The 101,615-nt window shown below is 37.7% G+C and overlaps 1 protein-coding gene across 1 annotated transcript; it reads right to left on the bottom strand.

The window, feature by feature from the left end:
- Positions 1–1,271: 1,271 nt before the first annotated feature.
- On the bottom strand, positions 1,272–100,648 carry znf512b (zinc finger protein 512B). The gene is made up of 16 exons (XM_028811644.2): positions 100,599–100,648; positions 72,995–73,074; positions 66,592–66,720; positions 62,143–62,315; positions 40,586–40,809; positions 37,564–37,635; positions 23,670–23,798; positions 17,141–17,265; positions 16,576–16,668; positions 13,687–13,785; positions 12,051–12,218; positions 10,306–10,506; positions 9,675–9,776; positions 8,988–9,050; positions 8,651–8,749; positions 1,272–6,088 (listed from the first exon to the last, which is right to left on the bottom strand). Exons 2-16 carry the CDS (start codon positions 73,058–73,060, stop codon positions 5,789–5,791), a joined length of 2,043 nt encoding a protein of 680 aa, XP_028667477.1. The 5' UTR covers positions 73,061–73,074; positions 100,599–100,648; the 3' UTR covers positions 1,272–5,788.
- Between the last annotated feature and the right edge of the window lie 967 nt (positions 100,649–101,615).

The following is a 101,615-nucleotide window of genomic DNA, read 5'->3' as shown; positions in this document are numbered from 1 at the left end:
AGTCATAGCCCTACTGATGCTCCATCTAGCAAGGTATTGGAAACACAGCTTTGACTCTTCAGTCTTAAAAGGTGGTTACATTCCGTTATCAAACTCCCAAGACAAAAAAAGGCAACATTAAACCAAACTACCAGGCCCAAGGCCAAGTAATTATTGTTAAAATGTCTAAAAACCTTTACCAGCAAGCTTGCTGCAAAACTGAGATTAATGAATGTATGATTTGGATTCAAATATTCAGTTCTATCAGAGCTTGTACAAACTTAATGCAGGTATGCCAATGTTATCACACATCTCAAGAACATGCATGTTCAATTTGTTGATAATTCTAAATTAGGCCTGAATTAATGCATTTGTGTGTGTGAATTGCCATCCTGCCTGCACCAGTGGCTGCCAAGGCTCATGACACCTGCGATGGTAAAACTAGATTAAAAATGGATTCCAGTTCCTCTGTATACTTTTTTGTATTTTTTGGTACATTTCTTGGATAGCTTTGGATCTAAAGTCCCTTAAAACTATCAAGGAATACTTAGGAAAGTAATTAAATAAATGTATTGAGAAATGTGACAATACATAAAAACACAATGATAATGTGACCATAAATAAAATGTGTCATGAAATGTTTATCATTAGTGACAGTTTTAACATGCAATACAGCTAGAAATGAAAACCATCATTTTCGCCCATCAAAGTTGAGAGGGTATGCTTTAGCAAGAACTGTATTTTGATTTTGATGAATCACAGGTGAAGGAGATGTTGGAAATTGTGACTGTGAGAGCATCCGTGGTGGATATGAGTGAAAGAAAAATGTGCCCATAATTAGTGCAAGAAGTAGCTCCTTTAGATCAAGAATGGAATTCATTATTATGTGTCTACTGTAAATGAGGCATTTAATGGCTAAAGATTTATGTCCACTCTACCAATGATTTACCAACCAAAAGAAAACACTTACAGCATGCTCTCTCAACTGTGAGGAGTGAAAGTGATTCATGTTTCATGCCGTGTCACTGAAATAAATCAATGAAGAAATAATTGAATAAATACATGTAAAAAAGGAACAAAACCATATTTTATGAAACATTTATTTATGTTCACATATCATCAATTATTTGTTGTCAAATTCCACAATACATTTCGTCTCTTCACTTGTTAAATTTGTCCTAATATTCAATCATACCTGATGCTTTAAGAGTAATATTTGGAGTAATACAAGATAACACTGTGCTATGAAATATTTGTTGTAATATCCTAGGCTAAATTACTTGTATGAAGACTATTTTCCCATTATTCTACATGAAAAACTACTTTACATGGAGCTTTCTTGTCAAATAGCTCCCTGAATCAGATACTATTTTCAGTGCAATTTCTGGGATTGTCATCCTAACATGTTATGCATTTGCAATTATTATTGGACTGCAATTTTTAAAATTCAATACATCTCAAAACAGATGAATTGTAATTGTGTGTATGCCCTGAGATGGACCACTGTTTACTGTATGTACTGGGCCACCTGCATAGATCAAATGACCAGTGAAGTAAATATGTATACATTTTACTTAAAAAAGGTGCAAATTTGAGATGTTCAAAATTGCATGAATAATATGAAACAAAACATTCAGGCTAAGTTCTTTCAGACTAATGTCTACAACAAGAAAACCTCATACAGGACTGCAGACCAGGCCAATTTAGATTTGTTAATCTACCTAACTGCATGCCTTTGAAAGTGTACTGTATGTGAAACAGATAGATGCAAAATCCACAGATAACACACCCCAAATAGAACTGAAAAATGTTCCAAATAATTTAAGGCCACAATATCTGCTGTGCTACTTATACTTTAATTGTTTTAAATTCACTTCAGAAGTTTTTTGTACATTAATTAAGTCATGTTAATCCTCATAATGCTCCACAGTAAAGGATCCATAATCAATGTACCAGACGCCCTAGGTTACCACTGTAAATACTCACAACATTTAAGAAAAAAATCCCACCCACTTAAAATAAAACCATAGTATTAAAGATCATCCTGGAAAGAATGATCATACTGTAAATAGATGGACTGCATCTGCAATTAGGGATTTAAATATTTAATGAGCAAACACTTCCTAAATTAATGTGTCTGAATGTAATGTTACTGTGCAAATGTAAACTTCTTGCTAAATGTATAGAAATATAAATTTGTTTTTTGTAATGTATACTTTATTTATCTTGGGCTAATTTGAAATTACACTTTAATACAGAACAGTAACAAAAGAACATATAGTAAAGAATACAAATAAGCCTATTCTGTTCATCTAATTCATTTGGATGGTGAAAGTAATGTTGCTGTAGTACAATTATACATCTAGTAATACAGGATCTAAAGATGGTAGGCTACAAATTTCAACAAATGAACAGGCAGTTTGCTCCATAGTCCAAGTAACATCTTCCAAAACAAGTAGCTTCTTTAGAGTGCATTTGCATGAGTAAATATTTTATTAAAAATAATTTGGAAAGTTTTTAAAACTGGATTTAGTTGTTGTGAGGTCTTAGGACTGAAGGACACTGAGTCACTGTAAGATATCTCAGTTGGTCATACCTGAAAGGTCATGGATGTACATATATTTTTTCTCTGTACAGTTTCTACTGCAGCTATCTATTTTATACTGTAGTGACCAGAACTGCAAACAGTATTCCAAATGGAAACTCAGTGTGGCCTTACTGGATTTTAACAGATTTTTTGATTAGATTCATCAGCAGATATGGTAAGTCTAACATCTTAATTGTTCTGACAGATTCCACACATTGCAAGGTGAATATAAATATTGTATAAACATAAACATCTACTTATAAAAAAAAATACTATATTAATTGTGAAATATAAAAAAATAACAAAGAACAACAAAACTGTACAAAGAAATGGTCACTTAAAGAGGATACAGTCTACCAGGTAAATTATTACATCTCACATATTCATCAAAATCAACATTTCAATAAAAATGGAAAACAAAAGCATTACAAACTCTGACTAATTTTTCATCATTTGTCTTGGTAGTTAGTTAACAAGCTAAGAAGTTCAAACCCAACTCTTATTTTGGCCAATAAAAGTTTCTTCTGGAAAATTCCCAATGTTATTATAAAATTTCCCAGGTGATATGCTCACTAGATGTTGGAACCACTTTAAATGGCTGCTTCAAATACTCATAAGCAAGAGATCTACCCTTTGGTCCATGAACTCATAAACTTGGCCACCCTGCACAGGAATTTCATTTTGGCTGTTGTACCTACAATATCATTCCTTCAGTCATTTACTAAAATTATGTTCATAAAGAGGTGACAGATTGTGGATAAAATCAGGAGGCTTCTACAAATCCTTAAGTCTCACCTTAGTTACCACTATTCTGTAGAAGATCCACACTACTCAAGCCAACAATCCATTGGTTAATTAATAACAATCAGCTTTTTGAATACAGTAGGTATTAATACCCTAAATGGGTAAGTACATATAACTTCAGCTTGTCATACAGTATAAGCAAGAGTGAACACATCTGTGGCTACTATAACTTGTTTTACTATGATCTTGAACTGGAATTTTCTTCAGATCAGATGATTACACAGTTTAGAGCATCTGGTTACTCACATCTGGTCATTACTCAGAAAATGGGGAAAAAAACCATCTAAAACACTAATAACAGTCATAAAATGTAAAAAAGATACAAGAATATAATAAATGTAAAAAACTATTAAATTGTCTAAATTAAAAAAAAAAAAAAGAATTATTTGCTTGGCCACCGAGATTGCAGTGAACTGAGAAGCAAGCATAAAAAAGGTCTACTATTCCTACATGCAGAACAGCGTAAAAGAAAATAATCACTATATTTATAAAATGTATTTACATTTTATCATTTAATTTTTCATATTCATTTTTCTATACCAGCTTTCTCTCAGTTAAGGCTTGCAGGGAAGAAGGTATACAGAATGAGTAATACACCAGAAAGAATGCACAGATAAGACAGATTCTTTGTATGCTCTCTCTGTTTAATCTATCTATAATATGACTGCCCACAGTCAACCTGAACCAGTGCTTCATATGATTTTCTGTGCAAAGGTCTGTAATTTGCAATCCTGCTTTTGATTGCTAAATCATACATCACTTTTTTCTTTGCTAAATTTTTGAGGTGTTTTTGGGTTGTTAGGTGGGGATTTTTTTATTGGTTCTATTCTTTGTGTGTGTGGTGTGGAGAGGACATGACTTAAGTTGCAACTTTTTGTTGTCAGATTTAAACTAGATTTGTGATTGCCATTTATTTAAATTTTAATATCAAATTATGACAGGTAGACTACTATTAAAATAAGACTTATGTGCATTTCTTACTATAGTAATAATAAGAAGTCCTACAAAAGATGTGTTGTTGTTTCTTTTTATTGTTCTGTCATGACTTGAAAAATTTTGAAATAATTACCTACACAATTATTAGAAAAATATAGTGGCGTAAAAGAAAACAGAGTTTCTGGCAGAATACATGCTTAAAAAAAGTGTATAAAAACATGCAAAACAAACCCTGTACATTGAACACAAAGATGAGGCACTCTCTGAGAACAGTAATGCTGGCAAGCTAAGCTAAGAAATCATCATAACAACTAGAGAAAGAAAAACTAGGAAGCACACACAAGACACAAAATCTTGGACAGGCCTTTCTTTTCGAAAAGAACAAGACAATGAATAGGTTTTAAAAAAAATGGCAAAAATGATTGCTAAATGTAGATTAATGTTTCAAACAAACTGAATGGGAGTAGAATTCTTTAATTATAAAATACAATGGAAATTGATATATAGTGCTTTTGACTGACTTCTGTATATAGGCAGAATCTATATTGGTTTACCTATAGCATGAGGCCACTAGAATTACAATATAACTGAACACATCAAGCAACCCACTGTTACTCATTCAATATCTATTAGAAGATGCAATGTGTTTTAGTGAGACACATATACAGGCTTCCCCCATGTTGCGAAGCAAATCATTTTCTGAAAATCCCTTCATACAGTGAATTATCAAAATGTAAAACACATAATACCCATCAGTTTAAATGCAAAAAAATATGTGGCCTCTGGCTGACAAGACCATCAATGTCTGCTCAAATAACACCAAAATACATGAAAACTGAGCAGAATTAATTTAATGTCAACATCAGATATAAAAAACCCTTACAAGACATTTTCCTTTCATTGACTACTGTTTGACAAGGCTGTTTACATACACTTTTTCACTTCAAGTTTCACATTTAAAGGAATGGTCTTTTATCTTCAACTCTTTCACAACCTTTATTGCGGGCATGATATTCAAGATGCGAGAAGACTTGGGCAGCATGTGTGACAAGTTGATTTAACCATAGCATGTGGATGTGGTGTCACCTGCGATATTGACTGAGACTGTGATTGCATATCCCCAACATCTAGCAACACCCTAATCTGCAGGCTATAACAAAATATACTTGGAAAGATTCAAAGATGATCAGATGTTTGAGCTATCAGCATACACTTGAAAATCATCCCACATTCAGTTTTCAAAACGTTGAAAATTCAGCTTCATTGTAGTTTGCAAGACAACAAAAGAGCATTTCTGAGTACCTGAATTTTCATAAAGAAGTTGTTCGTAATTTGGAGGAAGCCTGCAATGTTAAAGAACAGCTACAAAAGGGAAATTAAAACTATTTTAAACTGAAGAAACATGTTTTCATACCCTGAATTCTAAAAACTCTCCTTCAAAAACAAGTAAAATACCAACAGTGCAGTGACTGCCCACAAGGTTTATTCAAGACAGTTCTTTCTAGACCGTCCCCTTTTTTTAGCTGTAAATTTCACATCTTTTCTTTTCTCTTCACGAATTCTGTGGTTTCCAGCTTCCAAAATGACACAGTTTGATTCACTGCCAGTACCAGTCTTTGAGCTGGTCTTCTCAACAATTGGGTGAGTTAGTTCATAAGGCCTTTCTTTGTGTTTTCTTCCACGCTTTTTTCCTGTTGTGCTTTTAGCCACTGCATTTTTTAAGCCATCTTGTTCCTTTTGTTTACTTCTGTGAGATACCCGATTAGCTGCTCGAAACCAATTCTGTTAAAAAGAAGAGGGATTTGCAGATAATATTGTTGGTTCTGTGCACTCTCAGTGATGCAGTGTCATGTTGATTACAGTGTAAATATTGTTTTTACTTTATATTTAATCAGAATCAGTCTGAAATAATTAAAATCTACTCATTTGGAAAAAGGAGTCTAATGCCTAATAAAATAGTATCCAGGAGGAGATACTGTATATAAATATTCTACCACAACGTACAGATTCAACTACTGTTCATTTAAAGACAAGTCTGTAATGTACATACATTTTACATGGTACCATATGTTTGCAATTATTTTGTATTTGTAAGCCTGGGCAACTATTCTTAGCCTATTCTCATTGAAAAGCAGTATGTAAAAATGAGATGAACTAAACTGAACATAACCAGCACCGTACAATACATCCATCCTTCCTTTTTTCTACTTATCCAGGGCAGGTTAGGTTGCGTGGCAGTTGGGAGCCTATCCCAGCATTCATCAGGCACAAGGCAGTGAGCCACTCCATTGTGGGGCACACAATAGAATACTACCCACCAATCAAAAATTTGGTGGGTATTGTGTTGCATCATATCAGCCTGTACAGAACAATCCAACACCAATTATTAATGCTGTTTTTGATTAAAAAAAAAATCAAAATATGTGTCATTGAATAGTTGTTTTTTTTTAAAATCTGTTCACTATTTGCTATTTGATAAAGTGCTTTGTTTTCCTGTGGTATACTAATTAAAATAATGTGCCATGGGAAAACTCAGTAGAGGATTTACGTTATTTGAAATTCTTCAGTTTGAAATAGGTTTACTCTCATAAGCCAGGTTTCCATCCAAGGAGTTTTTGCGAAAAAATATTTAGCGCTTCAAATTTTTTACCGATATAGCTGATGGAAATGCTAATTATCGATAAAATGTTGTACGTGTCGACATAATATTTTTCCGTTTAACTTTAGCGCATAAATTCCATGTCGATACTTCAGATGTCGCAAAAACTACATTGGAAACAGTTTTTGTCGGAAAAAAGGGCTTTAACGCAAATAAATGTGTCACATTTTCATCACGTGCAATCAAAACGAGAATGGCGGAGCGGCTCGCATGGTCTGATGAAGAGAGTTTTTTTTTTTGATTAAACGTCGTTATTTTGTATTAATTCAAATTTCAGTTTTAATTAAAAACCTTAAGGGAAGCAGGTTAATTCAGTTGTTATCGCACTGTGAAGGGATGTTGAAAGGTAGGCTCACCTTTACAGATCCGATGCTGCAAACACAGCTGCATCATGGGCACTTCCAGGAGTGCCAACGCAAATGTCTCGTATCATGCACCTGTCATCAACAAGGGCCTGGAGAACAATAGATGGCCACCCTTTGCGATTAATGTAATCGCGGTAGCCTTCCGTCGGGGGAAGAATAGGCACATGCGTGCCATCCAGCGCACCGTAAATCTGTGGCACAAGATGCACCAAGGAATTGCGGTATGCAATTTCATTGGCCTCCGCTACAGTCGGAAGTCTGATATAACGCCGCATTAATTTTTCTTTAATAGCGGTGCACACAGCATATACACATCGATGGACGGTAGTTTTACTAACCACGAAAGTTTCTCCAACTACTCTATACTCGGCACAGGTTGCCAGCTTGTAAAGGGCGATGGCAATCCGCTTTTGGGTTGGAACCGGTGGTCGGTGGCAACCTGTGATGGGCGCAACATCAGGACTGATGAATCCACACAACATGTCAAACGTCGGCCGTGTCATTCTAAAATGTTGCAGCCAGAGATTTTCTGTTAAGTGTCTCTCCACCACCTCCTCCCAGAAGGTCTTATTCCGTCGTCTCTCCCATACCCGTGGGTTTCGTCGCACTGGTACTTTCTTCGAGCTCTAAGGCTATTCAGACAAGCAACTGCTTCATTCTGCTGTCGTCTTCGGATATTATGTACAATTCCAATTATTTGTGAAACTGAAATAACAGTAAGCTGGCAAATTTCAAAAAACTGTCTGAATAATCTCTCCATTTCTTTGTTTAGTGGAGGGGGTGTAACGTGGAAAACAAAAGGTAGATAATTTGCGACATACACAAAATTATGTATGGAAACGGCTCAAGGGCAGATTTTTTTCGCGATACAACAAAAGTTATGCGACAGTTCGTTTTGGGGGGGGATGACGTCACCATTTTATCGATAAAAAGCCAGTTTGATGGAAACAGGCTGGAGACAGCAAATTTCGCACATTTTTTTTACGTATATTCTGTTTGTCGATAACAAAACGTCGCAAAAAACTGGATGGAAACTTAGCTATAGAAAGACATTTCTTTGATTCTACATTGCTACAGTATAATTATTTGTACTATTTGACTCTTTAATTCAGCTTATTACTATTTTAGTGTGCTCGTGTGTCTTCTAGACGGAAAAGAAAAAACTCAGAAGACATACAGTTCTGTTTCTTTTTCTGCTAAATGATTTTGAAAGCAAGTGAGCATACTGAAGTTGAAAGGTTTTGGAAGTATGACCAAGAACTGTGTTCAGCAATTCTATATATGTCCTGCAAAAAGGAAAAAGATGCTACTCCTTCCTACCTCTGAATGTGTTTTACCAATATGGTATTTTACTCCACTTTCTGAGCTGAAATCTTTCTGACACAGAAGGCATCTGTATTTTCCAAGAGAACCTCCACCCTGAACAAAGAAACAAAGAAAGGCAGCATTAACACCCCAACGATCTTTGTAGGATTATCATATATTAGATTTAAAGATAATCCCACTGTGTTGCAGAATAGTAAGGTAACATTCATGCTGTATGCTGGTACTTTTAACATTTATTTACCACAACTGGTTGTATAAAAATTCAAATGAAAAGTAGTTTACTTTCATCTGATTTCAAATTTAGCAGTAAATGATATGTGCACTTGAGTACCTTAATACAGTTTGCAAGATGGGCTTTCAGTCCTGAAACACTCGAGTAAACAGCTTCACACCGCTGGAAATTTAAAAAAGTACTATTTTAACTGTCATTGAATGTTCACAATTGTAGTTCTTTTCTTCAGAATAATACTGTATATACAAATTTTTAAAAATGAAAACAACAAGTCAGTTTAAATATATTAAGCAATGAATATTTACTTATTATTATTTTGCATCAAATCTTAATGTTTTCCAGATTGATGTTACATTTTAGATACAAACTGCTATTTTTAAAATAATGTACATATTGAAAAAACATTTAAAATATAGTTTTTACTGTTAAAGGCATTCCAAAAAAAAATTAAACTAAAGTACATTGTATTTCTGACAGATTGTGGTAGTGTACTTCTGATGTGGAATGTACTTTTGCTAATGGTTCATTCTTAGTTGAAGGATTTCATGGCAATGTGTCAAAAGCACACATCTCCTACTTGTCTCATTTTTCAATGTCTGCTCTACTAATATTTTTACCCTATCAAACGTATGTATGCAATGCACAAAAAATAAGGTCAGCTTTACAGTGAATGCTATTTGCCCCAACTGCTTAAAAGAAGATTTGCCATATTACATTTTTGGGATGTTAATTTAACATATAATAAAAGCAGCATTTTATTTTAAAGATTTTCAGGTAATTAGTTACATTGTTTGGACAGCAGATGAATCCTTTTTCCCTAACTTCATTCTTCCAGTTTTCCAAGGTTTTTGAGTTAAATTTTGGAAGCTCAGGTCGTGTGTAGTTAAGCTGAAATGCAGAAACACAGATTAACTGTACATTTATAGACTTCACACTATTTGGAACATTCTGTTGCAACCACAGACAAAATATTTTACATTACTGAAACACACTAACAGGTCCACTATCTTGCCAACCTGTCAGATGAATTATAGTGCTGACGTTGCAATTAAAAGAGCATTAAACAACTACAAAGATTGCTTGAAGACCATCTCCTCTTAAAAGAGGCAACTTTATTAAAAACAAAACACAAGTAAAATTCAGATAAGGGCAATGAGGTACCTACTGTAGAGCTGGATGACTGCAGCACTCAGATTAACAACCTCTGCAAACCCCAATTCACCTCCAGGGTTTACTGACCTTTTACAGTGTCCTGACACCAACAACTGGAGAGAAGGTATTTCAAGTGTTTTATCCCTCTTTCTTTTCCCTCTAGTGACCATACCCTGCTCTGTGATACTCTACTGCTGCTAACTTTCCTTTAAAATCACTTAATAACCCCATACCCCTCCAGACCACATTAAACGCCTAGTCTCACTCTCTTGGTGTCTGGAACCAGGTCATCTTTCATTCTACGTTTGGACCAGTCCTTGGTCAGCTCATCTTCTGCAATCTCTTGGAGGTGGAAGACTGCAACCTGCGCAGACTTTCGCCGAACTCGTCCACTGGGGGTTCTACCAAATTCTTCTGTTTCTTGCTCCTCTTTTTCTACAGGTTTCTTCTTGGGTTGTGGATTCTTCTACATAATGCAAGTCATTTTAGCAATATGCAAAAAAAAAAAAAAAACACTAAATCAACACTAGTCTTTCAGTAAAATTTAATTTAATTGTAAACAAAAGTCATGTATTTAATATTTTTTTAACCACCTGAATATTAAAATGTATTTATTCACATGCTAATGCTTAAAGCAAGTTTAGGATAAGAAAAGGTGAGATTATCATAGCAACTTAATGCACAAGTAACTCTGTATGTGTATTAGTATGTAAAATCATATAAAGCAATATAACATTCTCAAATTTGCTTTATCTAATTCTAATATATGGGTGTCTAGAACTAACCAGCAGCATTACCTGCAAGACAGAAATCAAACCTGCACAGAACCAGTGCTGAATGACCAGTTAACCTAAAAGGGTTGTGGAAAAAACATACAGATGTTGGGAACATGTGCTGTCCACAAAGACAGCAGCTGGAAGCAGGTTTTGAATTCAGGACTCCTTGAGGTAACAGCACTAACCACTGCACTACTCTCATTTAAAGTATATATTAATACAAATGTTTTGCTTTTCAACTGCAAAAAGTGTTAACAAATTTTGGGAAAATGTATGTTCTATACCTTATAATGACTGTTTGGGTCTTGACTTATCTATACATGTAACACTGTTTTCCTTTTCCTAAGCTATTTAACTATTCTTATGGTGTAATGAAAGATTAGCTGTAGGCCACACACTATTTTTACTTTAATCTGGTCTTGACCTTTAATTACATAATAAAATACTCAATTTACTTGTACAACCAAACAGTCTAAATTGAGCCACTAAGTTAGCAGTTGAAATTATTAAATCAAAATATTCTTATACAGCTAAACTCATGGTTACATTTGATTATATTTAATGTCATAATGGTACATGAAATGTTTTAAAACTCTATAGTTCAGTAACTTACAATATTTTTAATATCATTAATCTTTTTTTTCCCAACTTCTAGCTTCAACAGAGTGCTACCACGTCTAATGTACTATTGATCAATAAGTACATTTTGCTGTGAGTTTGATTAAAAATAGTGTACTGTACCTAAAAAAGCTGATGTTTTATAATAAAGCACTGGTTTCAATAAGCAGTTCGAGTAAGGCTACTAGATATTGTGATACTGCTGCCTTTATGCACAATCTTAGAAACACGCTTAAGTAAAGGGACTCTTTGTTTCCTGATTGGTGCTTAAAATTCCTAGTAATTCACCCAACTCTCTGCATGAAACGTCAATAAACAACTTACTCACCATTCTCAACAGGAAAGGGTGTGGTCCAGCAGAATAGACAGATTTTAAACTTAAAGAAAAATTTAGCCACCAGAGTATATATTATCATAGAAGAAACTAGTGACAAGTGACTGCAAAAACTGCTGTTGAAGCATCCAATTTGGAGTAAAATTATTTTATCCTTCAATCTTAAAGATTACTACAATATTTATGCTTACAGTAAGAATTAATAAATAGATTTCACTGTATTTAACAACCTTTGAGACTGTAAAAACAAAAAGTGACAACACTATATACTGTAGATCTTACCGCAGGGTGCTCTGAACGAATATGGTAGTCATGGCCAGCTTTAGACTTGTATGATTTTTTGCATTGTTTGCAAACAAAGAAAGGCTTTTCCACAGCAGAAGGTTCTTTTCCACAACGTTTCTGGTGATACTGATAACCCATGAGGCTGGAGAATGTGGCTGTGCAGACCTAAAAAAAACCCAAAAAGGATAAACCCTTTCTTCTGATTATAAATGACAAGTATGTCATATATCGAGATAATTAAAAGAACCATCTCTTACTTTTTATTTTAAGTTATGTGACCTTGAGTAGCAATCACAAATATTAGGATGGTATACAGTCTTTAACAGAATGGTACCAGGCATGCTATCATCTTCACCATTTAAACCCTACAGTCATTTATAAAGATTAACAGTGAATTCCCCCAGCGTACTGCCAAATGTGCCCACACTGTATATTTTTCTGATATATATTCTTAAAAAGATCAACATGATGTATCAGTAGAGTCATACAAATACATATGTAGACAGTGTGCACTGGTTTAGTTACAGATACCTGCTTAAAAGGCAAGATTTTTTTTGTTGCACTTTGCCTTAATTTTATATAAGGCAGTTATCACTGTCACCTAGCAAACCATCGCATAAGCAACACATTTTCATGTTAAACCATCGCATAAGCAACACATTTTCATGTTTTTGTTGTAAGCTAATACTTTATCAAGGTATCGTTAAATTCACTTAAAATATATATTCAAGACATTACTAATGTTGCAAATGACTATTACTGCTTGAAATTATTGATTTAGAATTTATTAGCCACATATGACTGCAAACCCCCATTTTTATGTTAATTTCTCTTAGCTCATCCTTATTTAATTATGTTTAAAAGCTATTTTGTTATCAGAGAAACCCCTGTAGTTTTGTTAGCCTGTTACTCTGTTGAGTAAAGCCAAATCAATTGTCTTTACTTAAGTTGAAAGGTACTTGCATACCTAAACTTCAAGTATGGGTTCAGAAATGGCCAAGACAAAGAAGCTTTCTCAAGTGACACTTCAATCTATTATTGTATTGCAAAATGAAGTGCCAAAGAAATTGAGACTTTATACGAAGGTGCCTACTACTGTCTTGAAAGAAGGGGGTGAACTGGATCTAACCAGAAATGAATAAAAGCAGAAGGTCCAGATGTACAACAGCATAAGAGGATGCTAAACACATGAGAGTCTTTATTGTGAGAAACAGGCCCTATGCTTACCTAAATAGTTAACACCAAATACCAGTGTCATTTGCAACAGTGGGTTTCAAAGAAAAAAATTACTCCACTGTCTAATATATGTGAGCAGTTATGCATCTGGGTCTTCCTCTTCTTTTTCTATTCTGTCAAGATGGTATTAGAGTATCACTGTACCCTCATAAAAGAGAAGAACTTATCCTGTATGGGAAGCCAGTTCACTGAAGGGTACACTCACATATATCCACAGTCCTCGCTCATACTGTCTAATTTAGATTCACCAATTAAACCAATGTCTGTAGAGTAAGCTGGATGTGTATGTAATATGGATAGCGACCTGGTTTGTAACGGAATCAAGGTCCCTGGAGCTTTGACACAGCACTACAGATGGTATAGCTTGGCCAGTTGCAAAAGATGTAAACTTTAGTACCTCACTGGGACATTTCAGCTTTCCCATTTGTTTCAGAACTTTCCTCAGCCGCTCTCGTTCTTCTTGTTCATCATAGACAGAGTCACCACTTACAATGGGCTTCACATGCCAACAAAAACATGTATATTAGAATTTATTTATTTAAGTCAACAAGAAGAAAAATAGACAACATTTTACATTTTAACTATGCTAATTCGTTTTGGCAAAAATATACAATGTAAATGTCTTTTATACACCAGTTATTATTATTACAAATTCTTTGACACTGAATTAAGCCAAATATACTGTTACATAAAAGGTACTGGAGTAAAAAAAACATTTTTAAGTTATTTATTGAATGAACAATTTTTCAAGCTGTCCTAAAAAGTAATTGCCCCCTAACAATTAATACAGTAGCTGGTTATAGCACTTTTAGCTGCAATGACTGCAACCAAACACTTACTATGATTTATTCTTATTCACTGCCACAGAGGTATTTTACCCCCCTATTATTTGTAGAACTGCTTTAATTCAGAAACACTGGTAGGTTTTCAAGAATCTATTGTTCTTTCTCATCCTGCCACAGCATCTCTATTGTGTTTAAGTCTGGACTATGAAAGGTTAGTCCAAAACATTATCTTGTTTCTTTGCAGTCATTCTGATGTGGACTTGCTCTGCCGTGCTATGGATTATTTTCTTGCTGCATGATTTAACTATGCTTCTGCTCACAAATGGATGGCTTAAGATTCTCCTTTAGAATACTGAGAACAGCTCATACTCCTTCAATTATGGCAATCTGTCGAGGTTTTTAGATGGCAAAGCATCCCCACACTAACACCACCATGCATCTCCAACGTGTCATCCCTCTTCATTTCACATCCTAACATGAAGGAGCTGAAACCAGGTTCTCTAAGTCAGAAGTGAAGGCTTATAAAGCTTCGTTAAGAGGAATTTCGTTGCTTGTTCTTTTGCTTTGGGCAACAGAGATCAATTGGAATATACTCTGATCCCAAAGAACACACTTGATTTCTGCTTTACGAAACTAGGCCTCAAGCACAGTTCTGTTTTAATAATGGGCATTTAACACATCACCCCTAGGACTATGTTAAAATCTGACAATGTGTATATATGTAATAAATTCTGCCTCACTTACAGTAGTGTTCATATACAAAAGCATGGCTACACTTAACAAATGAAAAAGTTGCAAGACTTCGTTTATCCTAATGTAACCCTATTGCTTTAACCATAACAGGGAGTCTTATGGTTCAAATGCCTTATATACTTAAGGATAAAATAATGGTAAAGAGTGGATTTCAGGCCAAGACCAAAAAGAATCTTTAGGTCCAGATCTTTGGGCAGCACAAACTGTGCTACTAAGGCATGCAACCAAGGAACTGACTAGAAGATCATCCATCCATCCATTTTCCAACCCGCTGAATCCGAACACAGGGTCACGGGGGTCTGCTGGAGCCAATCCCAGCCAACACAGGGCACAAGGCAGGGAACCAATCCTGGGCAGGGTCCCAACCCACCGCAGGACACACACCAAGCACACACTAGGGCCAATTTAGAATCGCCAATCCACCTAACCTGCATGTCTTTGGACTGTGGGAGGAAACCGGAGCGCCCGGAGGAAACCCACGCAGACACGGGGAGAACATGCAAACTCCACGCAGGGAGGACCCGGGAAGCGAACCCGGGTCCCCAGGTCTCCCAACTGCGAGGCAGCAGCGCTACCCACTGCGCCACCGTGCCGCCCTAGAAGATCACATTTGGTCAAAAAAAAAAAATGGAAAAGGTCCTACCTAAATGTAGAAAAACTATGAGAAAACTGTGACTAATGTAAAATTTATTTTTCTAAAGGCAATTTTTCACATGTGTGTGATATGACTATTTTATTTAGTCATTAAATTCAGAGTAATGTTCAAAAGAAGTGCAAGACCTAAAGCTCTAAACTTCTTAGTAAAAAATAAAGGGTTCCAGTTCAGGTAGTTATAGACTTAAACAGGCTGGTGAATTCATTTTTTACATTCTATTTTTTAAATGTGCACTCAGCTGTATATGTGCTTAATGTTACTCTCCATATAAAAACGTCTCAATAAAATGTCACTGTGGCTAATGTTTTTGTGCATAAATGGGAAGAAATCTGCAAACAACAAGAGTCGCAAATAGAAAGGAGAATTAACTAACTTGAAACAGGTGCACACCCAAGTAATCATACAGCAATGTAAATAAACAGACTATCAACAGGATGCATTTAATGTTCAGTGAGCAACAGTCGGAAGAAAGGTCCTTGCCTGACTTTAATGGGCTCTAAAATAGAGTTTCAAAGTTTGCACAGAATGAGGAATGCTTGTACAATATTTAGTGTTTATAAAGACTTTGGATCCTCTTGTTTAAAATTATATCTTAGGCTAGACATCATACTATATGTGTTTTGTCACTCTGCAAAAACATACTGTAGCCCAATGTACAAAGTTTGCAGAATATAGCATTTGAATGAAATTATGTTAATGAAAACATGTCAATGTAATCTTAAGCTCCAACAGATGGTTCGACTTAACATGTTAATATACACTTTACTCAAACTTGAGCCAAAAGCTTTTTGTGAATGCATTTGATGTCTGGTAAAAAATACTAAGACAGTCGTCTTTTGGTGGTTATTGTTATGGTGTGTGTTACAATACCATGCATCTTAAATAAAGATTTAGAAACACATAATATTCTGTTGATCTATGTGAATTTGTATTATTAAGAATCTCACCTCTTTGCATATTATACACAGATGCTACTTTAAACTACTATAATAATTATTATGGTTTAAATGGAAGATGCCTACAAAATATGTCTTTTAAGAGTACACCAGCTTTAGCTGTAAAAGCATAACAACTCTATATTCCGTCAATTTACCTTGTTAATATGCTCTGCCATTGTATGGTAGTTCAGTCCTGCTTTGGACTTAAACTGCTTTGAACAGTGTTCACACTTGAGGGCATCCTGTAGCTAAAAAAATGGGGTTGATAAGATACATATCTAAACAAAGATAAAATATATTTATAAGATAAAAAAAAGAAAATACTTTCATTAAATTCTATTCTTTGGGAAACAACAAATAGAATAGTTTACCATCATATTAATTTCTTTTACATATACACAAAAATATGTATAACTTAAGCTTGGCTTAAGTATTCTTGCTTGCAGTAAATAACATGTGGAGGGACATTCTCCCTCATTATGGTTTCTGGTGGAAAAGCAGCATTAGGCCATAGTATGATTTTTATTTATATATTGTAAATTGCCATTAAGGGAAATCCTAGAATAATCTCTGTAAAATTTAAGTGGTCACTCAGGATGACAATGAAAGCTGATACAATGATATAACTATTCTAAAACAATGTATTTTGTGTTTTTCTTTTGAAAATAAAAAGAGTTTATTAAACCCTGACAAGTTAATAGCAAAAACGTGTTTTCATACTTTCTGGCAGATTTCCATGTGTTTTTTGAGACCGGGAACAGTCTTTCTTGTAACAAGTGTGCAGGTGGGACAGAGGATTTCACCTTTCTCTGAGATTATGTGCTGCCACTGTTCTTCTTGGCTTCCTGAAAAGATATGAAAATGCAAACAGCAACTTAGGTATGAGAAACTTTTGTAGAGTAACAGCCAACAGGAAACCTATCTGAAGACAAAATAGCAACTTCAATTGCATAATGTCATTTTCTCACTTGTAGGATCATTATTTTTAGAAAAAAAATGCAATACTTCAATTGCATAATGTCATTTTCTCACTTGTAGGATCATTATTTTTAGAAAAAAAATGCAATTTACAATATATATGACCTGATGTTATGTCTGCTGTAAAAGAAAGCAACCTTTGAAAAATGGAGGTGAACTAGATAAAATGTCAAAAATACAAGCACAAAGACAGTAACCTGGAATCTATATTATCTATTGTGAAGCTTGACTGCAAGTCAAAAATCAAAGTCGAAGGCAAAAAGGCCTTCACTGCTGATGCCATGTCTGGCACTCACCCACCTGGAGAGAAAGGACTCCTTCGTCAGATAACTCTTCTGGATTTTAGCTCTACCTTTAACACCATCATCACCAAAACACTGGTGAACAAAATGTCCCTACTTGGATCAAACTCAGTACTCTGCAACTTTCTTTTTTGGTTTTCTAAACGTACAGGCCCCAGTCACTCAGAATCCACGGCATTACATCTTCTACCATCATTTTCAACAACAGCACCCCCCCAGGGATGTGTTTTGAGCTCCCTACTGTATACTCTGATGACCTATTACTACATATCTCACTATCCGAACAATCAGAGTGATCTGCAGATGACACAGCGGTGGCAGGACTTGTCACTCATAACAATGAGTCAGCATACAGGATGTTAAGTGGCTATACTGGAGGCTTAATGTAAGGACAACAATTGGAGACCTGGTGTAAGGACAACAATCTTAGCATCAATGTCAAGAAAACTAAGGAAATGACTGTGGACTTTCAGCGGACTGGCCCTCTCCTTACTTTTCCCCTTTACATCAACAGAGGAAAGGTTGAAATGGTCACCTATTTCAAAAACCTGGGTGTACATATTGCAAATGACCTCTCTTGGAGCTACAATACAGCCTGTCTGGTAAAGAAAGCCCACCAAAGCCATTAATTCTTGAGGAGGCTGAAATGGGCTGGACTGTGCCCCTCTATTCTGAACTCCTTTTACAAGAGTGTGGTAGGGAGCATCCTTGCCTGTCTTACAGTGTGGTACTGCAGCCGCTTGACTGCAGACAGGACAGCACTACAACAGGTGGTTAAGTCCGTAAAGCGGATCATCGGCAGCCACCTACCCAGTATCAAGGTCATTTACACCAGCAGGTGCAAAAGTAAAGCATCCTCCATTATGGAAGATGTCACTCATCCTGCACATAGACTGATTGTCCCCTCCCATCGGGCAGATGATTGAGCAGCTTATAGGCTAGCACTACCAGGTTGAGCAACAGCTTCTTCTTAAATGCTTGGATGCTGTTAGACTAATGAATACAACATCACTAAATCTGATTGTACTCTCTGTGTGATTTATACTACACTTTGCACATTATTTCAGTAGTCTCATGTACTAAACTATTGCTACTACCTTTTTTATTTGCTGCTAATTACAGGGCATACGGCAATAATATTTATTTTAGCTATAATTCTCTTACTGTATTTATGTTATTTTGTTCTATTTATCTTTATCTGTGATACTTTATCATAAAGTCTATGGGGCTAAGAGGCTACTTTTTATTATGTGTGTTTTTCATGGGGTTATCATGGGCACTGTTTAGTTACCAGGACCCAAGTACCGAATATAATTTCTGCACATGGATGTTGGAATGACAATAAAAGATCCTTAATCAGAAGCCTGCTGTTGGACCAGGTTAACAAGAGTACCTATGATCTTTGCAGTTCAAAATCAATGGCCCTACTTTAAGTGCTACAGTTTAGAAATATGACACATAGTGAGTCATCTAATTGTTTCCACCCAGTTTTCAGCAAAATTCATTCATGGTTGTCTCCAGACATTTATATTGAACGTTTGGCTTCAGTGAGACTTATGTGTCAGTGGAAAAATCTAAATTGATTCTCACATGTTAATTTTACAATTTAAAGTGGAAATGTTTTTGCATTGTGTAAAACTCCTGGATGCTACATCCCAGCAAAGACAGATCATTTGAGAACAAGCAGTTTTGGGATATCTGACCTGAATACTAAGACCTATGTACAATGATAACTTTACCTATCTTCTTCTGAGAAGTTGCCTCATGGTCCAGTATTTAGAATTTTTGCAGTCTGCTCCATTTATTCATGGGACCAGACCCACTGATTTGCAAATTTTTTGCATTAATAGTTTTTGAGATACAGAATTTATTTAAATATTCATGTACTCTCAAGAGGCACACACTCACGTACTTAAAGAAAAGTATAACGGAAGAACTGAGATTGTCTGCCCTACCAGAGCATAAGCTTGACGATGAAGAGAAAGAAATGAACACAAACACACATTCACCTAGATCTATTAAAGTCAACCTAGACACTTTGTACCAATCTGTCTATGACACTTGTTTACTTCACTTGACCCAATGTGTTTAGTTTCAAATTTTTAATTATTATTCTGATTCAACTTCATATTCATTTTACTATACTTATATTTGTGCGCATAATAAACATTATTTAAGTTAATAGACTTGATTCTACATTACTTTACAGTACATTTGATTGTACTGTATTGTAAAATCTTCTATTGAGCAATTTCCTGTAGTATGACTGAAGTGTAATTTAAATGGAAGTATCGTATCCATACTGTATCCTTCCAAATACACATATTAAATGTTTTAATTACACAATAATCTGAAAACTTTTGTTTCATCATTCATTCTACCTAACAGGTCACTTTATTAGGTAAATATTCTCAAGTCACAAAGTCTCTTTACAGCTTCTCTCTTTCCCTTCCTGTGTATCTATATACATCTAAATGTTTTGGACCAACATTAGTGACTTTTCCCTTTTATAATATATTATGTAAATATTTAATTACACTGAAGTAAAAATGTTGAATGCACCATCTTTGAAATTTTGCTGAATTAAGTTAGAACAACTTAGTATCATCAAATCCTAAACTTTAAATATAAGCTGGAGAAACACACATCACAGATCTTACTTTGCCATAATTTATTCAACAAAAGATAAGCCAAAATGCAGCACCATGTGTGAGAGAGAAAACTCTGCACTATAATTTGCAAGTATCTCTGACCTCTAACTTGCCTGATTTTAGTCTCTAAAGCAGGCATGTCAAACTCACTACCATTGGTGGGCCGCTTCGACTGCCATACGTGCGTCAGTGGGTCGTACTGTAACAAATACTATTATACTAAGTTACTGTAGCTTTCTTTCCAATACTGAAAACTTTAAAAAATGTAACACTTAAAGTTTAAAGAAAAGCAATTTATTTCCATGCAGTCTCCATACAACAGTGTAGAATTAGAGTCTTAACCTTTTAGCTAGGTCCTTATTATTTTACTAGGCTCACCCGCCTTTTAATGCGACCGACCGACTTTTATCCTCAATTTGTGTGCGCTCCATGTGTACATCAGGCATGTAAGTGTAGGGAATGAGAACATCAAAGTGCCCATTCATAACATCTCCCAAAAAGCTACGTTTTTTTTATCCCCTCGAGTGCCTGTCCAAACTTGGAGTATAGGACTCCATAATAATATACTTGAAACTCATTGGGGAACAACTCTCCCGCTGCCATTAGCTCAGGAATGGTACCATAAGTTTGAGACTTTGACATTTCAGTGAGATACTGAAGCTCATTTGTATAAGAGATTCCTGACGGCATCATTGTAAATGGCTGAAACCTTGACCAATTACTTAAAACATGTCGTAAAATGTCAGCCCGAATCTGTACTGCTAAAGACGGAGTTTCATGCACTAAATAAGCTATAGATGAGAATAAGCAAGCACCATCTCCCCTGATATTTACTACGCGGTGAGGCATTTGTACTCTATCAACATTAATTATTTCCAGAGACAAAATTCTGTCTATTTTTCCAGCGCATTGCGCACAAAAGCAAGGGAACGATGGGAGCACCAGAACTCTGCTCACATCACGTCGCTTCGTATCGCAAGCCACAAGTAGTACGTCTGTGATAAGCGGAATACGGCTACGCTTTACACTCACGGGACGGAAGGACAATCCCGACCGCTTTTATATAGTGTCTTGATGATTGATATTCATTATATTATATTCACTGCTTATATAGAAGCCTTACAGTGTGAGATTTATTTCTTTTGTCCCGACACTTGGCATCTCTTGTTAGTAACCAGTTCGTCAATATCAGGTTTGAAGTCTTGTGCAGCTGCAACTTATATGAGGGATGAAAGGTGCTCGATTGTAAGTCTTGAGCGATGTGGGGTTTTGGTAGCTTTCATTAACAAAAACAATTGCTCACAAAGGTAAGTGCTTCCGAACATTGACAGTACTCTCGATGCCAACTTATGGATCTGCACATACGAGGGTGGCAGGTAAGCATACAAGCCTGGCACACCAACTTCGTTGTATTTTGCCTTCAGAATTGAATCTGACTGCACTTCAATCAATTCCATTTGGATATTCTCAGGCGCATTCTCAACGTTGTAAGAGAACAGCGCAATGCCCTTTGTGTGAACTGAAATCACGAAAATGCTCACTGAATTCATTGCTCAGTAATTTAAGTTGGAAAACCAATCCTCCAAAAATCAAATTTTACTTTACTAAGTTTACTTCAAAGTTTATATTGTAAAATAAGCCGATATGCAAAAAGCCACCTGACCTACAATAATTTTACAAACTCAAAATCACAAAAATATGTTAATAAACAACTCACCAACTTCTCGCGTCCACTTCAGATCTTCAGTTGTAGTCTGCACTAACTGTTCATTACAATACTAGCACAAAATTACATGAAACTAGAGCAAAAAAACGTGAAAATATGCGGGCTATTACTATTCGTGATGGTCAGTTCTGCCCAGTGGCCAGTCTCAGCAGCCCAGTCAGTAGTGTAGCCTTAGCAGGGGCGGCTCTAGGCTTGTGGCGGCCCTGGGCAGAGAAAGAATCAGTGGCCCCTTCGCCTGGCAATGTCAATACGGTATCTTATGCACGGCGGATGGCCACATCCGTTGCGGACACTGCATAGCCGCCTCGTGCTCATGACATGCTTCTATATACGCATGTCCATAACTTGAAAACCACGTGGCGGCCCATGATATTCTCATTACGGCAAAACATTATAATACTACATATAGCTTACTGCTCCGACTCTAGCGACATTTGTAAATACAGCGTACTAATTAACAAGAAACAGAATGTTTTTCAGCCACATTGCCGTCAGCTGTGTCGTTATTTTCTCTTTCTGTTTTATATTCAATATATATTGGCGTGGTGGCCCCTGGGATTTGGCGGCACTGTGCAGGTGCACAGTTTGCACATGCCTAAGGCCACCCCTGCTGCAGCCTAGCACTTCAGTTGTGACGCTGCGGCTCATTAACTTTGGTCAAGGCTCGTGGCTATACTAGCAGATGACGTTTCCGGTACCGTAATGCCATGGGAAAACGCGCTTTTGTCAGAAGGCAGAAGTAAGAAAAGTCAATAAGTAACACCGAAGATGCAGAATGATTCAATCACAAACGATAGTAATCATTTTGTACAAGTTCAGTGCTAACTAGGATCTGTCATGCGGGCCGCACAGATTTCTGTTGCGGGCCGCGTGATTGACATGCCTGATCTAAAGCCTGATAGTAAAAAATAAAAACATATCAAATAAACACATGCTGAAAAATGAAAAAAGTGTAGAGGCTATGCAAGAGCTGTGCCAAGGGTATACAACTAACTCTTACACGGTTTGGCCTTTTCACAACTAACTCTTACACTGTGTGGCCTTTTTATTAAATAAAACCTTCTAATGACATTGCTTGATCAGACATTGACATCATCCTACTATATGTTCACACAATTCTGGTTCCTGTATTCACACAATTATGTTTAAACAGGAACCCAAGAAAAGTTCAAGAATGCTTCAGTATTAATCCCTGGCAGCATCTACTAAGCTTTGAGATAGGAGAAACAGATGATCTCATTGTAAAAAAAGGACACAATAATTAAAGTTTGCAGACACATGAATTGTTGTTACCAGTTCCTGCAGTTTATTTTGTTAAGTATGCAAACTTCATTTGTCGTAAGAGTGAATGTTTGTGAGCCAATCTAAAAAGAAAAAGATCTGACTGGACCCATTGCCATTTTATTTTTGGTTCCTCTCTATTATTATTAAGTAAAGCTGGAGGACAAGGAAATTTTTTTTTTTTTTTTTTTTTAACTTTGAGTATCTCTTCATAAATTAAAATGATACATGTACTGAAGGGCAAAACTGTCACTTAATGCAGACGTTTTCTTACAATAAAATAAATACACCACAGGAAGTGGACTATGCACCTGGAGAGTAGACTACAGACTCTTTTTTAAAGCTGGAGCTTGCTGACTTCTTTCTAGGCTTCCCCCTGCAAGTATTTCCTCCTGGTTGTTTTCCTCTCCCAGGTTTTTTCTCCTCAGATTTTGGGAGTCCTGAAAAAAGTCAAGAAATGCTGTATTAAATTAATCATGAAGAAAAAAATACTGATTATAAAAAAATGCACCACGTTTCTTAAACGGCCACAAAATATATTGAAGTTTATATAGCCCACGGAGTTCAACATGTTGCAATAATAACTAATTAATCTATTTAAAAACAAACAATGTGTATTGGAGCAATAAAGGGATAAAATAAACACTACATTTAATTTTCAGTAAAACTAATCCCAACATATCGTTATCATTTATTTAATATATCTAAAAAAACATAATTTATATTGTGCAAATAAATGGATTTAATACTTAAAAGTATAGTGTGCATTCAGTCACTTTTTTCACAATTTTATGTTGCAGCCTTATGCTAAAATTGTTTAAAATGAATTTTTTCTCATATCAAGCAACACTTAATACCCCAAAACGATAAAGCAAAACATGATTTAAAACATTTTTTGCAATTTTTTTATTAAATACTAATATCACATTGACACAAATATTCAGGCCCTTCACTCAGTTCTTTGTTGAAGGACTTTTGGCAGCGATTCCAGCCTGGGCTCTTCTTGGGTATGACACAACAAGCTTTGGATTTAGGGTTTCTGCCATTCTTCTTTGCAGGTCCTCTTAAGCTCTCACGGATAGGGATCATTGATGAACACCATTTTTAAGTCTTTCCAGAGATGTCTGATTGGATTCAAGTTGTTGATTAGCGTCATTGTCCAGGCTGAGATCCAGAGCTATCTGGAATTGTTTTTCATTGAGGACATCTCTGTATATTGTTCCATTCAGCTTTCCCTCGACCCTGACTAGTCTCCCAGCCCCCGCTGCTGAAAAACACCCTCATAAGATTATGCTGCCACCATTATGTTTAACCATTTGAATAGTACTGCACAGGTAATGAGTGGTGCCTGGGTTCTTCTAGACATGATGCTTAGAGGCAAAACAGTTCAATCTTAGTTTAATCAGACCAAAAGTATCTTGTTTCTCACTGTATGGATGTCTTTTAGGTGCCTTTTTGCAAATTCCAAACAGCTTCCATGTGTCTTTTAATGAGAGAGGCTTCTGCATGGCCGTTCTGCCATAAAGCCCAAATCAGTGGAGTGTTGCACTTATGTTTGTCCCTATGGATGTTTCTCCCATTTCCACACAGGTTCTCTGGAGCTCAGCTATAGTGACAATCAGTTTCTTGGTAACCTCTCTTAACAAGGCCCTTCAGCCACTCCATCTAAGCTCTGCAGACAAACTCTTCAACATCATGGGTTGTTTTTTGCTTAACTGTGAAAACTTCTATAGAGAGGTATGTGCCTTTCCTAATCACGTGCAATCATCTGAATTAACCATAGGTGGACTTCAAACAAGATGCAGAAACATCTCAACAATGATCAACAGAATGGAATGCATCGGAAGAAAATGTTAGGTGTTAAAGCAAAAGGTCTTGATATTTAACTTTTTTTTTTTTTTTAAATAAAGTTGCAAAAATTTTTTAAATCTTGTTTTCACTTTGTCATTCTGAGGTAATGAACGTTGCTTAATGAGGGAAAACATGAATTAAAACAATTTTAGTACAAGGCTGCAACAAAACAAGATGTGAAGAAAATGACAGGGTCAGAATACTTTCTGAATGCAATGTATATTTGTATTTTCAATAAAACTAACCAAAATATCCTTATAGCTATAATTGATATATGTTTGGTCCCCTGGTGTTAGGGATGTGCACAAAATACTAGTCAACATTCAAAACAGGATGGAAAATATTTCACAATACGTAAAAGCAAACTGAAAATATGCTAGAAACAAGAACATGAATTGTAAATAAAAGATTAAAGGCTCTGCTCTAAAAGTGGTGATTTGTAAAAAAATGTTTTGAACACAAGATTTCTCCTCCTCTAAGCAATGTGCAGAAAAACCATGAAGAGAAGATCACCTCTGTCTCTTGCCATTTCTCCATGATGAAGACAACTCTGTCTTGGCAGCTTTAATGTGACAGGCAAGCTGCCCATTTTAATACTCCTGCCTATGGATGCAAGATGTACTGCTACTTAAGACTGTAATAGTATTTTATTTTTCATATTATTTTCAGCATATTGCTTATAATACATAACTAACTACATGTGTAGCTAGTTGCCCTGCTTGTCTAAGGTTATAGAAGGCAAAGGGGGAGGAGCTTTGTATTTTGACTACTTCTGTGGCACCCTCCTATTCAAAAATTATGGATGGAATAAATACTACATGGATTCAGGTTTGGGAGCACTTCTAAAAGGATCGAAGCCTCTGCAGAATTCTTTGCTGACAGGTAAGGGCTACCATCTCCAAAAATCTAGACTTTAAAGAAGATGTGGCTTGCTACCAAGACATACACCTAAGAGTACCTTCTTGAAAATGTGTTCTTGGTTCTTACCAAGATTATATAGAGAGGATGTGATTTATAGCAGATTGCATTCCCTTCACTGCTGTCTAGAAACCTGGTGTGCAAACAAAAGTATAGCATTTGTGAACAATTGGGATGATTTTTGGGAAAGGCCTGGATTTTTCAGAAGAGATGGTCTTCATCCTAACTGGAGGGGATCTTATGTATTATCCCAAAATATGGCAGCAAAACTGCCTGGTTGACTGATTAGAGCACCATCCAGGCCACAGTCATGTGATCTTAAATCACAGGCTGTTGCTTATCCCACCTGTTACTTTCCTGAACCTGTTACCCATAATCCTTGTCTTGGGGCATCCAGTAAATTTAGTCTTGATACAAACCTTAAATTAATTGATAACCAAAAAATAAGGTGTATAATTAGACCAAGGGATAAAACCAGACCCTCCACCAGGGGCATCTGTAATAGAAATTTACTACAAATTAAAACAAAAAGTATATCACCAATTCAGAAAGAAGCATACAGTTTTAAATGCTGCTTATTGAACATTTGCTCTCTTGGCACTAAAGCTGTTTTGGTAAATGATATTATATTAAGTCTGCGGTGGGTTGGCACCCTGCCCAGGATTGTTTCCTGCCTTGTGCCCTGTGTTGGCTGGGATTGGCTCCAGCAGACCCCTGTGACCCTGTGTTCGGATTCAGCGGGTTGGAAAATGGATGGATGGATGGATGGATATTATATTAAGTACAAAATCTGATCTGTGTCTTCTCACCGAAACCTGGCTTAGTAAATGTGACACTGTACCCCTAGCTGAGGCGTCACCAGATGGCTACTCGTTCCTTCATAAGTCTAGAGATTCAGGTCGAGGTGGGGGCCTTGGAATAATTCATTGTAACAAAATGCAAATCACTTCTAAAAATTTAGGCAACTTTACATCCTTTGAAGCATTCATTATAAATATTAAAACAGATTCCAACACAATTATAGTGCTAGTCTATAGACCACCAGGGCCGTATTCATTGTTCATGTCTGAATTTAGCAACCTTTTGTCTGACTTGGCTATAAATTATGATCACGTAGTACTGATGGGGGATTTTAATGTACACATTGATGTGGAAACTGACACTTTTAGCAAATGTTTTACTTATTTGTTAAATTCAGTAGGATTTTGTCAGAATGTCAAAGGTCCAACTCATAATCATAACCACACATTAGATTTAATTATAACTTACAAAGTTGAAATTCAAAATTTAATTATTACTCCATTAAATGAAGTTATTTCCGATCACTACTTAATTACATTTGATTTAGTCCTGCCCTTGCCAACATACTCCCAGATTAAAACAATGACAGTGCGACATCTAGATTGTAATTCTGCTTCAAAATGTATAGATACTTTGAGTAAGTCGAGTGTAATTGTGGAAAACCATTTAGATCAGTTAACATCAAATGTAAACGTGGAAAACAATTTAGATCAGCTAACATCACATTATAATGTGACCTTGAGAGATGCTCTGGACACAGTCTTAAGTTTAATTTCTAAAACGAAGCCCACTACTTGTTCCCTAGATCCAGTGCCAACAAAACTAGTAAAAAGTGCAATGGATGTTCTTGCAGCGCCTATCCTAAACATTATCAATAGTTCATTATTGCATGGCACAGTACCTGATACACTAAAAGTGTCCGTCATTAAACCATTACTTAAAAAGTCAGACCTTGACCCACACATACTTAATAATTATAGGCCTATTTCAAATTTACCCTTTCTCTCTAAAATACTAGAAAAAGTAGTCGCCAGTCAGCTTCAGACACACCTTACGCATTACAATTTATTTGAGAAATTCCAGTCTGGTTTTCGCACTGGTCATAGTACAGAAACGGCACTAACACGGGTTGTAAATGACATTCTGATATACTCTGATGAAGGAAACTCCACTGTAATTATGTTGTTGGACTTAAGTGCAGCATTTGACACCATCGACCATTCTATTTTACAGCACAGGCTAGAAAATGATGTTGGGCTTACAGGCACCGTTCTCGCTTGGTTTAGTTCTTACTTATCAAATCGATTCCAATATGTACAGAAATGTGCTGACAGTACTCCATCATTATACACAGAAGTGAGATATGGTGTCCCGCAGGGCTCAGTACTGGGACCTTTACTGTTTTCACTGTACATGCTTCCACTGGGATCTCTCATTAGGAAACATAATGTTAATTTTCACTCGTATGCAGATGACACCCAGTTATACCTTTCATTTAAATCAAATGAAGTTTCTCCAATGTTGTCTTTAATTAGTTGTGTTAGCGAATTAAAGGAGTGTATGAATGAGAACTACTTGTCTTTAAATACAGATAAAACAGAGATGTTAATTGTTGGGAGGGAATGATGCTGATCACAACAATATTTTGTCATCATTTAACTCAGTTGGAATCCCAGTCAATTTTACTGAATCAGCCCGCAATCTAGGAGTTATCTTTGACTCTAGCATGTCATTTAAAGCGCATATTACAAAGTTGTCCAAAACATGTTTCTTCCATCTTAAAAATGTTAGGAAATTAAGGCGCTTTTTAAATAAACAGGATTCTGAGAAACTAATTCATGCATTTATCTCTAGTAGGATTGACTACTGCAATGCGGTGTTCACTGGATGTTCAAACTGTTCTTTATACAGCCTCCAGTTAATCCAAAATGCAGCTGCAAGAATTATTACAAGAACAAGAAAATACGAACACATAACTCCAGTTCTTAAATCCTTATACTGGCTCCCGGTTAAGTTTAGGGCAGATTTCAAAATCCTTCTTTTAACATATAAAGCATTAAATGGTCGAGGTCCGGCTTACTTGTCTGAACTTATCATGAGTTACAAACCTGAGCGCACATTAAGATCTCAAGATGCCGGTCTGCTTATGATTCCAAGGATTAATAAAATAACAGTGGGAGGTCGACCTTTTAGTTACAGGGCCCCTAAACTGTGGAATGGTCTGCCTGCTACTATAAGAGATGCCCCTTCGGTCTCAGCTTTTAAATCACGGCTGAAGACTCACTACTTCAGTTTAGCATATCCTGACTAGAGCTGCTGATTAACTGTACAGACTGCATCTCTGTTGTTAGTCATTAGCACTTAAACATAAGTAACATGACAGTTATAATTGTATACTAACCCTCACTTATTCTGTTTTTGTTCTCGGTACTTAAATGTGGCACTTGGTGCCATGGCCCACCTGCCAAGTTGTTTTGCCTGCCTAAGGAAAAGTCATCCCAGATGGAGGATCGCAGGAATCGTGGGAAAGAGGGGTCCTTTCATCGGATTGGCTGGCCCAACACTGTTTCAGCCGTGGAATGGCCAAATGGGGGAGGCAGCTTGAAGGATGAGGTCTCTAGGACTCTACACAAATCCAAATCTTATTATGGGATATATCATCTACTGTTAAATTCTGCTCTGTACTTCTAAAAATTTATATTTTTTATTTCTTACTATATTGAGAAATTGTTCTGTTCTGTGTACTGCATTGTATTGTATTGACCCCCTTCTTTTGACACCCACTTCACGCCCAACCTACCTGGAAAGGGGTCTCTCTTTGAACTGCCTTTCCCAAGGTTTCTTCCATTTTTTCCCTACAAGGTTTTTTTGGGAGTTTTTCCTTGTCTTCTTAGAGAGTCAAGGCTGGGGGGCTGTCAAGAGTCTGTTAAAGCCCAATGTCATATGATCAAGAGCCTGTTAAAGCCCATTGCGGCACTTCCTGTGTGATTTTGGGCTATACAAAAATAAACTGTATTGTATTGTAAACTGTCTATGATACACTGATCCTTACCTTACTGTGGAACAGATTGGTCCTGTAACTTACCAGCTTGCTTTGCTGGCTCATTTGCAAATTCACCCCTCCTTTCATGTTTTTCATCTAATTCTAGTAAATATGCTGAGGCTCTGAGCATGAATATGAAATATAGAGGATTCCTAACTGTAGAAAAAGAGGTTTTAGAGTGGACAAACCTGTACATTGGATGGGTTATGGTTGGAGGAATACACATTACATCATATCATATATTGCTGATTTGATTATACCTTATTGTCCACGCAGATCACTGTGATTATCTGATCAGCACTTGTTGGTGGTTCCACAGATATGTCTAAAAACAAATGGTGATTGTGCTTTTTTTGTGTAGCACCCGACTTACGGAACACATTATACACATTAGTATTTTTATTAACAGGATTTGTTAATATGTTCTTTTATGTGTGTGTGTGTATATATTTTACTTGTGTTGTTTTATTTTATTGTTGTTTCTTAACTTATAGACTCCTGTACAGCACTTTGGTCAACCTTGGTTCTTTTAAAATAAGCTTTATAAATAATACTTGCTTACTTACATGTCAGGTTTGTGAGATTTTTAAAACTCTTTTAAGAATATGCAAGAACACCAAGTTCTATGTTATAAAATGCATGTTGTTACAAACAATTTTATATTTTGTCGACAAGAGAAACAGGGCAACTAATCACCACTGTAAGTACAGGTGTTCATCCCAAACACCTTCTACTTTTAATTTGCCTCCTGCCTTTATTAAATAAGCTGTTATTTCCCATTTCCAGAAATTTATAACAACATGGGTTTGATAAATGTTTAAGGTAATATAACAAATTGTTGTGTGTGTGACATTAATAATTACTCTTTTAAGCTGTTTCTCTTTCATTAACATAGAGGTAAGTGTTATACTGAAGTAGCTACTTTCCTTCAGTATTCAGTGTCATTTGCACCTGTATCTGTACTGTTCATTACTAACTCTTAGTATCTGGATACAATTAAAGGACTACGCTCTATAATGAAAGATGAATTAAAAAGCATATGGCAAAAGAAAGATGCCATTTAAAAATATAGTCTAAAATGCTAATTTTAAAATTTTGTTTACAAATAAATATACAGTACTATCACATATTTCTGAATGCACAATATGTGAAAAAAGACTGATTAAATAATTCCATCATTTAGAAGTAATACTGAACAATTTATTTGTGAAACAGGTTGGAATGAAGAAATTCCTCAGTCACATTGGTACCCCAGGACTGAACTTGGGAAACCCTGGTCAGTGTATTAAGGCAGATTTACTGAAATCAGTGCCAGTATGAGGACAAAGGTCTGCTAAAAGGGAAAGAATTGATCAGGAAAAAACAACTTAATTTTTTTCTTAGGATGAAAATCATTTTATTACTCATTTCTACACTCATATGTACTGTTAAATCAAAGAAAAAATCTACCAAACCCCCAATTCAATGTTAAATACTGTGATCAATGTTTGATACAACCTGTTGAGTACTCCATTATCGTAAGTTTTATACATGATTGATGATTACTTCATCATGAATATATTTTGCATGGCTCCCACAGTATTTCACTGTCTCTAATACTAGCCAAAATGTATGACTTAACCCTAAGCCCTTTAATTAGCAAGCAATAATTTAAGCAATTAATTCATTAGCTTCAGAATTTGCAACATTTCTCAAAGTACATCTATAATAAATGACATACTGGTGCAGTTAAATCATTTCAGCTATTTAATGGTTTTGAGATTGTTAAAACTCATACACAATATAGGGCTAGAAGGGCCACAGTAGATCTTGGTTGTGTTGAATGCAAAGGTATGAACTAGTGCTATAGAGGGTTCCACGTCATAGTAGGGTACACTTACACATACACACCCACAGTGGGCCAATCCAAACGGCTTACAAACCCACAGAGGGCCAATCCAAACAGCTTATTAACCTAACATGCACATTTTGAGGATGTAGGAGAAAATCCCACGCACAGAGACAGACCTTAGATATTCCACATAGATAACCACCAAGGTGGGATTTGAACCCTGGATAATGACTTTGTGAGGCAGCACCACTAACAACATAAAAATAAACTCAAAATTCTCTATCTAGACATTCTACAGATACAATTTAACTTTAGCATTAGCAGTGCAGTATCAGGTACAATAAAAATATCGGGGTAGCAAATTTACTGTGTATGCTTTTTCATACAAGAGACTTTATAGCATCTCAGAATTTTAATTAAACTAATTTTTATTACTTAGCAGATGCCTTTATCAAAGGTGACTTACAACCTTACAGAAATGAAATTGGTACAATTATTTTTGTTTTTCCAGTTGGAGCACAGGCATTTCAACGATGTGTTCATGTTCATACGGTGACAGTAGTGGGATTAGTACCCACAGGTCTCAGGGTTTGAAGTCCAAAGACAACCACTACTGCACACTTCCTGCCTTTTGCTTGGAAGTCTAAAATTCTTAGCATTTATAATAAAACTAAATTGCTATAACAAAATGGTATTAATCAAAAAATCCTTATTCTATATAGAATTTTTCAAAAAAACTCAATTATCATTATGTACAATTTACAGTTTTCTTCATTAAAGTGTACATTTGACTGCTTTGTTCATTAAAGTTTATAGACTTAATTTTTTACTTGTTTGAAACATCTCTTTTATAATAACATAATAAAAGTAGTTATGCCTGTTTAATGCAACAGAATTTCAGAAAAAGACTGGTTGTCGTATTTCTGGTCGCCCTGCCCCAGGGATAATAAGACATAGCTAAATAATCCACTTAAATCATCTGTAATTACAATACAACTCAAAAGGCTAACATACAGCTACACTATCAATATTTATATTTAATGAATTTTCATCTAAAATATAGGGCCTGATGTATAAACGGTGCGTACGCACAAAAATGTTGTGTATAACTGTTTCCATGCTTATTTTGAGATGCATAAAAACTAAACTTGGTGTAAAGCCACGCACATTTTCACGGCTGCCTTAAACCATGCATATGTTTTTGCAAACTGGTGGCACCCAGCATCAGATCAGTGCTGTTTCTGTGTTGTTTCCCTTTCTGTTTTAAATTCACATCTATGACACGGGCTGTGTCAAATACACCAATATTAATAACATGTCGTTTACAAATTTAATGCACTTTATTGTAATCATTCTGTAACAACATAATGGTATACAGAATGGTCAAACTATTCCAAATACCATAGCTGCTGAACAGCAAGTTGTGTCGATAGCGCATAGGATTATCGGGGTATAACTTTGAGTCCTGGAGGACATTAATAGCACATGCTGCCTCAGGAAAGCCACCAGCATCTCCATGGATTACACTCACCCCATGCTGCAGTCAATCTGAACTTCTCCCATCCGGCAAATGCTTCAGCACCTTTCCTGCATGGATCCTGAGGCTTAGAAACAGTCTCATCCCAAAAGCTACAAATGCACTCAATAGTCCATTAAGTGCTCTGGGTAGAACTGTTTGTACTTATAATTACATTTACCTCACTGTAAACTTGCACTACAACTGTAATATTGCACAACTTGAGACACTTTATGAACAACTGTAATATTGCACAACTTGAGACACTTTATGAATAATTTGCACTATCTGCACTATATGTACATGTATTAAAGTTTAATACGGTATATTTTTTTTATCGTAGTATTCTTATTATTATTTTATAGGCAAGTAAGTTTATCGAGGAGCTGCATATTGAATCTCATTGTACCATACAATGACAATAAAGGAATTCAATTCAATGCAATTGAGTGTGCATTTACAGTAAGATTATGATTGTCTTCTAAGTCAATTTAGATTTAGAAGAGATATCCTCTTGGAGCTGTGTGCTGTTAGAATACCAGAACATATACTTGATGTAATTTTTATGATGCAGTAGCAATGAGATGGCGCCCCGTCCAGGAATTGTTCCTGCCTTGCTGGGACTGGCATGACTCTGAATGAATGGAATATTTAAATATGTATAACAAAGATATTTCGTTGTTCCTTAAAAGTTTTGAAGAATCGCATGACTCTGAATGAATGGAATATTTAAATATGTATAACAAAGATATTTCGTTGTTCCTTAAAAGTTTTGAAGAATCGCTGTTCTAAGCTTACAGCTGGTTTTACATTTATTACAGATGCTGATGGTGTGGTGATTGGTCACGTTGAGAAAGAAAATGGGAAGGAAAGGAATTGGGGGTTGGTATGATTGACAAAGACAGTATTGCTACAATAAATTATTCCATCCAGGGTCTCACGCGTCATAGCAAACATCTTGTGGGAGGCAGGAAAAATCCCTGGATGTGGTGCCAGTTCATCGCTACTACTGCGCAACTGCATCACATGTTTAATACATGCTTTAATGCATTTCATCATGAAAATTATATCAAGGATACACCTTAGTATTCTAAAATGTTGCACTACAACTGCAATATTGCACAACCTGAGTCACTTTATGAACCATTTGCATGAATATAATGTATTCTCTGTGGCGAGCACTGCCTGCTGTTGGCTTAAGAGAAAGCTCATTTAAGAAGCACATAGCATTTAATGACTACGTCAGGAACACAAAGAATATGAAGCATTTAATGTGCTACTTTAGTTATGAAGCGATTTGAGAAATTCTAGTAAATTAAGTATTGATTTTAAGATGAAGTTTACAACATTCTACTTTAATGACAAAATAAACTGAGATTAAAGTGGAAATTTTGAGATTAAAGTTGACATTTTTACTTCAATCTCGACATTGACCTTTTTTCTTCAGTGTCCCTATTTTTTTTTCTTCTTCTCTGTGGCCCTAATATGTTTCCGTTTAACACTCAGACACTTACCTTTTCATGTTGACTGTGACACCCAACCACTTCTATTTTTATTTTGGGCACTGTGCGACTTCCTGAACTTGACATTTTGAGTGCCATTTCATCGGTTTTCTTTTGTTGCTCATACTAAGCCACCAAATTGTATTGTTTTTCCTTGCCTCCAATTCACTGAGCAGGACCTCCACTTCGCATTTGGTGAGACTCTTCTTTTTTATACATACTTTTACCATCATCATCTTTTAACAAAACACTGAAAGGAAGGGGCTATTTATATATTGATTTGCATATTCAAAAATGCCAACTTCTGGGAGGATTCGGGTTGGAGCAGTAGGCACATGAATTCACGTTGATTAGTATTTATAAAGGGGAAGTGCATGGAACTTTGCTTATGCACAGTTTTATACATCTGAATTTTTCTGTGCATATGCCATGTTTTAGTGTGAATTCTATGCACGGCGTTATACATGAGGCCCCTGGTGTGTAACTGACCATACTATGAGTCAAGTATAGGACTTTGCTGAAATAGTCTTCGACAAAGTGAATTAAATTTAAGTAAAATACAACTTGATGCCACTCAGTTGCTCCTATCAGTTCCCTCAATGACAGACATATTTTATTATATGCTTACAGCTTAGCAACAGTGTGACATACACATACATGTCTGATGTTCAGATAAATTAAAATGTGCTGGCTTTAACAGTTAAGGGGATGTGGTCCTAAAAGTCCACAATTTCTAATGTAGTTTTCAAAATACTGATATTTTCTACTACCAAATATGTATATTCTTTGTTTTGTGATTTTTAACTTTTCTGTTCACTGAGAAAGTGTTATAGACAGACAGACAGACAGATAAATAGATATATAGATAGAACTAGTGGTGATGATCTGAAGTTTGCGCAATTTTACTGCAGCTTTGGAAAGTCAAAAAGTGGTGTTGCGGGTAACTTCGCATTTACATCATTTTTAGAGGAATTAAACAAAAAAAATTTGAATATATATAATGGCTTTTCAAACAGTACTGATCTGGGTAAGCCAAACCAGGATCTACAACATATTATATCTTAAAATATTAATAAGTTTATATTGATAAGTGCAGAAATGTGCATGGAAATATTTATTCAGTTTTCACACTTGAATTGAATGCATTATCAAGTTATTAATGATGATTGTGTCTTAGTTATCCAAAGTTAAACAAATTAGGACTTCTCTAGAACTTATTTTAACTATTCCATGTGCGACTATATTATTTAAAAATTGCATTATTTCAGAAATATTCTTGAAGCTATAATAAAATATAGTGTCTTGGGGAAAGACAATATATGAAATTTGCTACAGCTGTTGATAAAACTTTTTACTGTAAAAATGATTCTTTGGAAATATGAATGTTATACCTTTGTACTAGAGCAGAATTGGAAAAATTAAGAATGAACAAAAAATTGTGATACATACTATGAACAAACTAATCTTATTTTTCTAGTAATTGCTCCCATTTGTAACAGAATTAGCACAAGGTTATCCAAAGCAATTAAGACGTTAATCTAAAATTACACCAATGTACACAGAAATTCAGAAGGGTCCTCATTATAAATGTATCAAAATATTTCCGTACTATCAGTAAATCCCAATTTTTTGTTTTAAGTTGACAATTTGTAATTAAAATATAGAAAAAAAAACTTGAATGCTTGGCAAGTACAAGATGCAGTTCACTGCCTTACTTTAACTACAAAGTGATATATCTCACTGAGCGATACAGTTAATCAAGTTTTTTTTTTTTTTGTATTTTAAAGTAACCACCTATCCATTATGGTACTGAGAATAATTATCTGAAAGAAAGCATGTGGACAGAGAAGCAAAACCATTTTCAGTTCACTGGCACATAACATTTTATCTTTAAGAGTGCAATGACTTTGATCAAGGTAGCCATGAACAACACAATGTAAAACTGAAGTGGAACAGGATTGTAATGGAAAAGGCTAAAAACAATTACTTTTATCCATATAAATTATGTAAAAGTTTCACCTGAGACCTCGTAAGTAAAGCACACTTTATTACACCAATCAGTGCAAAAAATATCTCACATTAACTAGGCAACATAATACAATAAAAACACCTTAGAGCTCATATAGCATGATATTCAGACTTGCATGGAGCAGTTTAATACTGTCATTTTAAATGTTCCTTAGTGGGGTGCCTTGTAACTAACAGAGAGGTATAATGCCATCACAATATCCATTAACAGAGTAGTTATGTCCCACTAAGCTCAGTGATACATCTATACATAAAGTTTACGAACAGACAACTATGTCAATAGTTACTCAGCAGGGCAGACACAAGGAATTAACTTTTGCAATGAAGCTATACCACTAAGAGAAATGGCTTATACTTTATGCATCTTAGATTAGTGACGTGGTGATTAGCGAGTTTTAATCTTGAGTGAGAGAGCCACATAACACTAGAATATGTCATAAAATATGTTATACTATTACAGTGCAGCTGAACATATGCAAAATATTACTGTAATCAAGCTATTTTAGTCTTCCAGAACAGCATCCAAAGAATAAAATTGAGCAGAAAGTGCTTCAAAAGCAATGCTGCCCAAATCAAATGAATAAATATTATGAAGTTGTACAGTCAACAATGCTGAATCTTTTCTAAACATCATGCCTGCCTGTTAATATACAGTAGGCATAAACAATTAATTAGTATTATTTTAACAACATATTTTCAAGAAATGAAAGATTACCTTTCAAGCCAAACGTTCCTGAAATAGAAGGCTGCTCGCCTGTGAATTTTTTTGGAGTCTTCTGTTTTCTTCCTGGCTCAAGTGAAGATTGAAATGGTCAGGTCAAGCCAACATGGAAAAATACAAAAAAAAGTTATCAATAAATATATCATAATCATTACAGTATTACATGGAAAATACTACTGGATCATGAGCTCCAGTCAATTTATAAACACCTCATTTTTGGTTTCAGATGTGGGATCTGAGAAGCTGTAAAGAAAGGCAAAATGTTGCAGTTTTAAATCTCAATGCTTCAGATTAAGTCTTAATGTTCGGAACAACCTTTCAAAGTTGCAGACATCACTATGCAATAGGGGAAAGGGATTTGTGCACTTTTATGTTGAAGAGGCAGATGGAATGCTAACTGATTTTCAAAATGTTTCCAAAATGTGTAAGTAAAAAAAAAAACTTTCCCTTTTTATGTCTAGTGATGACATGTAAACCATTAAATAACTTATATAGGCAGGCAAATATCGGGAGCCTACAGAGGATGGGATACAAGAAACAAACTATTCAGCTAACTTAGAGAGACCAGTTAGTCAAGTATGGAAGTCTTTGGGATGACAAAAAACCAGAGTGCATGAGTAAACACATGCAAGCACTGCAGAAGTTAGAAACGGTAAATAGGCAGTAAAAAGGCTAGGATTCAAAACCAGGCCATCAGAGCTGTGGCCACTGTGATGTAATGCCTCAAAATAGATAATTGCCTCTTGCCAACTGCATAGCTGAAATGTGGAAACCAATGTTATATTTTATCTTACCATCTGGATAACCCTTCAAACTGCAGAACTTTGTCAACACCATTTTTACTGCTGAAGAATTATTAAAAAAAAAAATCATTTTCTGGTTTGATGTGTGGTGGTTTTACTGGCTCTTACCTAATTGACTCTGAAAAAGATAATATAAAATAAACATACTGATAAAGCTATCTTTTCAGTTATGTGAAAGGTGTCACACACATGTGCATGGGAGGCAGCTAAAGGGCTCGAAGGAAGGTAATTCCACACCAGACAAGGGGGTGGCGAGGTGCACTGATCCTCTCTCTTTTTCTACTGCAGACCCATTATGGGAAATTCCGCCTGGCCTCAATGATGTTACTTCCAGTCAGGAGCCCGATGGTGCCACTTTTGGTCCAAACTACGCCATTTCTGGTCACAAGCCTGATAACGTCACGTCTGTTCCAGAAGACGCCCCTTTCGGTCTCGAGCCAGATGAAGTCACTTCTGGTTCTGGTCATAATTACCTCACTTCCTCTGCTGCACTTTAAAAACCCATCACCTCAACCTCAGCAGTTAGTTCTATTTTGGACTCCAACCTGTACATATTTGTACACAAAATTCAATCATTTTGCAGCCAGGATCAATTATACGGGAGGCTGTCCCAAACCTTTTTTTTTGGTTTCTCTTGTCTCATCTTTAACACAGGAAAAAGAATGCTTTATTGTACTCGGTTTTATTTCTTACAATGCAGTGGATTGGCAATCCAAAGGGCCTTGGAAATGTTTCTAAGATAGGTTTCAAGATCAGTCTTTACTAAAATAAGCAAGCTTTGAGAATTAATAATTAGGTGAATAAATGAATGTATGTTTCTAAAATGTTAACACAATTTGAGAATACTCTTTCTCATCTCCCTTCAAGAATGCTTGTTATAAAGCAAGGGGAACTATTCAACTTGCTAAAATGAGGCATCCTGCAAAGAAATACAAGAGACAATGCAGATAACCTAAAAAATATTCTTTCATATATCTATGATGTCCAAATTTTTTTTTCTTTTGTAATTTGCAATTTCCTGTTGACTTCCTGCACAATAAAGGTACTCTTGTTGAGAACTGAACTGACATCGGTAATAATCTGCTCTGTGTTCCATTGTGATTCCCAAGCCTTTGCTGGTTCAATCTGAGTAGTAATGACAATTTCTCTTTTTCCCATGGACGTTTTCACATCATTTGCTGTTGTACAGCACGTCATCATTGAGTTTGATTATATCATTAACATTTTTCTCTCATTCTGCATGAAAAGAGATTAAAAATTTGCTTGACCATCACTACAAACTACATGGGGTAAGTAACATAAAAATGAGCATTCCTTTAAGCATTTTGTATTATCTTCTTTTTTCAGATTGTTTTGTAATAGTTTTTCTATGTTTCCTAATTGTTGCTGATTGCTTTATTCTAATTTTCATCTTTAGATGTTGAGCCCAAGCAGGCAGGCTCATAAACATTGAAGGCACTGTAATCATGTACTGTAAGGGTTTACAGAAATATATAAACAGGCTTTGCAGAGTTCACTGGGATTTTATTCCTCCTGCCAGTAATTTAATGAGCTTTATTTCCTCTTGATTTGATACCCTCTCTCTTTATTATTGATGTATTATTAGACTGACAGATAAAAAGTCATTCATTCTCACCAGTTGGTGACAAGTGTATTAAGTGTACTAGAAGTGATACTGACCAAAACAATGTTCTTGTGTGCTTCCCTTAGATTTACATGCCCCAGCATTGTTACAAAATATTAATAGGAGGTGCTGTTTCTGAATAAACCTCAGGTGTGGTATCTTGAGCAGCTCACATATTTGAGTGTGTTGATTATGTGCTTGTAATGCACCACTAATGTTGACATGCCATTGTCATGGAGAGGACATCAGCATTAGGCAATGATGGTTATCTTGAAAACCTCAAAAAATGTAAATGTTGAAAATGTAGCGAGGAGTATGTAAAATTGGCCTCTAAAACGTAGAAAAGATATTTAGCACATTTACTTATTTCAGTTTTCAGTTCAGTTAAATTTTTAGTCTTTTTCTATTCTGTATTAGTCACAAGTGAATATCAATATTCATGTACTTTTTACAAGTACATAAAGAGATAAAATCTACTCAACTGTAACTACAATTTCATCATAAAGATCACTGACAGAGGGCAGTTATTTATTATTTGCATGAAATGCATCAAGTCCTTGAGTTAGTCTACAAAGCATAATAATCTTACTGTGCTTTGTTCTTTCAGGGTCCTCCTCTTGAAACTGTGTGGGCCAGCCACCTGACTCAACATCAGCACTGCGTGGAGATTTCACAGAACAATCTGATGCATGACTTGACATTTGTTTTGCACCAGAATTTTGGCTGATGTATTCTCCATTCTGAGAGCGCTCCAGCACTTCACAGGATTTCTTCAGTTTGTTTTTTACTGGAGAAAGATTTTTTTCTGCAACTCTACAATGACAAAAATATAAAAATGGCATTTTCACTGTTGGTATGATCAAAAAATGAAATCTGTACTTTACAATTTGATAACAAAACAAATCTTCAAAGCACTATCTGGAAGAAATTTATAATGAGCACCAAAGAACAAATGTATCTAATATTAATATCAAAATCACCAAAGCTGAAACTCCTCTATAAAACAGTGTACAAAAATATCAGAAAAAGATACATGAGGAAGCAAGGTGTATAGGGTGCATGATAGCTCCCATGACTGACAGGAGAAACTAGCAGTTGAATGACTGCATGATGAAACTTCATCTGTGGCCTGCATAATGGACTGAATAAGCACAACATTAAGATGATATTTTATACAAAGAGTGGCCTTAGAACTTTACTTAAGGAACAAAATTATCCAACACCCCTAATCACTCACATGAAAAATATTACTATTTATATGTAATTACATATATAAATAATTTCATATCAGTCTTTCACATTGCTGTTGACAAATTTCACTCTACTGTTCTTTGCAGAACTGCTTTATTTCAGAAGCATGGGTGAGTGTGAGCATACTCTCTTCATTTCAATTCCTGCTACAGCATCCCTATTGGGTTCAGGACCACTTCAAAACTTTAATTTTCTTTCTTTTGAGTCATTCAGCTGTGGACTTGCTTTTGCGTTTTGGGTCACTGTAAAACCCTGTTACGCTTCAACTTCAGGTCACACAAAAATGTCTGCGTATTCTCAATTAAAATATTCTGGAAAACTACCAGATTCTGAGGTGGAAAATCATCCCCACACCATCACAACTACCGTCCTAATGTTCAATTTTACATATAATGTTCTCATTTTTGAATGCCAGACATAGTCAGACCTGTGTCTTCCAAAGAGGTCTACTTTAGACTCTTCAGACTACAGAATATTATTCCAAAATACCTGGGGATAATCCAGGTGTTTCTTTGTAAACATGATATAAGCACGGATGTTTCTCTTGAATAGCACAGGTTTCTTCCTTACTACTCTCATATGAATCCCATTATTCTTCTTTATTCTATTATGGGGTTATTAACACTGTCCTCAGCTGAGGTTAGACATGCCAGCAGATCATTAGCTGTTCCTAGGAAAATCCATAACTGTTCCAAATGTTCTTCATTTTTAGATAATGGGTTTCACTGTGGTACAGTTCAAGTCCCAGAGACTCAGAATTGGCTCTGTAATCCTTTCCTGATTGGTTTGTTCTTAAACTTTTTCCTCACCTCTCTTGTAATTTCCCTGGACTGAGGCATACTGTTCTTCTACAAACCTTGTAGTGATTACTCCACTCTCATGATAAAGGTCAATGCAGTAATCCCTCGCTATATTGCGCTTCTACTTTTGTGGCTTCACTCTATCGTGGATTTTATATGTAAGCATATTTAAATATATATTGTGGATTTTTCGCTGGTTCGTGGGTTTCAGTGGACAATGGGTCTTTTTTCTGGTACATACTTCCTCAGTTGGTTTGCCCAGTTGATTTCATACAAGGGACGCTATTGGCAGATGGCTGAGAAGCTACCCAATCAGAGCACGTATTACGTATTAAATAAAACTCAAATATATTGTGAGCAGGGGGGCAGTTCGCACCCCTAGAGGATACAGATGCTCCTCAAAAAACTCGGAAAGACTACCTTCACATTGCTCCCTTCCTTGCTGGGCTTACTTGTGGCTGCTTTGTTGCGCGATATGCTTCCCGCACGGTGCCTCGCATACTTAAAAGCCCAAACAGCACGTATTGATTTTTGATTGTTTGCTTTTCTCTCTCTCTCTCTTGCTCTGACATTCTCTGCTCCTGACGGAGGGGGTTTGAGCAGGGGGGCTGTTCGCACCCCTAGAGCAGTGGTCCCCAACCTTTTTGACAGCAAGGACCACTTTATTAGATGCAAATTTTTCCACGGACCGGTCGGGGGGGGGGGGGTTGGGGGCGGGGGGCAATGTTGTAGTTTTATACACAATTTACATAACATTTCTATTATTATTAAAGTTATTAAGCAGTTCGCATACGTTTGCAATCTGAGATTTTTCTTTTTTTGCATATAACAAAGACATATGTTTTACATTTGCCAATCCATCACAAACATTAACACTGCAATCTTTTTTTCGTATCTGCCGTTTCTATAGGAGGGTGACAATGAGTTAAATTCCAATGGATGTTTTTCAAATGTTGACAAGCAATAAGCAAAAGGAATCACTGAAACCCACAGACAACAAAAACAGCAAAAAAAAAAAAAAAAAAACCACTACGAGGAAAGTTCGAAGAAAGAGATTTTTTTACAATGTTTCTGTTTGGGGATCGTTGTGCAAACGTGCACAACTGAGCTGCGACCACAGATCTAACTGCTCTGTGGATGATTCGTTCAAGCATTTCAAGGTCACTTCGTTGTAGGCTAATGAAAGCATCTGTTGAATGTACTTCGTAGTAATGTGATTTCTATAGACTCATGTCATATGGGGAAACTGTCGGGACCATAAAAATACTTTGTTATAATAGTCTCTCACCTCGGTCTCTCTCCTCTCTCTGCGCCACTGCAAAGCCCCGCCCGCCAAGCGTTCTGAAAAGTCTGAGTGAGTCGCCGTTGCCGGCAGTTCTCTCGCAGCCCGGCTGTCAGACGGCTGCGGACCGGTAGTTGGCCGCGGACCAGGGGTTGAGGACCCCTGCCCTAGAGGATACAGACGCTCATCTAAAAAATGCTGAAAGACTACCTTCACATTGCTCCCTTTCTTGCTGGGCTTACTTGCGGCTGCGTTGTCAAGCGACATGCTTCCCACAAGGTGCTTTGCATACTTAAAAGCTCGAACAGCACTAATCGGTTTTTGATTGTTTGCTTTTCTCTCTCTCTCTCTCTCTCTGACATTCTCTGCTCCTGACACGCACTCCTTTCAAGAGGAAGATATGTTTGCATTCTTTTAATTGTGAGACGGAAGTGTCATCTCTGTCTTGTCATGGAGCACGTTTAACACTAGAATTACCAGAGCCTACGAAAAAACTCGTAAATCCGTCCCACCTTAAATCGCGTCTTAAAGCCGTTTGCACATCTCCGCCAGAGTCTTTTGTCATCTAAATGTGATGATAAACAAAAGCTACTAGCAGCCAGCTATTCCATCCCCCCACCGACTTAGAATGAACTCCTAGCTCATGCCTTGCCTTGATTTGATTATTTGGGATTGAAGTGGAGTTTTACAGTGGAAATAATTCGAGCGTTATTTGGAATACACGCATTTCATGTGTGTTCCGTTTCTACAGTATAGTAGGCTGTGCAAACACATTTTTAAAACAGAAACGTTTTTCATATTCTAATAGTAAATGACAAAATGTAGGCATAAACTATATAACGTATGAAGCCTGAAGTCCATATATCAAAGAAACACTTTCACAAAAGGTACAAATAAGAGAACACGTGCGCTTTTCTTCAAAAATATAACTGCACAAAAAAAAAAGCCGCGTTAGCATGCCACATTGACACTCTTACTACTACTGCTGCGGTGGCGTAATGGTATCAGCTCCTGACTGGGGATCAGAGGGTGGCGAGTTCGATCCCGCATGGCTCCACTTCGAGAAGTAACCTGCTCTTATTCTTACAATTTTAGAATAACAACATAAATTTCATTTCAGTCTGTAACAGCCGGTGTAACTTATGATACTGGTAAAGGTTAGCTTTTTTTTTTTTTTTTTAATTCACTTTTCATTCTCGCAGTCGATGCATACTAACGCCCCCCCCCCCCCCAAAAGGGTTCTGACACATAAACGCTGGCGAAGCTGCCTTCCTTCGTATCTCACCGTCACTTGATTTTCTTTTTATTCAGTGTTATTGAGTGTTCCTGCCAGTCCCCACATGTTGCTGTATGCTGTTTCTTTTGTACTCCAGGACATGCAGAGGAGAGAATGATTTCACATTATTTATGCTGTTTTCACATAAAGACTGCAGAATACTCGTGATTGCATTCTCGTACCAATGCACTTTTTCCATCACCTTTTCCTGTAAGAAGAAATGTACTCACTTCTCTCTATGCTGTGGTTTCTATTACACACCTGAAAGAGATAATATATGTGAAAACTTCATCGCACTAATGCAATATTATTTGAAAACGAACAGCGTAAGATCAGGTGTGAAAATTTTATGTGAGATACTGGTAAAGGTTAGCTTTTTTTTTTTTTTTTTTATTCACTTTTCATTCTCGCAGTCGATGCATACTAACGCCCCCCCCCCCCCCCCCCCCCAAAAGGGTTCTGACACATAAACGCTGGCGAAGCTGCCTTCTTCGTAGCTCACATAAAATTTTCACACCTGATCTGACGCTGTTCGTTTTCAAATAATATTGCATTAGTGCGATGAAGTTTTCACATATATTGTCTCTTTCAGGTGTGTAATAGAAACCACAGCATTGAGAGAAGTGAGTACATTGCTTCTTACAGGAAAAGGTGATGGAAAAAGTGCATTGGTACGAGAATGCAATCACGAGTATTCTGCAGTCTTTATGTGAAAACAGCATAAATAATGTGAAATCATTCTCTCCTCTGCATGTCCTGGAGTACAAAAGAAACAGCATACAGCAACATGTGGGGACTGGCAGGAACACTCAATAACACTGAATAAAAAGAAAATCAAGTGACGGTGAGATACGAAGGAAGGCAGCTTCGCCAGCGTTTATGTGTCAGAACCCTTTTGGGGGGGGCGTTAGTATGCATCGACTGCGAGAATGAAAAGTGAATTAAAAAAAAAAAAAAAAAAAAAGCTAACCTTTACCAGTATCATAAGTTACACCAGCTGTTACAGACTGAAATGAAATTTATGTTGTTATTCTAAAATTGTAAGAATAAGAGCAGGTTACTTCTCGAAGTGGAGCCGTGCGGGATCGAACTCGCCACCCTCTGATCCCCAGTCAGGAGCTGATACCATTACGCCACCGCGGCAGTAGTAGTAAGAGTGTCAATGTGGCATGCTAACGCGGCTTTTTTTTTTGTGCAGTTATATTTTTGAAGAAAAGCGCACGTGTTCTCTTATTTGTACCTTTTGTGAAAGTGTTTCTTTGACATATGGACTTCAGGCTTCATACGTTATATAGTTTATGCCTACAATTTGTCATTTACTATTAGAATATGAAAAATGTTTCTGTTTTAAAAATGTGTTTGCACAGCCTACTATACTGTAGAAACGGAACACACATGAAATGCGTGTATTCCAAATAACGCTCGAATTATTTCCACTGTAAAACTCCACTTCAATCCCAAATAATCAAATCAAGGCAAGGCATGAGCTAGGAGTTCATTCTAAGTCGGTGGGGGGATGGAATAGCTGGCTGCTAGTAGCTTTTGTTTATCATCACATTTAGATGACAAAAGACTCTGGCGGAGATGTGCAAACGGCTTTAAGACGCGATTTAAGGTGGGACGGATTTACGAGTTTTTTCGTAGGCTCTGGTAATTCTAGTGTTAAACTTTTGAAAAAGAGACAAATGTTTGTTTGCAGTGTTTGAATAAAGTTCCTGTCTCTCTACAACCTCCTGTGTTTCTGTGCAAATCTGTGACCCAAGCATGACAATATAAAAATATACCATATAAACATATGGTTTTTACTTCCCGGAATTTCACCTTTCACGGGGGGTTCTGGAACGCAACCCCCGCGATGGAGGAGGGATCACTGTATATGAAGAAGTTTAGATTCAGAAGGGCTGGCAGGGTTCAGTCAGCCCAGCCGAGTCTATGTATTGTAAGGTTTCTAAACTCTTTTGGGACTCCCTCAATGGGACGACACGCCGAACAGCGTCCCGAAGTGCGATCGCCACGTCTGTGGAAGACAAGTTTATCAGTTGCCGGGGCAAACTGCCAGCTCCCAACACTGCAACAGCTTGCAGCTAAAGCAGATCCAAGTCGAGCAGTCTTGCTATATATGCGCTTGCTGTCGATGAGTGATGCAAGGAACATTATACGGTAAATGCAGGAAACAGTATTACTTGGTCGCTAACCTGGCCACGACCCTGCCCGATTGCATTGTCTGTATATAGGAGAATGGTAGATACCACTAAAATAAAAAATCATGCTGTTCCTGTTTCAAGCTGAATAAAGTTGGCTTTGCTAAAGTACTGAGACTCACCCTCGTGTTTTGGGGTGCAAGACAGGGACTCACACGTCACATGATACCAGGAGTGGGGTCCTTGCACCGATGGATCTCCAAGAAATACAGCAAAACCCAGAGCAAGATGAGGCTCCGGTGGCCACCGCTGCCTTGGCGTGGCCACAAGATGTGCTGCCAAAGATGGCTTCATCAGACGACCCTGAGTGTTTCCTATTCTGCGTTGAATGTATGGCAACATTGATGCGCTGGGACAGGGGAGCCTGGACAGCTATTTTAGCCCCATTTTTAACTGGAGAAGCCCTCCAAGCCATACGGAATATCCCTCCGGAAAAAGCTTGATGATTATGACTACCTAAAGCAACAGATCCTCCCCCGCGCAGCTGTAAGCCCGATGGTCAAGGGGCGCCAGTTTCAGCTGTGGGATATTGATCCGGATCGCCCTGTATGAGGACAGATCCAGGGCTTAATGGACCGGATTCAAAGCTGGATCCGCGGACACCCTTTAGAGCGCATTGTGGAGAAGCTTGCTATTGATGCAGTTCTGTCAGGGACAGACGAGAGCCTTTGTGATGAAATGTTATGGAATGACATACACTCGCTGCTAGATCTGACCTGCAGACTAGACGGTGCACAACCCACCTGGAAACAACTGCTACCCAGGCTTGACCCTGATTCTGATCCAGCCAGCACAAACCTTCAGGGTTGCCAGCGCCACAGCTAGAAGACCATGAGTGTGGACACCATAGTCAGACTAAATGCAGCTGCTTTCACTGTGATCACTTGGGACATCTAGCTCAGGAATGTCACCTCCCACTTGTGCAAACAATGGCTATCGGTCTGGCCTAGGTATGCAGCTCACAAGTTTTCCCCGAGATGTTAAAGGAGTACAATTTTAAGGTCTCTATTACGTTGGCTGCACAGGAATGCTCAGCAGTGTTGGACTCTGGTAGCGACTTCTGTGTAGTCCGCCATGACTTGATCCAGCAGACTCCTTATAAGGCCACAGACAAAGTAAACATCCACTGCGTCCATGGGGACATTAAAACATATGAGACTATATTACTCCCTCTGAAATTTAAAGGGAAGAAGTTTAAGGTTAGGACTGCCATATCCAACACCTCACCCTGCCCACTCCTAATAGGAAAAAGGAATGCCCTCTTCCCACAGGTTTTAGCCACCTGCAGAGCACCTAACCCTGTACTGGATAGAGTGGGGCTCACCACAAAAAATGTAAGTCAAGAAAATGGGTTTGAAATTGAACTGGAGTTGTCCAGTGAGCTGGGGGACGAATCTTCAAGTGAAGACCCTGGACAGTTGGCAAACTTTTCCACACTGTCCCAAACGAAAACGAAATAGCAGTGAGAGGCGAGTGCAATGCTGCATCGAACAGGGTAGCAGTGGGAGGCGAGTGTGATTCTGCATCAAACACGGAAGAAGCAGAGACTGGCATCCAGGTGGAGTTTGCTCACCCACAATGAGCCAATAACAACTTGGATATTGCATCCAGACAAGCCCACATCGCAAATAACTTATTATCGGGTGACAGAAGACCCAAATTTTAAAACACTTAACTTTTTTACTTAAGGATGGTTTTCTGTATCGTGTGATTTCTGATTGCATGGGTGATGGGTATATCAAGCAGTTGGTAGTATCAAGTGAGCATAGAGAGAAGGTATTAAAAATTGCTAAAAGTCACGTTTTGGGGGGTCACCTTGGCACAGAAAAGACTAGGAAACGCATTTTGAAACGCTTTTATTGGGTGAATATGGGCCGGGATATGGAACGATTTTGTAAGGCCTGTCCCGACTGTCAAATAGTTTCCGCTCACAGACCCGCCAGGACACTCCTGGTACCGATGCCTATTTAAGGCATCCTCTTTGAGAGGGTGGGATTAGATATTGTTGGCCCGCTTCCAAAGAGTAAAAATGGCTTTCAGTATATGCTCGTGTTAATCAATTAGACCACAAGATACCCGGAAGTAGCAGTTCTGTGACGGGTGGACACCAGAACTATTGCAAAAGCACTCTCGGATATGTTCACATATATTGGTATCCTTTATGAAATCCTCACTGATCAGGGCACACCCTTTATGTCTCGCATCATGAAGTAGCTATGCAAAAGTTTTGTAATTATGCAGTTACACTTCATGGTTTATCATCCGCAGACAAATGGTCTGACTGAACGATTTAATAAAACCCTAAATCCAAAAGTGGGTAGTAACGAGTTACATTTACTCTGTTACATTTACTTGAGTAACTTTTTAAAAAAATTGTACTTCTAAGAGTAGTTTTACTGCACCATACTTTTTACTTGAATACATTTATGAAGGAGAAACTCTACTCATACTCCACTACATTGGGCAACACTCGAATTGTTACTTTATTTCCGTTAATTATGCTATATATTTTTGCCAAAGAGAAGCCGCCAGTGGATCTACCGGCGCATATTTTTTAGCTAAAATTCCCTAAACCGTTTCCCATTCATTCTTTATGGTAGTGCTAAACCACTACCAATGCGATCTATTTTCTGCCATTTCCGTTTCGGGGGGACGCTGTTCTGCACTTTTCGCTGCCCTGCCTGCCTGCTGCGTCTGCTTTCATAGACGTGCTGGGGCATTTTTCTTTTCTTAAGTAAATCGTTAAGTTTAAGATGTCGATCGCGGTTATTTCTGTTGATTAATTCATGCTTTCATTGATTATAGCATCAAGTGGTCGCTATTTTTGCCTGTTGTATACAATCTATCTAGCGTCTTTCACATCTGTCTCCACTCACACTGCATGCAGCGTGTGTCCACTGATATATGATTTAATGTATTTCTTTTTGACATAATTCTCCGAGTTGTAAAATACATATACATTATATATAAAACGAAACTACTATATAGCTAATACTGTTATGTATGTCTAGTGCCTTCTCTGTCTGCCTATTATATAAGGGCCTTCCCTATCTATCCGTTTATCTAGTGCCTTTCACATGTGAATGTACTCTCACTGCCTGCTTGCCTTTCTGCAGCACCTGCCATATAGTACCTTTCACATCTATCTATCCCTCTAGCTGTTTGTCTCCTGACAGTTTTATATCTTCTATTATATAATGCCATCCCAGTTTATCTATCTAGTAACTTCTGTGTCTGTGCATTATTCAGTGATCTGTCTGGCAGTGTATGTCTTACAAATAAGAACAGTTATAAGGACACTTGTTCATGTTAATTGCAGTCTCAATTTTTAATTTTTTTAAAAAGAGCATCCCACATCTATTATACAGCGACTTTCCTATTTATCTATCTATCTAGTGCCTTTCAGATCTATATGTACTCTAACGGCCTTCTTGCTTTCCTGCAGCATAGCATGTGTTGAATAATAAATAGACAATCATTTTTCATTTATTTTATTGACATAAATCTCAGATACACACACACAAATATACTGTATATATAATATAGCTGATGCTAAGATCTATCTGTCTAGTGCTTTCTCTGTCAGTTTTCTTATATAGTGCCTTCGCTGTCTGCCTATTATACAGTGAATTCCCTGTCTATCTGTCTATGTAGTAGTAATAATATTATTAATTTTTGGTTTCCCTTTCTGCCTAATATATAGTGCCTTTCCTATCTATCTGTCTTATATAATGCCTTTCATGTCTGTCTATCTACCTACCTATCTAGTGGCTTCTCTGCCTGTATATTTACTGTATACCCTGTTTTTTTCTGACAGTTTTGTATCTGTTATACAGTGCCTTCCATATCTATCTGTCTGTCTAGTGCTTTTCACAGCTACATGTACTCTCACTATCTGCTTGCTTTCCTAAAGTATTTGTTGATTAATAAAAAGGCTGTACCGTTTTTCATTTAGTAGTGCTTTCTCTGTCTGTCTTTTATACAGTGAACTCCCTATCTATTTATATAGTAACAGTAATTTTATTATTATATAGCAGCTTCCCTGTCTGCCTATCATATAGTGCCTTTCCTTCCTTTCTATCTATATATCTATCCCCTTAGCTGTTTTTTATATATCTACTAGACAAAGAGCCCGTTTCGACAATGTAAGATGAAACGGGCACGAGTTTGTGTCAGCAGTGTATGAAGAACAAATGATAAGTAACGAAGAAGTTGTTTTGTAATGATTGTAGTCCGCTTTACTCATTACTGTACAGGCTTGTACTGTTAGTTGATGAATTTTCCAGGCCTATAGTATAATATTGATTGATGAATGTTCCAGTACAATATGGAATAGTAATAAGTATAAGCAACACAGACCTGATAGAGGTGTATTGAATGAATGCATAATTGAATCAGAATGCGAAATTAGGTCCCAAGCTGTAGTCAAAATTGCCTTTCAGGCCTCTAGAGCTTTAATCGAAGTCGCCTTTCTCTTTGAATTTTTGTGGCCGTAAATCTGCCGCCTGCCGCGATGTTGGGGTTGGATGTCGGTCTTGTAAGGTTTTTCGGGCAGCTGCGCAGAAGGCGACTGCGCATTCGGCTTCGGACGGACGCGAGTGAGTGAGTGAGGAGGCAGGCGAATTATGTATTAAGATTATACAGCTGCCTTCCCTGTTTATTTATATATCTAGTGACTTCTCTGTTTGTCTGTCTCTCTGTTACACAGTGCTCTGTCTGTCTGTGTGTTATGGATCTTAAAAATAATGCATGTCTTATGGATCTTAAAAACAACAGTTATAAGGACACTTGTTCATGTTAATTGCAGTCTCAATTGTTAAAAAATATTTTAAAAGGAGCATCACACATGAAAATATAACGATCTCATTAATTGACAGTGCATACTGATTTATAAATTTAATGTCAGTTTGAAATTAAAAAGAAATAAAAAATAACACTTTCTCCCTAGCGGGTGATCGAACTTGGGTCTCTGAGGCATGGCAGGCCTGCTGCACTCTGATTGGCTGAGCAGTCTGTGTCAGCTATCCGCGACTGGCCCTTTAAGTGAGACTTCTTGTACGTGCACAAGCTGCCTTGTTCTAATGTTATTTTCTATCAGCTGTGCTATTTGGAGGGCAAGTGAATATGCAGTATTATACTGTCATATCTTGTCACTGTAAGTAGTTTGCACTGTTCAAACATACAGTGGAACCTCGGTTCACGAACGTCTCGGTACACGTACAACTCGGTTTACAACCAAAAAGTTCGCCAAACTTTTGCCTTGGTTCACGACCACACACTCGGTATACGAACAAGCCAGTTTCCCTTTCGGTTTGTGCGTGACGATGATTTCCGCACGTGTTGCATTGTTCTCGGTCAGATGTGCGTGCTTGCACGTGCGTGCGTACTTTTGCTGTGAACTCTTTGTGCTCTATTTCATTTCCCTTCCGGTTCGTGTGCGCCGATTACTGTATTTAAGTACATGTTCAGCCTCTCCCTGTTCATTGTTCTCAGTCAGACATGCGTGCTTTACCTGTTAACTCTTTGTGCTCTACAGTATTTCGTGTGCTTTTGCAGTTAACCATGGCTTCTAAGCAAGTGAAGAGTGGTGAGAAGAAAGTGTTGCAATGTTACTTTTCTCTTTTTTCAAATGTTTCTTTTTTTCCCTGTGCTTAAAACTCATTTAAAAAGAGTGTTTACAGCAATCGGGTTATAATGCTATTAGCGTAAACTCCTGCAATGTTACTGTCTTGGTTGGATTTTAAATAAAGTTTGGATTTGTTCAAATGTTCCTTTTTTCCCCCTGTGCTTAAAACTCATTTAAAAAGACTGTTTATAGCGATCGGGTTGTAATGCTATTAGCGTGAAGTCCTGCAATGTTACTGTCTTGGTTGGCTTTTAAATAAAGTTTGGATTTGTTCAAATGTTCCTTTTTTTCCCCCTGTGCTTAAAATTTATACAGCGATTGTAAGGCTATACCGCGAACTGTTGCAATGTTAGAGAGAGAGAGAGGGGGCTCGCATGCTGCTGAGAGAGAAGGCTCGAGTGCTGCTGAGAGAGAGAAGGCTCGTGTGTTGCTGAGAGAGAGAGAGAGAGAGAGAGAGAGGGCTCGCGTGCTGCTGAGAGAGAGAGAGAGAGAGAGAGAGAGAGAGAGAGAGAGAGAGAGAGAGAGGGGCTTGCGTGCTGCTGAGACAGAGAGAGCCTGCGCGTGCAGCTGAGCAGGGAGCCTGGGTGTTTGTGTCAGTGTTATTCAATGTTTTTACATTAGTTTACTATTACACTGTGCATTCTACGGTTTAATGAACTATATTTGTGCTTAAAAATCTTTAAAAAAATATATTTACATACAGTTCGTACGGTCTGGAACGGATTAATTGTATTTACATACAATCCTATGGGGGAAATTGATTCAGTTCACAACCAAATTGGTTTACGACCAGAGGTTTGGAATGAATTATGGTCGTGAAACGAGGTTCCACTGTACATGTTACCTACTGTATTGGCTTCAAAAGCTTTGTTGTGAAAAACTGACATTTGGAACTTTGTGTTATTTGTGCATCTTTATTTTGTAAAGATGTTATTTATTGTTACTCAATTTTTTATTTTATTATTTGGAAATAGCAGAATTTGCACATTATATTTTTGTCTGTCTTATTATAACATTTCTAAAAAATAAATCATTTATTATGATCAAACAGTTACTCAGTACTTGAGTAGTCTTTTCACCAAATACTTTTTTACTCTTACTTGAGTAATTTTTTGGATTACTACATTTTACTTCTACCTGAGTATGTAATATTATTTTGAAGTAACGCTACTCTTACTTGAGTACAATTTTTGGCAACTCTACCCACCTCTGCCTAAATCAGATGATTTGACAGGTATGTTTTGCATATTTATCTTTTAAAAGGAATGGTATGACCATAATGAACTCCTGGTCACGGCCGCAGCGGCCCCCGAGACTGAGGTCACCGTTGGGGATGATTTAACTGACACTCAGAAAGCGGAATTGGTATCACTGATCAAGGGGATCTCGGATGTCTTCTTGGCAACACCTTGCCATTGCAGAACACAGGATTATCACTCCACCTGGTGTTATTATACAGGTACCCGTGTATTGCTTACTAGAGGCAACAAGGAAAGTGATACACAAGGAAGTCCAACAGATGCTCCAATTAGGTGTTATTCGGCCAAGCAAAAGCGAATGGTGGAGCCCAATTGTACTCTCAAAGTAAGACGGTTCGGTTCATTCTGTATTGATTTTAGGCGTTTGAATAAGAGAAATCTGGTTATGAGAAAACCGCGTTTGCCACTCTGGAGGGGTTGTTTGAATTTATGACACTCCGTTTTGGTCTCCATGGCACACCGCTGACCTATCAGCAAATGATGGATGAGATCTTACGTCCCCATTCCGCGTAACCAGGTGCTTATCTTGACAATGTGGTCATTTTCAGTAATAACTGGGAATCTCATCTTGTCCATCTTCGGGCTGTGCTTAACAGTTTACGGCTAGCAGGGTTGATGGCCAACCCTAAGAAATGCAAGCTGGGTATGTCAGAAACCCACTATGTGGGATATTCCATGGGGAAGGGGTTGGTCAAGCCTCAAACAGACAAGGTGGGGGAGGTGCTTGCATATCCGTGCCTTCCTCGGGCTCGCGGGGCATTACAGGCAGTTCATTCCCATTTTGTGCATCGGAACACCCGCCCCCCCACTTACTGACTTGACAAAGGGTGGAAAGAATCGAAGTGTTGTCTGGACCGAGCCATGTGAGAGAGATTTCGTGGACCTAAAAGCCACTTTATCATAATTCCCGGTTTTGCGCAATCTAGACTTACGAAGGAATTTATTCTGCAAACAGATGCTAGTGCTTTCGGTTTAGGACCGGTGCTCTCACAATGTTTTGAGGGGGGAGAACACCCCACCACATTTTTACCCTGGTGACTGACAATGCCTTGCTACAATGGCTGTACAAACTGAAGGATACAAATGCCCGGCTCACCCAGTGGTCTATCAGTTTGTAAGCTTTTTGCTTTTTGATGTTCGCCACCGTCCTGGGGCTGCACACACCAATGCTGACATTCTCTCCCGCCTAGCTGAGCCTAGCTTGGACGGTCGCTTTGCCTACAATGGTGTGAACAAAGCTGGGGGGGGAGATGTAAGGTTTCTAAACTCTTTTGGGACTCGCCCCAATGGGACGACACACCGAAGAATGTCCCGAAGTGTGATCGCCGCATCTGTGGAAGGCAGTTTATCAGTTGCCGGGGCAACCACTGCCTCCCAATGCTGCAGCGGCTCACAGCTAAAGCAGAAACTCTATAGGTGCTTGCCGTCAATGTATGATGCAAGAAACATTATAAATGCAGGGAACAGTATTACTTGGCCACTAACCTGGCCACGACCCTGTCTGATTGCTGTGTTTGTGTATAGGAGAATGGTAGATCACGCTAAAATAAGGAATTGTGCTGTTCTTGTTTCAAGCTGAATAAAGTTGGGTTTGTTAAAGTTTGTCACAGTATCAATTAATTTTGGTGAGCTGTTTTCGGAAGTTAAGTAGCTTTTCACGCGTAACTTTATTACTTAAATATATGAAATAGCAATTTAAAAATGGCATTAAAAACTTTATCTCATTCTTTTTATCTAATGTTACCGTGGCATGCAAATGTTTTAGCACCCTTGCTTAAAACATCTGTTACTGTGATTAGTTAAGTGAGCAGAAGATGAACTGATCAACAAAAGACAAAGTTAAAGATGACACACATTTCTTTAATATTTTAAACAAGATTACATTTTTATTTCCATCATTCACAGGTACAAAATACCAAAAAAATGAAAAGGGCTGGAAGCAAAAGTTGAGCGCCTGACATGGTCAGTACTTAGGAACACCCCTTTGGCAAGTACCACAGCTTGTAATTGCTTTATGTAGCCAGGTAGGGCTCTTTCGGTTCTTACTTGGGGTTATTTGGCCCATTTGTTCTTGTAAAAGGCTTCATTCAGATTCTGCAAGATTCTTGAGCTGTCTGCCACGCATTGCTCTTTTGAGATCTTTCCACAGATTTTCAATGTTTGGGCCTGGGGACTACAAGGGTCATGACAAAATTGTCATCTTGTGCCTCTTGAGGTATTCCATTATAGATTTTGAGGTGTGTTTCTGAGCATTACCTTGCTGTAGGATGTATCCTCTTTTTATCTACAACTTTTTTAAAGATGGTATGATGTTTGGTTCCAGAATTTGCTGGTATTTATTTGAATCCATTTTTCTCTCCACAAAAGACATGTTCCCTGTGAAACTGGCTGTAACACAAGCCCAAAGCATCCACCCCCATGCTTAATAGTTGGAGAGGTGTTCTTTTCCTAGACCCTCTGTTCTCCAAACATACCATTGTACTTTGTGGCCAAAAGGTCAGGCTTGTTTAGATGTTCATTTGCAAACTTCAGGTATTGAAAATTTGTGGCTAGGATGCTGACTCTACCATGAAGGTCTTATAAGTTCGGGTGTCACTGCACAGTACAACAGTGCACCGCCACTCAAGAGTCTGCTAAATCTTCCTGAAGGTCTTATGCAGTCAAACCGGGGTTTTTAGTTGCCTTTCCAGCAATCCAATAAGCAGTTCTTTCAGAAAGTTTTCTTGGTCTTCCAGACCTTAACCTGACCTCCACTGTTCCTGTTAACTACCATTTCTTAATACTATTATGAACTGAGGAGACAGCTACCTGAAAATGCTTTATCTTCTTGTAACCGTCTCCTGCTTTGTGGCATCAATTATTTTATTTTTCAGAGTGCTAGTCAGCTGCTTAGATTAGCCCTTGGCTGCTAACTGTTGGGACAAGGTTTGAGAATTCAGAGAATTTATATGGCTTTCCAAATTGCATCACCTAGGGTTTCCTAATGATGATTGGGAATAAGCCATACCCCTAACAAGCTAATAAATGTCTGAGACCTTGGTAAAAATTATCTTGGGGAGCCCAGACTTTTGCATGATGCTCCCTTCCTCTTCTCACTGTTCAAATGTACAAAACAAAAAACAATACACGAGTCATCCATAAATGCTTTAACATAAAAACTAAAATACCTTTTGGTGATCAGTTCAACTTCGGCTCACTTAACTATTCACAGTAATAGACATTTCAAGCAAAGTTGGCAAAACTTTTGCATGCCACTGTATATTTTGCTAAAATATCTTAAGCTATGGGCGGCACGGTGGCGCAGTGGGTAGCGCTGCTGCCTCGCAGTTGGGAGATCTGGGGACCTGGGTTCGATTCCCGGGTCCTCCCTGCGTGGAGTTTGCATGTTCTCCCCGTGTCTGCGTGGGTTTCCTCCGGGCGCTCCGGTTTCCTCCCACATTCCAAAGACATGCAGGTTAGGTGGACTGGCGATTCTAAATTGGCCCTAGTGTGTGCTTGGTGTGTGGGTGTGTTTGTGTGTGTCCTGCGGTGGGTTGGCACCCTGCCCGGGATTGTTTCCTGCCTTGTGCCCTGTGTTGGCTGGGATTGGCTCCAGCAGACCCCCGTGACCCTGTGTTCGGATTCAGCGGGTTGGAAAATGAATGGATGGGTGGATCTTAAGCTATTCATTGTGGCAAATACATAAAATAGAGGGTATCAGAAAGGGGACAAATACTTTTTCATAGCATTGTATACATGTGTGTACAAGATTGACGAGTTTGGAAATTTTGCCAAAAATATGAGGGGTATATGGTTGCTCAGTTCAGGTCACTCATAAACCACAGGAGGAGGATGAAGACACAGGCACAGTAAAAGAATACCACCAATAACGATATTCAGTAATTTTTATATAAAGTATTCAGTAATTTTTATATAAAGCTAAGAAAGAAATGTTATTAAGATAGAAAATTATTTGAACAAATCAGCATAAGGCATCTAAAAGTCAAAAAACAGACTGGGACTGTGGCATTCAAGGTTGGCTCTGACACCCCTGTCACTACTTGCACCCAGAACTGTCAATAACATGACTGGGATAAGCCATGAAATAACGACATTAAACGCATCAAAGGCTGGTGCAGAATGCCAAATTGCTTTAATTAATCCACAAAATAAAGTGCAATAACAAAAGCAGTCCATTAGAAAAAAATGAATTAATTAATAATCCAGCTATAAATACAGGTGATCACCTCAGGGTTAAAGCCAACACTAAATATTCCAATAAAACAAGATTAAAATCCTAGGCAGAATCTGTCCATTCTTTAACACAACTGCAAGCCTAGGTGCTTCTCTCTACAACAGCTCAGCTCCTCAGCTCACTGTTTCTAATCTAAACAGCACAAGAGTATATCAATTGACAAGCACAGTTAACTTTCAAATCAGGTTTAAGTCCTAGCCACCAGTTCTTTAGTGTATGCAAGGCATTAAGCCTTGTTCCTTTCTCCTATAAGCCGCAGTTCCTCCGGCATCTGTCAGAGCCACTTGGAGCATTCGGTCGTTCCTGCTCTATGGTATACTCGGCAGGAGCAACCTCTCTGCCCCAACCCCTTGCCCTTTCCACAATTGCACTGGCTCCCTTACGAACTTTCTATTCTGGTTTTGTTTTCATTTTAACCTCCAATCACTCTTTCCTCCCTGCTTCCTTTTCAGGCTCCTTTTATACTATAATTGGGCGAGGTGCCTCCCAATTCCTGTACTATTGTCTGCCAGCAATCATTAATTAATCCCTACATGTGTGCCTTGCACCACTGAGCCCTAACAAATCTTATTTTTTTTTTATTCTGATCCTAAATGCATCATATCACAGGGACCTAAACAATTGTACCAGTAATGCTAAGCAAAATAAAAGGAAAAATTAAAAACAATATATTTTATCCCCTCAAGTTATTATAAATATTGAAACCATATTTAAAATCATAGATGTTATTCCCCTAAATGCACTGAGATTTTTCAGTCGAAAAAGGAATCATATCTAAAAACTGCACTGAATATAACTACATTAATAATACAACCATCACTCTCCTCAAGGAAGACACTACAGTATGTATGCTAATGTAATCAGTAATGTAATAAATTGTTGAGCAAAGAAGAAAGAAAGAAAGAAAGAAAGAAAGAAAGAAAGAAAGAAAGAAAGAAAGAAAGAAAGAAAGAAAGAAAGAAAGAAAGAAAGAAAGAAGAGTTGGAAGAGCATTTGACAAGGTCATTATTGGACTTGTTTGAGAAGGTGTACTAGGATTATTACTTTGGCTAATTATAATAACACATACATAGTGTTATTGACATGTAAAGTGTTGGATAGGACTTCTTTGTTGTTTTTGCCTGCTTTAAAAGGGACTTTTAATTTTGGCAATAAAAGGGTTGTTCAGTCAAGTTGTAAACCAGACTTTGGTGTAGTGTATATCCCTGTAAAGATAACACATCTATCTAATGACAATCAGATTGCATCAGACTGTTCTTTAACAGCATCAGACTGTTCTTATATATATTGAAGATAAGGATGCCCGACTGCCAATTAATATTGGATGATTTTCACTAAAAAAAGACTATCAGTGATCGGTAAAAAAACGTCGGTCACACAAAGCGATATTTTCAGTACCTGCTATTCCAGTGTATTTTTTTTTCTTTTGCAGCAAACTTCCTGCAGTGTAAACAAAAAGTTGTGAATGGAAGCTTGTTTTATCAGTGATCGAGAGGCGATTGGTTTATTAGCCTTTACATTAAAAAAAGTGGACTAATAAACTGAAAAAACATAAATCGGAGAAGTCATCCTGTGCAACAAGACAAATGCCAAGAAAAAGGTACTTTAAGCAATTCAGACCTTTATTTTGTCATTTAAAATAAAATGGACACCGCTTGAGTTGGGACAGCGAGCTTTAAAATGCAGCAGTATACAGTTTTAATTGGAAAAAGACAAGATAAACACAAATTTAAAATTACTGCTTAGTAAACAATAAGAGTTTTTAAAGATTTGTACTGTGTTTATTATTTGTTGCTGTGTGTCATAGAGCATAGGTTCTCGTAAAAAATAACTATTACATATTCTAGAAAGTTGATTCTGTTCTTCTGGACATAGTTTTTTCCGCAGGAGATACGTTACATCACTTATCCAAGTGACTTCCTCAGTCTCAGTTGACTGTAGGTTTCTCCAACCTTATAAAAGTACCTTTGCATAATGACTGCAACTGGCACCTTTGACTAACAATGGGCCATGTGATCAATGATATGCAAATTTTCCGTTGATCAATGGCCATGAGTACCATTCACAGAGAATTGGGGAATGGCTGCAATCACAGCATTGTAAGATGGTGAAAGATGTACCCTTAGGTCCCCTCCTCGGTTCAGATATGGTCATTTTCACGTAAATGGCCTCCTTGACTCCTCGCTCAAATCAGCATTCCTCCCTGTCCAGGATGTGCACATCTTCATCACCGAAACAGTGACCACTGTCCTGTAGATGTAAATAGACTGTGGAGTCCTGGCCTGACGAGGTAGCTCTTCTGTGTTGTGCCATTCGCTTCGCCAGTAGTTGTTTGGTTTCCCTGATGTATAATTCACTGCAATCCTCTTGGCACTTAACTGCGTAAACTATATTAATCTGTCTGTGCCAGGGGCACCCGATCCTTGGGGTGGACCAATTTTTATCGTAGCGTGTTTTGGGGTTTGAAAGCCACCGAGACCTGGTGTTTTCAAAAAATGCGTCTCAGCTGTTCAGAAACTCCTGACACATAAGGGATCACCAAAGGTTTTCGCTTAGGCTGTGGTTGTCCTTCCTCTCTCCTGGATTGCTTAGAGCATTCTTTAGGTGTCTTCCCTGTTTGACAAAAGTCCAGCTGGGATAACCACATTTACTCAGGGCCTTTTTGATATGATATACTTCTGCTTCCCTGGCCGCTGTGTCTGTGGGTATGGTGTTTGCTCTGTGTTGTAGAGTCCTGATGACGCCTATTTTGTGCTCTAGTGGGTGGTGAGAGTCAAACCTTAAATACTGATCCGTATGCGTTGGTTTACAGTACACATCAACTTTCAAATATCCCCCATTGCTGATGGCAATTTTACAATCTAAGAAAGCTAGTCTGTCACGTTTCATGTCCTCCCTGGTGAACTGGATGTGTTTGTCCACTGAGTTGATGTGGTCAGTGAATTGTGGTACCTCCTGAGATTTGATTTTCACCCAGGTGTCGTCCACATACCTGAACCAATGGCTCGGTGGTGTTCCAGGATAGGATAAGAGTGCCCTCTTTTCCACTTCTTCCATATACAGATTGGCCACAATAGGTGAAACAGGGGAACCCATGGTGCACCCATGTTTCTGCCTGTAGTACTGGCCTTTGTATATGAAATATGTGGATTGAAGACACAGTTCCAAGAGCAGAAACACTTGGTCGGTGCTGAGAGTGGTCCTTTTACTGAGTGTGGGGTCATCCTGTAATCTCTTACTGACCACCTCCACTGCTTCCGTAACTGGAACGCAACTGAATAGAGATGTAACATCATACGAGACCATAGTTTCATCTGCATCCATAATGACATCTCTCACCTTCTCCACAAAATTCAAAGTGTTCTGAATATGGTGATTTATCTCCCGCAGAAAAAACTATGTCCAGATGAACAGAATCAACTTTCTAGAATTTCCTTACCTGGATTATTGAGCATGCATCGAGATAACTATTACATAATTAAAATGGTAATCCGTTATTTTATAATTACACCTCAAGAATTAAGAATGTGTAGTTGATGCACTGAAGAAAAAAAAACACACGTACAAATATAGTAAATGTATATTTTAACAGCAAATAAGCTGTAGTGCAATTAATGATTTAAAATGATTAAAACATAAGAGCATGTATATTTACATTTAAGCAGTGTTTAATTGCCAACATATGTTTCTAATTAAGTCTTGTTTCAGACAGGTACATTACAGAAAAAACTAAACAATATGACAGTTTTTAATTATGAGAAGTATTTTTTTTTTTTATGCCATATGTATTATGGATAAATATATTTGTACATATTTTATTAATTAAAGTATGTATTTTAAGTAAAATGTATGTATTTTCTGTTTACTGAACAATGAGCATACAGAATTTCACTTTGTTAATAAAAAATGAATAGTTAACACCTGTGGTCTATAGTATAATTATAAAAATACACTTTAATATAGGATATAAAACTTCTGTTTGTCTGGTTATACAGGAGATTAATGTCAATTTTTTTTAAAGGGATAAACAAAAAAAATTCTGAATTGGCTAAAAACTTGATCGGAGCATCCCTAAAGATGATGTCTGAATTAAAGCTGTTGTCAGTTTGACTATTAATTTAGGTTCTGAGTGCTGCCATAAAAAAATAAAAAATAAAACAGGACACAAGAACAAATAACATAAAATGTTCTCCAGTGACAGGATTTTGGTCAATTACCTTTTTTTAGCACTTTCTTTTACCGATGTTTGATGCGCCTTCATTTCAGATTTTGCTTCCTGAGAAACTCTCTCTTCATGATTCCAACTTTTGTGCTTCTCCAAACGGGTTTTAGATGCAAAAACAGCTTCACAATAAGGGCACTGATGATTAAGTTTGTCCAGTTTTGTAGACTAGATGATAGAAAAGCAGATTTTATTAAAAATTAATGTCTGGACTATATACTGACTTAGGCCTTAGCCAGTAACATGACAGGAGTTGAAATTTTACCCATAGCTTTTCATTATTTTGATAGACCACCCTAACCACGCTTCTGCAAAAATAAAAAAAGACCTAAGTTTTGTATCTTCGCTAACCAGACAGAATAGCTAAAACCTGATTCAGGCTCTATTTTATGCTCACTTGGAGAAATGATTAGATTTCAAGCACATTCAGTTACTTCCTTGCAGTAGCTGCCATATAAACGGACCATAAACTGAAGCAAAAATGCCTATTTCAGATTTTGTTTTTCAAATCAAACACATGAAATACATACATAGTGACTATATCCATCAGTTGGGTACACAATAGATGGAAAATTGACTACCATTATGCAATTGCTATTTTTCCTCTGTCCACCATTACAAAATATAAACACCATGCATACTTTTAGAAGCTAAAGGCATAGTAAGATGCTGGAGCACTGCCTGCTAGTAAATTCTGCCGACACTGAACCTACTTCAAACTCTCATTCTACCACTGTACTGAACTGGATATTTGAATTGTGTGTCCACTACTAATGCAAAAAATGTTTATGATCTACCACCTTACATTAGCCACATCTCAATACTATTTTACTCACATGTTATGGTACGGTACAAAAGTACTGCTAAACATAGTAGCAAGAAGAGAGGCAAAATATTAAGACATTACAACTGTATTAATAAACTGAAGCAAAATATTATTATTTTGATGCAACTGCACACAGCCCTGTAAATCGTCCTTCAGCTTCCAGGGAAAACTTGGGGGTTGGTGGCAGGACTGGCACTCCAGTCACTGTAAAAACTTCATGCAGCTCCGAAATGGCAGACAGGACTCCATTCTGCTCTCTGCAGGAGTAGCTCTGCTGTAGCCCCCAACAAGAAGGCTGCTTGCATTATGAAGAGGATGGGTGAAAGCCCTTAAAAGCCTCATCACCAGAAGAGTCAACCAATGGTTTCAGGCATGTTGGAGATTGGAACTGGTGTGATGCCAAGGCATTGCCCACTGCACGGTAGCATTTGGGTCCTAATTTGAGGTGGCCCATTCGGGTAGGCATGTTGAATGTCTTGGCTCTCTGATATAGCGACCATTTTCCTCTGCTGCTGGAGGAGCTTAGAAAACTCTGCATTTCAGTGTCGGTGCTCTCTGAGGTACACAGACCTGGGATTGGCCAGATCTCTGTAGGTGGGAACACCTCTTATTGGTGTGGTCGCTCCTATGGCTGTCACACTTAAAGAGTAGCTGTTGCTGTGGGGGATCGGCTCTTTCTGATGATGTCCGATGTTACTCCTTTCAATGAGCGTATTATGAGACTTGGGTTAAGGCACTTTCTGGGAGCCTTTTCTGTTGTTTCATTGTATGCTCTGATCGTGGTGAATGATGTCTTGATGGGGGAGATATTCCATTCACAACTTTGCTCAGTGGTTGATAGGTGCCCATGGGGTGACCCTCCTCTGGTCATGGGTAACGTCGATGCGACGACAGGATCCAATAGGGTAGGCTACGTAGATTGTGTTGGTCTCCATGGATCTGGCAACCGTGGTAAAAGTGGCTCTATGTTCCTTGACTTGGCAAAAGGTCAGGGGCTGCTGATCACTGGATCTTGGTTCCAGCACCTTGATCCACATTGTTGGACTTGGTACTCCAATACTGGTGGTGTGGTGAAGAAGATCGAGCACATCCTCGTGGGCAGTTGCTGGAGGCTCCTACAGAATTGCAAGGTCTACAGAAGTACCTAGTCTGTGAATTCTGACCACATACTTGTTGCTACTCTGAAGATGTAGCTTAGGTCAAGTAGGCTACCACATACTAGGAGAATGAGGCTGGACTTAGCCAGACTCCAAGATCAGGCTGTTTCTTATGAGTCTGCAAGCAGTTTTTGTGAGGAACTTGCAGACATGGGTGCGACTGCTGATTCTAATGTGATGTAGGAGACCTTCCAAGACAAGAACCCCCTGAAAGTTGCTGAGGGTTGCGTTGGTGTTGCTAGTGGTCCCAGAAGGAGACATTTCATCTCACAGGGCACCCTGGATATTATCAAGGGCAGATAAGGAGGTGTTTGTTAGAAGAATCTGTGAGAAAGTGGCACACCGTTATGGTCTAGTGACCCACATCCTGCTTACAGAGGAATCAAAGCATTACGCACATCCAAATCCGCTCCTCTGAGAGTCGTGGTCAGGGCAGGATGCTGTAGCTGTGACCCGCTGGCTAGCATGTTGGGACATCTCTGGGTCCACGGTTCTAGAAGCTGATCTTCTAATTGGCTATGAACCACATAATCTCACTGAGATTGCACAGGTGATGAATCAGCTGAGGTTACGAAAGGCTGCAGGGACCTGTGGTATCCGAGGTGAACTTCTTGGTTGGTGGTAAGGCTGTCCTCCTGATATTACAAGCAATCTTCGTTTCCATTTGGGAGACGGGCATCATCCCAACTGACAGGAAAACAGGACTTGTCGTCCCTATCAGGAAATGGAAAGGTGATCGCCTTGATTGCATCAACTACAGGAGTATAACAATGATTTTGGTGCTGGGTCAGGTACTTGCTATGGTCATCCTCAATAGGATCTATGATCACTTGCTCACCTACAAGCAATTGGTGCAGTCTAGTTTCACACCTAAACATGAACACTGGCAGAGTTTCTTTGCAGCCTTTGTTGATTTTCAAAAAGTGTTTGACTCAGTTGATTGAGCTATCCAATGGAACAACCTGAGACTCTGTGGGATCCCTCCAAAGTTTCTGGATGTCATGGCTGGCCTGTACACTGGTACTGTACAGAGTGAAGGCAGAACCTCTGCGTTTTTCCCAGTTTATTCTGGGGTTTATCAGGGGTGTGTTCTTGCTCCTACCTTGCTCAATGCTTGCATGGATTGAGTGTTGGGCCGGGTCATGGGGTCCAGCGACTGTGGGGCATCTATTGGTGAAAAAAGATTCACTGATCTTGACTTTGCTGATGATGCTATAATCTTCGTCAATGGAGGTTCTGAGTGAGGAGTCTGAGTATCTGGGCTTCCAAGTGTCCTGGATAAAAATGAAGATCCAGGCCTTTAATGATCCCTTGGGCACAGCCATAAGCAGTGTGCCTGTCTGTGGAGAGAGTGTCGACCTCTTTGAAAGGAATACTTACTTTGGCAGCGCCATTAATGTCTCTGGTGACTTCTTCTATAAAGTCATTAGATGGATTGGGAGAGCATGGCGGGTTATGAAGTCGCAGGAAAGGGGTGTGTGGCGTTCCTGATATCTTTGCAAAAGGACAAAGGTCCATGTCTTTAGGGTCCTGGTGCTTCCTGTCTTGCTATGTGGTTGCTAGACATGGACGCCATCCAGTGACCTGAGAAGACTGGACTTCTTTATTACTGTGTCTCTTCGGAGAATCCTTGGGTTCTACTGGTTTGACTTTGTGTTGAACGAGTGTTTGCTCATGGAGTGCCAAATGAAGCGCATTACCTGCATTGTGAGGAAGCATCAGTTATACCACTATGGCTATGTAGTGCAATTCCCCCGAGTGTGATCCAGCTTTCAGGATCCTCACTGCTGAGAACCTGAGCGGCTGGACCAGGCCAAGGGATGCCCACTTAACACCTGACTGCGGCAAATAGATAGTCATTTCCAAAGGATAGGACTGAACCTTCCAACCGGGATCCAAAGCCATTTCACTATGTGGTGGATGCAGCAACATGCTGCGCCAGTGCATGCTTCCCAACCTGACCTGACTTGTGAATTAGGTATGACAATTTGAATATTTAGAGAAAATACACTTTATAAAATCCATTGCCAATCCGATGAGATATGTTAGTTTAAAACAAGAAAGAGCAAAATAAGTGGTAGGTAAATTACATGTAGTGGCAGGTGACCAGAAGATAGAGTGCAGAGATGGCAGTGAGAGAGACAAACAGAAAGAGAAAGAGAAAGCAGAAGAAAGAAGAGACTGACTAGCATTCTGCAATAATTACATGCTACACATAACATATTAGACACAGTATAAGATATCTAGGATATTCCTGTCAAGATTTCCAAGCACTCATTTAAAGATGCTTCTTTAAAGAAAAAAATGCAATGCGATTCATACTTATTGCCTATTAAAAAGTCTTTCTCATGAGATAAACGTACAGTAGTAAGGTTTACCAAGAAGAATTTAGTAAAATATTTAATTGAGGTTCTCTCACATTCTTCTAAAGGTAGATGTTCAGTTGGTAACTAAATCTTACCCCCTGGCAACGCTGGTAATGGTACTTTAGTCCATAGATACTTGGGAATTCAAGCCAGCACCCAGAGTTGGGACATTTTACACGGGAGCAGATCTTAAACTCTTCTTTCCACAGAGCCACCATGCTTGCCTACAGAGCAAAAAGTAAGATGTTAAGCATGTTACTCCAGGCAATTTGTTGATACATGTGAACAACACAATTAAAATGCAGGCAGAAGGAAAGGAATAAAAGTGGAAAAAAATGTACTGCAATTAATAGTCCAAAAAGGAATGCTTCAGGTTCAGAGTCTGTATTCACCCAGTGCCTTTAAATTGTTCTTGGCTATAGAAAGCACCTTTGTAAAATGATCATAAGTTTGGTGTTATCCACTTGATATCAATATCATGTATTTATTCCTTTGGTTTGCAATACTATACCTAATGATACATCAAGTAATATTTCAGTCAGTCATTATCCAACCTGCTATATCCTAACACAGGGTCACGGGGGTCTGCTGGAGCCAATCCCAGCCAACACAAGGTGCAAGGCAGGAACAAACCCCGGACAGGGCGCCAGCTCACTGCAAAAGTAATATGTGTATTCAGGAAAACATTTGTGCATTTGGCTGTTACATTATGTTTTTTCCTTATTGTTGATCAAAGCATAAAAATAAACCTGAAGTAGATTTAAAATCTGTCCAGACAAACTGTCAGTGATTAATGGTAGCATTGATTAAGTTTAGAATAATTGATAAGTTCTTAAAACTACTTTTATACTGTTTTATGCAAATACAAACACATCATGAATAGGTAAATTGCCACTTTCTTTTGGCTTTGAGTTATACAGTGGATCATAAACATGCTTATCGGAGAGCTGCTTCACCTTAATTTACCTTCTTATTAAAACCAATCACTGACCATAAAAAAACAACCCGGCAGGAGGAGAACGGGCATCCTAGAGGAGATGGGGCAAAATACATAACCCGGAAGGGAGGCCAGTGCAACGACAAAAGCAAAGTAGCCAGCCAATCAGAGAAATAACTTTGTGTACAGCTGACATGAAATAATTGATGGACCAGCGGAAGCGGAGATTTGGGAGTGGTTCCATTCCCCATACACAAGGTAGCAGTGGTCCTCATATAGTAACCCAGCTGGGACACCCACAAGGGTGCTTGGGAATTAGAGTCCGGAAATGCAGCACTGTAAGCGAAATGTAGCACTCTAAGCATCCCTGGGTCTCATTAGAGGGCTCTGTCAGGGAAGGACCTCACTATTTGTTTATGGCCCAAAAGTGCTTCCCGGCAGACATGGAGTGGCACCGGAAGCATTCCCAGACCTGATGTAAATGGAGCCCGCATCCTCAGTTCCAGTGGGTCAGAGTCAGCGAGCAACATTCAGATGGAGGAGAGAAGGAGAGAGGATTGTGAGAACTGTTTAACTTATTGTATACTTGTGGCTTGTTACTGATCAGATGATTGGGGAGAAGTGCCTAGAATGAATAAAAAGCTATTATTTGATCCTAACAACACGTAGTGCTTAACTGTGTCTGTGGTATGAGGTTTTCTGTCGCTCCTTGGTGGTCACAGCCCACACATTTAGATATACTAGAAGTCCTTACATTCTACCCAGTTTAAAGATGATAAACACACAATCTAATGAGTTTTTGATTCATTACAAATACCACAGCTAGATACTCTTAGTGCTGAGGAACTGGCCAAACCTCTGATACTCTCAGAACTACTAGATGATATAAACTCACCCCAAAGTGGGAAAGCAGCAGACCCTGATGGGTGGAATTTTTAAAAATATTTTCAAATAAGTTAGCTCCACTACTATTAGAAATGTTTATAGAACCTAAAAAGACAACAAAATTCTACCTGAAGCATTAATTAGTATTTCCAAAAAAAAAACACCAACTTATTACAGTGTGCATCATACAGACTAATTTCACTTCTGAATAATCATGTTAAGATTCTCTCCAAAGTTCTATCTAGAAAGTCTAAGAAAGTACTTCCTTCTGTAATATCACAAGACCAAACCAGACTTATTAAAGGCAGACATTTAGCATCTAATCTTCGACATTTGTTTAATGTAATATATAATCACCCAAGAAAATCTAACACACCAGAGATCTTATTATCTTTGGACAAAGAAAAAGCATTTGAGAGGGTTGAATGGGACTACCTATTCACCACAGTGCATAAATATGGGTCTGGCCCAAATACAAGTGCATGGATCAAACTACTTTATACCAGTTCCGATACCTCTGTTTGTACTAACAAACTTACTTCAAACTACTTTAAACTCAACAAAGATGCCCCCCTATCACCATTGCTCTGTGCAATCACCATACAGACATTGGCTCTTCACTTTCAAATGTATCAGAGATAAAGAGGGTTACCAGAAAAGGACTGGAGCAGAAAATATCACTATATGCAGATGACATAGTACTGTATATATCAGACCCAAATACTTCTGTACCAGCAGCCCACAATACACTAGCAGAATTTCAAAAGATATCTGGACTCAAAAGTTAATTTGAATAAAAGTCTGCTTCTTCCAGTGAACTCTCTAGCACACAATATTAGACTGGACACCTTCCATTTATTTTAGCATATTAGTTTAAATACCTAGGGGTAAACATCAAAAGTAAATACAAAGATCTTTTTCAACAAAATTTTGCTAGCTGCTTGGAAAAAAATTAAACACAATGCAAACAGGTGGTCTACCCTTCATCTCCCATTAGCAGGGAGAATTAATATTGTCAAGAAGAACATTCTTCCCAAGCTTCCTTTTTTATTTCAGAGTGTAACAGGTGTCTAAAATACTAAGCTTCGTTATTTGGAGCTTCATCAAACCCATTATGTTGTAGGTTTTCCTCTTCTGTTAATGTTATATTTCTCTACGCCATTTATTGTGTTATGTTATGTCATTAGTCTGAACCTCTACCAGTGTTCATTGTGTTATTGCGAGGGGAGGTAAGAACACAGTAAAATTAATTAAAGTATTTTAAATTGCTCAAGTTAATTTTTTTTGTATGTGACAGCAATAGTAATATTATCTTTTCAGTGTTGAGAATTCTTGCTGTTTTGAATGATTGTAGCGTGCGGCCAGGGCTCTTGCCCAGCTGGGACGCCTTCACGCTAGGAAGACCGGGGGAGCAAGTGTGGCCAGAGCGTTACCTCCCTCAGGATGCTAGATGGCAACCCCCCTGGGTTGCAACAGTGCCTCAGACTCTCGCAGGGCTGCATGGGAGTTGGAGTATGGTGCAGCCCTGTTGGGATCCACAGGCGCTGCCAGGGGGTGGTGCAGCAGGAGCTGCTGAGCCCTTATGGGCAGTTCTTCTGCCACACACGGAAGTACTGCCGGAAACGAGTAATCAAACACCTGGAGCACTTCCAGGTGCATTATAAGAGGAGCCAGCAGCCACTACTCGGGGAGCCAGAGTCGGGAGGAGGAGCGACGAAGTTTGACCCAAGGAGTGAAGGAGGAGAAGGAAAAGAATAAAGGAAGGGATTCATTGTTTGTGCTGTGCTTGTGCCGGGACTGTGTTATACTTGTGGGGAACGGGGAAGGCATTTCCCACAAGGAAAAAAAAAAAAAACTTGTGTGCCATGAACCTGTGCCCCACACGTGTCTGTGTCAGGTTCGGCTGGGGTGGGCCAGATGATTTTATATTAATTTTGGTTATGTGTTTTATGTGGCTTTTCCACATATTTTTTGTTAATAGGAGGAATGTTTCCTGTTTTAAAATTTCAGGTATGTTATTTTATTTTTTTGTATTTTTATATTGAGCGGTGCATGAATATGTAAGTTGTTGTAATTTAGCATCGTACCCAATGTTCATTGTGTTACTGTGAGAGGAGGAGGAATTGGATCGCCAAAGTTTGAACAGTCATTTTATGTTTTTTTGTTTTGACATTTCAGTTCAGACTGTTAATAATATACATCAACAGATAAAGGAATTCATCGTGGTTGCATTACTAATAATATACATCAACAGATAAAGGAATTCATCGTGGTTGTATTACTCATTTGTGGTGGTTTATACAGCACGTTGCAAATCACAACGGAGAAGCTTCGGATGTTAACCAGATTCCAGGCTACATAAGAAAGAGACTGCTTGTTAAATGCTTGTTGGCTAAGGTAGCTAAAACTGGCATTGCAGAAAAGGCTCTTCAAAATGGTGATTTTAAAGTCATAACAAATGAAAAATTTTCAACTGTAGTACTAAGTAAAAACAATTAAACATAGAGAGGGGTGCTTGATATTGGCAAAAAATTATATCTCGATATTTTCTGGGACAATAACAATAATCAGAAAATATTTGTTTGTAAAGGTCTTATTGATCTAGCATGGTCTTGTTAATAGGATATTAATTGTAGCTTACTAATGAGAATAATGGAAACAACAATTAAGGAAAACAGGTTTCATTTATTTACTTAAAACTGAAGTAAAATAAACCAAAAATGTTAAATCAAATTCAAAGTATTACTGATATCAAACAGTGCAAGTATGAGTAAACCATTTCAAAATAACCTACAGGATTGACACAAAAAGTTGCACTATGACCAACAAAACAATTATAATGAGAGCATTTTAAACAGACTCTTGAATTTAATGTAAACAAGATAGGAATCCAAAGTGAATAAAATACTAATCATAATTGAACTATACAGGGCATGAAAATTACAGTCTGCATAAACATAAACTGCCCTGCTGTAAGGTGAATTGCGCAGCATACAAACAAGAATTATAGTTCAGTATGTTAGAAAAATCTAATATACAGTACTATCGTGTACAAATTAAAAGTTCTGCCAAATACTGCACAAGAAAACAAAAACTGTGGCATCTGTACACAAGTTCTGTCATATATTGATAAGATACAAGCACCCAAACCTATAACATTTTAAGCAAATTACTAACTTCAAGTTCTGTCTGATCTGAACCGACCTACATATCCAAACGGATGTATCTGAACAGATTATATATATTGTGACTGATAGCCGGGGCCCATGCCCGGCCGGGACACCCCTGCAGCATATGTTCCAGGGGAGCAAACATGGGTAACACAGTATCTCCCCCTGGACGCTAGATGGCAGCCACCCTGGGTTGCAGCAGTGTGTCGGACTCCCCCAGGGCTTCATGGAGGTTGGAGTGTTGTGCAGCTCTGTTGGGTTCTGCAGGTGCCACCAGGGGGTGCTGCAGCAGGAGCTGCTGGACCCTTTTGGGCACTGGTTTCGCAACACCCAGAAGTGCAGCTGGATGTTGACAATCAAGCAATCAATGCCCAATGAAAGGAGCCAGTAACCACCACTCAGCGGTCAAAGTCGGGTGGAGGTGGACAAGGTTGCCTGGGAGAAGTGGTGGTGCAGAGGAAGAGTGCATTACTTTTGTGTGTTGGTACTCTAAGACTGTATTGTGGCTGGGGGACACGGGGAAGATGTGCCCTCCAGCTGAAGAAAAATAAAAATGTATTTATTATATACGTGTGCCTCCGTGTCCAATCTGTGTCGGGTTGGGCGCATATATAGCACCTTTATCACTCAGTTATTTATGAAGCAGGAATATTCTGATCATTCTGCATCCCTGGTCAATGAATAGCATCCACAAGTAACCACACAAGTCTGGTGTTTCCCTTCATAATTTGGGATATCACAAAAACAGATATTTTGTTACTAATTTGATACCAAACTACTGAAAATGTAACAGTTTTTGATAAAAACTGAAAAATATTTTACAAGTACAACACTTTCTTTGATTGCTATTATGTTTGCATGACAAACCTACAACATTATTTGATAAATTTACATTATCAATAACTTCTGAATGGCAGTATTTCAAAGAAGGGATGTCACAAGATGAGATATTTTGTACTAATTGAATACCAAATTTCTGAAAATTTGAGGGGGACTTCACACACATCCACAATTTCACATATAACATTGTGGGATGTGGGAGGACTGGCAGCGTTATCAACAGTTGCAGTAGGAAAACATTTAGGGAAGACTCAAACGAAGGGGTTACTTGGCTTGTATACACCTGTGATGACACGAGATGCTCCATTTGTTAATACCAAAATAATCTTATTTATTGTTTCAATGCTTTTAAGGACAAGAATCTCACTATTAATGATATGCATTATAAGCTGCACATATTTGTTAAATTTCTTAAACAAATACTCTTAACTCTGTTGAGTATAATATTATTACAGTTGGTAACATTTTTTAAATCATATGTCAAGTTTATAAATATATTAAATATAAAACTGTCTGTGCTTTTATGAATACTCTAAACAAAATGTTTATGGAAACATTTAATATAATTTTAGACATTTGGACATTGTGTGGAAAATCTCACATCATGCAAATGAGTCAAATGGGTTGACAGTTCAGCTCTCTTATAATTCTATTTTATTTACTTACGGGAATACTCCGGAGCTCTTGGTTTTCAGCTCTGGGTCGACCTTTCTTTCTAACTTCTACCTTCATGTTTCCTGTGACACCTGCAAAATAACAGAAATCTTATAATTAGATGAAAAACTTTGTTCTTTTGTTGTCACATTTTTCATGGAAAATTCCATCCATCCATTTATTTTGTTATGCTCTTTTCAGAAGCACAGGAAAAATAAGCCAAAAATGTTGAATATTTACCAACAATAAAAAATGTTATTACATGTAATTGAACAATGTAAATACCAAAACGTCAACCTAATATACAGCAGAAAAGGTATGTCTAGTGTCCACCATTACACTGATGCAGATTTAATACACATGCTTTGTATGATGTGTTTTGAGACACTCAACAACACACAGCCTAATGTTGCAATCAGGACACTAGAAATGTGTTTCTTTACGCACTTTTCTTATGATATTTTTTCTTTTACTTGCACATAAGAGGGTAGAATATCAATGCCTGGTACGCACGATCAACACTGCCCTTTGTATTGGCTTCCACAGACCAATTTCCCCTGACGAGAACATTGACGGCTGACACACTGTGACCATACTTTGGGAGCAAACATTTTATTTGTTCTTGCACTTGATCCTAATTATATTATCTGTTTATCACATGGTTACTATCGCACCACGATAAAACTTTGCACAACCAAATTCATCAGGCATATCATGGCAGATTGATTGTACAGTATACCATATCCTTCATCAGTTTCACTTTCTGTGTCAATGTCTAATGACCTAAGTACTGTGTGTGTCAGAGAGGGGATGAGCAAAATTGTTCATAATGGCACTCAGTTTTGTTTTAATTCTTTCCTTCACCACCCTTTTAAATAGCTTGTTGATTTGTTGGGCCTCTCTTGAAGTGATGCTACCAGCCCAGCACACCACAGAGTATAAAATCACATTGGTCACCAGTTATATAAGATGTGAAAGATGTCACTTAACGCATTAAAGGCACATAGTCTCCTAAAGAAAAAAGAGCCTGCTCTCCCTTTCTTATCTATTTTCTTGGAACAGAAGCCTCATATAGTCCAGGATCAGTCTCTCAAAAGGTCTTCATGATACAAGACGCAAGTGTTGCTAGTCTGTATTCATTAAGTGAAGATGTGACCATCTTTTTTTAGAATAGGAATAATTCAGGGTGTTTTCTATAGCCATGGCACTTTCTGAAGCCTTACGGACAGACTGAACAGGTAACAAAGGACTCCACAAAGTTCGCCAGCACAGACCTTAAGAGCTTCCTTTGTCTTCAGTTTGGGGCAGTCCACACTGATGGTCAGAGGTGGACTTGTCAGTGTAGACTGTCCATAACCTAAGAGTAAATAAGGAGCCTATTGAGGAAGCTAAACACCGGAAAAGCTATTGAACTAGAAGGAGTCAGTCCTTGAGTTCGAGTCGAGCAATGGTTCAATTTTAATTTGTTCTACAGCTGCCTTTAAAGCTTTTTTGTTTGCCAATGTGTTTTAAAAGCTGGGGGCTGTGCCACACTCATTAATATGCATAAGTTACTTTAGAGAAGCAACTGCATAGAAATGTTAATGAATTTATGCAGCATATTATTTTATCCAATAGATGGCAGCAGAATACTGTTCCAAGTATTATCCAGGCTTACAACTATAAAGCGGATCGTTACACATTGACTCAAATGTGACTAGTTATTAACTTTTAAATTAATGGAAGTTCATACCAGGGCACAGTCATGCAAATGCCCACAATCATTCACACATGGACAAGTTCCAAATGCCAACCAACATAACATGGCTATGAAATATCGAGGAGAAATTATAAGCGGACAAAGAGACAACACAAGTTTGAACATTAAATCTGTTATGCCATAGCACTAACCATAACACTATTCTTATGTCTCATCTTTTAAATGTTTTAAGTAAATTTTATGACCTTTTTTGATATGTCAAATGCTATTACATTATTAAAAGTCCATCCAAAATGTATTGTAATCAAAATGTCATTTCTGATTAATAAAATTAAAAGAATTGATGTTATTTCTGTGATTAGGTTTAAGAATTGCACATCAATCTTCTTGTCTCAGATGTTGGTCAAATCACCCCACCATACAAACACAACTGGGGAATTAATTTAAATGGGATTTAATAAATATGAAACTATATACCTAAAGGTATATGCAAGTATTGAGTTTGCTTCACCAATATCCAATTACAAAATTATATTATTTTTAAGAACCTCATCTTTGGACAGTCAGGGTTCCCACTCTTTTTAAGGAATCATTTTCCAGGACATTTCCAGGAGCTTTTTCCGGAAATTCATGACAGGATCTGGTCATACAGTCATACACTTTAGTCGCAGGCTTAACGCCATTTTAATTTCTCTTTGATTATGCAGGGACTTAGTGTCACCAATATGCTAAATTACATAAAGGCAACACCAATTAATGCACTGATGTATAATGGAGTTGTTTGACCTCTTTTTGTTACACACTGTTTTAAACTGCAAAACTCTTTTAAAGAAATAAATGCCTCTTGGATTGTGGAAAACTATCCAAACACTGACATATACTGAGCAATTCCATGTTCAGTATAGAGCTGTTGATCACACCATGAAATAGGCTACCATAGTGACCTAATTTCAGTAAAAGTTACTTGCATATTACATATTATGTCATTGTTTGTATCAAATAAATGTATGTACAATGTTTGTATTAAACAAAACTGGCATTTCTGCAATGCTGCAAGAGGGGCTTTGGCAATACTCCATCAAATGAGCCACCAGTCAAAGAATCATTTATAAATATAATTGCCTATACATGTCTCAGTAGGTGGAGATATTGCGCAGCAGAGGCCACGGACCTAGCTCAGCTGTCATCATATCTAGACTTACGAACAGCAAGCTGTTTCAAACAGAAAAATTAAAAAGCGAAAACAGAAATAAAATTCCAGGACAAGAAAGATTATTTCCAGGACATTTGGCCATTTCGATCAGTTTCCAGGTCATTTCAATGACTGGAAAATAACCCTCAAAATTTTCAGGTTTTCCAGGACGCGTGGGAACCCTGACAGTGTATTAACATCACTGCTCCCTTAAAGTATTTCTCAGGGAGTGTCACCACCTGGCTTTTTGCAAACTAAGAATGGACAAAAATAACATCACTGACTAATTAAATCCAAAAGGTCTGTTAATAAAGTTCTACTAGAACTTGAATTTAAATGTTATTATCATATGCCAATATTACCAGAGTTGTTTATCAAACTGTTACTATAAACATAGTGGCACAAGTTTTAGTAATATTCTTAATCAGTGGCGAACCGTGCATTTCACACCTAGGCCTTCAGTAGTGCTCCGTCTGAATCAACCCACCCCTCTAAAACTAATTTATGGTTATAAAAACCATCTTAATATGCAGAAATACAGTATAAAGAGCTGTTGCATCGCAGATAGATAACTCCTGTAGCCACAATAAATGCCTTTATTGAATAGACAAACCAGGGGTGAACAAGTTCCTTTCTACTGGAGCTACAGCCACGACACACATAAAAAACATCAATAATAACTCATAAACCTGCAATATTATTTAGAAAAATCGCAACATTTTACTCACCAAAAATTCTGATTATTTGTAAACAAAATCCATCCTCCTCTCTTTCTTCAAAAACAGTTCAATTACTCTGTTGTACAGATTATCCATGCGCTTCAGTTCCATCACGAAGTCCCTTTCTATCACCATCGAAGCTAATGCTGAAAGTCGAACCTGCCCTGTCGTATTTCTGGCATAAGTTTTAATTCGCTTTAGGGCTGAAAATGTCCGCTCGACAGAAGCAGTGGACACAGGAATGGTCACCACCAAACATACCAATGTGTACAGCTGCCCCATGCTCTCATTCAGATTTTTCTATTACACCATCCTATCCAATCAACGGGTCTGAATACGGTGACGTTGCCGTACGCCTGCTAGAGGGCCCTAGTGACACCAACTCAAAATCTGATTGGTTGAAGCAACAGTTTAATCGACATTTATTTTGTGTTAGAGGGCCTGCAGAACGGATTGTGAAGGCCTCCGGGCAGACTTCTTTGACTTTGACCCTGCCTGGCAACAAATGATGGCTGAAATGTGATTTATTAAATGCTTTAATACGAAAATACATGTCTGGAAGCAGCACAACCATCGGAAAAGCTATGAAAAGAAGAGGACAGACTATTTGGAATTATTTAATAAGTATTCATGGACAAAATATAATTAACATCAGTTTGTGATTCAGATATTTTTTTAGGCCAGCAAAGAAGGCCTTGCAGGCCCTGACGGCCCACCACTGTTCTTAGTATGTACCAATTTTAGTATGTTTTGTTTTCTGCTTTAATGAAAACTTATGAATGGAGCTAAAGGTTGACTGCTTAATATTCCTTCTCAAGCAAGCTTGTTAACATGCACCTCCTCGAATATCACATATTTTGTACAGTATGTTATGTTTTTTTGTTAATCATTCATGATTATGTAATTGTATTGGAAAATACAAAAAGTCTCAATATCCTTTCAGTTGAATGAGTACATGTTATTACTATGTATTAGTTATATCATACAGTGCCTATAAAATGTATTCACCCCCTAGAAAGTTTTCACATTTTATTCTTGAATTACAGTGGATTTAATTTGGCTTTTTTGAAACTGATTAAAGAAAAAAAACTTGTAGTGGAAAGTCAAAACAGATCTCTTTAAAGTGATCTATATCATTTAAATATAAAATAAATCATTTTCATTGTATGGTTGAATTTTTAATGTTCTAACCAGAAGCATCTGTCTGCTTTATTTGTTGTCAAAAACAACTGGAATTAAGCTAACAGCAGTTTGCAAGGAGGTCAGTTTTCATCAAAGTTTCAGCATACACAAATGAGCTAATGGTGATTATAAAAATAAACCTACATAACTGATGAAATCTGCTAACTCTAATTTAAGAAATAATTCAAATGATAAGTTATCACTTCTTGTCTGGATAACTGTAATTCTCTCTGTTCAATGATTCATTTTTAACAGAATGCAAGTTCAAACTGCAGGTGAATAAGTTCTATCTCAGCTGAAATACAATGATTATATTACAACCTCAGCTGACTAAAAACTGTATTGGCTCAAGTATCACATATAGAATCTTATATTCAGCTCTTCTATTACCTTAAAACTCCTTTACACTGTGAGTAATAAGAGTACTCCTATACTTTTGCATGAAGGGACAGCCTTTAAACAATACAAGCAGAGTACTTCAGTATCATACCACCTACTGTGATGCCTATCGTCCCATAATGGCACAACAGAGGATTTCTCTCCCCTAAACCCCAAACAATCCCCCAAATCAAATGGTTGTCATGTACTGGGTCTTGAAGACACTAAGAAGGGCAAGATTGGGTCACGAGAAAAAAAAGTTTAAGAAATATTGTTTTGAGGTGCTTTTGGCAAGGAATGCTCCAGACTTATACCACTTTTCCCTGCCTGCAATTCCCTTTTCCACTAGGCCACACATCCCACTGTAGTCTCATCTACATAGTACAAAGAAATCCTCCTTACAGGTTGTTGTTGGAAGGTTTTGGTAACGTTCAGAGGCGCCCTCCTAATTATAACTTGGATACAAAATAATTTGTCTTTCCAGCATTGTAAATAATTAACTGACAGAGGTTCCAAATGAAGATATGCAACTGCAGACAGAAATGGGACAATCACAGAGTGGAGATTTTTTACTTTAATTAATTTTAGTCAAGCAACCAGCAATGTGGCTCACTAGCATTTTAAAACAAAGGCATATAATTGCGGAAGAAATTTAAACTGAAATTCAGAAGCATTTTAAAGAATGTCACCACCCATTTTTTAAATTGTTTCCCATGTTTTCAGATGCTACCCATTAACCTTTATAAAGAATTTACTGTACTTGTAGCTCAGTTTATGCAGACAAAGAGAACTTGCTCTGAACAATTGTTAATTTGTTACATAATACAGAGCATGCAATCTAGGTTTCTAGAAAGACATTACAAACACTCAACCCAAAAGAATACACATTATAGAACACAGCTTATTTGTACCTTAACCAAATGTAAATTGCCCAATCAAATTAAACTTACCAGCAGACACTGGTGAACTTTTCAGTTATACAGTAGATCCTGTTTATTCACTTCATGCTATTCTCTTTAGTACATATTTAAAAAATCATCAATACAGTACTAGGATATGCAATACATAAGCCTGGAACATTGTCTTATGACAGGAGTAACCACCTATCAGGAAATGTTCTCTCAAAATGAATAGGCACAAGGTTGGTTTAAAATGAAAGTAAACATTTACATTGAAAGCAAACGTGTTCAGTTTGATTATTTCTCAGATCTGTGTCTATGCATTATTTAACTCATGTCAATTCTATTATTTTAGAAAAAGATAATATGTGCAGTGCAGATACAAATTTTGGATTATGAAGGCAAGACAACTGTAGCAACAAGCTAAAGTGTTTTTAGGTTTTTAAATTGAACTCTGATCCACTTAGTGAGCTTAACACTGGAATTCTTGAAGCCTACGAAAAAACTTGAAATCCTGGCCCACCTTAAATCCCTTCACACCTCTCCATCAGCGTCTTTTGTTTTGTAAATTCGGCGATCAGCACAACCAGCCTGCTGTCCCACACCCCGCCTTGATGGAACTCAGCTCGTGGGCAAAAAGGTCTCCCAGCTCAAGCCAAGGCTCCTTATCTGCAAGTGGGGTGCCTAGAGTTGTATAAGGTAAATAATACAGTATATCGTTATTTGGAATACATGCATTTCATGTGTGTTCCGTGTCTATAAAGATCTGGGTAAGTGTAGGAAGAAATTAAATGCGAGAAATGCTGAACACATACCTAAACTTTTTCCATGTTATACTAATAATGACGAGAAGTGCATAATGTGTGAAGACTTTAGTCCAAATATCAAATAAACATGTGTGCTTTTATTCAAGAATATAACCAAAGAAAAAAAAAAAGTATTCGATTTACATGTGGCTGTCAATGAGTTAAAAACCCAAGCTCAAATGTCAATAGACATGGAGTTTACAAGTATTCTTGAATGGTGCAGAGGTAAGAACTGCTGCCTTATAACCCAAAGGTCCCTGGTTCAAGACCGGGCACTCCACGTTTTGAGTAGTGAGCTGCTATTATTATTATTTCTACAATATAATAAAAACATACATTTGATTTGAGTCTGTAATACCCGGTGTAAATTTTGGCTACTTGTAAAAGTTAGTGGTTGTTTTTTTATTATTCAGTTTTATTCTCTCAGTGATGTTCACATGGTACAACGAATTACTTTACTATATTTTTTATTAATTATGTTTTCCCCCGTTAACAGCATGTGAACAATTCCCCTCTATAGACTCTACATATGAAATAGTTCCTTGTAACTTGGGATTTCCTCTTTTGCAAATGGATTTTTACAGTTAGCATGTGCAAATTATCTTACAACATTACAAGCAAATGGTCTCTGGTAAGAACCAGGCTTTAAACACAAACCTCGGTTGAATTTGAGGAAACACTCCTGAAGTTACTTCCTCTAACAGCCCCATGTATCTTTGAGGCCCAATTTTCACAATATGCAACAGGGCCCCAATGTCATTTCAAAACACCTTTGAAATTGTTTTAAGCTCAAGATCACATATTGTACTCCTTGTAGGAAATCCCAGGCAGACACAAAAATATGCATTACGACATTGTTGATACATCACGGAGAATAATCTTTTCTGTGGCATGAAAATATAATACGTACATTCCCTACCTCCCATCTCACAACCTTTGAAACATTTGAGAAGACTGCAAAGACATGAAAAAGAAAGGAAAAGAGTGGGAGAAATGACACACAAGCTCAGGAGGTGAAGGGACAGCAGTGATGGATTCAAATGACAAAATGAAAACAGGTGCAGGCTAAGAATGTGATGATTTTTCAGGGTGTTAAAAAGGGCTAATGAATTGGGTGGGAGTATAAATATAGTGCTGTGGCAGTGTTGCATGCTAAATGTAGTTTCAGTGGCCATGAACGACTGCTTAATGCTTCATTGCGTGTTCACCTTTATGGTATATATGGAATCCAAACCTATAAAAGGGTGCATACATTTTTTGGAATAGAAAAGCTTTTAATGATTGACTTGTTAAATGAAATATGGATTATCTATCTTACTAAACCACAGTTAATTTATGCACGGCGGATGCACGGAGGCACATGCGTACTGCCACCGAGGCGCATGCGTACTGCGCCGTGGTGCCCGCCCCAGAGTCAAACGCAGTGGCTTCCCAAAACGCGGCGGCTTCCCAGAGTCAGTAGATGGTGCCCAAAAAATGCAGCGGATTCCCAGAGTCAGTAGGTGGCGCCCAAACAACACATCCTGTAAGCGCCCAAACAACACCACCTGTAAACTAGACTTAATGAACGAAGGCGCCCACACAAAGAAACCGCTCTAGTTCAAATAGGGTTATTCAATTAAATGGAAACTTTATCATGCCTACGACCTGTGAACTAAACCTGAGGTAAAGCGTGCATGCCAGGTTGTACAGCCGCCCGGACGCGACCGCCCACACCACCGCATATACCCTCCATGATATTTCATCACGCAGCGGCTTCCCACTGAAGCGCATATTGCGCCGTGGTGCATGCCCCAGAGTCAAACGCAGCGGCTTCCCAGAGTCAGTAGGTGGCGCCCAAACAACACAACCTGTTCACTACACTTGCTCTAATCCACTATGCCAGTAATATAGATCACCTAATGGTCACAGACTCAAACCCAGTGGCTTCCCCGACTCAGTGGCTGGCACACGAACACCACAACCTGTAAACTAAATTTGCTGTGCTCCACTCTGCCAGCAGTCAGTGTCAGCAAAGGCAACAGAATCACATCTCCACAAAACGAAACCGCTTTAGTACAGATATGCTTATTTAATTAAATGACATTTCCCCAGACGCACCCACCCTCCATGATATGTCATCCATCCAAATATCGGACGGAACAGAAACTGATTGCCATTCTTGGATTTCCGATTCGCTAGCGAATCGCGGGCTTACTTGTGTTAAACTACTTGCAAACTCATTAAGAAAAATGTATTGTTATAACTGTGCTTATTTGAAAAACATTTATTTAAAAAAAATATGTAATTTATTTAAAACAGGGTAAATAAGCTGCATCATTAATTACGGTAATTTTTGAACTACTTCATTCCTTAACTGGTGCCATGGAGTTAAGTAATTAAGTTAAGTGAACTTTTATACTGTCCTTTTAAAAATCATCATATCCTTGCACTGCATGTCAAAAATTTCATTTCTCAGCTTTACTGAAGCTTACACTTAGCATTTCCAATGGCAGTGATATAGCTCAGGAATTAATTCCTGTTTTGGATGATAATAATTGTCCCCAGGTGATCAATGCCCTGTGTGGGCTTTGCATGTCCTGTGTCCGTTTGGTTTCCTCCCATCGTCCAAAGATATGCAGGTTAGTTGGACTGATGATACTAAATTGACCCTGATGTGCATGTGTGTGTTTTAACCTTGCGATGGCCTTGCACACTGCTCAAGGATTGATCCTGCCTTGCATCCATAGGTTCCAGCAGCTTCCTCAATCTGCTCTGAATAAATGGAGCATTGTTTTAACAATGTCTATTTCCCAATTTCTTCTTTGAGAAATATTCATTCACTTTATTTATTATATGGCCACTGTTATTTGTCTCTTTATGACTCCGCTATCATCTTTATATATAATATGCTACCGTGGCAGTTCGTTTGACTGTCCAGGATTTTAAATCACCTGTAGCTCGCAAACCTTTTGACCTATTGACCTGAAATTTGGTACACATATACTACGTGACGTCTACCATCCGCTTTTGGAGTGATGATTGACCTCCAAGGTTATTCCTATTCTTATTTTATTTTATTGTAGAATCAACTCTCAGCAGCAGCCAGCAGGGTGGTTGTTCAGCAGATGTGTATGGGCGCCATTCTCATCCCTACTACCTTCGCCGTCACTTCCCCTCCCACTTCATATCTTAAATCATTCTTGAAGCAAATTGAAGACTTAAGTGCCAGTTTAAGTGAATAATTAAAGAAAATGTACTAAGTAACTGCAACACAAACACTGACTTAATCAGTTTTAACGCGAAACAGATGCTAATGAAAGAAGAGAAGAAGCAGGCCGCTAGGATGGAGAAAAGAAGAGCTGCTCAGGAAGCAGCAAGCGCATCAACCTCTGAGCAAACGAATGCTAAACGTACAGAGAAAGAGGATGAAACTATGAACGCTCAAATCAAGTGCATTCACTGCATGTTATCGTGCAGTGCAACGTTACTGGTTATAATAATAATCCTGTTCTTGAATTCTGCTAAAATAGCTTTTGTTATGTTGTTTTTAAAGTGATCATACAAGTGATCAGACAATGTCTTGTTTCTGCATGTGTGTAATGAGCTTGCTGTAATTCTTTGTAACTACTACAAGTACTAAAATTTGAGACTGCATCCCATTTACTGGTGTAGAACACCAAAATATGTGGTATGGATCTTTAAGATTTCAATGATTTTACTTAAGTGCTCCTTTACAAAATATAAATAATTAAAACAGAGATGGGGAAGAACATGTTCTACATACTGTCAACACCATAATCCATATTAATTAATAAATCAAAACTATCAACTCTTTAGTTTAGATTTAAATTAAGTCAAATTATTGAATTTGTCTAATAAGATGGGGCAAAGAATTATACTGTTTTGGAGTCAAACAATGAAAGGCACAGCTCTGAAAATTAAAATGAGCAAGTACAGTGGAACCTCGGTTCACGACCATAATTCGTTCCAAAACTCTGGTCGTAAACCGATTTGGTCGTGAACCAAAGCAATTTCCCCCATAGGATTGTATGTAAATACAATTAATCCGTTCCAGACACATACAAACTGTATATAAATATATATTTTTTAGTTTTAAATCCAATACACATCACTTCACTATGTTCATTCCAATTTAACTGTCTTACCAATCAACCCCCACTAACTGCCGTCTCTGCGATTATGTGTTTCCATTAATGTATTACATGTTGTATCGCTTCCATGCTGGGAGGACTGGGGGAGCCAGCCTATCCAGAGCGTTACCTCCCCCAGAGCGCTAGATGGCAGCCCCTCTGGGTTGCAGTGGTGCCGAGGACACCTGCAGGGCTTCATAGCAGTTGGAGTTTGGTGCAGCCCTGTTGGGATCCATGGGCACCGCCAGGGGGTGCTATAGCTGCTGCTTAGATTTTTTCTTCCTCACACCCAGGGCAGCCAGTACAGGCATCTGCTTCCCATGACCCTAACCTGGATACCCCGTTTAGAAAATTGATAGAGAGATGGTTGGACGGAAAATCGTGTTATGAACTTGTTTCATTTTTAACTATATGTAATTTTTTTCAGTGATCATTTATGGTTATTATGAACTCTGTGATTTCAAACATTTTATAACAAAATTCTAAAGTTTGTTTATAGATTCTGAATGTTTCTCACAACATTAAAAATCAATAATGAAATCAGTCTTATCGCACTGGTATTATTGTTTATGTATTGTGGGAAAACACCACAAACACCATTAGCAGTTTGGAGTGTTTCAAAAGAAAAAGCATAAGTCAAACTAAAAATCTGTAATGGCAATACACTTACTGTATTTACCGCAATCTTCGATGAAATGACACAACTTCTAAGGAAAAAAGTGTAAATGTTGATAGCCATGCAGCATTTACAAAACAAGACACTGTGAAAAACTGAACATAGTTAAATCAAAATATAATAAAAAAACAATAATTCCAAAATTTTCATTGAGTTTGAAAACCTCAGCAAATATGCACAAAAAGTAAAAAATAAAATCAGCCAAACCTAACATCCATCCATCCATTATCCAACCCGCTAAATCCTAACATAGGGTTAACGGGGGTCTGCTGGAACCAGTCCCAGCCAACACAGGGTGCAAGGCAGGAACAAATTCCGGGCAGGGCGCCAGCCAAACCTAACACACATAACAATCAGCATAGCTTTTATGATACAGTATTTAACAATATTTGTCATTTTCAGTATTTTTGCAGTGTAATACAGTATTTCACTATTTGTGACATTTAATACACATACTACGATCAGCTTTATTAATAAGACCCTTTGGACTGCTGTAAGCTGTTAAAGTAATGAATAACTATGTAATAATATGCTACTGTGAATCGAACTTTCCAATGATTTAGGCTCTATCTTTAAACATAATATCTTGTATATAAACGTCTACGCGTGGAAGTGTGTGTCAGCCCAGCCCGAAAGTGAGAGGTGGAGTCAGGGTAAGGGCTCCACCTCCAAGGAAACAGAAGCCTCGCTTAGCCGCTAATAACACAAGCGGGGCCAGCACGTCAGCAAAACGAAACCTTAGAAGAAAGACAAAGTCACTTAGACGCTAACATCGGCAAAACGGTATCCTCCGAAGCGATGTGAGCACGTCAGCAAAACGAATCCTCCTAGGAGAGAGACGCCCAGAATAGTTCCTTTCAATTACCTGACATCTCTACATTTCAATTTTTTTTCTGACAATTTCTATAGTTTCTAGTTTATAGTATGGGCTTACACAGCTAGTACTGTATAAATTACAGTGCGTCCGGAAAGTATTCACAGCGTATCACTTTTTCCACATTTTGTTATGTTACAGCCTTATTCCAAAATGGACTAAAATCTTTTTTTTCCTCAGAATTTTACACACAACACCCCATAATGACAATGTGAAAAAAGTTTACTTGAGGTTTTTGCAAATTTATTAAAAATAAAAAAATTGAGAAAGCACATGTACTTAAGTATTCACAGCCTTTGCCATGAAGCTCAAAATTGAGCTCAGGTGCATCCTGTTTCTCCTGATCATCCTTGAGATGTTTCTGCAGCTTAACTGGAGTCCACCTGTGGTAAATTCAGTTGATTGGGAATGATTTGGAAAGGCACATACCTGTCTATATAAGGTCCCACAGTTGACAGTTCATGTCAGAGCACAAACCAAGCATGAAGTCAAAGGAATTGTCTGTAGACCTCCGAGACAGGATTGTCTCGAGGCACACATCTGGGGAAGGTTACAGAAAAATTTCTGCTGCTTTGAAGGTCCCAATGGCCTCCGTCATCCGTAAGTGGAAGAAGTTCAAAACCAGGACTCTTCCTAGAGCTAGCCGGCCATCTAAACTGAGCGATCGGGGGAGAAGGGCCTTAGTCAGGGAGGTGACCAAGAATCCGATGGTCACTCTGTCAGAGCTCCAAAGGTCCTCTGTGGAGAGAGGAGAACCATCCAGAAGGACAACCATCTCTGCAGCAATCCACCAACCAATCAGGCCTGTATGGTAGAGTGGCCAGACGGAAGCCACTCCTTAGTAAAAGGCACATGGCAGCCCACCTGGAGTTTGCCAAAAGGCACCTGAAGGACTCTCAGACAATGAGAAAGAAAATTCTCTGGTCTGATGAGACAAAGATTGAACTCTTTGGTGTGAATGCCAGGCGTCACGTTTGGAGGAAACCAGGCACCGCTCATCACCAGGCTAATACCATCCCTACAGTGAAGCATGCTGGTGGCAGCATCATGTTGTGGGGATGTTTTTCAGCGGCAGGGACTGGGAGACTAGTCAGGATAAAGGGAAAGATAACTGCAGCAATGTACCAAGACATCCTGGATGAAAACCTGCTCCAGAGCGCTCTTGACCTCAGACTGGGGCGACGGTTCATCTTTCAGCAGGACTACGACCCTAAGCACACAGCCAAGATATCAAAGGAGTGGCTTCAGGACAACTCTGTGAATGTCCTTGAGTGGCCCAGCCAGAGCCCAGACTTGAATCCGATTGAACATCTCTGGAGAGATCTTAAAATGGTTGTGCACCGACGCTTCCCATCCAACCTGATGGAGCTTGAGAGGTGCTGCAGAGAGGAATGGGCGAAACTGGCCAAGGATAGGTGTGCCAAGCTTGTGGCATTATATTCAACAAGACTTGAGGCTGTAATTGCTGCCAAAGGTGCATCGACAAAGTATTGAGCTAAGGCTGTGAATACTTATGTACATGTGATTTCTCGGTTTTTTTATTTTTAATAATTTTGCAAAAACCTCAAGTAAACTTTTTTCACGTTGTCATTATGGGGTGTTGTGTGTAGAATTCTGAGGAGAAAATTAATTTAATCCATTTTGGAATAAGGCTGTAACATAACAAAATGTGGAAAAAGTAATGCATTGTGAATACTTTCCAGATGCACTGTAAGTAGTTTTAACACTGTATAAAACAATAAGCAAGATTTTGGCAGCAGAAACAGACACAGTGGACAAGGAAGGGAAGAGTTCAAAGACAGGGCAACTTGCATGCCACTTTTATCTAACAGTTCTTGCTAAAATTTTATAAACAAGAAATAAAGAGGAGAAAATTTACATTCTGTACATGAGGACTTCCTGCCAGCCAGTCTGGCCATGAGAAGCAAGCTGCCTGGATCAGTTTAAAGACACATGAAAGGTTGCACTGATCAATACAAGTTTTGATTTATTGCGTTCACTAAAGTGGACCAGAGCCTTGCATGTTGCTTGCTAAAGCTGTTTACTCCAGGGTTTATGATAACATGGTTTATGATAACATTAACAGTCAAGCTAAATGCAGTTTCTTTCTCTAGTCTTATATATAAACGTCTACGCATGGAAGTGTGTGTCTGTCCGGCCCGGAACTGAGAGGTGGAGTCGGGGTTAGGGCCCTACCTCTAAGGAAACAGAAAACTAGTAACAATGTTTAGAAGTTCTTATTGATTTGGGAGTTGGCACAATGACTCATTTTACAGGGAATTTGTAGAGTGCCCAGCCCCCAAAGGCCCCCAACCTGCAAAATACAACTTTAAATTACTGTGAAAGGGAATACAAATTATGTTCCACTCTAGGGTAGTAGTATTTTGAAATTTGGGCGGCTTTAACTTCCATCATTTGTAATACTAGGTTCCTGGTTTGATTCCAGTCTACAGTGTCACCTGTGTTGAGTTGCATTTTCTCCTCACGTTGTGTGGGGGTTTTCTAAAGTCATGCCAATTTCTACTTTGACACGTGACTCTAAATTGGCCTAGTGTGTTAGTGTGTCATACTGCATGTAGATAACAAAATGGCCACAGAATAGTAACTATTTCATAAAAATGTAAATAACCAACTCACTAGAAATTTACAGAGAGTTGATATATATGCTTTTTCTTCTCATAACATCTTACTCCTTATATTTCTATTATAGCACGCTGCTGCTGCAATACAAGTTTGTCACTCCTCGAGGAATATATTCAAGTATACATAATGTGATACTACAGGCTGGTATTACTGGCATTTATTGTTGCATGTACTGGCTCTAATGCACATAAATATGACCAGGGAAGAAACAGGTGTGAAAAGTAGATAAAGGGGTATGTTCTTTTCAATCAGTTTTAGGGGGAGAACAATTTAAGTTTTAAATTAGTATGTTACTAATAAATGAATCCGGTCCCTATGAGTTAACATGAAGATAATAACCATTCCATTCCTACCATCTTAGAACTTAAATCAAATTCACTGTTCTAAAATCTGTATTTATATATATATTAATACACAAAACAGGTGGTTTTCTTTCTTGATAATTTAAACACTAGGTGCTGGTCCATCACAAGGTGAACACACACACACATAACAGGGAACAATTTAGCATTGACAATCTCCATAACCTATACCTCTTTGGACTGTGAGAAGAAACCGGAGCACCTGAAGAAAATCCATGTGGACATGGGGAGCACGTTCAAATTCCATGTAGGGAGCACTAGGGACTTGAACCATGGTCTCCTTTTTGTAAGGAAGCAGCACTAGCACTGCACCCACATGCCACCTCCGACACGAGAGGAGAAAGTGTCAATTCTGATGTTCTAACTGAACTAACACACATGTTTCGAATGTAGAAAGAGTGGAGGAGCACCTGGAGGATAGAACTTGTGCCAACAAGTGATAACTATTAAAACTCCCAGACAGGACCAGAATTTAAACCCAAGAGATGCTAATCACTGTACCACAATGCTACTCTATAACAGGAGTACTTAATTATAATTTCTCCCTCTGTTCCTAGACTAATGGAAGAAATCATTAATAAACTAGTTGAAAAGCTTGTTGAAGCAGGCGAATGTATATTTTTATTTATTGCATACAGGCTTGTAGCTGATTACACGGTGTACTTGCCACATACGTAAATATTCGTATCACTGTCAGTGATGTGAACTGCGTGTATGTATGTCGGTATGTCGACGGGATGCTTCCTCCTGTGTTGCATTTGCTCTGTGATTGCGGTCTTGTTGGTTTCGTCTTTCGCGTCGACGGGATGGTTCGTCCTGTGTTGCATTTGGTCGTCGAGTGCGGTCTTTTTCGTTTCGTTGACATTTCTGTTAGGAAAAGACCGCTTCATTTAGCGGTCTTTTGCGAGGCATAATTGTCTAAGGTTCAGGATAACTCATTCGCTATTGTGAGGAAATGGTGTACTTTACCTGAAATGTGTGGCACTAAACTCTTGACATGTGTACAGGTATTCCGGAGGGCCGTTAGAATACAATACGATTCCGTAGTCCAAAACAAATATTAATCACCTGGTAACGCAAAACAGTCCCACGTTTAAACAAATTGTTATCATCACCTAGCCACGAAAGGTTTAAAACAAATTGTTATCATCACCTAGCAACAAAAGGAAGACGTACATACGTACGTACACATAGGCATTTTATATATATGATTCCTCTAAACATTTTTATAACCCTCCTATCCTAAGCAGGCTCACAAGTGCTAAAAAGGTTATATATAGATTAATGCAATACCATTTTTGATCACATTAAACCCAACTGAATAAGGAATGCCACATTCCATATAGGACATTGTGCTTGAAGAATTAAACATAACCAGTTGATTAAACATTTTATCTAATTAAGTAAATGAAGAATTGCAGTATGAAAACCCAGGATTGCTCAGATATGCACCTCAATACCAGTTTAGCACTTTAACACTTCATAAATAATTTAACAGTACAACCAAAAACTCTGCACTTTTAACATAGTTGCAACAAAGATGCCAATACTTTCATTTTGAAGGTCTTTGCAGAAAAGAACCTCTTTTTAATCATATTCAATAAACCTGTAAGATGAATTAATGTGAAAAAAGGAAGAGGTGACTCAACTGTTCAATAGTACAGGGTGAGCCAAAATGAAGTACCGCATTCCTCAAGGTCACTGTGCGAGGTAGAAGCAGCCAAGTGGGTTGCGGGGGTTCCATTTATAGGCGATCCCTTTTAGTTTTCAGTCAGCAACATGCCTTGGTCTGGTGTGCACCGTGCTTTCGCTGTCGAAGCGTTCTTCAAAAACAATGAATCCATCATCACTATGCAACGTGCCTTCCCAACACACTTTAGAATTCCTCCTAACTGTGACGTCTCAAATCGGTAAAACAATTCTTCATTGGGTGGCTAAACTTAAACAGATGGGTACACTATTGAACAGAAAATCTCTAGGCTGTCCTTGGACTGTACGAATTCATGAAAACATCCAAGCTGTAAGGGCATCAATTTTGCAGTTTCCTAGACATTCAGCGTGCAAACATGCTTCTGCCTTAGGCATTTCCAACACGTCTTTGAGGAGATGTTTCCAAGGAAGCTGATCTCCCTGCGCGGCAATGTCAGGTGGCCTTCATGTTCACCACACGCCAACCTCAAAACCTTAAATTCCTCAAGGACGCTATTTACTACAAAATCGCTGCTATTCCCTTTGAAATGGTCGAACGAATCATGCGAGCATTCAGAAATTGTCTCAAAGAGAGTGTATCGTTAATGATGGCCACCACCTTGAAGTCATCACTTTTAAAACACAGTGGAAAATATCTGTTTTTTACACCCTTTCTTGTGTCGTAATGAAATTTATTTTATTTTGTAGCATGTTAGGCAATTCATGCCAAAGTGGTCATATTAAAATCGTGTCAATGTCACACTCTAACACAAATTCTTTTTCTGCAGTTATATTCTTGAATAACAGTGGCACTTGTTTTCTTATACTTGCACCTTTTGTGAAAGTGTTTATTTGATATTTGGACTTCAGGCTTCACACATTATATTATTATTATTATTTACACTTCATGTCTACATTTTGTCAATTATTACTAAAACATGAAAAACATTTCTGTTTTAACAATGTGTTTACATAGATTGTTGTAGACACGGAACATATGAAATGCATGTATTCCAAATAGCAATATATTATTTACCCTATACAACTCTAGGCAACTGACATACAGGTAAACAGACTTGAGCTGAGAGAACTTTCTGCCCATTATGCATTGGTTGGGGGATGGGATAGCAGGCTGCTTGCTGCTTATGCTTATTAACACATTTACAACACAAAAGATGCTGATAGAGAAGTGCAAACAGATTTAAAGTGGGCCAGGATTACAAGTTTTTCTGTAGGCTTTGGTAATTCTAGTGTTAAAAAAAGTTAATTCCTCAACCATCTAAAGTCCTGGCACTACCAAACTTCTGATTGTACAACTGGATGTGAATATATGTACTATGAGACGAATCGGACAAAAGAATGAACATGTACCGGCTTGGTTACCCACCTGCTACCATTATTTCAGTACAAATCTGGTGATTCAACTCATTCAGAGTATGAGAGCAGTTTCCGCAAATGTCGCTGTCAAGTGTACCCTTCTAAGACAGTCATATATTTCCACCATTTCTAAAGTACAGTAATCCCTCCTCCATCGCGGGGGTTGCGTTCCAGAGCCACCCGCGAAATAAGAAAATCCGCGAAATAGAAACCATATGTTTATATGGTTATTTTTATATTGTCATGCTTGGGTCACAGATTTGCGCAGAAACACAGGAGGTTGTAGAGAGACAGGAACATTATTCAAACACTGCAAACAAACATTTGTCTCTTTTTCAAAAGTTTAAACTGTGCTCCATGACAAGACAGAGATGACAGTCCTGTCTCACAATTACAAGAATGCAAACATATCTTCCTCTTCAAAGGAGTGCGTGTCAGGAGCACAGAATGTCACATAGATAGAGAAAACAATCTCTAGCAAACAAATCAATAGGGCTGTTTGGCTTTTAAGTATGCGAAACACCGCGGCACAAAGCTGTTGAAGGCAGCAGCTCACATCCCCTCCGTCAGGAGCAGAGGGAGAGAGAGAGAGAGAGAGAGAGAGAGAGAGAGAGAGAGAGAGAGAGAGAGAGACAGAGTTTGTTTTTCAGTCAAAAAATCAATACGTGCCCTTCGAGCTTTTAAGTATGCGAAGCACTGTGCAGCATGTCGTTTCAGGAAGCAGCTGCACAAAAGATAGCAACGTGAAGATAATCTTTCAGCATTTTTAGACGAGCGTCCGTATCATCTAGGTGTGCGAACAGCCCCCCTGCTCAATCCCCATACGTCAGGATCACAGATAGTCAGCGCAAGAGAGAGAGAAAAGTAAGCAGTCTAGCTTCTCAGCCATCTGCCAATAGCGTCCCTTGTATGAAATCAACTGGGCAAACCAACTGAGGAAGCATGTACCAGAAATTAAAAGACCCATTGTCCGCAGAAATCCGCGAACCAGAAAAAAATCTGCGATATATATTTAAATATGCTTACATATAAAATCCGCAATGGAGTGAAGCCGCGAAAGGCGAAGCGCGATATAGCGAGGGATCACTGTACATAAAATGTACACTCATATATTTCCACTATTTCTAAAGTACCCAAAATGAACACTCTTATGAATCCCCCCTATGAAAGTGGGATAATTTAATCAACCTCTCCGTGCTGCTTCTGACAGATAAATAAATTACTCTTTTCTTCAAAAAGACTGCCAAGTCCATATTTTAATGTAAATAAAACTTAATTATCAATATATAAAATGCTAAGGTCTGTCTGTTAGTCATGTGCTTGCTAGAATCTCGATCTCGAGTCATAATCATAACCTTATAATCTGATATGTCCTGGAAATTGAAAAACTTTTTTGGGGGATGTCCTGGATATTGAAAAACATTTTTGGGGCGGCAACCTAGTAGCCATTAAGGACAGCAAAGTAACATATGGTCTTGTGTTTACAGCAGAGTGATCAAAAAACCATGTGACATCAGCTCTCATCTAAGAGATATCCTCCGGTACACGATATATACAGTCATATGAAAAAGTCTGGGAACCCCTCTCAGCCTACATAATAATTTACTCTACTTTCAATAAAAAAAGATAACAGTGGTATGTCTTTCATTTCCTAGGAACATCTGAGTACTGGGGTGTTTTCCAAACAAAGATTTTTAGTGAAGCAGTATTTAGTTGCATGAAATTAAATCATATGTGAAAAACTGGCTGTGCAAAAATGTGGGTCCCCTTGTAATTTTGCTGATTTGAATGCATGTAACTGCTCAATACTGATTACTTGCAGCACCAAATTGGTTGGATTAGCTCGTTAAGCCTTGAACTTCATGGCCAGGTGTGTCCAATCGTGAGAAAAGGTATTTAAGGTGGTCAATTGCAAGTTGTGCTTCCCTTTGACTCTCCTCTGAAGAGTGACAGCATGGGATCCTCAAAGCAACTCTCAAAAGATCTGAAAACAAAGATTGTTCAGTATCATGATTTAGGGGAAGGCTACAAAAAGCTATCTCAGTTTCTCAACTGTAAGGAATGTAATCAGGAAATGGAAGGCCACAGGCACAGTTGCTGTTAAACCCAGGTCTGGCAGGCCAAGAAAAATACAGGAGCGGCATATATCGTAGGATTGTGAGAATGGTTACAGACAACCCACAGATCACCTCCAAAGGCCTGCAAGAACATCTTGCTGCAGATGGTGTATCTGTACATAGTTCTACAATTCAGCGCAATTTGCACAAAGAACATCTGTATGGCAGGGTGATGAGAAAGAAGCCATTTCTGCACTCACGCCACAAACAGAGTCACTTGTTGTATGCAAATACTCGTTTAGACAAGCCAGATTCATTTTGGAACAAAGTGCTCTGGACTGATGAGACAAAAATTGAGTTATTTGGTCATAACAAAAAGTGCTTTGCATGAGAGAAGAAGATCGCATTTCAAGAAAAACACCTGCTACCTACTGTCAAATTTGGTGGAGGTTCCATCATGCTGTTGGGCTGTGTGGCTATTTCAAGGACTGGGGCCCTTGTTAAAGTTGAGGATCGGATGAATTCAACCCATTATCAACAAATTCTTCAGGATAATGTTCAAGCATCAGTCACAAAGTTGAAGTTACGCAGGGGCTGGATATTCCAACAAGACAATGACCCAAAACACAGTTCGAAATCCACAAAGGCATTCATGAAGAGAGAGAAGTATAATGTTCTGGAATAGCCGTCACAGTCCCCTGACTTGAATATGATCGAAAATCTATGGGATGATTTGAAGCAAGCTGTCCTTGCTCGGCAGCCATCAAATTTAACTGAACTGGAGAGATTTTGTATATGAAGAATGGTCAAAAATACCTCCATCCAGAAACTCATCAAAGGCTATATAGGAGGCGTCTAGAGGCTGTTATATTTGCAAAAGGAGGTTCAACTATTGTATAGTAATGATGTAAATATCTCTGTTGGGGTGCCCAAATGTATGCACCTGTCTAATTTGGTTACGATGCGCACTGCATATTTTGTTAATCCAATAAACTTAATGTCACTGCTGAAATACTAATGTTTCCATAAGGCATGTCATATATTAAAAGGAAGTTGCTACTTTGAAAGCTCAGCCAGTGATAAACAAAAACCCAAAGAATTAAGAGGGGTTCCCAAACTTTTTCATGAAAAAAAAAAACTGTACATGGATTCTGTACATGTTCAGAATCCATAATTAAGTGTGAGTATTGTGTTTTTTACCAATGAACATTTAATTTTGTTACATGTAAATAAATGGCAACAAAGTGACCTGTGGATGTGTGTTTATGGCAAAGAGATCCAAAAAACCAAGTGATAACCATCATAAAGGCATAAAGAAAAAAAAGAACAGTAATATCTGCTGAGCATCAAGCAAATCACAAAGTGATGAAGCTGCAAACAATAAAAAGGAATAAGACAAGACGCTGAACCACACAGACAAGCAAGAAGTAACCTTGAATATACAGCAATTGAGTAGCAGGCAAGCACAACGGCTCATAGGCATGAAAGAAAGTCCAGGATACCGAATGCATGAACACCCAAGAGACAGAAATGCAATTGAGAAAAACTGTCAAATAGTTGAAACTTTCCAACATATGAAAGCATTGTTTTTACATCCTTACAATAATGTCTCTTTTAAGTCCACTACTAAGCAAATTGCTATGCTATTCTGTATGTTTATTTTTCTTGTGTAACAGGATTTTGTGTATTTGGTTTCATGGGTGCTTCTGTTTTAGAGCGTGGGTCAATATCAGATTTACACAAATGTTCCATTTTTCTTTTTTTATTTAACATAATATTTTTATCATTATTTCAATAACATTTTATTGTTGCCATTTTGTACATTTAATTCATTGTCATTGTTCATTTGTTTATTTTTCATGGACATTTTGTGTGTTTGCTTTCATGGGTGTAAATGCCTTGAGCATGGGAAAGGCGCTATATAAATAAAATGTATTATTATTATTATGGGTGCCATTTGACCCATGGCATCATGATGGTCATGTCATTTAAAACACACACACACACACACACACACATTTATTTTATTTTAGCTCTATCCCTTACACATGATATTGCTTTATTGTTCTACCATGTTTAGAGCTTGGTTGTTTTTCCTACCCTTTCACAACAAGTTTCTTACATTTCAAAGTTTTTGTCAGGAATCGCATGGAAAAATCCAGATGCACACGACAAAGAACATCTGAATATATATTGTCAGTACTTCCAATAAAAAAAAAACACTAGTTAAAGCCCATGTAATGGAAGAGTCACCTGATTTGAACTATAGTATGCTGATAGTTTTCCTAATCCTGGGCTTTTAGTGCAAAAACAAAATAAGTATGTTTATGGGAGTTCATCTGGATTGCACCCTGCATCTAAATCTGTATCTAAGAAGCTCAATTTCTTTTTGCCCATTGGTTCTTTAAGCGCATGAACATAGGCTGAGAAAATTAAATACATTTATTTCAGAAAAACATTTACAATTTTTTGTCAAAAAAAAAAAAACATTTGTTCTACACCTGCAACAATCCTACATGCAAACAACTGCAAAACTAAAAAAAACTAATAAACTAAAAAAAACACTGTTATTATAAAAACTATTTTTGAAAGGCAGAAAGCCTTTGCTTGCTTGTGATCCTGATTTGGATTAAACAGATTTGTGAACTTTGTAGTTAATATCTATTCTTTATATCTGTATATCTCAATTCCCGTGTTTTATTTTTATGCTTAGCTTTTCATGCTTAACTTTGGTTGCGTGTCATAACCAAAGGATACATATAAAGCACAGTACACTCGGTGCCAATTGTACACACATAAGAACTCACATTTGATTATGAATTCTGAACATGTATTTGATGATCTTCAATTGTTGACATGCATTTCCATGTCTTTCTCATTCTTGCATTATCAAGTTAGTGAGTGGATATGTGTCACAACAAAAGGAAAGATATAATGTACAGTAAAATATCTGAGTTGTTTAAAAAAATAAAAATTCATAACTGATTGTGAATTCTAAACACATATTTGACAATTGTTGATTGTCGACATGAATTTCTCTTTCTCATTCTTGTATTCTGTATCCTGCACTTGATGCTCAGCAGATGTTGCTGTTCTTCTCCTTATCACGGTGTTGTTCATCATGTAATCAGCTTCTGTGATTTGTCTGATGCTCAGCAGATGTCACTGGTCTTCTTTTTCTTCACGTCATGTTTCTTGGTATTGCTATCCCTTTGTTATAATTATTTTGGAAAAGAACATTTCCAGCTTTTTAATGATACTGAAGCAATATTACTACACTTTAAATCATAAAAACACAATTTAAGTTATGTACACTACAAATATATACACTACTTTGCTTAAATGTGCTAATAATAATGACACCGTATCTTGTAAGAGTTAACACAAGAATCCCTGAAGCCTATGAAAAAAGGTGCAATCCTGGGCCACTGGAAAGAACTGCTGACTCATAACCAAGAGGTTTCAAGTTCGATTCCGGCTTCTTCCGAGATTTACCATTTTGAGTAGTGAGGTGCTCTTATTGTTACTATTATAGAGTAAAAACATACATTTCATTTGAGTCTGTAACAGCCAGTGTAAATTTATGGAACTTATAAAGGTTAGCATTTTTTAATTTATTCGCTTTTATTCTCTCAGTCACGTTCATGCTCCCCCCGATCTAAAACTGTTGTTTTCAAATAAAGACATGGTATAACAGAGTTGAACTCAGATGAGGATGAGGGTTCTGAATCAGAGAAAGAGAACAGATGTCCTCCCCTGCAAGAAACGCCCACTCACACATAAGAACTACACAGCTGCACCAGGCGTAAAGGCAAAAGATGGCACTGTTTGGATGCAGCAAAAGGCTTGGTGTCATTCTGTCAGTGAATCTGTCACACACATGTCCTTCAACGAAACAGCATGACTAACAGAGCTCGCCAATGTATCGTGCAAAGTTCCATTTGCAATTATGTTTGTTGATGGTCTTTATATCAAAAACATTTATATGTTATTTATATAAACGCGACACTGAATGTTGTTTACCTATATTTATTTACTTATCTTCCTACAGCATAAAGTCAAAGTAGACTATGGAGCTTCCTGTGTTTGATCAACATAGGCATGCTGACAAAGAACATGTGCAATGCCACTGCTTATTTCGGAAAAGTCCAGCTACAAAAAGTGCGATGGCAGCTTCTGCCTGCACCTATAGACACTACAGTACGCAAGCAATGGTACAGAGAATGCAACCAGACTTCTTTTTGGCCACATACACCGTCAGCATGGCACTACCAGATCTAAACACTGGCGTGGAGAGTGACTTTAGCTGCAGATGGAAGCTGCCATCACACTTTACTTAACTTATCTTAACGTATCTGCCACAAATAAAATTTTAAATGTAAATTCAAGTAACTTAACACTTTACATTAATCATTTGCTTAATAGGAAATAGACCTGTTCTAGTTAACAATATATATCATATGAGCATAATGTTTAACATTTAGATTTATTTATCTTAGCAGACACTTTTAACCAAAGTGATTTACAAAGGAAGTATACTTTGTTGTACAGTATCTTTGTATACTTACTGAAACTTGCCTAAAGTTAAAGACACCATTGCCTTGGTCATGATTATTTTCAATGTGTTACTGTTCACCAGGCACAGAGTTTAAAAAAAATTACATTTCCAAGAATCACTAAAATTAAAATTATAGCGGGAAGAATTATCACAGCACACAGTGTGATCCTTAACATTTCCTACCACCAAACTGCCAAAGAGAAAACCTCATAGAAGCCCTATGTTGAGAGACTTCATTTGACAATTTATGTTGAGAGAGACTTCATTTGACCATTTAGCCCACATGCAGCCAGAGCAGGTGCTTACTAAAGTAACATGCTCTAACAGAGGCCAGAAACCCCACAGTTGGTATAAAAAACTAATTGGACAAATTGCATTGCAAATATTAACACATAAACAGTGACTGAAATGAACTGTTGAAATGAACTTAGAAACACTTTACATCACATCACTTCAATATCCCTTGGATCTTTTTTAAAAAAATTTCAAATGTAATTTCACATAGCAGCACAAAAACAGACACATGTACACATGAAGAAAGAATAAAGAGCATAAAAGAATAAGTATGATACAACAAATTAAAAATATTAAATAAAAATCAACACATCATAAAAAATTCTTATTGTCAGCTTTTAAATCTACATAATTGACTAACTTTTTAAATGAATGATACTCTGTTAACTAATGAAGCAGAGCAATGTAATTTCTATCCTTTGATTAGAACTTGAAAATAATTAACCCTATTTTTTAACATTAACCTCCTTAAACATACTTCCATTGAAAGTTGATTTTAATTATCTTTTATCGGACCAAACAATAAAGTATGATGAAGTAGTATTTATGGGTAACATTTACAATAAAGTAGTATTTATGGGGCACTTTAGGTTTCAAACAGAAACAGAAATAAAATCATTAAAAAATTATCTATCCCTGCTCAAATCTGTATATCTTTTTAGTTATGAAATGATCAGCAGGCTAATATAATCATATGCTAAATCTAACCATCAATCATCCATCCATCCATCCATATTCCAACCCGCTGAATCCGAACACAGGGTCACGGGGGTCTGCTGGAGCCAATCCCAGCCAACACAGGGCACAAGGCAGGAACCAATCCTGGGCAGGGTGCCAACCCACCGCAGACCATCAATCATGGTGTTAACAATATGATCTACTGTACTTCTCTCTCTACTTAATGAAACTGCGTGCGATAATTATTTAACTGCCCTTAGCAACAAATGTGTAGATCTGAACTAGACCAGTGTGACATCAAAATAGTAATACTTCAAAATTTACTAATATCCTGAAAACCTCAAAATGTTGTTTTGAAAGAAATATAGATAAGCTTAAAATTATCAAAACAGGGCAGTTACGATGAGAAGGAATTATAGTTTTTAATGAACAAACATACACTCTTGTTCAGATTGACAAAAACTACATTATAAGTGGAAAACAAGGACTGTCACTAAAAGCAAGGAAATAATGTTGAACCATAAATCATACCAATAACTTTTTTTTTTTGTATTTATATAGCGCTTTTCTCACTACTCAAAGCGCTCAGCAATTGCAGGTTAAGGGCCTTGCTCGAGAGCCCAACAGAGCACAGTCCCTATTGGCATTTACGGGATTCAAACCGGCAACCTTCCGATTGCCAGTGCAGATCTCTAGCCTCAGAGCCACCATTCCGCCTAACCATGGCAGACTAAAAAATTGAAGTACTGTAGTTCCATCTTGTCAATGCGTAACAAACCACTCCCTTATTCATACAAAAAAGACTCTCAATCAATATGCAAATCTGAAGAGATTAAAACACTACTGATATTGTAACTAACAAAAGGGGGTCAAGTGTAATACATAAAACCTAAGAATTTGTAATAAACTGAACTTGTATGAAATGCTGTAGTATTATTCAAATATGTGGCATGGTTATTGAAAAGCCATTGTAAAAATTCCATACAAAGATTTAACGGCATGAAATCCAAAAAAAGCTTAAAATCTAACTCTTTTCACTAGATTTTAGCAGCTACGGTCTGAAAAAACAGTTCTTGCATTACCCGAAATACCTATCTGAAAAACAGTCATCATAATCTCACTATTCATCAATTTCAAATTTACTTTGAAATCAGGATAAAGCAGAGCAGCACATCTAGTAACAAAAAAGATCTATAGAAGACCTGATTCAAATTAGGTCCCCTCACCATAAAGACACACCCAATGGCCATTGTTAAAGAATCTTTCGAACCCATAGTAAAAGTGTCCCTAAAACCACTTGATTCTTAAGATGGAGGAAGGGAAGCATACAGTATATGGAATGTACTATCAAAGGAAAACTCAAGAATGCATCAGGAAATGGAACAGAATATAAAACTCACCACTCCGCTTGAGAGCATTAAAATGTACAAGATAGCACAATATGCCCCACTCTTGAGTACTACTGCAGATTAAGAGATGGAAACAGAAATTAACTCCTATTATTCAATATGGATGATAAAATGACAAATCATTTATCTGATTTACCTATTTCAAAATGACAGTGAGTCTATGGTTTGTTTTGTCCTGGAAATCCATCAAATGGAGTTTCTGTTTTGCTATGCTACATATACTATATTACAATGGCATCCTCAAACAAGCGACATTGTAAATATTGTGTTATTACTTATTTATAAAATGTATTTCTCTAATGGGATTTTGCAGGATTGGGATTCATTGTTTACATATGTATTTTTTTAACTACTAGATCATGATCAGATTAAGCAACTTGGTCAGTCACATGGTAAGTAGGAAGCAGAAATTCAGCCGGTCCAGTGTCCTAAATACTATGCTCTAAAATGCCTGCTAACTTTATTTGGTAAATTCTTTATTTTTTCAACAATTGTGACTAAGTCTTCCTGATCTTAATCTGACAGTATTACATATATAAAATAATATGAGTTTAGATACTTCAGTCCTTATTTTATTCACAATGTTACCTTTGAAGATTATTTTCATCAAAGAACATTACATAGAATAGCTTCAAGAAAGTAAGCCAAGTACAGCACATAATTTTCTTAAAACATTACAAACTGAACCAAACATTTTCTGTTCCCATTGTTGACATTTTTACCATAAGTGCTTGTTTGAATTTAGAATTTGTTATGTTATATAAAAACAGCAATAAACTTAAATAATAAACACAACTTCGCCATATAACATTTATAGCAAACTGAAGTAAACATTTTAAGAACTATAAAATCCATTAGAAACGAAAACAGATCCTTAAGGGATAATTTTAGAAAGTCCATTATGCATCTAAATTTGCAGCAGATTCAACCAGATAAAAAATGCTTACAGGAAATGTATATTTTTCATATGGTTAGTGAAAGTGGGTTTTAAGACGAAAATGAATAATT

This window comes from Erpetoichthys calabaricus, chromosome 10 (genome assembly GCF_900747795.2).
Source record: "Erpetoichthys calabaricus chromosome 10, fErpCal1.3, whole genome shotgun sequence".
In the NCBI taxonomy this organism is placed as follows: domain Eukaryota; kingdom Metazoa; phylum Chordata; class Cladistia; order Polypteriformes; family Polypteridae; genus Erpetoichthys; species Erpetoichthys calabaricus.
Note: the sequence above shows the minus strand (reverse complement) of the source record. Positions and strands in the feature narration are given on the sequence as shown.

What these genes read in the sequence shown, in the direction of transcription:
- znf512b (XM_028811644.2), bottom strand. Translation starts at nt 73,060, where the DNA reads ATGAAGGTAGAAGTTAGAAAGAAAGGTCGACCCAGAGCTGAAAACCAA. An exon ending in AAAGAAAGTGCTAAAAAAAG is followed by an intron (nt 40,810 to 62,142) that starts GTAATTGACCAA and finishes TTGTCATTGTAG; the next exon opens with AGTTGCAGAAAAAAATCTTT. An exon ending in TCATCTGCTGTCCAAACAAT is followed by an intron (nt 9,051 to 9,674) that starts GTAACTAATTAC and finishes TTAAATTTCCAG; the next exon opens with CGGTGTGAAGCTGTTTACTC.